Source organism: Lutjanus erythropterus, chromosome 20, assembly GCF_056507025.1.
Source record: "Lutjanus erythropterus isolate fLutEry1 chromosome 20, fLutEry1.hap2, whole genome shotgun sequence".
In the NCBI taxonomy this organism is placed as follows: domain Eukaryota; kingdom Metazoa; phylum Chordata; class Actinopteri; order Lutjaniformes; family Lutjanidae; genus Lutjanus; species Lutjanus erythropterus.
This window is the reverse complement of record NC_139336.1, coordinates 17441669-17579314: the sequence shown is the minus strand read 5'-3', so window position 1 is coordinate 17579314 and position 137646 is coordinate 17441669. Positions and strand designations below refer to the sequence as shown.

The 137646-nt window shown below is 38.3% G+C and overlaps 2 protein-coding genes and 1 long non-coding RNA gene across 4 annotated transcripts; 1 reads left to right on the top strand and 2 right to left on the bottom strand.

The window, feature by feature from the left end:
• Window positions 1–26126: 26126 nt before the first annotated feature.
• sppl3 (signal peptide peptidase 3) lies at window positions 26127–62692 on the bottom strand. Its single transcript, XM_084745961.1, has 11 exons — window positions 62151–62692; window positions 43331–43408; window positions 38454–38545; window positions 38229–38348; window positions 37914–37992; window positions 35468–35580; window positions 34321–34427; window positions 32337–32500; window positions 29760–29950; window positions 29484–29593; window positions 26127–27710 (listed from the first exon to the last, which is right to left on the bottom strand). Exons 1-11 carry the CDS (start codon window positions 62174–62176, stop codon window positions 27639–27641), a joined length of 1152 nt encoding a protein of 383 aa, XP_084602087.1. The 5' UTR covers window positions 62177–62692; the 3' UTR covers window positions 26127–27638.
• A 12581-nt stretch (window positions 62693–75273) lies between these two features.
• Window positions 75274–136667, bottom strand: LOC146308326 (uncharacterized). 2 transcript variants are annotated; one of them, XR_014772597.1, is made up of 4 exons: window positions 136537–136667; window positions 130220–130440; window positions 114583–114687; window positions 75274–76135 (listed from the first exon to the last, which is right to left on the bottom strand). It is a non-coding gene; the product is annotated as an uncharacterized LOC146308326 (long non-coding RNA). The 2 variants fall into 2 exon arrangements; XR_014772596.1 differs by lacking the exon at window positions 75274–76135 and having other exon boundaries at window positions 114113–114687.
• Window positions 79880–119014, top strand: gnaz (guanine nucleotide binding protein (G protein), alpha z polypeptide). The gene is made up of 3 exons (XM_084745385.1): window positions 79880–80165; window positions 102650–103990; window positions 116932–119014. Exons 2-3 carry the CDS (start codon window positions 103268–103270, stop codon window positions 117274–117276), a joined length of 1068 nt encoding a protein of 355 aa, XP_084601511.1. The 5' UTR covers window positions 79880–80165; window positions 102650–103267; the 3' UTR covers window positions 117277–119014.
• Window positions 136668–137646: the final 979 nt, after the last annotated feature.

Below are 137646 nucleotides of genomic sequence, written 5' to 3'. Positions count from 1 at the left end.
CCTCAATTAGTATCATTAGTTACACCTGGGTTATTTCACATCAATGTGGCTGCTGTGAAAAAGGTCAATTAATGTTAACATCAGGAGCCGTCATCTGTATCTTCAGAAGCATGAAAATAGTCAAAATGTGAAATTTGTATCTCTATTTGACACATGAACCCTAACATACACTCATATATATATACACACACACACTGAAACACACCTGCTACTTGACTAAAATCACCCGCAGTTTCAACCAAGATGTCTGCAATCCAGTGAATTTCAATTTAAATGTAGCAGTTTCCTGATTCAGCCTGAACAAGTGATCTTTATCCTCTCCTTAAAACAAATCCTCAGGCTGCCTGAGTGACGACTGGCCTGCCCCGGTCCCAAAATCAAACTAACCTACATGTTACCCAGTGTCAGTTCAGTTGTACCTCCATGTAACAATATGCGATTCCAGACTCGTGATACTTCTTGTGATGTAGTTTGGGTGTAACTGAACTGAACTTAGAGTAGCTAAGATGTAGTTTTAACTATTATTTTTTTTTCAATGTGAAGATGCTTTTAGTTTAAAGTAATTTATCACTGACACAACACTGATACTTAATTTGTTGATTACATTTGGTATTTACATTTTGAAAAGTATTCTGCAAAGTAACTAAAGTTATCAAATAAATGTAGTGAAGTGAAAAGTACAATATTTGACCCCAAAAAGTACTCAAGTAGAAGTATTACGTAGCATTAGATGGCAATACTCAAGCAAAACACACGTAACTCTAAACTATAAGTACAGTAAGTGTGTACTTAGTTATATCTCAACACTGGTAGTGTTATAATATAAACTGTAACATTCTTCACATTTTCCTTCATAACTCACAGGCTACTTGAAATACACAAGTCATCTTTTTTCATCTATTTTCATTATTAAGGACGAGACTAATTTAATGCAAGAAGTCAGTGTTGCAAGTCGTATTAACGCTGTGTATCTCAAATAAAGGCACACCTCAAAGTAATCCTTCTTTGAATATGGTTCAAAATTCATTTAGATGTTAGGCATTGTCTGCATTCAAAGCAAAAGTCTCGTCTATTCTTGTGGTAACTATTACATTAACGGTGTTTTCAGAGAAAACTGACTGAGCACTGAGCTTTTTTACAGCAATGTCCTGAGTTCAACTCAATATGTGCTAAAAGAGTAAACATGTATAATAATGAGAACATAAATAACAACAGAATGATGATCATTTTAAATTCAAGAAGTATATTAACACAGACAACATCTTTCATCCACAGTAAAATATCTAATACTAGCTCACAACACCTAATGTTAGCATAGTTTGTTCATGTTTTTGTGTGTTAGTCACAGTCCTCTAAACTTCAGACAATGGAAGAAAAATACTTCAGATCCAAAAAGTAACTTTTATACCTCAAAATTTCAAATTTTCATACCCTCTGCTAAAGAGAAATGATCCTGCTCCTGTTCCTCAGGTAGAGAGAGAGAGAACCCTACTGAGCATGTGCAGAGTAAGTGTCATCACTCTGGCTTGTTTCTTGTTTGGAGGAATAAAGTGTGTCACAGTTGACCCCGGTCTCCCCTACACTCGGTCTGTACCTCCCTCTTGTTCTCTCTTTGGTTCTGACTGTCCTTCTCTCATGAGAGCTGAACCTTTATCAGGAGAGAGCGGACAGGAATTTGTTGTCTCTCGCACACACACAAACACTCAAACTCACACACACACACTCTTCCTCACTGTGTGATATCAGTGCTCACATGTGATTATGTATGAGTGGTTTTTTTTCTGTCTCTCAGGATATGATTGCAGGGTTGAAGTGTGCAGAGTATCACAGTTCTCCTGCTGTGCTACTGTACAGATGAGCAGTTTGTTTGTGAAACAACTGCCCCACATTTCACTTCATGCTGATCGTTCACTGCTCGTATGTTGTCAGACTCATTTTTAACATTGATTTAGTCGTCATGATGAAGCCTCTGCTGAGGTTAGGAAACAGCTTAAACTTTGGCTTAATCCAGAAATTCTCAATTTATGGCCCACCAGCCAAATCTGACCCCTGACAGGGCGTCGCGTGGCCCTCCAAACATTTTCTAATTCACAATGAAAACAAATCGACCCACACTGTTTTTCCCAGGAAGGGGGACAGATATGACAGACAGAACGGAGGATAGTACTGATTCAATAAATGTGTATTTTAATACAACTAAAATATCTGATTGATCCTTCAGGGTTTGCACACTATGTTTATTTAGTTCAGAAGTTAAAAAATCAGTTGATTGAAAATAAGGAATTTCAAAGAAAGATGAGTTGTGAGCCTTTTAGTGTTTATGTCAAATCTTACCATTAGAGGGAAAAGAGGAAAAAACATATTATCAGTAAGATTAAGTGCTACATTTCACTAAATATTTACTAAATTATATATATTTTTTTAACCATAAGTATTTATTTATTCATCTATTTCTTTTGGCAGGGGGTCAAGACAATCACTACTTGCTGCTACATTGTTTTGGTGTCTTTCGAATTAAACATCACAGGAAAATCCAAATTAGGATACACCCACTGCATTTATTGGCACCTCCCCCTTGCGCAAACACACACACTCTCTCTCTCTCTCACACACACATTTCCTAGATGATTTCATTTCCTGTATCGGAGCTATTTCGGTTTATTTGGATTTCCCTTGTCATTGTCTGCTTGTCACCTGGATTTATTGTTGTTGTTTGTTTTCTCTCTTTTCATTTTATTCAATTTGTCAGGTTTTATTTTCTCACCTGCTCAGATCCTCAGCTTTCATGTCTCCTAGTGACCACGTAATCTGTTTTTTTAATCACTTCCCCCATTATGTTTTGTCACTGTACACATAAACATAAACCTTAGAGTCCCCGTCCTTAATTATTTGATGCCATGTTCTTTATTTAAACTGTCATTTGATCATGGATTAGTCATTGTATCAGAGAATAGGTACATTTATTTTAGTTTGTTTAACATGGACATAGCAATAGCCTGGGAAATGCAGCATGTACAATCACCAGAAGCACCGTATCTAGTGTTTAGTGTATTTAGTGTGGAATCACCCGACCACAGGAGGCTTGATCAATGATCAAGGAATGATTGGGTCAAACGTATTGGTCATCAACAGCCACATCTTTGATTCTGAACGTTTTGGATAACATTAAACTGACCATGTTCTGCAGCAACAAAACGGGATGATCAGACTAACTGCTACCCATCTGTGTGGAGATGAGAGCTGCAGCGATTAATCTAATAAATCACCAACTATTCTGATAATCGATTAATCCATTTGAGTCATTTTTTAAGAAATAAAAAGTCAAAATTCTGACACTGACAGATCAGACAACCAATTGATTAATCAGAATAACAAGATTAAGATTAATTGACAGTTAAAATAATTGTTAATTGCAGCCCCAGTGGACCAGGGTTGTGTAGTGATGAATAACATGTCATCAGGAAGCATAATCAGATCACAAATAGTAACTATAATCAGCCCAGCATTTGAAAACAAACAAGTAGATTATAGTTACATTTCAAGGATTACTTGATTACATTTTTCATTACAAATATGAGAATATGGGCCGAATATCTTCTACTGTAAATTCAAGTAAGTTATTCCTCTCAGGTTGCCAGTTTTGTTAACAGTCACTTAACTAGTTTTTATTCCTTTTTCCTTTGCATTTAATATGAAAGGTAAACATTTTAATCAAGTGCAAAGTAAGTGTAAGTGTAAATGCTGAATATTCAAAATGTGTTTTATTTGCAACAATGAAATGTTTTGGGAAGTTTAAAAAGGAATAAGAATATCTGTGAAACAATTTTGTTGTGCCTGCCTTCATTTTTGATATAAGGAGAAATATTTTCAGTGTTTGATTTTAAAGCCATCCAGGAGTATTCAGATTAGATTCTACTTCTTGTAATCTATTGGATTACATTACTAATTACAAAAATTCTCATGTTATTTTTATTAAGTAACCGACTACATTTCAGGGTAATCTGACCCAAACCTGTAGTGTAATCTTTGTATCTTTATTTATCTCTTAAAAGAAACTAAATTGTTGTGAGAAACTGAGGAAAATAACATAAAATACTTCACAGCACTGCAAACAAGCCTTGCTTCTTTCAGTAAATAGTGCTTCAGAAATATTTAACCCTTTCATGAAAAAAAGCCCTTCACCAAATACACACCATCATTATTTCCCCTTTCTGTTTTTAAATCTTTCCCTCTGATGGGAGCAAACAGACGAGCTGAAACAGACTTTTATCCTGAAAAACAAACACATACACGCCCTTTCTTTGTCTTTTTGAGACAGTATACCACACTGTGATATAAGAGCTGTCTTCTCTCACACAGCAGCGTACCTGTACTGCAGAGGTGTGAAAATGTCAGTTTCTCTACGCTGTTGTTTCAAGTTTCACCCACATGTCACTCTGCATGAAATATCTATTTACCTTAAATGAATACAGTACTTGATCACACCTTTAATGATGATATTAGCATGGAGGAGGAAGAGGAGGAGGTTCCTGGACATGATATCTAGCTCATTATATCATAAAATATAAGAAAACATTTTTGCAAAGGACATTAAAGTGACCCTAAGTGCATTTTGTTATTTATTTTTTATTTGAGTGGGTTTTTTTTATTGTTTTATTATTATTTCTTTTATTAAGTCATTGAAACCTTTTGAGTAGCTTTTATCATGTTTGTGATGTTTGTAAAATGTGTCAGGATGGAGGCCCTGTCTCTTTTATTACAAACCAAATCTACCTGCAGGCCCAAATAAAGTAACCTGAACCTGAAACCTAAATATAAATATTAACCCCAAGTTCCAGAGACTCTACTGCTTCATATTTCATCAAAATATAACAATTAGCATTTCCAAACCTACTGATTTTTCACCCTTTTCAAGTTGTGATTCTCCCCTTAAATTTAATTTCCAGTTAAAAATAAGAATTAATGTTCTCCACACTATATAACAGTGTTAGTCTGTATCTGCTTTTTTCCATTAACTTCATTATCTACGCTGAATGAAATATTCAAATCTAAGGCTTCATGTTTTTTTCTGTGACATGAAAACATGTGGACATAACTAAGATGAATGTAACAGAATTTTATTACACTTCTTTCCAAAATTCAATCTGGATATTTGGCATCTTTTGAAAATGTTCAATTTCCTCTAGAGCTGAAAATTAAGATCTGTGTGTTTGAACAAAACTTGGCTGCACATTTTGAGTTAGAGAGTTAATAAATGTATAATAATCTGGGTATGAAGTTGCAGAAAGACTATTATTGAGTGTCATCTGTTTGTTGCTGAATCAAAGCCGATCTGAAAAAATTACACCTTCACACAAACAAAACTTATTTACACTGTGATGATGTATTCTTGATACTTTTTCTGAACAACCAGGCCAGAATCAATCAGGCCTGAAATGTCAACGATTGAATGTAATAATAACAAAATATACCAAACATTTTTATGGTGTAATAAGACTTTTCTATGTTTTTTAATGTTTAGTTCATCATTTCTTTAATTAAGGCATAGATGTGCCAGACTGGCAACTCTATCAGATTTTTTTAATCATTTCTTTTAAACATCAAATTCTACATTTTTAATTTGTTTTTTTCCAAGAAAATAACAATGAGCAATTGAATATGTTAATTCAATCATCTTTATTCACAGAGAAGGTGACAGAGGAAAATAACAGTGGTTTCTTTCATCAGAAATGTTTCATAAACCACAAAGAATAAATAATTAAAAAACAATTTAACGCCACATGTCAACAGTTTAAATTCTCTAACAGTGATTTCATTTACGTTTTAGGAAAGCTTCATTAACCACAGTGTAATGAAAACACAGAGCAGGCCCATAGACACATTACAAAAGGAAAGAAAAAACACATTTGCTTTATGTGTGGCACTGGGAGTGTTTTATGTATTTAATGAAATGCAGATGTCATTATCTCATTAGCTTGTATTCTCTGTCCTTTAATCTGCACATGAAAAAGCACCGCTGCTGACATGTTGGGTTTCATTGCAGGATACTTGCTGCTCTATGCAGTCAGATAACTGCAGAAGCACCACCGTCCCCCATTCCACACATTCCAGGATTTCCCAGCAAGCATTGCAAGCAAGCCTAAACAAGTCACGTTCTTTACTCAGGGAGAATTTCACACAGTCGAGTGACTGAGGTCTCCTTTTGCCTTCCTTTTACTGTGCAGTCACATACAGTAAATGCACTTTTACATCTGAAACTAGTGTTTTTTTAAAACCACACCTACATGATAAGACTTAAACAGTCACCACGATCATTCTTCCACCTGAAACTTTGGGTAATCTGTGCCCTTTACTATGCCCCCATTTCTGTTTTAAATAATTACTCGTGTCCTTCTGCTGCAGCTTGTAACAGCAACTGGACTGTGGTTAAACATTTCCACCCGGAGAGGTCTGCTGTCAGTCATCAAAACAAACAAACCTCTTTACTCTTGTACTTAAAGAGTTTGAACATGAGGCACACACAGGAGCAGTGACACCTAATCTCAACACAGAGAGAAAAAGAGAAAGAAAGAGAAGAAGAGAAGGCAAAAAAACGCGAGGGGGAAGAGAGGGCCTTGCTCCCTACATTCCTCCCAAACCTCCCCTCCCCCCGTCGACCTGCTGCTACCACTGAGGATGCTCAAAAACACACATCGACCTCTCAACCCCCCCTCACCTCTTTTTTCTTTTTCTTTTTTTTCTCCAACTGCTTATTTTTACCATCAGCACTGACAGAGTGTTTGGTGTGACGACAAAACAACACACAGGTAAAGACACAAGACTAGACTCAAGGGCTGCAACTGACCATTATCTCATTGCTGATTATTCTGCCGATTATTTTCTCGATTTATCGATTAGTTGTTTGGTCTATAAAATATCAGGAGATGGTGACAAATGACATTCAGTTTACTGTCAGAGAGGACTACACATATCAGAAAACGTACACATTTAAGAAGCTTTTTCTTAAAAAAAAAAAAAAAAAAAAGGACTCAAAACAATTAATCAATTCTGAAAATAGCTGTCACTTAAAATCTGGAACCAGATCGTTTTCACACTTTCCTAAGAAAATTACTCAATATCATTAATTGATCATTGAAATAGTTGGCAATTAATTTAATAGTTGACATCTACATGATTAATTGTTGCAGAGAATTAATTTGCCAGAAAATCTACAAAACTTAATTTAATCCAAATATTTCAGGTGTTAAAATGCAGCAGAAATATATTTTTGTTAACCAGTTCTGCTTTTATTTTTACTTTTTTCACTGATTTGCTCTGATGTTCAGTATTTTTTACAGACCACTTGACATGATTAGCCACAATTTTCATGAGCTGTGGTGTAAATTAAAAAGTGACTTTCAATCAATGCCCCATCACACAGGATGGACAAAAATCAATATTATACTTTTTGAAAAAAGGCATTATGTAATTTGTTTTCTTCCTTTAATATACCTTATTCCTAAAAGCACATCAGTTCAGATGTATATATACATTAAATTTAGGTCATGAGGCCCTAACCCTAAACCTTCTGTCAGCCTACAAATGTGTGTAAATACAGAGCTGGGTAAACAGTTTAGGCCACCACCTGCTATCAGTCATCAGCTCCACTTCAACACAAACTCGTTTTGAAAACCAGCCCTTTTTTTGCACCAGTTTAGTGTGAGCTGAGGCCAAATGCTATGACAATACTATTGCACTGCTAGAATGGATGGTACAGTAGTGCAACATTGTCAAAGCAGCTGACCTCAGCATGTGTCAGCACGTGGACATGGGGACAGCCATTCTTCACTGCCAAACTCCAATTACATTTAAATAAGCAACAATGCTGTTTGTCTGCACCGACTGTTGGCTGTTTTTTAAATAAAAAAAAGAAAAAGAAAGAAAAAGCAGGTGTTGAAGTGCTTGAATTGTGCTGAAATTTGAATTTAGTTGATTTCTTTGGTGTTTAATTGATAATGGCTGTTTAGTGTGGCCTAAGAGTTCAGATATTTCACTAATTCAACAGCATCTTTTACTCCTATAAAATAAAGTAAAACCATCAGAAGATTTATTTTTTAGATAAGTTGCTCACAAACACACACTAATAATCACATTACATGACATCCTCATATGTCTCCACGTGCAGGTTTAAGAGTTAAGGCAGTAAAGGGAGGTGTGGGTCTCTGTTTCATCAGCCAATGCCCTTTTAATATTGCACTGCTCATCTCAATGTCCAGTAGTGCAACAGAAAAAGGGCAGTGGACAACAACATGGACACCATCAGACTCCACTGCACATACTGACTCAACTATCCTACACATCCTTTTATTCAAAAAATAAAACCAAAAAAGTAAAATAAAATCACAGGAATTACACAAAAATTGGATTATAAAGCTCTGTGCTTTTATTTTTAGGAACTAAAACGAATAAAAAATACTGAAATCAAACCTGACTTTAAAGTTTGCAAAAGGTTTCTGCTTCCTCCTCTGCACATACTGAGTTAACTATCCACATATTTTTTTCCAAAGATAAAACAAAATAAATTAAAAGAAATCAGAGAAATTACACAGACATTACACTAACTTCTGTTGAATGAAAAATGTAGTTAAATCAACAAAATACTCAAATCAAACTGCTTTTTAAAGTTTGCAAACTCTTGCTAGCTTCTCCACTGCTCAAACTCAACCTATTAATGTGATTTCCTTTTGGCACCAATTATGCCTCTGTGGGAGACAAAAGTTAGGATATGACACTTGAACAATATAACTTTTCAATGGTGGAGCCAAATGAACTTCCTAAATTAAACAGCATTGGTTACTCTCACCCTGGGAGAATGGGAATTTCCCAGCATGTGGGCCCATACTATTCTCTGCAGTGAATGACATGCATTCTAATTTTGGGGGGAGAAATGGGAGGTTGGAGGAGACAGGAGGGGGGGAGTCACACTCCCAAATGCTTTAAGAGAACTACAGAAACTATCACATACATTTTAAAATAATTACAATTCTTATCTCTAAGGCCAAATTGTGTTTGGAAATACAAGTGAGCAGAATGTGAGGAAATAAAGTAATAATAACTGATTTTTTTCAAAAGAAGGGGGGAAAAACTTTACAAAAAAGTTGCTTTGCTCCTTTACAGTGAAATTCCTTCACAATTAAGTGCAACAACACCTCCAAATAAAAGCAAAGTAGGTCCTGCAAGTTTGCATAATCAACGCGTTGTTACACAACACACAGAATCTATAGCATTACAGAGAAAAAGGAAACCTGGAAACCTCCAGAACACCATGCAGCTTCTTTCTCATACCTGCTCCGTCTGATCTCTCCTGCAAAAACACATCAAGGTGTTCTTCTTCTTCTTGTGTTTTTTACCTTTACGTTTTCTCCGCCATACATCTGTGTGAGCGGCCTATACGCCTCCTCCTTCACGTTAGAGAAGCTCTGCAAGCCATTCCTGCCAGCTCACAAGCCCTCAGTACAATACTGACGACTTGTTAGATTGCACAACAGCCTATAGGCTCTACACACACACTAACACACACACACACGGTGAAAATGTCCCCCTCAGAGAGCCATTACAGTGCGATAACAGCCCAATAAGGTGCAGGACGCGTTTATCAGCCCAGCAGGCGTTAAATCGCGTCCCGATCAAGTTTTGGAGCGAGCTTCCAGATGCGCAGCGCAACTCTCTTATCGCTGTTTTCCTCCCTCAAGTCGCGTAAATAAACACTCAATCCTGCGTCTCGACCTTTGCAACTTCCAAGTTTGCACTGAGCTCCTGACAATTTACGCAAAAAATCGGCTACAACTCACAGCGGACAACCCCCCTCCTCCTCTTTCACCTCCTCCTCCTCCTCTCTGCACAACCACCTCCTCCTCCTCCTCCAAAATCATGAATAGTATCTAGCCAAGGGAGGGACAATCCGTTATAGGCAAAAAAAAAAAAGGGGGAAAAAAAAGTTGTCCATAAAACAAAGAAAAGCAACCCTCTCCACAAACCACACCTCGCCGCTCCGCTGCGTCGGGGCTTCACGCCGTCGTTCCTCACCGGCTGGAGGCGAACAGGAGCTCCAAATGTGGCGGAGCTGGAGGAGGAGGAGGAGTGGAGGAAAAAAAAAAATCTCTCCATGCACAAGCACACGGCCTCGCAGATCCGGACTCCATCTTTGACTACTTGACATTCAGTGCCTGCCGGAGCAAATTCCTCGTTTGCATGCCTCCCGCTGATTGGCCTCTTCCTGCGCTAGTCTTTGCTCCGTGATGAGCCATTGGTTTGCTTTCGGCGTGTTCAACATTTCCAGCGCGCGCCGGATTGGCTGCGCGCGGTGCAGCGTCACACCGTACAACGAATACCTGATGAGCTGTGTCCCATTCACAAATTTCCCATCGCCCCCCCTCCGCACTGTGTCTGGATACTTGATCACTAATTATTTCATTTACATTCTGGCGCAAAAAACTCACAAAGCGGATTATAATTAGCCTTAAACTGGCTGTAATGCTGTTAATTAGCTCAAACATGGACTAAACCTGGTTTATCTTCTCATACAAGCAGACATTTAGTATTGATTAATTTAAAATAATTGTTTCAAAATTGATATAAAGATAAATACAAAGATTTGGCTCTTAATTCTGGTGTATATGGCTCTAATTAAGCAAACGTTATGAAACTAATAATTAGATAATAATTATTGAATATGAAATGATTAGGGCTGCAACGATTTTCATTATTGATTAATCTGTCGATCATTGTCTTGATTTTAAAAAGCTCTAAGGATTGAAAGTGGTAGGTCATATACTGAAGGACAGAACAGATTGTAAAGCCCCCTGGAAGTAAATTTGTGGTTTGTGATATTGGGGCTTTATGTATATATCATTAGAATTACATTATTTAATTCAACAGGCCAATTTCATCATAATTTATCAACTTGACTTGACATGAGAAGGACACATGATAACAAGTGTGAACTCACAAGTTTATTCTGCTGTTTTGCAGTTTAAACAGAACCATCAAAGTTACTGTATAATCCATTTATAGTATGGATTAGGGCTGCAACTAACATTTAGTTTCATTTTCAATTAATCTGTCAGTCACATAATTGAATATATTATTATAATTTAAAAACCTGAATTGACATATGAACAGGACACGTGTAAACATGTGTGAGATCACAAGTCTATTACACTATTTTGCAGTTTAAAGATAAAACAGAGACAGAAACACAAGGCAAAGTTATTTTGTAATCCACATACTGTAGGGGTTAGGGCTGAAAGCAATGATTCATTTTATTATTGATTAATCTGTCAATCATTTTCTCAATTAACTGATTTGTTGTTTGGTCCATGGAATGTCAGGAAATGGTGACAAATGTTGATCAGTTTTTCCCAAAGCCTGAGAAGACGTCCTCAAATGTCTTATTTTGTCCACAACCCAAAGATATTAAGGTTACTGTCGTAGAGGAGTGAATAAAACAGAAAACATTCAGTTTTGAGAAGTTAAAATCAGAGAATTCCGACCTTTCTGTCTTAGAAAATTACTCAAAATGATTAATTAATTGCCAGAATAACTGGCTCAGTTTAAATAATCAATTACTTGACCAACTGTTGCAGGCCAAATATGTATGGATCAGTCACTTTCCCATTTAATCGGGATTATGCAAAACAAATAATTAAAAGTAAATGTGTTTAAAATTCAGTAATTTTATTAACCTGTTTTTTAAAGGCATGTTATGCAGGATTTTCCTTAAAGAAACACAATGAATAGACTCATAAAAATAATCCCTCTCAGTCATCACTGTTTACCCACTGTAAGTATGTTTTTTTTTCTTAATAAAATGACTCATCGTGATTGATCGATTATCAAAATAGTTGCCGATTAATTTGATAGTTGATAACTGATTAATCGACTGATTGTTGCAGCTCAACAAATGATTGTAAAACTTGCTTGAATATGCAGGATGAGGATGTATGATGTGGTTTGTGAGGGATGGATCAATGGTTGGATCAGATCACACGGGGCTGCTGGAGGCGGACCCAGTGGGCGCCCTCGGCCCCTCGCGTCGCTTTGATTGACGCACAGAGAGGAGTAGCGGGCTGTGAAATTTGGCATTCCTGGCCAGAGGAGCTGAAATAATGGCATTATCCAGTGGGAGAGGGCCCACTTTTTAACTCTCCCTCACACCCACCCAGCCCGACTCCAGCCCACTCAGAAGGGATCTGATTGTGCAGCCAGTCGGCAAAAAAATGTTTGATGTAAAAGGCGGGGCATGATGGATCCGGTGAAGGTTTGGTTGGAAGCAGCAGTGATGTGATGCCCCCTCTGCCTCTATCACACTGACTGAGAGAGAGTCCTGTCAAAGTGTGTGTGACACAAGTTTACCTCTGAAATGGAGACATTTTGTTTTTCTATCTAATTATATCTTCTGATTTCATAACTGCTGCTAAAACAGTTTTTGTACTATGTTCCTTTCCTAATTCATAAATTGAGAAAGAAAGAAAGAAAGAAAGAAAGAAAGAAAGAAAGAAAGAAAGAAAGAAAGAAAGAAAGAAAATCTAAACGATTGTGTTATTTAAAAATGCACATGAAGAACATTTCAAGACACTGATTATCATTTATCTCCACAAAGTAGAATCAGGTGTTCACACTGAGGAAATAAGTGAATCCAGATTATGTGAAAATAAAATGCTCATGATGAGATTATTTTCTGAGATGGAACAATTTAAACCAACATTAAAATAGTGTTGATTTAGGATTTGCTTGTATCTAAAATCTGTTTTAATTTAGACTAAAAATGAAACAGAACCTCACTTCCGTTTCCCTCATAAGTATTTTCATGTTTAAGAAATGACTGAAAAGTATTTAAAAATGATTACTGAGCTTTAATGACTATTGTTGCTCTTTCCTTCAACAACACTTGTTTGTTAAAATCATTCCTCTCTGCAAAAAGACGCACAGGCAGCATAACTAACATATAATGTGAATAATTTGTTTGTTGAAATGATTAGTTGTTAATCCGAATTTGTAGTTTTAAAACAGAATAAACTAAATAAAAGTTCAGTGACTGATGTTAGTTTATCTCCTCCGGTAAAGTAAAATTGAATCTACTGAGAGATTCTTTAAGATTTTTCACCAGATTTAAGTAACTTAACTTAATTCTATAGTTGCATTTCTAAATAAAATATCATTGATTCAAGTGGATAAAAAGGTGATCAGATGATTTTTCATTCATCTAATTTACAGATATCTGCAAATCATGTTTCCTTTCTGTTATTATCAAGCAGTTTATATGTATTTAATCATGCATTAAACATTTTAATTTAAATGTTTGTCATTCTTTAAATAAGGACAATCAAACTGCCACTAAATTACTAGAAATTAATTGATAGCAAAACATCAAAAATTATGAGGATCAACTGTAAAAATGTCCCAGTACTCACAGATATCCACCTTGAAAAGAGACTAAAACAATTTCACATGATTATTTCAAACACAGGGTTTCCGGTTTAAATACCACATTTGGACTATTTTTATGAAATTCAAACATACTACACAACTGTAACATTTTAAAATCAAATTATTAATTAATTAAGTCATTGGCAAATTTGTGAGATAATAATAGAAGTAAATGAATTTTACTGAAAAATGCTGAAAGCAGGCCTCCGTTATGAATATTAATTCATTTAAGTATTAATACAAATCTGTGAGTGATTTTTTTTTGCTTATTTTATACAAATTCCCGTAACATAAACAACACATCTAATGCTACAAAATCATAGTATGCATTTATGTTAAAATAGGTAATCATATGTGAAGAAATTATAGAATTATGTTTTAGATGATTTCTTTAACACTTTTTCCTGTTTGCTTTCATATTGTGAAAGTTTTAAGAAATTATTTTTGTATTTACAAGAAAAAGACAACAGCAGATCAAATGTGTTTAATCAGCTTTGATCTACAGAGACTGTGAAAAAACATGCAGTTTTTTTTTAAGTGCTCCTTGTTGAAAGTAGAAACAGACAAAAGAGAGAAGGAAAAACAGAGGGGGAAAATTTGGTTTTTGTAAAATGTTTCTTCTTGTTGAAATGAGCCTGAGGGGAAAGTGCCACAGAGCACCACTCCCTGACTTTAAACTGCTGCCTGCCTGCCTGCCTGCCTGCCTGCCTGTGTGAGGTGTCATGGGGGCTGAGAAAAGCCTTTTAAACATGGGAGTTATTGTTCCCTCTGTTTTTTTCCAACCTCCCATCCTCCGAAAATGTACCTCCTTTCTTCCTCTGCCCTTTAACCTCTCCCAACCCCCATCTCTCCATCTCACATCTCCCTCTCCACATTTCCCCTCTCTGCTCTCATCGGCCGGAGACCAAACAACCGTGATGGATCGTCATTGATAATTTCCCACCAAAAGGAGAAGAAAAAAAAAAGGTTAATGGAGAACTTTTTTTTTTTTTTTTGGAGGGTGGAGGTTTGTGCTTCATCTTTTTCATGAAGGGGTAGTAGTGGTGGTAGTAGACCCCACCTCGAGCACCCTGTCTCTTCCAAAGAGGGCTCCCCTCCTCTCCTCTCCTCTCCTCCTCCCCCCCTCTGCCTCCCTCTTGAAACAGACTCTATGGACTGCATGCATGACATTCCAGCTGTGTGGGTGGCACAGCCTTTACAGCGTCTCCAACAGTACACAGGGCTCCTAAAGCACAACAGCAGAGGAACCTCCACCCATGGATCCATCTTCACGTACACGTCTCCTCCTGCTCAGGAGCTCAGCTGTGCTCTCCATTATCAATGAAGAAATTTAATGAGAAAGAGCCAGAGGTTCGTAGAGCTGTAGATGTGTATAAAATAATAAGGCGCTAGATCATTTATAGGACTGTTTTATCATTGTGACACTTCAGGACTTTTCAAAATTCAGTGAGAACAGAAGTAGAAGAGAGAACAGAGGTAGAACTTTTATGCAAATGAACGTAGAAAAGTAAAAGTTCTGCATTCACAGTTTTACTTCACTGAAAGTATATAGGCATTAGCATCAGCATAAAAAAAGTAAAAGTACTCATTATGCAGAATGGCCCATTTGAGAAAATATTAAATTAATGAATTCTAATTATATCATCATTTTAATCTTACAGATGACAAAGGTGGGGCTTATGTTCTAGTTTTATCTTTATCCATAAGAATAACTCATAATTAATTTGTTGGTTGCATTTTGTATTATTATCTAGATCTGCAAAGTAGCTAAAGGTATAAAATAAATGTAGTGGAGTCAAAAAGAACAGTATTTCATATATAAAGTGGCAATACTCAAGTAAAGTACAAGTACCTCAGATTTTCTACCTAAGTACAGTACTTGAGTATACAGTATCTAGTTTGTCACCATTGTATGACATTTTAAGTTTTTGTGTAGCCCAGATAACATGTAAAACATGAAATACTTCCTAATTTGCTGTGATTTACATATTTGTCTCCGTTACCAAATATGCACGCTCAGTTTACAGCAAAGAAAAGGGTAACCACTTTAATACTTTTCTACATATTGGTTTTTAATGATGTCTGAAGAAAAGAAAAAATATTTTAAGGAGAAAATAAGTGGTTTCATTTACAGTTCTTCTTATCAGAAAAAGAAAAGTAAAGTCAATTTTAACAAAAAACAAAGGTTAAATTAAAGGTAGAATATGCAGGATTTGTCAGTTGCTGTTTGAAATGGTTTAGTCTCATTCCCAGGATGTCAAACATACAGACACCTGAACGCAGCAAAATAACCAGAAAATCAGAAATACAAACAGAAGACAGACTTTCTGCAGATACAGACATCACAACACACTTCTAGTGGGTCAAGAGCTGATGATTATTTAAAGGAGTTTATACATTGTTTTCTTTTTAAGAAAAATACTGTATAGTATACCTCTAAAATCAAGTTATGAAAACAGTTTTTTAACTTTTAGTTTTTTTTTAATCATGTGTTTCCTGCAGTGATTAATTGATCAGTTGTGAACAAAATAATCACCTACATTTTTAATCAACAAATTGTTTTGGGTACTTTTTTTTTTTTTTTTTAAGAAAAATGTCCATAAACTGAATATTTGTAGGTTGTAGACAAAACAAGACATTTGAGGATGCCACCTTGGGCTTTGAGAAACAGTGATCAACATTTTCCACCATTTTCTAACCTTTAATTGACTGAACAACTAATCAATTAATCGAGGAAATGATTGACAGACCAATCTCTAATCAATATAGTATGTGGATTACAACATAACTTTGCCTGGTGTCTCTCTCTAATCTTCAAACTGCAAAAAAGCATAATAAACTTGTTATTTGACACTTGTTCAAGTGTGTCCTGTTCATATTTAAGTCTAAATTATTTAATGAAGTTTCTAAACTCCCATAAATAACCATTTGACTTCACATGTAGAAGAGATAATTTCATTGATATGATTCATCCATCAGCAGAGCTGTAGGGGCGGAAGAACCAAACAAACTCCACTTCCTCACTTCTACTCCACAATATCCTCCATTAAATCAATTAGTCATGATCCCAGAGGATTATTACACAAGTTTTATTGGAGCTCTCTGAAGCTGCCGGTGGGAGACATCGATCCTTAACCGCCGCCGATAAACAAACCTCATCCATAACTCACAGACGGCCGATAAGTGTACATCAAGCTTGTTTTTCCACTTCCACCGGGCGAGTGCAGAGTCCAAAGGATGAAAAAACTCAGCCCCATTAACTGAACTTCAGAGGAATTCCTCACTTTACATACGGAATGCACTTTAGGTCAAAGGGCAAAGGGCCAGAGGGGAATCCACCCGCGCCCAGGCAGGCAGGCAGGCCTTATTTAAACAAGCCAGGAATGCCTGGTTGGAAGAGAGGAGAAGAAGAAGAAGAAGAAGAAGAGGAAGAAGAAGGAAGCTCTCTGCCATTAACAAGAGCAGGGGCCATCGTCAATAAATACCAGCACTTTTTAAATTACCTGTACTGGCTGACTTCATGTGCTACTGACTCTAAAATTTATTATGAGCTTTCTCGTGGTTATATAGTTAGACTGGGAATACATGTCTGCTGCTGCTGCTGTGATAACAAAGTCACTGGATGTGTTTAATGTGTCGACCCCTTGATCGTACACTTTTACTCTTTTCTCAGCAGGTTTAAAGTTGGAAAAGTCCCTCTGATTTTACTGTGTGACAGAATCATATACAGTAAATTCTGTGATGTGTCAGCTTCGTTTGTTTTCTTTAATAAAATTGAAATATTTGCATTACTTCATGCCAACAAATGTGTGGGTTTCATTTGGACAAGTTTCATTTCTTTATTTGCGTAACGGAAAACACCGCATTCAGACACCAGGTGACAAACTATGATGGAATATAATGTAGTAAAGCTCTCAGACAAGGAGTTGACAAAATAAAACTCCTTATGTTTTAACTGGGCCATAACACAAACAATTTGGTACATTTAACAGCTTTAGGATTTCCAGTAGAATTTAAAATAAATTTGAACAATGTTTGGCTGCACAGCTTGAGTTTTAAATGGCAGACCCAGCAGTAAGATTTAAAGGGTTAAAGTAGGTGTGGCCAAACTCTTTTGATTTTGTGACATATGTTAGAGATGTCGTAATTTGAATCTGTTTAACTAATAAAAATCTGTATCTGTTTTTAAATAGAAGACCAGAAGTGGATATTGTTTATAGCTGAAGTATTTATTTTTATCTTTAACTAAACTAACTTCTATGAACTGAACCCCACCATCCTCTTGGAGAGACTTTGAGCAATAAGAAACTTTTTTTTTAAAGAAAAAAATAGAATCTAAGGATTCTGTTTTGCATCAGAAATAGGACTATTTACAGTATAAATATAAAAAATATCCATCAGTTGAAATGAATAATCTTAAACTGCAATGATGTTGTGTTCATATTTCTTCGTGTGTTAACCAGAATAATATTTTAATAATACTGTAATATTTAAGTTAAATACATCTGTAAAAATGTACTTAGACAGAAGTAAAAAGTAAAACTCTTAACATTACCGTGTTACATTTTGGATTTTTTTTTTCAGAAACGAGCAACTTCGGGTAGAATAAATATCTGTTTCCTGTGCATTATTTGTGCTATCCCAAATAATATATGACAATACAGATGCATCCTGACCATACATATAAAAATATAAGGAGTCACGGACCAAACGATGGTAGATGTGTAGTTTACACCACAAGAAAATAAGAGTTTCTAGACCAGAAAACTCAATGTGCCATAGAAAATACATTTTCTATCACAATAACTACACACTAAACGGTTATTTGTGTGCTCACATATTACAAAATGTATTTCTATATCTGTCGTTCTTAAATATTATTTAAATTAATTCAATAAACTCTAATACAGTAAGTGTCCACTTAAAATGTTATGTGAAAATCCATGAATGAATGGAGTGAAGACAGGCAGACACTTCAGCAGCAAACTTAAAGCTGCATTCCTTGGTTTATTTTTAAAAATTCACCTCGGGCTATAGAACACATAGGATTAATGCTCTTATTGTTTATATACTGTGCAGTTTCAATGACCTAGTAAAAGAGAAATATTATCTAAATTTGAATGATGCTGCTGACTTGCAAATCAAAAGAAAAAGAACAGCGAGTTCCTGATGCTCAAAAGTAACTCCACATAAACACACAAGCTCAACATCTGTATTTTCATATCTGATCAACTTAAAATATGTTAAATATAAATAAACACACAAATGCATCACACATGACTTGAACACCTTTTTTCTCTATATCAAGAGTGCCCATCGTTTTTTTCCTTCAGCAACTCAAAACAACACTATGATCTTTCAGATTCTGACCGCTTGATTGTTACGTTCTTTTCTTACTGTTCTATTTTCTAATGCAAAAACAAAAGAAAAAACATTTAGAAAGAGTAGACAAAGTGACAAAAGCAAATCTCAAACTTGGTTCATTTACTTTTTTAATTCACTCAAGTCTTGCAATACTTTTCCCCATAAGGTTTCACACTGAGTTAATGAGCTCTTCTTAATGCCTGCTGTCTTTCCCATATACAAACAGTGGCACATTTCTGTTTTTCAGTGCAGTGGTGTAGGACACCTTCCTTTCTAATGTTTAAGAATCGGTTTCTTTAATTCAACTGAATAAAAATAGAGTAAATCCAGCTCCAACGCTGATTTCTGCTGCAGGTCGTGGCCGATCAAGGCGGCCCTATCACCTGCCCGACTGTAATTTCAGGATCAATAGGAGAGGACCCTTGAACCCTGCATTCCAAGCGTGGGCCAACCTCTCCATTTTTATGACCATCTCGCCAAAATTTCTTACAAATGACATGTTACAATCCCCATGGCCGTGGTGGAATTCTGTCCACTTCAGGGCTTCAAAGCTGCTCAGGACTCGTTGGCCGCTCTGGCCAATAGGTGAAGAGGGGTGGACCCTGGCTGCCTTGACCTCACCGACCTTCCCCAACCCTCCCCCCCCTCATCCACCGTCCACCCACAGACCCACCACCCAGTGTCCTGCTCCTCATCCCCCCACCACCGTCCACTTCACCCATCCATCCATCCAGAGAGGCAGCCAGTCAGTCAGTAGGTCAGGCTGTCCGTCCGTCTCACAGCTTGAAAGATTTTTTTTTGAGCTGTAAAAAGCTCAAAGTATTGAAATTTAGAGTCAAAACATCCCTTGAGAATAAAACCACAGATTGTACCTCAGCTGTATATATATATATATATAATATAATATTAACACAAGCTTTATTCACCAAAGTTTATTTAACTTAACATTTCTAGGATTTATATTTGGAACACTTCTCATAAACTTGTAAACACCAGTTCTTCTAACCTGAAGTCTTTTGACTTTAAATAATGAGTTGAGTGGATGTACCGTACAGAGTTCAGTCAACTCATTAAATTAAGTTTCTAATGAAGCGTGATCAGCATATTAGAAGACCTCCCTGTATAGACTGAGAGTTAAAACTCTCCTGAAGCCATTCTTCTTATTGTTTGAAGAAAACATATATGATAAAAAACTCACTGTGTCTCACTCTGCTTTTTTCATGAATGAAAACAAAGCTAAACATTGAATTCAGTCTCCACTCCCTCACATGTCAAATTTAACGTTACTGGAAGTAGTTTCATATTCTGTTTTTGTGTGAAACGAAGAACTGAGGAAAAGTAAAAGGAAATCAAATTTGTTGCCAATGTTTGTCAGTGTGACTGAAAAGTTGGTATCCTCAGATTTTTGATCATGTTTTCTCAAGTACAATTGGATTAATATCAATTTGATTTGACTTTAAAAACATCATAAAGGAATAATCTTTTCTCATTAACTTAACCTCAGTAGACAAGTTTTATTCATTCATGTTAATTAAACTAAAACTGACTGAACATGTTTTCTCCAGTACAACTGAGCTAATATCATGTTTGTTTGACTAGTAAAGTTTATTTATTTTGGATTATTACAAAATTACCTCAATTTGTCTTTTCAAATTCACTCAACTTATTTTTAGGCAACTCAGACACTTTTTTTTAAAGTCAAAAGAAATGCCTTATTTTAAAAAAAATCATGCAGGAATTTCATGGAATCAATTAATCATTTATCATAAAAATAAATATACAATATATATAAGTTTTATTTGTCAAAGATAATTAAACTTATTTTCATTTAATGTCTTATTCTTGTTTACTAACTTATAAAAATTATTTTTTTTCTTCTAACTTTAAGTCTTTTGACTTCAAACGATGAGCTGAATTAATTACAGTTCAATCGATTCATAAAGATAAGTTTCTGATTTTTCAAATGGAGAAAATGTAAAAGATAATAAAATTTCTTAATAATGTTCATCAGTGTGACTGAGAGTTGTTGGTTCAACTTAATATATTAAGCTACTGAACATGTTGTCTCAAGTACAAATTAATTGAAATCAAACTTATTTGACTAGAAAATTTGAATCATTACAAAATATCCTCAACTTTTCTTTCCAAATTCAGTAAACTTAAATTTTTAAGGCAGCCTGGATCATAACTTTTTAAAGTTAAAACAATTTTTTACACAAACAAACAAACAAAAACAGAATCCATGATATTTTTTTCATTAAACTGGCTGTTCATGGGAGGTTGAATCGATGTACTCGATGAGTTGAATCACATGTTCCAGAGAAAGTGTCATTCTTCCTGCTGCTCTTCATTCTTGACTCGAGCGTTTATCCCACATTTGTGATTTTATTCCACTGACTGTTCACTGACCTGTTATCACTGAGCAGCTGAAGTGAATCAGACAGACAAAAGGCTTCATATCCACCACAGAAACACGTACAGCACACGCTCAGAGAGAAGAACTCAGCGTTTCTGCTGCAGCCTCTGTACAAACTCTTGACTCAGCGTCTTTGGTCTGTCATTGAGGCAGCCATTTTCCCATGAAGGCTCACGAGATCTCTACCCGGTGCCCCGCAGGAACCAATTACCTGACTTTGATGAGAGCAGGCCTTTCATTTCAGTTAACTGACCGATCAAGGAATGATTTCTCTCTTGTATTGTTTGGATTCATGTCTCACTGTGAAAATATGAACTTTGTACTGCTGTGGTTCGTCTGCATGTTGGTGACATTTGGCTGTAAAGACACTGCAGTGCTGCTTAAACATTCAAAATATTCTGAAAAATGAGCTTATTATACTGGCTGCGATCTCCATACATGAGGTGAAAATTTGGTGTGTTTGAGCACATAAACTATATCGGGCGTTTCATAATGCTGACTTCTCTGAAAGTGTTTGCAGATATTTGTACTGTGTCGCCATCTGCTGGACAAAGTTGAATTTGCACACACTTAGACACGCTGACAGCTGGTGGCAACACACAGGAACAACAAAGGCAGGATGAGACTGTTTGGTGTCTATAAATGACTAAAAATATATAGACACTGACATTTGACATCACTGGATAATTCTCATTTTAATATTTATTGAAAACACTCTTTCAGTTATAAGGAATACTAGATATTTGTCAGTAGTAGAATTTGCATTCTGTTCTTTATGGGCATTAAAGTTGGCCTTTTTATTAAGTACAATAGAAATATGTATCATTTTCATTGTATTTAATGTACAAGTTAGCAGGTTTTGGGAGTAATGGACTACATCTAATGGCATTATATAATCAGGATGCAAAAAAGTAATTGTATTCCATTAAAGTTATAAAAAAAAGATGTAATCAGATTATTGTCTCACAGCACCTCTGGGGTCTCAGTGAAACCAGCTAATCTTACTGTCAATTCACTGTCGTGGCCTCTACTGAAAAAATGTTTCACTGGGTGGAAACTGTAAAGTTATTTTGTCTTTAAATAATGAATTAAAAAAGAAGAGGTACAGCATCACAGTGCAGTGACACCTCTGCCTTCAGCTGTGAAAATACTGTCATCATCCAAGTCTGGATATTTAATTTAAAGAAACATTTAATGTTACAGGTAGGACTGATCACTAATGTTAACTACACAGAAACCCATTTATGTGTGTTGGTAAAAACACAAACCCCACAATAAGTTCATGTCAGTTTACTAGAGGTTTCAAGGTGAAGTGTGAATATCTTTAACAAAGAACATTTAAATTTGCACAATAACCACTGTTGTTCTTGATGTGTATTTGTGCGTAACAAAGAAGGGAATATCTGCATAAACAATTAATGAAAATAGCAACAAACAAAAAACTTATTAGGTTAAACAATTTGAACATATTTAGTATTGATATAATCCAGAAGAAATGGAAAGTAATCAGGTTATATTACCTTAATATTATGATACTTGGATTATGTTACTCACTACATTTTTAACATATAATTAATAACTGTAATAACTGAATACATTTTAAAGTAACCCACCTAAGACTGCAGTTGACTTTGTTTATATTTTTTTTTCTATTTTTTTTTTTTAGTTTACCAGTTTGTAATCACATGACCTCTTGGATGGGAAAAAGAGCCTAAGAACTATTATATTTACCAGTTTGAAAAAAAAAAAATATCCAGTGTCCATTCTCAAGCGAGGTTATAACTGAGCTTTATGGAGCCACATAAGATGCAGATGTCCTCTGGTTTTTACTGAGTCTTAACATCTTCAGTCACATCAGAGGTTCTGTGGACAGTGTGGGTCATTGTTATTCTGTGTACAAAAACAGTCCTTCACATAGGCAGTACTTCTTACAGTGTAGTTGCAGCTTCAGGGACAGGGATCTCTTTTTGTTCTTTCTTGTGTATAATACATACAGTACCTCTAGTTGCACAACATGCAAGGCTCCAGCCACAAACTCCCACAGCCGGCTGGCAGGTTTCAACCTTCTTGCTGTGAGGTGACTGTGATAACCACTGAATCCAGAGGGTTGGTGAGTTTTTGTCGACAGTGAATTCTCCTTTTCCAAGGAAGGTGTCCTCATCAGTTTATTCTAATAACCACAGTATATCATGGATATGAATATCATCAACTTTATCTCTACTTTAGCTCTGGTTTTACAGATGGTGTTGGAAATCATACTCACCATTCTACAGTTTCACCTGACAAGTTGAGGAAAGAACCAGTAAATCATGTAGAAAATAATCTCATTACAAGTCAAATTAAAAATCTTACTAAATGCTACTGTCACTTCTGCGCAGTGGCAAGGTTAGTGGATGGTAGAAAGAAAATAGTTCACATATGAAATGAAACTGCTCGCAACAAGGTCTGTAGATTATCTTACATATCACCACCATCTAGATGGACAGAAAGCACTAAAGGTAAGAGGAAACATGTATATGTATGTAATATGGAACAATTGTGTCCCTGTAGCTTTAAGGTATCAGAAGTAAAAGTATCTGTTCTGTAGAAAATCTGATATGCAGACCATGTCATATATGATTAGATGCTACAATAGATTTATCCATACTGATTCAATAATGGGTAAAAGTTTGTTACTCCTGTAGCTTTAATTACTTTATTTACTGTTTAATAGTTGAGTGGATCCCAACCTGGGGATCGGACCCATTGGACGATTAATCTGAGAAAACAGTTTATAATACTCATTTGTTGGACTTTTGTTTGTCTTTCTTTTTTCTTCTTCAGGCTTCAAACAATTATTTAAATAAAACCATCTAAGACTGTGGTTACCTATTTTTAAATGGAAGACAAACCAAAATTTGGAAATGTCTGCCTGTTTTATCTACTTATTTACAGAATTACAAATAACATAATATTTTAAGTAGGCGGTGATAAAGCATGTACTGTCATAAGAGTTTAAAAGTACTGAATTAATTTAAATAAGATTTAAGCAGATACAAAGATATGTTTTAATATGTAGGCACATCAAACTCAAACTGATGTAATGTCAAACATTGAACTAAAAGTACTCTTGCACTAAGTCATTATTATGATATAAAATTAATTTTCTATGGAAAATGGGGGTTTTCAGGTCTAGAAACGCATATTTCTTGCAATGTACCTGGTTAAAAACTACACATTTGCCATTGTTTAGCCTGTGACTCCCTTTATTTTCTAATTATGTCCCACAGTCAGGACAGTTCGGGCAGGTTTAGGTGCCTGAGCTAGACATCTTTCTTAGAGGTCACAAGCCAGAAAGGTTGGGAATCTGGTTTAGTCTTTACAAATAATTGTATTTTATAAAATAAACAAAAATAAATCAAATAAATCTTTAATAAATAGGCGACCAAAAGAAGACGGCATGGCGGTGTTACAGTTAGAGTCATGTTTATTTACAGCAGAATCCTGAACGAGGAGGGAAAGACGGGGAGAGGGCAGAGGGAGGGGGTTAAAAGGAGACAAAGTGTTTTTAGATCAAGCGCTTCAGGATTCATGTTTCACTACACAGTTCTTAATTTATTTATTCACCATTTTTCTATACAGAATCCATTCAGCTGTAATATCAATGCACCAACAGAGCTGGAGTCCTCTGCTGGAGGGGAGAAGAGGTGGAAAGAAAAAAAAAAAAAACTAAAGCACTAAAGAAAAAAAAAAAACATAAAAAAAAACAAAAGGGGGTAAAAAGAAAACAATTTCCTATAAAAAAGAAACTTTTCTGTTGTTATCACCATGATCGTCATCAATTATTTATGTATGTATATATACACACATATATATTTGTATATATATGTATATAAATCTATATATTTTCTTGCCATGTCCATGAGGAGGTGAAAGGGGGTTTGTGGTTCCATGTTGTCCAAGTTTAGACAGCCGGACGTCCCAACCTGACGGCGTTCAGGTCATTAATATCAGTCAAGAGGAGGTCGGCGCTGACCAATCGCAGTCTTTCTGACCTGCAGTCTTTGTCCAACCCACTGACGCTGCTCTGTGTAGGCGAGCTCAGCTCATTTTAGGTCCAGTGCCTCGGTATCGGCCAGCAGAGACTCAAAAAAACTGCAGTTAGCCCTGTTGATGCAGTCTGAGAAATGATACACTGTACACTTAACATGCACGGCCAGATAGCAATAAAAAAGTAAAAAAACAAAACAAAAAAGCCAGCAAACTGCATCCGTACATCTCTCTCTCACTCTCTCACTCACACATTTTCCAGTATACATTAGATATTAACTGACGAGCACCAAGGACAAAAAGAAAAAGAGACTGTAAGACTGTCGGGGACCAAATGGCGACAGCACAAACATCCTATGGGTTAGATTTAATTTCTGATTTCCATTTTCCGATAGCTGAAGGGCATAACTGATTTTGTTCCCTCCCTATAGGTCCAAACAGACGTTTAATTGTTATTTGATCACACACACACACACACACACACACACACACTCAACCGTCCACCCTTTATCAGTAACTAACCACAGTACGTCCTCATATCCCACTCACCCTCATCATCTCCAGGACTTTCACAATAGTCAGGTCTTCATCGACTGAGGTGAAACACTGACATTTACAAAGTTCAGATGAGATGTGCCGTTGTGCTGCTCTGCTGACTTTGTCAAAATGTATTAAAAAAAACTGATCTGTTTTCATCATGCTCAGACTTTTATAGACCCGTGAAGGCTGGAATAAGATGCTTTTTAGTGTTTCCATGGCCATAAATAGGTGTAAATTTAGGATGTGCACAAGAAATTCAGTACAAAAACCCAGCATGATGTATGACGATGAGAAGTAACATAAGCATACCTTATAATTAATTCAACATTCATTTATTTGAAAAAGAAAAAACACTGTTTACATTTCCACCTGTTCGCATAGACTGATAAAAAGAAAACCGACCCCTGACGGGTTTTTCTGTAATTTTTTTTTTTTTTTTTTACAAGTTAGACACAAACAGTTTGATCTGACACGCCCAGCTTAATGGAAACCTGACTATTGTCACTGTTTTTGTTTTTTTATTTTTTTAACATGTTCATGACTTCAAATTAAAACCAATAAAACAACCGTTCATCCGTCCAATGCGCTCTCACACGCACACTCGCACACAAACACACACACTTTAACACTAGAGCAGGAAACTAACTTTTTCAACCAGCCACCGATGCAGATGTTTTGTCCACCCCCCCCCAACTGCCCCCCTCCCCCCAAAAAAATCCATCAGCTACGTTTCTATTACACAAGCCCACAAACTTTAGAAAACAACCTCTAAATGATGGACGCTCACCAGTTTAATCGACTCAACTGGCAGCCAAAATTTGACCAGAACTCGGCTGTTGGCTGGCGTCAGTTTCCCACCCTATTCAACATGCTCCCAAACACAAATACAAACTCAAAGATACCGCAAATACACATATATACAAATAGAAGCGGCCCCTCAAATGCTGGGGGCGGCTTAACAATTTATAATGCATCATTTCTGTATATGCCAAGAATAAAACTTTTTCTAAATAAAATACATAGTTATCTGTGAGGGTGGGGAATGGGGACAGCAGATGACCAGAGGAGGAGGAGGGTGGGGCTCGCAGGGAGTGTCAGAGGAGCGCCGTTGTGGTGAGATGATGGGACAGATGAAGAAGGCAGGGTGGGAGGAGACAGATGGAGGGGGAAGACTCTTCTCTTTTACTGTGTCGCTGCTCCCGAGTACTGTCCTGTGCCACTGCAACACTCCGCCTCTTCTCAGTTCTGTTTTAAATCGTTCCATAATAATAATATTAATAATAATAACGACCACGACAATGCTAAAAAAATATATATAAACCCCAGCCATGTCTCACAACCCTAAAGTCCACAAAAAGGGGGGAGGCCTGGCCCTCGAGTTCATCTGAGTCGGTGACAAACAGAGATGCAGAGAAAATTAAAGGAGGAAAATGCAGAGAGAAGAGGCCTGACAAATGGAGCGGGCCGCGGGAGGGAAGTGATAAATGAGACCAAGTATAGAAGAGGGGAAAAAGGAAAAAAGGGAGGGGAGGAGGGGAACAAAAACAGCAGAGGCAGGATGTGCTGTAATGAAGAGGAAACAAACAGAAAAAGAGGAAGTGGAGATGAAACAGGAGGATGTAGGGACCATAGATGAGTCGTGGTGGGGGCGTTGTGATCCACACACTGGTGTCCTTCTGAGGGTTTTTCACAGAAGATTGGCGGAAAGCATGAACAAGTGATGACAACATGGCCTCACTGTGAGTGCGCCCTCTCTCCTTCCCTCTAATTAAGGTAAAGGATCCGCAGTCCTCCCCACGCTGGTCGTGTATCCCAGGGTGCATCATACCTCCAGGAAGCGCGAGCTGCTGGTCTTGGCGTGGAAGGGCTCGGACCACATGCGCCGCAAATCCCCCTGTGGAGTGCAGACACAAGTCATGAGGCTTGAATCAAATTTTTCCTGATACATCTTCTTTTGTTCCACTTTTTATTGAAGTAAAAATAATCTCTGTACTGTTTACACTCATGTGCACACATTCTTAAATTCCACTTACCCACTCTGTGTTTTCAGCTTTCTAAAATACCCTGAATAATTATTCATCAGACAAAAGGTCAATGGTGACTAGTGACTTTACGGTCTAATCTAAAAATAAAAGAAAAAAGGCCAAGTTGTGACGTTAGGAAAGTAATCAAATACAAGTATGAGCCACTTTTCTGTGGCAGTTAGCAGAGTCATACTGTTAAAACCCTTTGAACTGTGCCATAAAAGTGGTCTGTCAGTGCCTACATTGGTATTTTTGCTTATTGTGATGTCATGTCTTGGCATGTCTTCAAATGCTTTCCTAAAAACTGTACAACCTAATCTAAAAAGTTATGCAAGTCAACAAAACACAATAACTCAAAATTATCACCAGAGTGGAAAGGTGTTTTGGAAATTTCCCAAAAGCCCTATTGGTACTTATGCTTGTTGGGAGGTAATTTCCTAGATTATTTTAAAATGCTTCATATCCCTAAAACATGTAGAACCTAATCTCAAAATTACTGAATCAATCCTATTTTTCTCATTTTCTCTCGGACAAGAATTATCGACCTGTCTCTGCCAGTGCTCGAAATTAAGGATGTCCTGTTGTCCTGGGAACAATAAAAATAGCACCTGGGACACAAAGACACGGACAATTCTGGGACAGTAAAGAGACTCACTACAGATGAAATTATTACGTCCATGCATCATGGACTATCATTTTAGTTGTTAGGTGTTCAAATTAAAAAAATGCGAGGTGGTACTGGCACGAGCTCTACACTACGTCACACAAACGTTTTACACACCGTCATGTCTTGACAATAAAGTTAAGTGTTATTACTATGATCAACCAATGACTGAAAGACTAATGAAAACAGACTGCGGCCAAACAACTAAGGTGATTTTATTGATTGGGTTTTCTATTCAGATATTAGTGCATGGCAGGCCAGACTGAGTCAGCAAAGTGGTCTGAGTTACTGAAACAAACTTCCTAAACTATATTATTATGTAGAATGAGCAAAAAAGAACTTCAATTAGGGACAATAGTAGTGAAGTCTTGGACAGTTGAAAGTGGAATTTAGGACAGATGAGGCACACTGAGGAAAAAAGTGAATTTCGAGTCCTGGCCTCTCTGTCTTCTACTGGTGCCACTTCACTATACCGCCATATGTTGTCACCATGTTTTGTACAGCATCCAAGGTAAGCTAAGACAAAGGAAGGTGATGACAGACAGAAGCCTCAGCTTTCCACCACGCTAAAATGTTTTTTAACAGATCAAATGCAAAAGACAAAGGCTTTAGCATTCTGCTGCAAAAAGAATTAACGCTCGTGCAAACAATGATCTCCCATGGTCAGTAGGGGCTACCCACAGGAGGTGAGTTTTTAACCTTGTTTAAAATTTCACAATTATTTTATTACATGAATCTTCACAAGATTAGAACAAAATCATAATATGAATGAAGGGTAAAACACAGTGAAAATGTTTGTAATATTTATCCCTCTTTCCTTTTTGGCAAAGTGAAGTTGTCCTTAGCATTTCTGTCTTACAAGAGTTAAATCTTTCCTGAGAATTACAGAATTCAAGCAAACTGCTGAATTCTGCAAAAACTGCCAGAGCTGAACTTTTATGTCTTGTGAATAAGTGGCTGTCTCATCCTGTCAGTGTACCTTCAGGTAGGCCATAGTGAGCAGAGGCAGCAGGGTGAAGGGCACCAGGTAGAGCAGAGCGGGCTGAGCAGCACGATGGATCCTGGAGGCCACGGTGGCAGTCAGCAGACCTGAAGACAAAATCACATCATCATCAGTCGTAATAAATAAAAAAGTATGCTCAAACACCTTGAAAAATAAATTAAAATAATGGCCAGACAACTAAAACTTTTGCCTCCAAACAACAATAAAACCCTCAACCTTTTACATCAATCTGTCCATCGACTGCTTGCTTACCCACAAAGTATCCGATGAGAGTGCAGTGAAAATAGGAGACGCGCTGCATGCGTCCGGACATGTTACCAGGCCCCGGGACTTCCCCAGTCGCTTGCTTCTTGTAGTTGTCATAACGCAGGACGAAGCATAACAGCAGCCCCGGCATCACAATGTCTCCTATTCCCAGCATCGAGAAGTGACTTCCTGTGGAACTGCAGGGAAAGAAGAAGAAATACATTTGTGATGGCTGAATACAGAACCAGAAACATGGTCAAATTACTTGTTTCTGTATGTAAATGTAAGTCCTGACCAGATGCCAAATCCAAACAAAATGTTTACAGCTATGCCAATGGTCCTATAGGGCTGCAGCGCTCATTACAACAGAAGATTTCATGGTATGATAGAAGAAAAGTTGAAGAACAACTTTGTTATTCTTATAATTGCTAATGGGGTCTGAGGGTGGCACCAGAAAAAAAAGAATGCTATTCCCTAAATCCAAAAGGCTCTCAACAGTGAGCTTCTTAGAATCAGCTACACAGTGTATGACCTGGTTTAAATTTATCGGTTTACACGTTACTGTTCTGTTCAGGAAGCAGATGAATGTTTTTTTTCCTGCAGTAACAGCAGAGGGCACTAATACACACAGGGCATTGTACCTAAACATGCTATGAAAGATGTAAATTTTTATGACTCTCTGATTGGGATTTCACAGTGCCGCAAGTGTTCACTTCAACAAGAGGAAATCCCACAGCATGCGCTCTTTTTACACCTGGGAAATGGCTGCACCCCTCTGTGACCTGTAGTGGTTTCAGACACGCTCTAAAGCCTCCAGTCTGTAGCTCATCAATGCGCTATCAGCAACCTTTTTTGATTGATTTTGTTACGTGTGAGATGTACCCTGTTTGACAGTGTTCAGAATTTCCCATCATAACTAATAAAAACATTCAGTCAGTGACAGAAAATATTTGGTTAACACGACCCTTCATCAAAAGTGCTGTTTAGACAGTTGAATAACTTTGGAAACCCCCTCCTCCTACATCTTTCCTAATTCGGAATCGGGGGAACTATTTCTGTTACTCTGCAACAATCACATCCCTTCAGACTGTCATTGGCCAGCTGTGTTGAACTGAGGAAAGTAAGGTCTGATCTTAGGCTGCAGAATTAATTGAAATACTATCGAAATCACAATACGGCCAAAGGTAATATCTGAATAACAGAACCTGCATTTTTCTGATAAGGGAAAACTGCATAATAATGAAGTACTGTAGTGCTGCACAAATGCTCTGGCCTACAAATTTCATTCCTCTCATGTAAGAAAACATATTTGTTTGGTACAGACACCAACATCGTCATGCTTTTAATAGTTCATTTTTTATAGTGAAACTGAAAATTGTGATGCAAAAATGATCATTCCCAATAATCCTATATCACAATTTCAATCAAAATAATCACAATATTTGACAACAGCAGCAATTAAATGCATCACAATGACGTGGCTAAAACACAACTCGCTGACATGTAATATGTGGACTGAGAAGGTATGGAAAATTTACCATATGGAACAGATAATGTACTCCTTGAGACTCCAAAAAGAAATATTTTTTAAAAGATGGAGCCCTGCCACTGCCATACTAACATACTGAAGTGGTTTAAATCCACCTACACATTCTGCAGTATATATGCCTGACTCACCTCTTGATGCATATATATACTCATGCCACTACATACGCACACACACACTCACACTCACACACACACACACCCTTCCCTGACCCTTACCCTTTATTTACTTATTTGGTACCTTTTAATTTGTTAGTATTTTTGATCATCTTTTTTTTCCAATTTATTCCTTTATTTCAAAAATACCACTTTAAGTTGCGGTGTGTTTGTTTAATTTAAATTTATTGCTGTCTGCCTGTAAGCTACGTAGATGCAGCTGTAAAACAGAAAAAAGGCATGAAAATTCTGAAAATGATTGTATAAGTTGCTGGAACTGAAATAAAAACTAAGTAAAAAAAAATCACAATATGATTTATTTACCACAGCATGCAGCCCCAGTTTGAACTTCATCCTCGAGCTCTATTTTTTTCATTTCTTACGTACTTTGTCACTTTTAATGTGAGGAAGCAGGTGCAGCACTGGGGAACACTTCCAGGGGAGACAGTCTGAAAATATGAGCAGTGCTCCTCCTGTTTTAACAATATCGTGTCTCTCTGCCTCTCTCCATTTCACCTTCCAGTGTCAGAGCAACTACAAACGTTTAATTTCAGACATGGTCAGACAACACGTCCAACAAACTAGTTTTGAGCCTTACAGGAATTTAGAGGGAACAAATGGTTTGATTTTACCTTTTTGTGACACGAGAGGTAAAGTCAGGGGATCACCAAAGTCTTTCTTAGCTGACCGCACATATTTAAATAAAACTTTTTTGACATGTGAAGTGGGATCCGTGGACCAAAGAGTATACAGGCCAAGCAACACTACTACCTCAAGAGCCACAGCAACAGCATAGCTAACAACTAAATTCCAGACACAAAGATGACGTTTGTACAAACGCAGCAGAAGCTACTCTCCTCCTTGCGGTTCCATCAGTCTTACCTGGGAAAGACCAGTTTGCCAGGTAAGGAGAGACGCGGGACGTCGCGACCCATCCCAGGCCCCAAGTGGAGCTTCCTGGACAGAACATCTATGGGATTTTCAGCAGGTTGGGTGGCAACTTTGACCATCACATTGCTATTGAAGATGTAGGCTGAGAAGAACACCTGGAGGAAAGAAGGAGGAATTGAGTCAGCTGACAAATCCCACTTTACCGGAGTTAAGTGACATCTTGTTATTATTGATTTTAACTGACCAATTGTAAAAAATTATTCAATTTACAATCACATGAAGACAAGAAAGAAAAACCTCATTTTCGAGAAGCAGTAGCCAGTTTGGTATTTGAATAGCACACTAATTTGTTCATAAAAATTATCATCCTTTTATTTCCTGTTGATGGTTTCAGGTCTACATTTTAATTCACCAAATGTTCTGCTGCTGCAATTTGCTACTATATCACATGTATGCCTGATTTATAACCAACTAGACCCACTGCTTCAAATAGCTTCTCAAAGCAGGTACAGGTAGGGATTAATTTATCCAATCCATCTACTGTAAACATTAATGGTCAGTGTCAATGGGGAAATAACAGTGAAGGCAGAGGTATGCTGGCAGGTTGCTAGGCACCCAGTATGCTAAAGATGAGAGCAACTGCAAAAAAAAATGTGCTCACTGATAGAACATCACCAGAAGCAGTGTGTTGTACAGTGTCAGATATGACTGGTTCTGTCTGATTCTGCTTTGTAATTGTCTGCAGAACAAAGTTTCTGCGGTTTTTAATATTAAATGCGACACTTCTTTGTAAAACTGTCAGGTTTCCGTTGTGAAACATTTCTCGTAGGTGTTTTTAAATGACAGTGTTACTCATCTGTGATATTGTCTAAGATGTAATAATGGGTGCAACTATTTGAATATACTAATTATGTGAATTAAACAGATAATACATTGTAAGCTGCAGCCAGGTGCTCACTGATCCCCCTGAGCTCTGCAACTTTCAGATCTAAACTGATTATGTTTGTGGTTTAATTTAATTATGAAAAATACACAGTTCATCTCTAAGAAAATCATGGCTTCCCACCGCTCATTAACCCATTGACACACACCCTCTTATTAAAATCATCATTCATGACATAATACCCTCCCATGACTTTGGTGACAATAAAGTGGTCCTTGCTTTTGTGTTCTGTGCTCAGTGCAGGCGCTGATCCACTGTCAGGACAATGCTAGATATGTCTAATGACTCGCACTTAAATCTACTGGAGACTGAGAGACAAAAATGTTTTTAATTTCTCAGAGGAAATAATGACGTTCGTCTTAGATTTGGCTCAGCGAGACACCTGCTGTCCTTTCTACCAATTTATCTGATTTATTTCTCGTTGTGGAGGTTGAATTTTTTAGGTTGCTTGAAGCATTAAAGCTGCAATGATTAGTCTAATAACTGACTGAAAGAAAATTAGTTGACAACTATTTTCATAATCTATTAATTGTTTCAGTCATTCTTCAAGCAAAAATGTCAAACATTAAATGTGAGAATTTTCTGCTGATAAAATTTATAATACTAAATCAAGACTCTGTGGGTTGTGGACCGTTGGTGGACAAAAGAAGAAATCTGAAGAAGTCACTTTTGGCACTTGTAAATTGTGACGAGCATTTTTGACATTTTGTAGAGTCAGCAATTAATTGTGAGATAATAAGCAGATCACACAATAATGAAAATAAGCCATACTCAGCATCAATCCTAACTACCCACTTCCTTCCAAAAACACTGCTGCAAAATCTAAAATGCAAGTAGGTATTTGCACATTTATGTTGAGACAACAAATACAGGGACTTTTCACAAACTGAATCATTTCTATTTTGTATAAAGTCTGATTCAAGGGTAATATTTGTGGACATGCATTCAATAAGTGCATATACAGTCTGTTTTCTGTATCCCATGGCAGTGACTGTAATGGAGGTGAAGGTTTTGGATAGGAGTGCATCTTACCCAGAACACGTCATAAATGAGCAGTCCTGACAGCAGCAGGCAAGACACCTTCAGACTGGGAAGCCGCACAAAGGCTATCATGGCGACACACAAGCCCATCGCTAAAGCTGTGAGGAGAAGAGAAACGCAGAATACTTCAAAACACAGTTTCAGCAAATTTTACATTAAATAGCAACACGGGGACTGATTTTGGTAAGTTTATTTAAAAAACATTAATTACTGTGCACATGGGGCAAATTAATTAGTCAGACTATCATGATCAACTTTCTCTGGTTGTGTCCTAATTCACTTTTGAGTGCATGAGCTATGACCTGATAACACAAGATGGTGTTGAAAGCTCATGAGTTGCAAATTTGTGTCAATAAAACTAAACATTTATTGTAATGTCAGCATTTCACGTTAGAACTATTGTGTGTAGTGTTGCATATATTCTAACCAGGTGTAATGGGGATAAGAACCCAGAGAAATGTAACATTAATCCACTGGTTTCTTCCATGGAAGTTTTTTTCTTGGATTAAACCATTTTATCTGTGCTTTTAGTGAGTTAATTTTTGATGATGAAGTGTTACCATTTGTCACAGGGCTGCGTTGTTCACATTTTTGAAGAAGACATCCAGCCAGTAATACGTTTCAAATTACTGAAGTCAACTGGGTCAAATAAAAGATGTGCACACACCCACACACTCTCCTCTGCTTTGTCAGTGTTTCACTAAAATACCTATTTTGATCAAGACCAGTCTGCTTAAATGTTTTACAGAGCAGTTGACTACGAAACACATTTCCTGTGTTAACAAGCAGGACACTGCAGTAAGAGTCTGGAAATAGTGTTGCTAAAACATCAAATTTCATGACTCATGTAAAGTTCCTTCTTCTCCAGGAGATGATGAAAACTGAATTTTGTCCAGAGTCTCGCCTTTATTGAAGATTAGGATGCCTTAATTTGTTTTTGATAATCCTTAACATCAAAGGTAGGAGCTATGGTAACAGAACTTCTTCCCACACACCTCAGCTCATTGTCTAATAAATGGCTCTTTCAAAAACTATTTTCTCTGAATCCTGGGACAAAAAAAAGACCTTCCTGATGTGTACTGAATTCTGTGAATGGAAAATCTACTGCAGACGCCAGAGTAATGACAGAGAGACACACCGTCCATGAGAAGCCAGTGTCCAGTCAGCACCCAGATGAGCACCAACATAACAGAGAGGGAGAAGGACAGGAGCTCAGCCAGAGTGAAACGCCCACAGCAGCCAAAGGAAATCCTGAAACGAGAGAAATAAGAGACACTTTGTCTAAATCACACAATCACACACTATTCTCAGGCTGATATGTTTCATCACTTAGTGCTATCTGCATTGTTAATGTACCAAGAACCACTAGGGTGAGAGAGCATTGATCTGTATGGGTGAAGAAACAGTAAGAGCCCAGGATCTGCTTGAAATTCATAGTAATGATTCATCCATGTGTTTGAATAGTTCTAATCTTTTGTCAATGTAACTAAACAGCTTAAGTGCAGGAGCTTTTCTTCTCCTGGGGTTTTATTTGGTCCAGAAGGAGGGTGGTAATGCATCTGAAACTGTTTGGTAACCAGAGTGGCATCAAACATCATTCACAACACCAGAGGTGGGTAGTTATGAGTTACATGTATTCAAGTCACTTTTTTGAGACATTGTACTTGTCAGAGTAGTTTAAATGCAGCACACTTTGGATGCATTCACAACACAACTTTTATTTGTTTATTTATTAATGATATACTTTATGCATTCATGATCCATTGGGGACAGGTGGTCCCAGGTTTGCTGGCGCTCTGTTATCCTACCACAGCCAGGCCTCCACATGAAAGCAGCATAATGTCTGAAGCCACAGGTGAAGTAATGTTAACATTATGATTTTCAAATAGCACCAGCTAGCAGCTAATATTCATAGATGATTTAAGAGCACGCAGTGCAGCAGGCTCTGGATGTGAATGCTGGTCTGAAGTCAGTACATCAGAGAACCGTACTGACAGTGAGCTGACAGAGAACAGTCTGTTGTCTGCTGTGTTAATGTTAAGAAGTTTGATGGTATATACACACAGTATATCGTGCTTCAAAACTAGGCTTCTACTCCTTCTGCTTTCTAGCTAACGTAAACATTCAAGCTAACCGTGTGCTAACTAGTTATGCTCACGGCCTGATGAAGAGAGACAGAAAAGTAGAGACCAAATGTACAAGGGAAAAAAAGACTCTCTGGGTCTGCACTGATTAATTGACCCATTGTCAACTATTAAATTAATCGCCAACTATTATGATGATCAACTCAGCATTCTGAATCATTTTTTTTAGAAAAGAAAATATCAGAATTCTCTGACATCAGCTTCTTAAATGAGAACATGTTCTCGTTTCTTTACTCCTCTATGGAAGTTAACTGACTTTGGATTGTGGACAAGACAAGATGGGAGTATTTTACCTCGGGCTTTGGGAAACAGAAACGTTTCACCATTTTCTGACAACATATAGACCAAACAACTAATTGATAAATCAGAAAATGATCAACAGATTGATTGATAATAAAAATAATCGTTAGTTGCAGCCCTAAACTTTTTTTTCCTAGTGGACATGACGGATATGTTTCAAACACAGCTGGTCTTTTCAGGTCAAACTGAATGAGTGAACACACCTGCATTTAATAAGCAATTAATAATGAAAAGCCACAGGATTATTTCATAATTAGCCTAAATGAATCATCTGATATGAGACCTTTTGACAAAGATAAGAGACTGATTTATCCACTTCTATTTGCTGTGTCAATGTTTTTTCTTTTTCTTTTTTATTTCAAGTTACTCTCTACTCAATTATTAGTAATTTTTTCAGTAAGTATTTTTGTACTCAAGTAGTTATTATGATGGCTACTTTTACTACTACGTGGGCCCCTGTTTTTGCAAAGTAGCTGTACTTTTACTTGAATACTTGTGTTTTGGCTACTCTACCCACCCCTGTGCAAGACTGACTGCAACCAGATTTGTGGTCTGGCCAACAGAGACTCATACAGGTGGTGAAGTGTAAATCAAAGTGTCTTAAATCTTAACAAGTCGGACCTGAAATGACAGGAGGCCTCAGGTGTAGAAGTGAATATGCAAAATGCACCTTATGCAGTCTTTATTTCTAAATAAAACCAACCTAAACACTGAGCAGGAAAGTGTTTTGGGTTGGGGGTTGGGTTATTACTGACTCTGTAAAGCAGACAAAGCTTCACTGAAACCAGAGAGGAGGCTCTGAATCTGTAACTAGAGAGGAGGTGTTCATATTGGTTATTGAGTAGGTGGGTTGTGTTGTTGGAGATCCTTTGTGCTTTACTATTGCCTGAGATGTCCAGACTCCTGAGCCCAGAGGCTATTATAATGCAGTATGTGGAAAAAATACATGTTAAAGGGCTGGTTCGCCCATATAACAAAAGACGTTTCCTACTTACTCCCAGTGGTACTAATCCTTGCAGACAGTTTCAGTCTTAATTGAGGAGAAGCTGATTTACAGATACAATGATCATGGAGCTTTAGAAATGTGTGTAATAGCCATTCACAACAACAGACATGATTAAAGAATCCCTGTTTCCTTACTTGTTCTGTGGTGAGCAGGGCCTGGTCAGATACTGGCACATTGGCAACAATAGGAATGCAAATGCAATTGTTGCAAGAACTGTGGAGAAGAAAAAAGCACAGCAGTGAGACCAAAGGCCTAATATACCTCGACTGCTTGTTCTGGTCGTTTTCAGTCAGTTTAACGGGACAGTTAATGGTCTTCACAGTTTCAATAATCAATGCAGGTAAGAGGCCTTCTCTGGTGAGTAACTACTGAACAGAAACGTGAAAACCTTGTTACAGTAAATCTCCAGCTGTGGATTTTTGGTGCTATGTTCAAGAGGGTCAATTTACCTGCTGTGCAGATGGTGAAGACCACCTGTACTGAGTCAAAGAAGAAGAACATGACTAGCAGAGACACAGATGCTCCTATGGGCAGGAACAGGGCCTGTGTGGAGTCTATAGTCTGAATACCTGCGAAACAACACAAACATCAACGTGAGGAGGATTTAAAAACAAAAAACGATGAAGAGTAGTGGAAAATACTTTGCCTGTATATTTTACTCATATAACACTCACTGTTGTTTGTGTTGCTGTTATTGAAAGCCCCCGTTGTTGTGGGGTTACCGTCTTTATCCTTCTCCTGGTTCTCACAATCCATGTTTAATGACCTGCAGGAAGGAGTGACAGACAGACAGACAGACAGACAGACAGACAGACAGACAGAAAGAAAGAAAGAAAGAGTGTTAGACTCAGGCATCAATAACTTACACAAAATGTATAAACTGCTGATATAAGGCAAAGGGCTATGGAGGAAAACAGCCTTAATCTACAGTGAATGAGTTAGAAAATATGACTCCTCCTGAGAAATGATGGCTCTCAGACACAAAAATATCAATGTTCAAGAAAAAAAACATCCTCCTTTATTTCACTTTGTTGACTCAGTGTGAAACATTTGGATGAAATTGATGGCTAAACTTTGAAGAGAGTAGGAAGTCAAGCTGAACTCTGATACACAACACCTGAAAAAAAATCTCACATCAACCCACAAAACATTTCCATTTCCTTGCTCCTTTTTTTCTTGCTCACATCTGACACAGACAGTCCCGACCACAATCATAAAAATTGTTGTAAAAGTCAAATATGCTTACAAAAATATTCCCCTTCATTCCCCATGCATATCCCCATTTTAACAAGTGGGTTGCACAATTATTTGAAATATTATCTAAATCACAATACAGCCAAGTGCAATATCCAAACTGCAGAGGCTGAAATTTTTTGATAACGGAAATATTTCCACTAATCATGAATCATATCACAATTACAATATCTGTCCAAATAATCGCAATATGACTTTTTAAACATATCACACAGCCCTATTACAGGCTAAGACTGTAAGACTTTTTACTGCAGACTGTTTGAAAGGTTACAGTAAGAAAAGAGGGACAAAATAAAACTGACTATCAGTAACACTTTTGCTTTTCCTAATATGTCGAGTCACAGTGACTGCTGTGAACAAGACCTATGACTGGAAACATCTCATTAAGACAGCAAAGAGTAGACTCCTTAAACATCACCATAATCATGTTTCCATCTAAATATAGAGCAAATTTCAACAAAATTTTCAGAAAATCAGCAAAAGCAAATACAAATTGAGATCAGACAGTTGCTCATGCTGATTCTCCAGTCTGACGCCATTAAACCAGAGTATAAGATGGTACAAAGACATGATGACAAACAGTTTGAGTAATGTTTAAAGTCTCTGGAAATTTGGCTTCAGATAGTAAAAATGAATATATGATATCAAAGCTGAGTGTTTCATTAAGCATCCTCACACATCTGAGTGAAAATATATGTTCATTACTATAATAAAACCTGTTTAAAAAAAAAAAAGCTCATTTTGCTGTTTAGTCCATTTCTCAAGACTGTGTAGGCATGGCTGATATATATATTTAGAATATTTTTGCCGCTTTACCTTTGCACCAGACAGCCCTCTCTGACAGTAAACTAAAGCTGCCTGGTATGCTCTCTTCAAAGCCAACAGGCTCCCTTGACAAAAACAGTAATTTTACCTTGCATAACATGGGAGTTGATAGACCACGGGAGCCTCGATAGGCAAGTTTGTTTGTGTTATTCTGACTTCTCTGTTTTAAAAAGGTTAGTTCAGATCTGATTTGAACTAAAATTGCTGACTGCAAATTAAAGCAGAGGTAGACATCAACTATTTTTTAAATGATTGGCTTGTGGAATTAATTGTATAATTTTCGCAACAAATGTCCGCACATAATCACACCCAATTCAAACCCAGTATCAGTAAAGTGTACTAAAACTAAAATGACAGTATTGCGAATTTGAATGCTGCACTTTTCAGATTAGGTACTTAAGACTGTAAATCACAGTTAGAAGGCTACTGTGGATTGGATTTTCCAGTTTAAGTTACAAGCTACATGTATGTCACCATGTCTTTGCTATATCTGGCTCCATCATACTGTCACACTTTATTTTTATTCATACATAAACTTTTCCACCTCAGCAAAATGCAAAACAAATTGAAATAACAGCCTTTCCAGATTATTAATGCACAAATTGAAAACAAATAGTAGGTGGATGGAAAATCACAGACTACATGTTTTTTAACCTGACAGAAACAGCCTGAGATCAGAGTGACCTCAGTGCAACTTGATCTGATCAGTCGTGACTTCCAAATAATAACTACAATCCACAAAACCACCATAATGTGACCCAACCACTTTTCTGTCTGATGTGTTTTTCTCCTGACATCCTAATTGGCCTGTCTTGTGGACTGAGGACAGAGCATCACAGTGGCTCTGTCCTCTCTACCTCTTTCTGTGTGGACTGTAGGTAAGGCAGTTTGCATCAAAAGTCCATGTATTTATGTAGATATAGTTTATTCGAGAGACTGATGCTTCATTGATTTTGCATCTCTAATTTTAATCCAATAACAGACTGCTGAGCAAAACATAAAGTTGTGGTAAAAACTTTACATACACATGTAAAGAGCATGTATATCATGGCAGTCCTGAGTTTCCAATTATTCCTATTCCTGTCTTATTCCTTAACTCTTAATTTTCTGTGATGAAATAATTGAAACTCTCTATCTTTGTCACAAAAAAACATGCATTTTGGTTCTTTCATAAATTTGTTATAGGTCTTGTGGAAATATGACAAAATCTCCTGGGTCAAAAACATTCATAGAGCAATTTTTGGTTAAATGCCCCTCGTCCATTCTCTCCTAAATTAGGTGCTTTTGGTGACCATCCACAAGCTTCTGGTTGTATCTCTGTCCACTCCTCTTGACAGAATTGGTGCAGTTCAACTAAATTCGTTGGCTTTCTAACAAAGACTTGTTTCTTCAGCGTCCACAGGTTCTTGATGGGGATTAAGTCAGAACCTTGGGAAGGCCAGTCTAAAACCTCAATTCTAGCCTGATTTAGCCATTTCTTTACCACTGTCTTGTTGGAACACCCAACTGCATCCAAGACCCAACCTTCTGGTGGATGATTTTAGGATTTCCTGAAGAATTTGGAGGTAATCCTCCTCCTTCATTATTACATTTACTTTCTGTGAAGCATTGTGCCACTGGCAGCAGAACAAGTCCCAGAGCATCATACTAACACTGCCATGCTTGACAGTAGGTATGGTGATCTTTGGATTAACGGTCTCAACTTCTCTCCTCCAAACACATTTCTGGTCATTGTGGCCCAATAGCTCAATTTTATTTTCATCCGACCACAGAGCATTCCTCCAGATGACCTTTTCTTTGTCTGTGTGATCAGCAGGAAACTTCAGTCAAGCCTTAAGGTGCCACTTCTGCAGCAAGGACTTCCCTCTTGTACGACAGCCTCTCAGCCGACGGTGATGTAAAACACTCTTGATTGTGGACATTAACACCTGTGTTCCTGCAGTTTCTAAATCATTGCAGACCTGCTTCTTGGTGATTCTTGGTTGACTCTTGACCATCCCAACCATCATCAAAAATTAAGAGTTATAGGAATTACTGGAAACTTAAAAACTGCCACGAAATACACGCTCTTTCCAAGTGCATGTAAACATTTGACCACAACTATACCTGCCTCTCAATTCAGCCTGAGAATCAAACTCTATAAAGCATTTTACCTCATCCTAAGTGTCCTCTCAAACAAGTTTGTTTTGGTCAATCCTGATCCTAATGCAACGAAATCAATCAAAACACCATTAGGTACAAGGCAGCAGATTCTTTTCCTGTACAAAATGCACCAAAATCACATTACAGCCTACAGTTCACTGGGTACACACTTTTACACTGTGAAAGACCCCAACAGTGTTGCAACAAGTGTTTCTGATCCACATTAGCCACAAAACAGACATTTTTACTAGATGGAACAATGAGAAACATGTCCATACATCAACTTCGTGATAAATAAACACATTTACTAGAGATATAACAATCCACTTTTTTCAGTTCCAATCCAATTCTGATATCAGAATTTGGATATCTGCCAATGCAGATACTTAATATTAATACCAGCGCTCTTTTTTTCTTGATGTTTATTATCATTTATGATGAAGATGATGATGATCATCAATCATCATCATTATTATTACTAAGATTTCATGAGGCTGAAACTGAACTCTGTTCTGGAATGGTTACGCAGTTCGCTTAATGTAACTTGTGTAATGTCATCCTTCAATTGTTGTGGGTGCTGTAGGATTGTGGCTTGTGGCATTCATATATAGAGCTCATAGGCTGACAGACGGCCCTCATTTGCAGAACTTCCCATGATGCATTGCTGCAAGTTTATGTTTGAGCTTGCTATGTTTTGTTCCAAATGCAAATAATGTTTTTTGTTAGTGTTTGTAATGTGTCTGTTCAGAACACGGTGGTTTATGTTTGCAACTGTCATTTTTGTACTGGTTTATTGTTACACCAGGGGAGAGATGGCTGGTACATTTCTTCACTTCAACTGTATCATAACACTGTAGTTTGTAATGTGATTCCCTCTTATTACATGCAAATGCAGACTTAAAGTGGAAGGTGTTATATAGTTCTCAATGCACACTGCTCAGTGTAGTTTTCAGAAGTAGAAAATGTGTCTAACACGTGGTGTTGAATGACATTTTTGTCATCATGTTCAATATCAATATTGGATCAGAGCAATTCCATCTTTAACATTTACTGTTTAACATATTTACAATAACAAATCAAACCAAACATCTTTTCTTAAGGTTCTTAGATTATTGCAGCCAAAATGAGAAAATACCCCTGACTCTGTAGACAAACGCTTTTATGCTTAGGTTATGAGGGGCAGCAAAAGTGACAGGCCTGTGACTATTACACAGAAAATAGACTTTAGGCTATAGGTCGTTTGCTCATGCGGCAAACAAGACGTGCTCTGCAAGTTCTTGTCCACTATCCTCCTGACAGCCGAAGTGATTATTTATTTAGTGGCACTCACCTGAAGCTGCCATAGACGATGAGAAGGATGGAGATGAGGAAGGTGGACACCTGGCTGGAGTCAACTAGGGAGTACGCCCTAAAAGAAGAGAGGAACAGAAACATGAGACTCTGAGTACAAACCTCTGTGCAATGAAACTAGTAAAAAAAAAAAAGAATTGCATATCACCTTTTGTGTAAATGAATTTGAGAACAAAAGTACAGTGTTTTTGCTGCTAACCAAATAACAGTTTCCATAACAACTGTCCTCATACTGACATTACATTGATAAACTGTAACAACTTGCATTGTTTACTTCTCTACTAAACACAAGTTGTCACTACATTAAACATTACATGCACAGCAGGAATGTAAATCATCCTTAAAATACACAAATGATACTGTGAAAATATTCTGCTGCTTCCTCCTTTTGTTGCTCCTCCTGACTGGAATTTTTTATTTTTTACATGATGCAAGTTGCCAATTTTCCCCCAAAGAAAAAAAAAACACAACTGCCTTATTTTTGACCATATTGCTGATTTATTACAAGCTGAGGTGAGTGAAAACACATTTGTTGTTTCACTTCAATCCCCATCTGATGTGCTGAGACTTCCTGTTATCTGTCAGATCAATTACACTTTATTCATTGTGTAATTTAATGTGCGATAAGCCTCTGATCATTTTTGAAAGAGAGAAAATCTGTCCTTCAGCCATCTTACCCTGCATGATGCTGTTCCAAGTCTGACGCTGAAGGTTTTAGCAAAATGACACACTATTTTTGCCAAATAAACCTGACTACACATTAGCTATGTTTATGTGGACCCTAATATTCCATTAATAATCAGAATAATATCACAATCAGAAGAAAATGCCTAACATAACCACCTCAATCAGAAGATACAGAATTCTTTCTTTGCAGGTTTTCCCCACATGGAAGTAACATTAGGTGATGTGAATGAGTTTCCAAGAAGGACAGAAACATGATGATAGCAAAATAAAACAGGTCTGTAGCAAATACAACTATTTTGTCAGAGACCTTAAAAGATTTTTCAAACAAGTGTTTGAAAAGACAAACAAAGCACTGACCTAATCAAAAAATGCTGGAAAAGTTTGAAGGCCGCCTATTACAAGGCTGGTGGCAAAATGGTAATGGTGGTTCCAACCCGGCCACTTTTCAATTTTACAGGTCTTATAGGTGACCTAATAGGAGAGTGACCATTAGCAAACACAACTTGGTACAGCGTGGATGTTGAGCTGGAGGATAATTCACCTGAGGCTCCTGATCCTTCTCAAGAGGACTGCAGTATTATTGATAAGATCACTCTTAAAGGAACAGTTCACCCCAAAATCGAAATTACATATTTTTTCCCCCTGGTCTGTAATGTTGTTTTATCCATCTAGAATTTTGAGGGACTAAATGGTACTCTGCTTGTGGTGCCCAAAGCACCAAAAACATACATTTGAAAAATTCAAAACCGATGTCTCTTTGTAAGCAGTTATAAGTCAGAACTACATTCGTTTTGAAGTAAAATCTATCAGAACTATTTTAAAATCTACCAGAAATACTTTCTTTAAACTCGAGTGCTATTTAATCCCATTATATTGGAGAGAAGGCAGCCATCTCTATGATCGATATCCCCATAACTCTATTAATTACTTTAAGTACTTTGGGGAATGTAAACACACATCTTATTGGATCACTTTATTTTGCATCAACGTACACAGTTACAATAGTTGCAATCTTTAATCAGAATTATTTCAGTCAGGTTGAAGAAATAGAAAATTCTACCCCTGGATTTGTTTAACTGTGCTAAATTACACACGCATCCCTTTCGGTTGGAATAAAGGCGGTTTTTCTACCGAATTCTACTCTATAATCTATTCAGATGTACAAACCATCAGCTTGAAAGAATAGTTCATGCTTGTGTGGTAATTTTTTTTTTTATGCCACCATGCTGTGGAAAAGAGTAGTATGCAGTAAAATTTCAGTCAATCATTTCAGATGCTGCACTTTGACAATCTGATATGTTGGGTGGAGCGAATTTTATACCAGGAATTAAGATTAAGTACTACATGATGTTTACTAACTGGGTAGTACATCTATTCTATACATTGACTAACACACCTGTGCATTATGTATTTAAGGGGAACAGCATCTGCATAGCTCAGTTTAAGTGTTACGACTATTATCAATGTAGTCAAAATTATGAGATGAAAAAAAATCTAAAATTCTTTGGAGTGAGCATCTACGAGAACATCTAAAACAATGAGAAAACATTTGCAATCACCACACAACACACCAACACTGCACGCTACAGGGAAACGCTGCTGTTTTGGCAGAGCTGAACATATTCTGCTCCCCTGAGATCTAGTGGACCTCATAATTACACACAAGAAAGCAGAGAACGGAAAGTGAAAACAATTCGATAGCAAAATAAGAATTGCAAATTTTGTTGCTTTAAAAAAAAAAAAAAAGAACCAGGGGAAAACAAGCAATCGATTATGAAAATCGATAAGGAAAATGAGATCCATACTGTTCTAGGCACACTAGAAACTGTCTACACAGGAAGAAGCAGAGGTATGGTGTCCTAAATTTTGAGTAGGCCTACTGATGTAATTTAGGAGCATATGACTTACCCATAGCATCAAATAACTTTCATTTTAAAAAAACTATTTTAAACAGCTACATTTGTAAAATGTATTTCTATTTGTTCTCTTATATGTTTTATTTTTTATTACATTGTTTTACACCTGTTTTTTGTAAGGCGCCACGGGTTTTTTAAAGCCTCTTTGTAAAGTTTGGCTACACACTCATAGTTCACTAGTTCTTAGAAATTCTAATCAGCATTAGACGATATGAATTGGTTCGTAATAGTTGTGCAATACAGCATGTTGAAGGCAACATATTTAATGAAAAACTGAAGATCCTATCCTGAAATATCACACAGATGTACAGCAAGATTAAAAATAACTGAAATTTCAACAAGGGCTGCACAATTAATCAATATATTCTTGAAATTGCAATACGGCCAACGCATAGTAATGATACAGAGACGTCCTGGCCCAAAAATCTTGTTCTCCAGATATAAGAAGACATGTTTGTTCAGTACCCCAACAAGTGTCACACAATCATGTTTTTTTTCAGTGAAAATTAACATTGTGATGCAAAAATGATCATTTCCAGTAATCGTGAATCATATCACAATCACAATATTTGTCAAAGCAACTGCAATATGAGTTTTTTACCAGATCATGCAGCCCTAATATGAGTGTTAAAATGCCTGAGCAGGCTGAAATGCATCAGCCAATACTGCTGATTTAAAATACAAACTATATTGAGACATTCCTGCAAGAAGCTCCCTCTTTCCTCCAGTATAACAAACAAACATGGTTTTACAAAATACATCATACCAGTCTGTGTTATTGCAAGTAATCTGTTGACTGAAATCACTGGAGTAACAGAGCAAAAAAAGAAAAAAAAGACTCCCCTGTACAAATCTAAATACCTCTTGACCTACATCCTCCCTGCGATCTGCGCATGTTTTTGTGCTTTGTGAGACAGAGTAGACAAAATAAAAAAGGAAATGATGGACATCACAATGCAAGTTCTCAGCTAACGGTTGCTGTTACAGAGAGCATCCAAGACTGAAGATGGTTGGCATTTTAGTTTTGTTTTTTCTTGATGAACAATGAGAATGGTTTTCTTATTTGGCTCATTTTTAGTCTGTTAATCAGTCAAACAAACAGATTTTCTTGGCATCTGAAACAAGAGGTTTGTAAGAATACCAATCTGACTAATCCTAAAATTTCAGCATAAAGTTACCACACTGTTTTTTTTTTGTTTTGGTTTGGGTTTTTTGGGGGTTTTTTTCTGTGTAATCATGCTTAAGTTTGCAGACTGATGCTGTGTGTAAGCACCAAATTGTTCCCATATCAATGATCTGGGGCCTTGACACAGCGTAGACTTGACATGGAACCTCATAATGCAAGCCTTTTTCTGGGGAAAAGACAGGGCTGGCATTGTGAAGTGCCTGGTCTCAGTTCAGAGGTGCAGGTTTGACCCCAATCCTGACCTGTCTTCAGTCAAACTCTCTGGCAATGAATGTAGACTGGAGAAAAAAAAACAATACCACTAACCCCTAATAATGTCAACATCATCACTGCTCCACTAGTGCAGAGGTATCAAAGCTGCTCTTAGTCTGCATTTTCACTCAGATATCATCAGGGTCTTAAAAGAAACCACTGCATCTCAGACTGAAATCTATTAGCAATGAGCATATCCACTTGCCAGGCTTATCAGCTCTTTTCAAACAAGCGAATACAATATTGTTTTACAGTTGTATGAACACAGTTTTGCGTCTGAAATTGTCCCTATTTTGCTATTTAATATACTACATTTATCATCCAATATTTGTTTTGAGTGTCCAAACTCACTATAGTTCCCCACAATGGAATTTAAAAAACAACTTAAACGTCTGCTAAGAATCCCACAATGCATTTCACAGATACAAAATTACACTCATGTAACACTACACATCAGTGATCATTAAAGCTGGGAATCACCACTGATTTCCCAGATTGATTAGATTCTGATACACAAGGTCCCAGTTCGGTTTCAAACTCAGTTTGTTTTAATATTGATTCTTTGAGGAACATCAGTTCCAGTACCAGTTTTTCTTAGATATGAAAAAAGTTCTCAGACAACTAATGCTGGAAATTGTATAAGAAAGCCTCTAACGTAGTACATTATTAAAAATATGAATGTGCTTGCTCAGTTAGTCAGTCGGTGAGTCAGATGAATCCCGGCACTTGAATAGCAGATTTTCACTCGCCTAACAAAAACTCTGTGATACATGTAATGGCCTTTTCCATACAGAGCTGGCCTGCCTCTGCCAGTTTGACTCGGCCCGTCAGCCCAGCACGGCAGGGGTTTGCATTTCCATTACAACAGGACTACTTGCTCAAAGGTGTTTCTTTTACCTGAAGACGAGGTCGACGAGGCACGGGTCGAGTGGCTGTAAAGTGCTGGATAAAGCATTCATATATGTCTCTGGGATAAACACACAGTTTCCTTAAATTCTTCTCAATAAAATCCCCGTATTGTTTCATTACTTAAATGCTTTCATTATGAAGCAGCACAAACAGGAAATCTTTTCATTCGGGGGTTTCATCAGCAGTAACTTAACACAACTCAGACACAGCTTAAAGTGAATATGAAACAGTAAAATAATGAAAGTACCTAAAAGTACAAAGCCCAACAGAGGACAGAAACTACATTTCAAAACAAAATGATTCTGTTAGAAGCTACAAAACTCATGAGAGCTGAACATGAAGAGACTTTAAGAAATGTCTTCCTCCCTGCTCTCCTATAAGCTGAATATCATAACACTAATTTGTTTGAGGGGGAGAAATGAGGACCCTAACAGGTTGGCTGTGGCTGGTGAGACGTCACCTCAGCCTGCTTGGACACGGTTTGGGCTCACTTTGCCCCACACCAGAGTAGGTCCATCTTGGATGCGGTTTGGCACGCTGAAAGCGATAATGGAAATGCAGTTCAGCACAATACGGTTTGGCTCAGTGCGGCCAAAAGTGCCAGTGGAAAAGGCTCATAAATTGGCATAATTTCAGTGTCATTCACACTTTGCCACTGCATGGTTTTATATCAACATTTATATGCACTATTTGTGAACTTCCTTTGTCTCACATTCAACACATCTATGGTCTGTTTCTAGCTCAGAGAAAAAGCTATCTTGCCATCTTGCCCGGACAAGCAAGTGGTAAAAAGAAGTATACTATTAAGATAATTAAGAATGTTAGTAATTTTTGCTTGAAAAGGGTGATTTTTCACTTTACCACACCAGACTGAATCTTCAGGTTTTAGACTGACAAAACAAGACATTTAAAGACATCACCTTTGACTGTGAAAAACTGGGATAAACATTTGTCACTAGTGTCTAACATCTTACAGCCACCCTAGATTAAACATGACAAAAGACTAGACTAGACTAGATAGATAATATGTACCTATCAAAGATTAAAAAAAATGAAAATTTGGACAGGGAAAGTAGGTTTCTGAAGTGAAAACAACAACAACAACAACAATAACAAAACCATTAACATTGAACCCTGGAGAAAGCTTCCTAATCCAGGAGAGGAGACGCAAACACTGATGGCTGGGGTCGCACTGCAGTTCGCAGGAAACTAGCTTCATCTCAGCAAAGAAATACAGGGAAACACTTACAAAACTGAGTGAGTTGAGTGTTTTTTCCCCCTTGTTAGCTGCTTAGCATATGTCAATATGTCATATGTCAATTTCTTTCACTGCTCAAGTGCTTCACCTGAGAGCTGCTAGAGAAAAAAAATGCCAAATGGACACAACGCCTAATGCGGTGAAGGCTACATGGTTTGTTATTCAGACAGCACAAGTGTATAAACTATAACTCACTTTTAACTGTAATTTGAGGGATCCTTATCACGAATATTTGTTTATCAAAGTCTTGTATCAGCCTGAAACTTCAGTACTGGTTGGGCCATTCGTAAATGTTGAATTGCTGAATTTACTGCTCACTATGGACTGAGTTGCTGAGTATTTCTTATACTGAGAATAATACATGAAGAAAGGACAGACAGAGCTTTGGTATTCAGAGGGTGCCAAGTGGCAGAGGGCAAGTTTTACAAGTCGTCATGACAGATGCTCCAGACAGGAAAACCACATTAGTGAAAATGAACAATAGTTTGAAGCTGCCCCCCCCCCGCAGCAAGTGTCATTCAGTAGCAATGGAATGACACTTAACAGGATGTGTTACACTACAAGATAGAGTTGAAAAAAATAACCATCAAGTTAGTCAAAACATAACATCTGTAAAAGTTTCTGTATCTACTAGTTTTTTTCCTCTACTGCACTCATTTCTTTCTTTTTTAAATTAAAGTTGGATTTGGTGAGCTCTGCGTCATCCTGTTAAAGGGAAATGTCTCTCACTCTACTACAACTGCAGCGAGCACCTCAATCCTTACTTGAGTGAAGCAGCATACAGTGAATATGCTTTTCCTCTGCAACATACTCCATCATGAAGGTGGCATTTCAGTTATTTTTATGTTGCGGTTCAGTCATATTATGAACATGAGTTAATGCATTCTGTTTTGGTCAGAAAAAATTAATTCATCTGAATAAGATCTACCAACGAGGTACTAAAGAAGGTCCTATTTCTCATGTGCAGAAACATCAGGCCCTGGGCCCTGCAACTAAAATCAGCCCTTTTCTGCTGGCATGCAGTGAATACAGTTTCACTTGTGAGTATCACTGGGCTGCATTACTTTCTTCTTCTTCTTCCAAGTACTGACACAGAGAACAGTCCTTGCATCAAAAGACAGTGCTCAAATTTATTTTTCATTCTGGTGCACATGTGACATGGGAATTCAGAGTTTTCATTGTAATCTATGTGGGGGGGGGGGGGGTGAATCGCCTGTCTCTTTCATTCATTCAGTAGCACAGGAATGACTACAGGGTGTCTAGGAGGGGAGGGGTAACATGTAGTTCACTGTGGAAACAGGACACCAGGACAATGCAGCATCGTGTAGCTTTGCCCTGGTCTTGTTTGTCCAACAGGCCTCTACTTAATGGCTGAGAAACACTCTCAGCAGGCATCATCTTTACAAATATGTCAAATTACAATGGGAGCCAGTATACTTGTCCCAAGATGTAGGTCATAAGAAACATCTGACAATATGGCCGATCCAAATATGACACCCTATTCAGGCGAGTGTTTCCCTAAACAGGTTAAGTGTCTTGCCAACAGTTTGGCCTGAAGCATAAAGAAAGTGATTAAGAAACTGACCCTGTTCTTCTCCACACAGACCCTAATGATGTCACTGTCTCACTGTCAACACAGCAAGCACATAGACAGCTAGTTTAATCTACCACAGGCCTAATTCATATTCTAGTATCGAACTGCTTCGTCTGAATTCTGCGCACAGAAGCTCGTAGAACATGGGTGAGATAGATGAATGGAACATTTAAAAACAAAATACAATCCCGGACTGTTGAGGGCTGGATGGCAGCCCAAAGTGCCATAAGACGTCCTTGTTCACTGACAGACTAGGTTTTCAATAACACAATTCCAATACCGTCCTCCATCAAGCCAGTTGAATGCATGACTTGACCACTAAGGGGCCAGGTCAACAGGCCACAATGAGGACTTTTGCCAAAGCTGCCCCTGTGAGGCATGGATATTTAAGATTGACTGTGCAGAAATTTCTTAGGGCCTGTGTCCACACAGTGTTTTTTTCTTGATGCCAGCGTCTTATTTTTCAATTGTTCCAATGAGGAGAGAGCATCTGCGGCAGAATGCAGCCCCCTAGAGAAAAGGCACAGCTACCAGCTGCTTTTTTCTGAGTGGGCCGCCTTTTTTGTGCACCCGCTTCAACCTCCTCTAGTTGAAAAAATCTCTGAACTTTTCAGAAAGGCACTGTGGTGTCCACTGTTGTTTTTTAAGGCAACTAATCATATATTAGAAGGGAAATCATCACCCTGGAGTTTATCTTCTGTTTTGTTTCTTATGTGCGCCAGAGACCCAAAAGTCATGTCTGTTGAGGAGCCAGAGAGAAAGATGTTTTTAAATGTCTCTGTGTTCAGCTCTCATATCATGCAGTTTCTAATTAAATCTCTGTGGTTTAAAGTTTAGTTTCTCTCCCATGTTGCTGCTTTATGCTTTATTTTACTATTTCATGTTGGCTTCATATTAACCTCTGGTAATGCAAGTTACAACTGTAACAATTATTCAATTAGTAATTAATTAACAACTATTTTGATCATTGATTAATTGGTTTGGGCAATACTTTAAGAAAAAAATCTCTGATTCCAGCTTCACATTTATGATAATGTCCTGGTTTCCTTTATGACAGTTAACTGAATATCTTTGGCTTGTGGGCAAAACAAGACATTTGAGGACATCATCTTGGGCTATGGGAAACACTAATTGACATATTTTAGCATTTTAGACTTTTTATCGACCAAATAACTACTCAATTGTCATTTACATTTTCAAATTCTTCTTTAAAAGACAGTCCAGGCTATAAGATATTGAGTGTGATGTAACAGCTGGTAAGCTATGCTGTGTCATCTTAAGTGTTTTTGTTCCGACATGCGCTGGATGTCACAAGTAGATGTGGGTGGAGACAAAAACAAATACTAGGACAATCACAGATTCTCCCTTTCCATTCAATTTTTCACATGGAAAGCTTATTTCTATCGATTTTGCATTTAATATTGAAATTTTGACATCCCTGCTCTGCAGCACCCTGCCAGTGCCTTTCTGCTGAGAAAAAACACACATGATAAAATACACACATGGAGACAGATCACACCATCTGAATTTTTTTTTTTTTACCTTTACTATCATTTCCACCAGCTTACAGTAGCCAGTGGGTAGAGTTGCCTCTGGACCTTCAACTGTAGGGGTGCAACAGATAAAAAAAACGGTTTCGATCGTATCACGGTTTTGAGTCACGGATCGGATCATTTTTCGGATCAGCAAAAAAGAAAAGTGGTGGGATTAGAATTAAATTATTTTAAAAATGCACTTGTCTTTGATCTTTGTCTGGCTGTAATTATCACCAGCTATTTAATGTAATGATAATAATAATAGTAATGATAATGGTAATAATATTAAAAACCTCAAACATATACAGTGCTGTACTATGAATATACTATACATATATTAGATCATTATACACTGCACAGTATAATACACAACTACGCTCTGTAGTCTGGCTCAATGTCCCGTCTACAGCACAACACATCTGATTGGTTAGAAGTCATGAGTAATCAATCAACAGACACACTGTGTCACAGACGGGGTGAGACAGAGCTGCACCGGTGAGCAGAGAGGAGCTGTGTAGAAGTTAAGACAGCTGATATCACCAAAGTTTCAATAAACATCACAGTTTTATGATCTGTTTCTTTGGTGATAGCATAGTTACATCAGTGAAAAAAGTTATGGTCTGGATTTCACTCAAGGCGATTTGACGGCTTTTAAATCAGTCGCTTTTCACAGAGATGCGCTGCACACAGCAGCATCTGTCCTGTCTTTTCACTGCAACTCTGCATTGAGATTTCAGGTATTATAACTTATACAAAAGTAACAGTGACAGTAAAACTATGATGCTCACATGTAGTCCACGGATCACATGCATGCGGATCAACTCCGATCCGTTGCACCACTATTCAATTGGGTATTAACATTTATCTGCCTCCACTTTCTCATCCAATTATGGATGTAATGGGCTACATCCTTCATGAACAAGAACATAATTTGTGATCAACAGTGGCCTTTTTTACCTCCATGAAAATAAGTACTCCTCCCCCGCACTGCTGCTCTGATGTGTGTTTACCACCCTTCTGTGGCATTTTTTTTTTTGTTTGAATGAGTGTTGATAAGGGATCAACTAAGAAAGGGGCGGAAAGAATCAACGATGAGAGGGCATGTGAGGTCCTGGGTTGGGTTTGTATGCAATATTACAATTACATCATGGTCCACGCCTCAGCTCACACAAGGTCACAAGGATTGCCTTGCAGCACAAAGCTTTTAGAACATTTTAGGGAAAAGACTGATCTTTGCTAGCTGATGGTCACACCTATTAGGCCTGAGATCCAGCACTAATCATTTTGATCATTTTCTCACAGCACAGGAACACGATGAGTAAAAGTTTTGGCCTCAGACTTCAAGATGCATTAATCTACCATCTCTTCAACTTAAAAACCATTTAGGCTTTTGAAGTCTGAAGGTCAATCTTTAGTGGTGTTTCTGTGCAGAACACATGCAACAGGTGTTTCAGTAATCTGTCAGATTCAAACAGGCCAATGTGTGCTCTTAGCTGACACTACAACAGCAATAGTTGTGTCTGTTTACTTGTGTCTCAGATTCTCATTGCAAATTAGATATTACTGATTATTAGGTAAGCAGGCTTATTTTAAATGTGCAGCATTTTCGAAATCACCTACTTAGTGAGCTGTGTGAATGATTAGTTGATTAGTCAATGTCTCACAAGGCCAAGCTCGAATCAGATTACACTGTGGATAGTCTTAATAATAGGATTTTGGGATTAGATCTTAATAACCATGTTTCCTGAGGAAGGATGCTTTTTTCCCCCCGTTAAATTCATTAATTAAAAAAAGACCAAAGGGAAAGGAAAAAAAAATCATTTTGGCCTACTAAACTGACTTGCAGTCATCGTCTCATTTTAAATTTCTGCATGATGACATATTAATACTATTTGAGAGTAATATTAAAAACACATTTACAATTAGACTTTGACCAACCATTATAGAATCAAGTGTGATAATAGTTTCTAGACAATATACTACACTTATCGAAGAAATGATTGATTATACAATACTGCAGGTGGCTACACAGATGGGAGCAACACCATGTCATCAGTATGCAAGCTGAGATAATAACAGTGACAACTCAAGGCAGGCAGCACCTAGGACCAACTATGGCTGGGTGATATCAAATCATTAAATTTTTTGACCAAATACCTCAATGTCGATATTTATTGATATATTGCCAATATTGCATGGATGGTTTATTAACACAATAAGATTTTTGATAAGCATCAGTATTGTGGATATAATGAGTAAGTGTGTAAAGGCAAATAACAGAACAGCTAGTTCTCAGTCTAGGATTGCAGAAAAATTTGATTCTTAGATGCTTTGTGAGTCTCTCTTGAAATATTATGAATCAAGGGGAAAAAGTCAATGATTGGAAATTAGAACCAAATTCTTATTTGTAAGGCAGGGTTGTACATTTCTTACAGTTGTACCAACTGGATGGTGAAATGTTATAGATGAACATGTATATTTACTTTCTATGCTAGGCACTTAAATTTTTGTGAGGACGGTTGAATGTGAGCAACCGTAGAAGGATACAATCCGTCTGCCACTACCTGGCTTAAAAACTATTGCATGAAATAATTTTGGCTTCAATGCAGTTGAGGTGAAACTACAACTGTCACAAATTACATACACAAATCCAAAATGATATTAATTTTATAATGATATCATAGCCCTCTGAATTTGAACCATGAGGTGCCAAGAGATCCCCACCCCTTTAAGATGCACAACACAACAATCTCTGCCATACATTTAAGGACCACAATAAGCTTCTGTAACATTTAAAAACATTAAAACATCGAAAACGCACTGCAGTGATGAGTTTTGCAGACAGCCTCAATAAGGTATCGCAATGACGTTGCACAAATATGGTAATGTGTTCAGTGTTTGATTGTGACACTGAAAAACAGAGATCACTGTGTGTTAGTGCACATCTAAAGATTTTTCCACACATGCACAGCAACATTTATGAATAAATCCTCCACACAATCCCCAGCACTAACTGTGGAACATTAGTGCTAAGACAATCAATTTATCAATGTGTTAATTAACAGTTATACCTGTACATACATTTATTAAGTACCAGCTTCTTTCTTCAGCATTATTTTTGACACATTATAGACTTACTTGATCTCTGAACCTACTGTCAGCTGAAACTAACCTAAATTGTTTGTTTGGGAAACACACTCCTGCTAAGCAGAGTTTCAGTTACATAGATGTGGTTGCTGCAGTGTTCTGACTGGAGATGCATGGCAGACAGTGTGGGGAAAGTGGTTTAACTGCATGATCTTTGTTTCCCCTTTTGGTCTAATTTTTATCTAATTAAACCAAGAACAAGAGGTCATAAAGAAGTTGATGAAGTGCTGTCTGCTACTTTAAAAAGAGCTTATTATTTTTTATAAGAGCTATTATCCTTATTAAAGACAATTTATACTTTACACATACTTAAGGATTTAGTTTGAATGAATCAGGAAAGCTTCAAGCATGACTCTGTTACTGTGTCACAGGTATATTTAGATAGGAACTTTGTGCCCTACCAATATCATATAGATAACATTATAGGAGACTAGATATTTTCTTAGATTTTGGATATTGTATTGTGACAGAACATACATGGTTTTAAATGCTGCATTATAGCAATGTGATGTTATTTTCTGAATTTACCAGACAGTTCTATTATTTGTCTGCACTCAGTCATTATATCAAGATTACTAAATTATTTATCAAAAATCAAAAAATTATAGATTGAATTAAAGTTGGGTATGGGTGCTAGACACCTTTTAACGTATTGACTGAAAATTACCCGCTACCATGTAGTAGAAACTTCTCCTGTTAAATGATATGTGCATTCGATATGTTTTGTACCCAGATTTAGAAAAAAATATATATTTTTATGGTTTGGTTCGCAGGTCACCACAAGCATTTTTCCATTTCATGTGATGGGTGATTGGCCTATTACCACAGCAGTTACAACCCACACTGTCTGTGGTGTGTACGTATGATGTATTTGATGGTGTTGCTAATTCTGCCACCAAAGCACCAAAGTCTGATAAAAATAAATGCAGGAAACGTGAAAGGATTATTTCAGAAATGCTTCTATTCACAGATGGGGTTTCGAATGAAGTAGAAAAAAAGGTATCAAATGAAGTACTCCTCTGGTATCACTTTAAGGGTACTGGTATGACAATTTTTTAAACTATACCCAGCCCACATGAAGGACAACATTTTACAATGTCTATATTAGGTATCAATGTGATAGCAAATAGTGAAAAAATATTATGTTTTATGATTAAAGAAAAATCTTCTGCTCCTAATTAACAGAGTAAAAGCTTTCATAAGATAGCACCAACAAGTGCAGGGACTGCACGTAATGTTTGCAAGATACAAACATAAAAAAGACTGACACTTGACAGTTGTCTAGATGGCCAAGTCCAATGCAAAATTAAATATTATATGCCAACTGCACAGGGCTGCTCTTACCTAATATGGTTATGTGACTGAATATCAGTGTGTGCACTTCAGGAAGCACTACTTTCACAATTTCACCTAAAATGTGATGGTTCAAGAGCTCTGACTTACAGACCATGCATTCTGACAAGCTGCAAAACTGAAAATGAGGAATAGAAAGGGGCAGAGAGTCCCTTGACAAATAGATGTTCCACTGTGGTAGTAACATAAAGCCACCTACCAATGGTTAGGAAACAAGCAAGCTGAAAAGCTACCTACTACTGAGACAGAGCCATCTTCAAAACTTTACATTAGTCAGTTGGTTGCCACAAGGCTTAACATGGCTTGATGTGGTTTACATGTTGGCAATTATTCCAGGCAGCAATATAATAGCTATAAAACTAATTGTGTTGAACAGAACATACTAACGCTGTCAAGCACAGCATCATGGGAATGAGTTCAATAGCTCATGCCATGAATTCTAGAGTTAGTCTTACTGCTATTAGATACGCTGAATTTAAAACTGGTGCATTTATAATACAAATGCAGGTATAAGTGTAATTCAAAGCTACATTACCTCACTAATGTTGGTATGAAGTAAAGACACTACCTACTGACCAGTTAATGTAAATGGCTATATGGAAGGTGGATCAGCATTAACATTTCTCCTTTACACAACATTTCAACCATGCAGCGCTTCAAGTGTTCTCCTACACTCCAGCATACACGTGGACATGGCAACAAAGTTACAATTTTCCAAGTAGTTCGCTTTGTGTTCACAAATACAAAACAGAAACAGTCCAGAAATAATTAACAAAAGTCAGGTGGTGGTTCGATTATTCGTCATACATTTGACAGGTAAAAGACAACAAACCCATCCCAATTTCTAAATGAATATCCTGCACAATTTTCTTGTTCATCTAAAAAGCATATCAGCAGACTTCAGAAGACGTGTGTTAGAGTTGGGTGATGTCTAGTGAATTGGCATAGGATGATGTCCATGGTGAAACATCACAATGGGTAATGATATTGTTGTTTTATAATTGTCTCACATCCCTGCCGGGCAAGCATCCAACATTCCTGTCCCAGGTTTAACAGTGTCTTCATCTCCACACCACATGTCTGTAACTTATTTGTGTTCATCTTCTGCAGCTAAAGCTTCATGACAAGCTACGCTGAGGAAGCTAAGCTAAGAAAACCATAACACAAATAACGTCACGATTGAAAGAAATACACCAAGAGTGACCCGCACTTAAGACTCACCACTGCAACAAATATAGCCAAGTTTATCAAACTGGGCAGGATTATTAAAAAAAATAATAATAACAGGACACGTAAATGTAAAGTTAGTGTAATGACCAGCAGCAACAACTTCTTTTTACTTTCTCTCCCACATGTCAAAAAATTCACCAACAGTTCCTGCCTCACAGAAACTATGATGGGAGACACTAGAGGGCTCATTGATCGATGACTACCAGCTATCAGTGATGGTCCAACCCTACTGTGCAAAAGAACATTTCGTAAGATAGTGGGTATTAAATAATTTAATAATGCTTTTAACAATGAAATGACACATACAACAGTACACTTCTATGTAGAGTTCACTTGACGGTGGACCGAGGACCCCTTTAAGGTGGACCAGAGAGCTGTTGTTTGGTCTGCAACAAAGATCAAGTCTGGCGTTCACACCAACCCAAACAAACCACTCCAAGAGGGTAATCTCCAGAGTTTACCCTCCAGAGCTAGTGTGAACCCACCCGTAAATGCACATTCTTGTTCACAAATTTATGTTTCACCTGAAACAGATTCAAATTCCAAGGACATGCCTAAAAAAAGCAACCCGTCATGTGACACTGTTGTGAAATTGCAGAACATTAAATGTTGATGTGCAGTATAGAAAGCTGGGCAATAAAAGCACATGTAAAAGCCTCTGGGGCTTACTGTATCATCTTGGTGGCAAAGCAAAACTTTTTTTCAGTTTGAACACAGAGCTTTAATTTAGCTTCAACTGTTTTGCCACCTGCACCAATTATTCATCTCTGAAGTTATTCAGTGACATTTAGGCCATTTCTGGCACAATAGATAGTGACTGTCCTTAATAATATATTTGTGCTTAGCTTGCACATTAACACAAGCAACTTCACACTCAAGGCCCATTCAGACAGGATTTATGTATCCAGTGGAGGCCGAGTGATTTTAAAAGAAACATTTTAAGAAATAGGCTCATGGTCTTAACTGGAGTTGGATGAAAAGATTAATCATAATATAATGTCTATGGGCTCCATAAAAAGATTGGTCCAAGACATGTTTAGACTAGCTTCACACAAAGACTGGAAGCTACAACATGAATATCAGAAAAATTCAAAGCTGATGAATGTGTTTCTCTCATTCTTCTCATTGATGAGGTCTTGCTATTTCACTTTTTGTTTCACTTTGTGCTGAGCTTAGCTAAACAAGCCAAAACACCATGTAGTTTAGACACCATTTCCTCCTGGTACATGTGACCTGTATCTAGCTATAGGCTATTACTTAGATAAGGAAAAATGTATGTTGACACCACGTACTGATGCAATCTGTCCGACAAAAGCACTAACAAGCAAATCTCCCCAGAAAAAAAGCACTTTAAAAATGATGATAGGGCGTTTCTTCCCTTTACCTGGGATGCGCCATGTTTGTTGACAGGTCCAAATAGATTTGCATAATGAGATCACAATACAGACAGAATGGAGATAACAATAACACTTATTAATAGCAGGTGTAAATGCAAATGCCTGTGTCACTCTCCAGATAATGTATCCAGACACAGATCACGTTACTACAGGTGTAAATGAACTAGACTGCATCTTCAAGTGATTGTGTTATCTGATCATTAGAAAATGTCTGTCACAATGCATCACTGTAAAGAAACACTCCACGCAAATGTTTGTAATGAAAAATAAAATATAAAAACATGAAATTAATATTAAATCAATTCATTTGGGTTTTAGGCAGAGCCCGCTTTAATTTTTAACTCAGTCATGAGCAAACAAAAACAGGATTTTCATCACCTGTTACTGATATACTAATTCACCGCTTTCATTCATTAGATATTTAGTTTTTACCACTGTATTTCAGGTAGTCATTCTGTTTTCTAATAGATTTGATTGGAGATGATAGGATGATGGGATTTTCAAAAAAAAAAAGCCTACTCTGGATGTGTATTGGTGATACAATACTGATCACGATATGGGGTTACAATTCAGAACATTGATACTGTAAGCAAGGTGATAAATTGCTATCTTTTAAGTCTATTTGTTAAGGAAAACCATCTTTGAATAAATAACACAAGTTTACTTGTCTATGCAACTAGAACAGTGTAGATATATAACATATCTAGTGGCCAGGGGTTTATACAACACAAAATGAAACACTTCTATGTCTTCTTCTACTTCTAATGTCTGCATCTATCATGAAATCACAATAGAGCATTTTTGGAATCAATACAGTATCACAAAACATAATATTGTGATACTTTTGTGCACTGATATTTTCTTATACCCCTCATGGCTGTAAGTTTGAATTCCCTGAATTAAAAAAAAAAAATCCTAAATGCTTAATACAATAGTAAAAAGGGACATCATGACAAGTCCTTCTAAAGATAATGACGAATGAGATGATGAATAAATAAAATGTAAATGGTCTGTGAGGATGAGAAATTTTTGGCTTAATCCAACATCAAAGTAATATTCTTCAGTAGCTGGGCTATTCCTCCTGTAAGTAATTTCCCCAACTAAGCAGCTTTATGACAGAATGTATATGAAAACTACAATGATACAAAGCTCGAACCGTATTGACAAATTTTGTTTAGTGCTTACAAACATCTTAGTAAGGTGGTAGGAGAGGTTTCAGTTAGCTGATCTCAAACTGATAAAAGTCGTACAATCAATAACAAAAGAACTAAAAAAACAGGAAGGACTACAAAGTCTGGAATTTCCAGGAAAACCACAACAAACTGTGACATTAAACCCCTGAGATCAAAACACAACTTTTCAGTGAACCTCTATCATTAAATGTGCCATGTCTGTTCTGAGAGTCTCATTGGTTTGGACAATACATATGCAAGAAGATACTGTTCTAAATATGATCAATACAAATAGTCACACACGCATAATTTAGCCTACATTAATCAGCTAGGCCTCTACAAAAGTCAGGTCATTTTCATTCATGGGGACAACGCATTATAGTGATCACATCATCTCTGTCTGGCTTCGTGTAATCTATTCCTCACCAAGCACTAAAATCCAACAACCTGTTCACCTGGCTCCGGGTGTGTGTACACTACAAATCTGCTATCATATGTGCCAACCTGTCGTGTGTCACCATGCCAAACTCACCCCGAATCTGGCATTTTGGGACATGACTGCGATGCCAGTTAGCTAGCTTAGCTCTACGACAGAACCTTTGTTATTGTGTGCAGCGGGTCGACGACGGTTGCTAGCTATCTAATCAGCTAACGCCAATATGTTGACACAGCTAACGTCCATTAATCTGCTTGACACTGTCAAAGAAACCTGTGCTTATTGTGAACACTTTTCAGGAAGCAAGCGTTGAAAATATGAGCGAAAGTCATTCACTGGCTGGCTAACCCAAAATGAGCTTAGCAAGCCGTTAGCTAGGCAGCTAACTCTTTAGCTTTCGCTCACAATAGCACCCAGTGGAAGGGAGCGTTAGCACAGCATCAGCTGGTGGAGCTGATTAGCCGCTGCTAGCTAACCAGCCAGCTCAAGTTAGCTGTTAGCAATATCAGAGCTGCAGGAGAAAAAAATATTAGGATGAGTGACATTTTGCTCTGTGGACGGTGATAAATGTATGTGAGTGTGTAGGCGTTAAGAGCCAAGTATAATCGTGTATTGTCAGACATACAATTCATTGGTTTAGTGACCTATATCAATCAGGCTTGGCAGTAGCAGCAGCTAACGTTAGACAGCTGCTACTAATCGGTAGCGCGATGCCTGTGCGCACTCACCAAGATGAGTAGCCCTGCTCCGCCATATCGCCGAAAACAGTGGGTTCCGCGACTGTGGCTAACACAGATTCAGGTCCCGGTGACAACCCGTGAGGACCTCGGAGAGGTTTTCTGCTTATCCTTCACAATCCGACGTCCTAGCAGTTACTTTTAGGTGACAACATGATGATACATCCCGGCGGCAGCTAGTAATCACTAGCTGAATATCTTGCAATTGAAATGGGAATGATGGTTTGCTATCGTTAGGTGGACAAGACAAAGCACCCCGAGAAAAAAACACACTGATGTTATTTTCGTCGGTTTCGCTAATGTCCTGCCGTCACCCCAGCCGAGAAGGCTCGGTCTCCAACGATGCTACACCCACTGTAAATCCATATTCAGCATGATGTGTCCAGGATAAATTCGGATATTCCTCAAGTCTGCACCCCTAGCTGTTATGGAAGACGTTCAGCTTTGTTTTCTATGGCGAGTCACGGGAACGCGCAAAATCGCCCTGCTGTAGAGCTTTACAAGTAGAACGTGCACTGAAACGCTTTTGTGCACTGAGAACGCTTGCAATGGTTCCCCTTCAGCTGGCAGCATTGCAGCCTATCATATACACCTACAACTACAGCCCCGAGCATTACGTCGATTGTAAAATGTAATTTATGGACAGACGTTTAATTCACTGCCGAATCATTTCATGAAATCGCGAAACATTATTTCAGTTACTGAAAAAATACGGAAAAACGGGCAACCCCTCAATATTAGACTCGTTTAAGTAATTAATACCATGAGAAACAGGTTACAAAAACAACATTTTGTCAACAAATTATAATGAATCCTAAGAAGATCTGGCGTAAATGACCTTTGCTTTAGGTGACTTTTTTCAAAGAAAGACTTTTTCAGTGATGACTAGGCACAAGAGCATCAGAGAAGTGGTTTACAGAGTTATTTGTACAATTTATTGACACAATCTGTTGGTTATTTTAAAATAATTCAGGCTCCAGGGTCTGAAGGCCCCTGGTCAAGACAGATGAATAAGGCAATACATACGAATATTTGTTTGAAACCTATTTCTAATTACCAACATTTTGATGAGTGACTGTAATTTAATTACATATTTTTCCTCAGTAACTGTGACACATTATGATTATATCATTTTGTAATTAAATTACCTGCAGCTAGTTACATGTAAGCAGCTACTGCTAGCATCCTATTAGACATTTCTGTGAACATTTTGTTATAGTGTATTAATTCTAGAGCATTCTGTGTGGAGATAATTACATTTATTTTGTAATTTTATTACATTTACGTTGTCACTCCCCAGCACTACTCGGAGGTAAGCCTTGTTTTTAGTCTAGCAGTTGTTGATGACTTTCAGCCCCTCTTGGCCAGTTAAGATGAGTAAGGAGTCAGCAGTCACTATATGTTACATGAAGGTTTTATTTTGTTTTTTTCTGGATTAAAAAAAAATGTAAATCACAGAAATCCCAGGATCGTGTGGTTTCATTGATTCACGATGTTCGATGTCATGGTTCTTGAGCACACAGTCATGAATGTGCACAACAAACTTTAGCCTAATGGGTCTGGCAGTGTGCTAGATTAACTGCAGACAGTAGCTCCAGCATTCTTGGTCATGCACACACACGACCAATCACGGAGATAAAATAAAACACTGACCAACATAACAATAAATATGAAACATTGTAGTGTATTGTAATAAGTCAAACAGTTAAAATCTGTGAAAAACACTGGGGTCCGGACACCCCTTAGAGGGGTGCCAGAAATTCAGAGGTCCCCAGGGCTTTGTCTGCTCTAAGGTCATCAAAATTACATCTGGACATTTTAACTAAAATTACAATTTATACAAAAGTCTGTATACAAAACTTATGTTTTATATACTACTTAGTATGCCACAACTCTGTGACCTCTCAAACTGTGATAATGAATTATTTTTGTTGTACTGGCAAGGATGAGAATGTATAAGTGGCTCTGCTGGGTTGTTAGAAAAAAGGTTAAGCATAGTATACTAGAATAGAGACATTTATCAAAGGTAAAGGTTATGGTTGGTGCGAAAAAATGCAGAAGGCCATACCTAGAGGCAGCATTTGGTTTGACCCATGTTGTATTAAGCCAGCCAGTTTTGCGCCCCCTCAGGTTGATCAGTGTAATTACAAAAAAAGCTGGATCCAGCAGTGATTATCATTCCCCTCTGTTTGGTGAAAATCAGCTCCATCATTGAGGATTTTGCAGATTATGTATAGAAAGGTAAAGGTAAAGGTAAAGGTAAAAGCACTGCAGCACTGCCATTAGTCAGAGCAGAGCCCTCATTATCTTAGTATTCATAAATTGCAATAACTGCAGAAATGGCCACACACACACACAAACACACACACACACACACACACACTGATATTGCTTGGTCTTTTTTGTGGTGCAGGGAATCAAATTCCCCCAAAATCCAATTCCAAAGAAAAAAGTCAATTCCTGTGCACACACTTTGCACACATCTGCACCGATTTATCAAAAACTGTTGACATTTCAGTCACAAGGGCCTTTCTCAAGACGGCCCTTTTGACGACATTTTTTAACAAATCAGTGCAGAGGTGATAAGAGTGTTCATGGAAATTGACTTTTTCTTTCAGAATAGAATGAGAGGGCACATTTTTTACTGTCAGACACAGATACCAAAAGGGTCCTCTAATAAACCTGTATTAGGGAACTTTGTCCTTGCAGATTTTCTGTTCACTCTATTTCCGTTTTCCCAGTCTACCTTGTAATTCTCTCGCAGTTCACTTCTCCAGTCAACTTCTAGAGAAACACAATCCAATAAGCTAATGATCTGCTCCACAGTCAGTCTGAAATTTGACCAAAACTGGGTGCTGTGCAGGCGGAGTTTATGGACCAAATGTTGATACTCTCCCCGTTGTGTCCTCACTTGGTTTATTTCATGTACCCAGCTTCAACATCTGCATCTGACTCGCAGTTTATGTTGCAAAATGCTTTCTATGGTTTGTTTCTATTTGTTTGAAAGAGACAATGTGCAGTGGTAGTCAAGAGAGTTTGATGAATACAGAGAAGGAATGGTGATAGCGAGACAGCCAGTGGATCAGAGAAATAAAATGCTGATGATAAATTCTGATTATTTCACAGCACGTATGTTCTCAGCACAAATAAACATACCAACACCTAAGGCTGTGATTGTGTGGATTTTTTTCACAACAGTAAAAAAGCAGCGTATCCCTGTGGGACAGTGGTTTACTGTGACTGCCCAAATAATTACATTTCATTGGACTTTTCCTGAAGCATAGTGTTATAAGCATAGCATAGCTCTTTTTAGGGCAGTGTGTAATGTTTGTATCGTGCAATTGAGGCAGAGTGTGCAGCAGACTGACAGTGACAGTGCTGCTTGTAGCGGAGCAGAAAGTTAAACTTAGCAGTAAGCTGTTAACCAGCGAGGCAGCTGGATTCCCAAAATCACACGATAATCCATCTTTTTAGGGGTCAAGTTATCCGTTTGTGTCCACACCAAAGGTGGTGCAGCCAATCAGCATCCTCAGAAGGACTACTGGCAGCTACAGGTGTGCTTTTAGGTGTGATGACAGTGAGAAGCATGCATGGAAGCATTGATATGATTGGTTGAAATTAACCCATGTTAGATGTGATGGCTCATCCAATCACCTGCCAAGTGTTTTGTTTTTGTAAGTGCTTGCCCTTTTCCAAACGGTTTCTAAAGATGACTTCCCAGATGGTTCTGTGTGACAAACCATCTGGTGTGGCAGGTTATGAAACTGTCAATCTGGCAGTAACTGTAAAGTACAGGTTACAGAGTATGGGCTAATAAACAATGCAGCTGCCAAGAAAAGTCTGGTCTGTTATTTCCCAACTGCTGAAGGAATGAAGGCCCAAAGTAACCGGCTCAGGTAAGGCTAACGTTAAGCTATTGGAAATGCTAAAGCTAGCGTTGTGCCTTTACAACATTGGCTCCAGTGTGATCATATTCTTTTCAGCAGCTTTGTAATCCAGCCTTGAACCACAGATGTGGCAAAATCAATCCATAATGATAAATCCAAAACTTAATATCTTTTGTGTTATTCATCCATTCTTCAGTGTTGAAAACAATTGTTGCTGTTAGCCAACCACTGGCAGTCCCATAATGCCTTGGGTTGAGTTTCGACCATTCAGAGTCTGTGTTCCTGGTTTGTCGTGTGTGACAGCACTGACCTATAGATCACAGATGTATTAATAGAGCTCAGACGTATTGTGTGGTAGAATAACATGAGATTGACCCTTCAAAATAAAATCTGCAATGATAACAGTAATGAGATTAACACCACGGTAGGCATAACAGGAATGCAATATTGCAGTAATGCGGTTATCGTCACAGTCCTACCCACACCACCACACAACCCTGGACTAATCGCAGCAATGCCTGATTCTGTCTGAATACAGCCTTAGGCCAACTGAACTAAAGCCCCACTAGCATCCCTAGAGTCTGCATGTAGAACCCTCAACATTAAAGTGTTGGATGGAACAAACAACATACAATTTTTATTAGCCACGCTTGATGCAAGACTCTAGGGATGGCAATGCCAGTCAGTCGGTTTCAAATTTTGATCAAACTGAACTGAACTATCCCAACAATAATTTGATGGGTTGTTATACAATTTCCACATAAATATGCTCTGTGAATTCAATGGCACTGTGTCCATTAGACTTTCATGTCCTCAAGTGGATATTCTGGAGGCTGGTGAGAGACATAAGATAAGTGTCACTGAACTACTAGGATTCATCTTCTGGAGGTCCATGAAAGTCTGCAAAAAAATTCATCCAAATCTAGTAATTAGTTTTGTGCATAAAACTGACAATATCACCTGAAGGTTGGGTTAAAAGAGGACAAGTTTTCAAAATGGGATATCACCTGCAGATTATGGATGTGTGTAAATTTCACAGTAATATGCCCATTTGATTTATTGTGTTCAAGAATAAGTGTTAGTGTGATATTCAGACTAGAGATCCAGTCTCATAAAATACATTATGATTCGTTCTGTGGGAGCCATGAAGGCAGAATATCTCATTGAATTCACCTGTTTTTGAGATGCATTGTCATGGTTGGTGAGGAGGAAATTCTGATGCAACCGTAGCATGTATGAAAGGTCATGGAGGTCAACAAAAGTCAATGGGAATCTTCTATTTGCCCCACTTGCTAAACTCATCCCGACCACTTGGGAATATCAATCCACTAGGATGTCAATTTTGGTTAATTTTACTTTTTATAACTCGTCACCCATTAACTGGTAACTAATGGGGTAACTGATGAAGAGACAGGTAGTTTTGATAGTTGTCTTAGTGAGAGCTGTCCAGCAGTCGGTGGTCAGAGCTAGCTTATCTGTCCTGGTGTGTTTTTCAGTGCGTTCGGTTACAGTGGCTCTATATGCCCTAACATATGGAGCTCAAGGTACCAAATAGAAGCTCTTTGAATCCCTTGACCTTTACCACAGTGATTGGCAGTGTAACACCAATATAAATGGTGGCACTGGCTGCATGCCATCATCCAACATGGCAGCCAGGTACTTGTTCCTAATGCGACAAGTACAACTAGTGGTACACCATAGTGTTAGTACTACTACTAACCGTGTGAATAGCGTCCCATAATTTACATTTGACTGATTTTCTGGAGGAAATATTCCCACATCAAGACTGCTAACTAGCAAAGCTGTTAGCACCATGTGTGTGTGTATGCAAATTTACATATAGACCATCATGCATAACTGGTCAAAAATATTCTAGATAGTTAACCAATTAATGTTTAACTGTTGCCATTAGAGCTGAATTATTTGAAAAAATATATTACTGTGATTATTTTGTCTGACGTTGCAACTGCAATACGATTTTCAATATTAGAGAAGATCATTTTTGCATCATTAATCTCATTTTCACTGGAGAACATAATTAATTGGTTATGGTGTAATTTTTACAGGGGTCTCTTCCAAACAAAGATGTTTCCTTAAGTCTGTAGAATAATGTGCAGGTCACGACAATGATGCAGCATGGCATTATTAAAATTAATATTTTGGCTTCAACAAATATTGCACCTCCTGTGATTTGAAAATTACATTAGGCCAAATTGTGATTTTGACAAGATTTCAACTGATTTATTAGCCCTAGATTAAATTTGTGTGTAAGGGACACATCTGCAACATGTGAGCCCTCTAATCGAGGACACACTGGTTCTGTTCAGTGCTGCACATTCAAAAGCACCTTACTCACCTTTGTGTTCAACAAAGCCAGTGACGTAATGTAGAAAAGGAAGCCTAAGGTCACAGTGATGTGTACTTGACAGTACTGGAGCATGAGCCTGTGTGGAGCTGGTGTTAAGAATAGTGCTGGTCAAAATCACAAAGACCAGACAAATAAAAAACACAGCTGAGTCGCCTAAGGAAACAAGGTCAAAATCTCACTTGGCACAACAAAAGTGAGTTCACAATTCAACCACATTTGAACATGTCTTGTGAGAGCAGTCAGTGCATTATTTTATATAAATGTTGAGAGACTGGTAGATCTGCGCGATTCACAAATGCTGATTTGAGAGCATCTGAAGTTAAATGACTCGTGAGTTTGAATTCAGCTGCAGATTCATAAATCTTGGTACGCATTACATTTGCAAATGTTGGTTTACACATTTTCATTATAGAAGTCCTGATTTCTACCTAGCTATGTATGGTGTACACATGGCTATTCTGATCCATGTTGTTCAGTGACATTAAGCACAATATTTAAAATTTGGGGTCTGAATGTAGACGTGATCACAAGGCTGCAGCAGGAGGAGGTGACAAGACGCTACAGTCAAGTTGGACAGTACCGAGGAGCCTTCACAGAATACACAGGAAGTGATATACACATCCTGTTAGATAATCTGTAAACTACCTGTATTCTGCAGAAAACGTTCATAGCTGAAGAAGAAAGTGTGTTCTTGAATGCTGATTAAGTTGAAGCTGAAGAGATCCCCATACTCTTACATGGTCCTCTGTCCATTTGTTTGCCATGACAAACTCTTTGTAACTGCTCCTGTGATAAGTTTTTTCTGTTTATCTGTGTTAAATATTACAATCACACAGAAAATTAGATACATAAGTGGTGTTTGTTGTCAAAATTAAGGGCCAATTAAAGCTTGTCAGCCTGTCAATCAGGTGACAGCCAGGCGTTTGTGGTTGGAAGAGAGCAACTGCAGCAGTCTTGATCTTGAAGAGGTTATTGTTGCCATGATATCAGAGCAAGTCGGGATCAAGTCGGACACAAATCTAACCAGCATGCATTGTGGGGCAATTACTGCTGATCAATTCTGCGCAGGCCTGGCCCACCTTGAACGAACCTACTAACCACTGACGTAGTCCGATGACATTGTGAGGTGGCATGGGGTTATATGGGGAGTGGGAAGTTGTTGTCCTCACTTCACTGACTTCCTTCCTCACTCTATGTTGTATCTGACCTATCTGTGTTTTTCTGGAAGTTATAGCAGCTAGGTAACAGCTGCTAGCAGGAAACACACTGATACCTTGAATAAATTATGGATTTCTCTGTTTGAACATTGTTGATACACTTGGGATAATGTAAGTACACAATGCGGAAATGTTACAGAAAATACCTTTAATGAAACAATACAAACTTTTGGTCTGGCTGTGAAACCACCCTTGTGAACCCGTGAGAATGCTAAACCATATATGACCATTTTCCACTCACTGAAAGTTGACCATTACATGACAGACTTAATTGTATAATACACACACAAGTCTTCTGCCTTGGCCGATATACAGAGCTGCAGGCATAACACTGCAAAGCTTTTAATTTCCCTTCCTGATTAAATCTAAATGACAAAGAAAAACTACAGGAAAGCATTGTTTTTCCATTCCACCATCTCCACTGTTAAATATGTGTATTGATCTGAGGATGTTTTACACACTAATTCAAGTACAGTGGAAGGAATAATCGTACTGGACAACAGAAAACTTTGCCATTAGGGCTTAGCTGATGCCAGACAATACAGTGTCTTTCCTGTAGATAAAGATGGCATTAGGGTTTAGAAAGGGGTCAACAGGATTCCCTCTAGCTAAAGAGTGTCGGGATTACCAAAGTCTGCAAAGAGCTGCTTTTCTTACAGATTATGTACAATCTGTTCTCAGCAACAGGACCACATATTCACAAGATACAGGAGCGGCATTAATCAAAGATCTTATTCATTCAAGGGCAAATAAGGTTCTTCTGCAGCCTCCTTCAACCTGCACTCATCTGAGCTGACTTAGACAAAGATGAATGTTCAGTGGTTTTTAAGAGGGGCATTTAGAACCACACAAAGGTCCAGCGGGCAAGAGTTAGGGGGCTCTATTGGCAGAATATGGCAGAAATAGAGTATGAGATAATAAGTATGATAATCACCTGAAAATAAGAATCTTTTGTTTTTGTTATCTTGAATGAATGAACTATTTTATCTACAAAAGAAATGGGTTCTCCATGCCAATATGTTTCTATAGTAGCCTAGAACAGACAAACCAAACACCGGCTCCAAATGTGGCTTTTTCATGTCTTTTGTGAATTTCATGGACACTGTAGTTTTTCCTACACAACTGGAAGGGGAGGGTGAGGTGAGCAGTATTCTGTTGGTTGCAAGCTACAACTGGATTGCTCAATGCCACTAAATCCTACACACTGGTCCTTGAAGCATACCATGGTCTAGGTGAATACTGAATTCGGATTGGCTGCAGGCAGTCTACTAAGTACTTCCTGTTCACTGTTTCAAATTTATGCTACAGAATGAGTAGCCTAGCAACAGGGATGCAGTCAAAGCCTCCACTTAGCCTACAACATCTTGCAACACGTTAACAAGCTAACATCTGATTACGAGTGACTGTAACGTTTCATTTAACGTTTTTGGGGAATTTGACAGCGACAAATTGTAATGGGACACCACAGGATGGCAACTGTGACACACAAGTTCCAAAAAGTACACTGCCCCCTGAACTTACTGATATTTTGTGTCACATAAGTGATCATCTCACATCCCAACTTTCAACGTTTCATTTGTTTGTGAAAATCTTGATGCCTATTTGGGGACAACAACATAGCTGTTAAGTCTTGTTGCTAAACATACTGTCAAATTATATTTACTGTTTGTCAACCAAAGTCATATCTAAGGCTCATCCTATTTACTGGAGTAGTGAATTAACTTTTAATGATTGATCCATTTATTAGTCCAACTCACAGGCATTACCAGGGAAACAAAAATAAAATCAGATTTTGCTTGCAAAACACATGAAAATATAAGTTAATGGTTTTACTTTGTCTGGTGATGATGATGATGATGGTATTAGCAGGATAATGCCCTCTGAAGTGTCCATAATCAGGAATTAGCGGCCTTCATGCCATCCATTACTGTAGTTCCTGATAATGGATACTTCATCAGACATGATGCCTTACATGTATGTAGTTAATACTTACTTAAAATATCCTGGAACTGGTAAATTACATAATCTAGTGCACATGATAACCATGTTGCTGTGTAGAACATATGAGATGAATACTAATCTCTGTTGGATATATCTGTAATAAAAGTCTTTATTCACTTTCTTAGAAGTCACAACTCTACAAAGAAAGGAATACAAAAGATGCCAGAAGCACATATTTATTACTAGTATAGAGGGTGACACATGATTGGATTAACACTTGTCCCATCCCACTCCCACAAAAATACCCCTGTTCCATTCTAATCCCATGACAAAGTGTAATGTATGGCCTTGTATGTCTATTGTGTCACACAGGTTGTGGTGTGTTTCTGTTCTATCTCTCTCCCCCTGTCTGGTGCCCCTCCTCCACTCTACTTGCCTCCTTTGCAGTACCTAAGTTAAACTAACACTCAGGGAGATGAGGATGAAGATTAGAGAGGCATACCCTAACCCTAAACCACAGCATTATCCCCCTTTGTGTCTTGCTTGGCCAGGATCTCTGACCCCTTTTGTTTGTTTTTTCTGTTGCATTTCGAGTGTGTAGTGCAGCCATGGACTGAGACAACAAATAAAGCACTGAATAGATTAGGGCCAAAATACATTTCTGATCTTCTGCTACGTTATGAACCATCCAGACCTCTCACTTTGTCTGGGACAGGTCTACTTTCTGTCCCCAGAGTCACAAAAAAACATTAAGAGGCAGCGTTCAGTTTTTATGCACCACATATCTGGAACGAACTCTCAGAAAACTGCAGGTTTGCTGCAATTCTCAGTTCTTTTAAATCAAGGCAGATGACTTTTCTATTGCCTCTGCTTTTCATTTAACTACATCTGAGGTTTTTGATTAATATCTTAAAGTGCACTGTAACTTCTACTTTCCTGTTTTATCTTTTTATGCTCTATTTAATTCTGTGTTGAAATATCTTTTTTATATTGTGTTATGGTCCTTTCAACTTTGTCTTGATGTTTTTTATGTTTTATGCAAAGCACTTTGAATGGCCTTGCTGTTGTAATGTGCTATACAAATAAACTTGCCTTGCCTTAATGATATCTGTGTTGACATCCTTTATGCTGCAGTTTCCACTTGAGCTATATCTGTTTAGGGAGGCCATGAGACAGAGAGAGAGAGAAAAAAACCCTGTCCCGTCCCAATCCCAGAAGAACGCCTCCCATCCCGTCCTGTTCATGTCAATCTACAGTCCACACATGACATGCAGTGGTCAGATGGCTGCAACAAGTCATCAGAACAGACAGGAGAGGATTAAATTAATTTACAAAGACAACAGAATGACTACCATTATGTTCAAAATAAAGAAGTGTTTATTCATATTAGAACAGCATATTTGTACATAAGACTGACCTATTGTTATTATGATTCCCGTTCCCTTCTGCTCACGTTGACTTTTTTCCTGTTGCATCCCAGTTCCATGCTTAATGGTGAAACTGACTCCCATCCTGCAGGATTTCTGAAAAATGCCAGCCTCTGCTGTGAAAACAGCAAGAGTAGATACACAGATCAGGCAGATTTGTGGTACACCAGCTAATAATCTAAAATACCTAGACTGTAAGTTTGCAGCTGAAAACAACAAATTCACTCTCTTACTAAGATTAGTGTACAAACAAAATAAGGTACAAAGATCATTTGCAGACCGAATGTTTACATCCGCATTTCCCAATCCCAGTCCAGGGGGCGCACCGCCCTGCAGGGTTTAGGTGTTTCCCTGCTCATGAATCAGGTTTGTTGGAGCAGGAAAGCATCTAGAAATGTGCAGGGCAGTGTGCCTCGAGAACTACTGGGAAACACTGGTTAGATAATTGAATTCCTTTTTCATTAATTTTATTTAAGCTTTTTTTCGAGGGAGACTGGGCGAAGGCAGCATTATTTACATACATACAGACAGAAAATACAAACATCAAACACACAACGAAGAGATTAATTCTGGATCGATTCTGGATCAAATAAAACAGTAACATTTCTCAGTTACATTGACTTTATACATATAAATAACAATTTTTAAAAAAAAACTTTTGAATTGCTTATGCACTGATTTCATATTGATGTCAGCAATAGAATGGTGCTTAAAACAAAAGTGATAATTAAACTGTAAAATGTATCTAAGAGTAAAATGGCTGTCTCAGTGTTGTGTACACTAAAGATAAGCACAGAGGTGTGCCCACAATTAATCATTAAGTAAATATGTGAGAACCTTCCACAAGTCGGATATTACATTTCACACAAATTACAGGGTCAAGTGTTTCATTAAAAAAAAAAGAAAACGCCAGTAAGCCTAAATATTTCACTTCCAATCTAATTTTAGTTTGTGTAGCACATTGAAAAACCTTAATATTATTTCAAATTGATAGGGATTTGTGATAATAATTCAAAACATGTACTTAAGAATTAGTGTTATTCATATTTTTTTATTGCTAAATCACTGTTATGCTTAAAACAAACAAACATAACAAACAACCTGTGTCCAAATACATAATGTTCTCTCTTTACAATGTAGTACATGCACTTTGGCCACTAGATGTCAGTGTTTACTTTGAGAAAGTTGGATGAGCTGCACAGAGGGACACACCACATACAGTCATGCACAGTTGTACAAAAAATATTTATATTCTTTGGCAGTTTATTCAAATATTTCCCCTTCTTGCCATGGTCCCATTTTCATCTCAAACTTTTTCTGTGACATATTATACATTTGCAAAATTTCCACCTCACTCTAACACTTTCTCAGCCAGGTTTATGAACACAGTAGTCACAAAAAAGATTTGCCCTCGACCATATTCATGAGCTCACATATCAGATGTTGCACATCCTGCACACAGACTGCTAAATGCTCTATTTCTCTAGCTGATTTAAAGTACCTGATTACACTTCCGAACTGATTAGATGGGGAGACCGAGTACACTGTCAGTATTGTTGTAGATCTGCAGAGTTCCAACCTCCAGGTCATGTGGCTATGAGAAAGAAAAAACTTTATGTGCCATTTCTGTTGGTTTTGCAAGGTTCTGTGAATTAGTCTTTGACATGATCCTAATCTAACAGTGTAGGATAATCTTTCCAAGTAGACTATCTTCACTCTATTTACAGGCTGTGTGCAAAGAATTGCTAAAAGAATGCAGTGATAATTTAATTGGTTATCCCAATATTTGCACTATTGCTTAATTATGCACCTCATGGCTTTCATTCCAAGTCACTGAATGCATGTTGTTATTATTATTATTATTATTATTATTATTATTATTATTATTATTATTATTATTATTATTATTATTACAGTATTGCAGTGACTATTTTAAACATTCAGGTTAGGAGTTTTGGATTATTATTTATTTATTTATTTATTTATTGCTTTTATTATGACAATGAAAAACCTTGAGTTCTTTCCAATACTCATGACAAAAAAACAAAAACAAAAATGATAAATAATAATAAAACATTGAGTCTTTTCACTGAGACATACATGTATGATGTTTGTACAGGGGACTACTATGAGTGATGGAACTTACAGGAAACTACGATGTTTGGTCAATCTCGGTAAAAGTTGCAGTTGTGCAAGGTCGCGCAGAATTCATGGGGATTGGTTGAATTTACATTCATTGTTGCAATCACAACATCGCAACTTCCCGGCGGGTCTGAGTATTTGGCTTACATCACTTCACTTTCACATCAGAAAAGGCTGTCTGGTAGTGAAGGGGTGAAAATATTCTAAATATACCGTACATTTAAACTGATGTTGATTTTTTTTTGGTGGATCTTTTCTTAAGTGGTTAAAAGACAGCAGTTCAGCATAGTCTGAACTATCCCTTTAAAATATGGCCACATAGCTAAAATTGCTTTGGCACAATTTGCGTATTTCTTTTTCTGACTTTGCCAGATGATCTGTGCAAAGCTGACCTTTAAGGAAGGCTAATTTTTCCTGCATGATGCATTTGTGCCACAAGATCACCAGGTGTTTTGTGACATGCCTCCCACTCAGGCAGGTATTATCCCTGACTGTGGACAATACCAAAACACCAGTGACACAGATTCCATGCTCGCCATCAAGGACACCACTAACAAAAGCAGAAGTGACATTCACATCTCTGTACTGTACTCTGCTCTCAACCGCAAATGGCGTTACGCCGGCCGCTGATCTCTTTTCCCACAGTGAGTTCAGTTCACGCAGAAAAAAGCCAAAAGCAAAGGTGCCATCACAGATAAATGCGGTTAAATCACGATGCAAATGTTTGCTAAATTAAAAAAAGAAAGACTGATGTAGAGTCTGTAGCTGGAAATCTGCAGCCCTGCTTTCCCTCTTCCTCTCAAGCAGACTCAGGGGGTGAACGCCTGTTTGAAGCTCTCCCCCTGGGCTCCAGGGTTCTGTGGGATCCGGGTGTGCTGACACTGTTAGCACGCCTGATATGAGAGCCTGATCAAAGCTGGCTCATTCTGCCTGACCGATTTCCACAGGATTAAGGATTAGGGAGACAGGAAGCTGGGAGAGGCACAGAGACAATCTGGGAGAGACAAAAAGGGATAGTGAGGGTTACGGAGAGTGAAAGGGATGGAAAAATGTTGAAGGAGACAGAGGGGTCATAAGGCACTGGCAGAGAACATCTTGAGAAACAGAGCAGAGAATGAAGTCAGTGAAGTGATTTACAAAACAAATAACTCAGTGCACTAATACAGAGAACAAAAAGTACAGGCTTTTCTGTGAAGCTCGATTTAAAAGACAATCTTTAGCAGCTTTAGCTTCCCCTGCCTGGACCTTGTGGGAGCTCGACCACCTTCTGTTACCAACCGAAGTTCTCCCAGAGGACCGGGCAGCGCTGCGGCTCATGAAGTGTTAAGTCTGATATGTAGCTGGGAGACAAAACCTGCTGTGCATTAATGGTGAAACACTGAAATCAATTCAAAAACTAACAGGCGACCAGTGTAGAGCTTTTGTTCTTCGTTTGCTTCATTCGCCTCGCTGCTACAGTTCTGCAAACATGAAAGGGAATCTGGTTGGAATTATAGTAGACTAAATGTTAAGATATAAAGGCATGGGTAATATTTTAAAGGTCACTAAATGACCTTAACTGAACCTTTTATCATTAAAGCATATATCAGGATTAAAGTCACATCCAAATCATTATCTACAAGGTTAAAGCAGAAATGAAATTAAAAATGCCTTTTTAACCTTTTTAGATCATATCCCTGTTATATATTATGCATCTCTTTAATGGGATAGTTCAAATTATTTGCAGTGGGCTTGTATGAGATATTCTTATTAGTGTATTATCTATAGTAGATGGCAGTCAGCACGCCTCCAGTTTGGAGAAAAAGCAAGAGTTTCTGTGTAGGAAGCTAAGCAATGTACTGCTGTACTACATATTTTCGCCACCTAAAATAGTCAATATCACTTTAAGTGTATGCTATATATACATTTCTTTTTATTCTTATATCAAACTTCAATCGTTTTTTTCCTATAAAACAAAATATGACGTGCTTACAAAGGCTTGAACCAACTGATTTCAACCAATCATATCTGTCACTTTTCAATGTTTCAAATCAAATCTTCTCAACGTAATGTCCTTCCTGCCAGATCTTGTCGAAATTCTGTTGAAACAGGCTGTTACTAGTCACGAAAGCTATCTGTTGTTAAAAGGGAGATCTGTACTTTTTGAGAGTCTGGGTTACAATCTTGAGTGTTTTTCAGTGGACGATAGCATCTTTACACTCTGTGAGGTAGTGACAAAAAACCATAAAGTTGTGAAAATATTAAAATGTCATTGTTAAAAGGCAATGTGGCATATCATCATCACGTATGATCAACAGGAACTTGACTAAATTTTGCTTCATATTCTGCCCACTAGATCATCTCATGTAGGACAGAGGTTGAAACCTTTCATATTCAAATACGTCAAAACATACGTGATGCTGATTTTCTGTCACAGCTGGAGATTCATCTCCTGTGCATCAAGGTCAGGTAGATCATGACAGCTCTGACATTTGAAGGTGAGATGTCAACAACAGATGTTGAGCCAAAGTGGAAACAACCTGGTTCTGAGCCAAGTCTTCTGTAAGTGACGTCTGTCTTTATTGTTTTCCTCTGTGCGTCAAAAAGGCCTTGAAAACAGTGTCCTGTTTACTGTCAGGTATGCAAATATGTGATTGATATAAAGAGGGGCATCCCAGTGTGGGGTTTTGGTGTTTTTTGTGGCAGGTGGCAGTTTCATACACCTGAATTACATTGTATTATTGTATTATTATTATTATTGTCTGTGGTTTCTGATACTTATGTTTTAGAAGTTCAGTTCACACAGCACATACTGAAACCAAGAGACCATTCATTTCTGCAGTATTTAACCACTGTTAAAGAGAAAGGGATTATAATATTAAAGAGGTAGTTTGGATTATTTAAAGTGGCTGTATGAGGTACTTTGTCAATAGTCAGTGTGTTACCTATAGTAATACATATAGGGGCCGACAGGACCTGAGTTTGGAGAAGCAGCAGGAGTACTGGTGTAGGACGCTAACTAATGTACTGCTGACAGCATTAGCAGCAAAATGTATTTTATGAGTGGGCATGTGTGATGTGATGCTTTGTTGAACAAAGGGCTCGGTTACACAATATAAATAAAAGATTGTAAATATTCAATTTATAGGTAACTTCAGTCAATACAGTATATTAACTTGAGGCATGATTTAAGCCAAAAATTCAACACACAGAATTGCAACCACCAATCCAGATTTCATTGCTTGGATTCCAGTTGTTTCTGTGCAGTGATTGATTTGCCTCTCTTTCCTTTAACTTTTAGCTGTCTGATCTTGTTGAATTTATTTGTTCAGTCAATCGCACAGCTCTTTTCCCATTTTAGCTGAACATTAACACTGCCACTCAGTCTTCTTTTTGCAACTCAGTGGTTATAACCAGAGTGACTTCCACCTGCTGTTACATCACTGTGTACCCACTATATTTGCAATATTTTCACCACTTTACCTTGGCATCAGACAGCTTTTTTCATGTTAAAACCTTTCCTATATAAGTAAAATATCACTTTCTGCAAAGCAACCAGACTGTTTTGAACGGTTAAGTGGATCCAAACTAACCCTTTAAAACACCAAAGTAAATACCTCGTGCAACCCCACTTCAAACAAACGACCCCTTTGAGATTCAGCAGTAATTAATGATATACATTAAATGGGGTAATAGGGATAAAGACACACGGTGAGGGAATCGGTGACAGGGAGAAAAGAATGAGGACAATACACCACCTGCCTGCCAGGCCGGATTAAAAAGGTTTGGATGAAAGGTCAGGGAGAGGCAAAGTTGTTCACCCCCACCAGATGTGCACTTGTGCTGGCCTATAGCCGATTAATTATCTCACAGTTCATGACACCAGGGTTGGTGTCCAGGCAATTACATTATACTACACACCCTGAGAAACCTGATCTGGGGATTTTTTCCTGCTGGACAGTGCATGTGTGTGAGTGTGTTAGGAGGAGGGGAGGAGACTCTTTACACACTGGTGGCATCCATAATGACAAAGCGATAATTCACATCATGCTCCAGTGCTGTGATCACTATGTGTTTTCATGCATGTGTGGCTGCAGTCAAGCAAAAACACTTTTTTTTTCTTCTTGTTCCCAGAGATGATCAAGAAGTGGAAGAAACACATGTGGAAGAACCACCCATTCACACCCCGTGGCACGCTGCCTCATTTGCCTGAGCCTCTATCAATTCTTGGCTATAGCCAATAGCAATAAAGGAAGTGGTCCCACTGTCACAGAAACAGTTGGCACGGAAACAGCACATTACACCATCGTCCAATCCCCCTCCCATTCCTTTGTCGTCATTTCTCCCCTCCCCTCCTTTCCTCTCTCCTCTCCAGTCCCCTCCTCCTCCTCCTCCCTCTCTGCCTATCTTGTATGTTTTTTCAGTCATCAATGAAATCACAACCAATCCTGCTGCTGCTGTTGGCCTGTCAGTGAGCATATAATAACCTCAAGAAACAGATCTCACCTCCGTCCTCGGATTCCTTAATGGCTGATGTATATTTTATCATTCTGGCATAAAATAAAGATAGACTGGATGCTGTAGCTGCCCCATCAAAGCCTGTTTTTTTCCTCTCCCTCTTTCTGTTACTCTCATGATTTAATCCTGACCATTTCCCCCCTTCTCTCTCCCTCTCTCTGTCTATCCCTGCTGACTCCTCCCTCCATTTCTGTCCTGCACTCCCTCTCTCTGCCTCTCTCTGTCTCTGACACACACTCAAACACACACGCACACATATATACACGCCCTCCACCCCCATCGCTGCAGTGTCTCAACTGCCTTGGAGCAAACAAGAGAGGATATAGAACACAGACGTTAATAAGACAGAGAAAGAGGAGTGCTGTAAGTGACAGGGAGGGAGATGTATGTGAGTGTGTGTGAATATGAGGAAGATATGAAGATGAAGCAGCAGCAGGACTAAAGGTGGATTGCACACAGCCTTTCTACTCCCTGCAAGGGCTTGTCTGCAGTATCCTTTTGTAAATGGATGCTGGCTTGTGAGCACGGTAAGCCTGGCTACTCTCTCTCACACAGAGCTTTTTTTTTTTTTGGCCTGCTTTGGACACAGAGGAGGAGTGAGATGCTTTTTCATCATCTGCATTAGTGTGTTTTCCTGATAAAAAAAAATGGGGAAGGTGATGTTCAGAGATGGCACCAAGGCAGCCAGCCTGTCAGTCCCCTCCTCCACCCTGCTAGCTGTGTGCCAACGGACGCCGCTATCCTCTCCCCTGCTTTGCAATTTGACTCATCATCTCCCCTGAGCATCCTCGATTCTTACAGAATGCTTTTATCTGTGCTTAGTTGGTGTAATTACTGTATGTAGGACAAGTGAAGGATGCATCTAAGATGTGTGTGTGTGTGTGTGTGTGTGTGTGTGTGTGTGTGTGTGTGTGTTTGTGTGTGTGCGCGTGCATTCTCTGTCCAGGCCATAAGCTATGAAATGGAAAGAGGGGAAATGAGAGTAGAAGCACCATCACACACGATCAGGTGTTCAGTGCTTACCACTGGCTTTATGAGACATTCAATGTGAATTTGCAGTGGGAGGTGAGCAAATGCTGCGGGCACTGGAATAAGCTGGCAAATTGTGGCCTGACAGTGGAGCTCACTGGGAAATTTACTTCAATATTCGTTCATTAATAATCTCAAGCTGGGATTTATTTGGTTCATTTGTGTGTGGTTGTGTTTATGAATGTAAAGCGGTGAGAGGGGAAGAGGACAGCAGACAGAATAGGAAGATTTGTGACATCTTATGTTCCATCTTTCATATTCCTAACAGAGCGTCGCTGTATTTTTTTCAATGGGGGGTTGGGATTGGTCGTGTAGCATCAGGAGAGCATGTGTATAAGTGTGTACTGTATGTGTGTTTGTGTTACATGCTTGAGAGAGACGGAGAAAACCAGTGCAGGGAGGGGTCGAGGGGCTGGGGGGTTTAACAGTAGGGAGGCAGATGGGGCAGAGGGGCGGAGGTTGATGCAGCAAGCAGAGAGCGAAAGAAGGAAAGGGAAGATTTGGAACAGATTGGATGAAAGAGAGAGGGGGGGAAAGACCATGATAATTTCACAGTGGTAGAAAGACGTGCTTTTCTGAGCATGTGACACAGAAAGAATGCTGGATGTGTCTGTGATAGTTCCACTGGCAGCAGCAGCTCACATCTAGGCCCTCGGACATATGTGCATCAAGGCAAAGATGGTGGATAAATTCTTCCACCGTGCCTTTATCTAGTTTTGAGCACTAGTAACACAAAAATGGATCAGGAATATTAGATTGACACTCGTGTTGCTGAACCTCTTGTAATGTTGCCTGATTGGGGTTTGTGAGAAAAACTGGATGGGAATATTGATCGCTGTCACAGTGTAATGCTGACAGATTGGGATAAGCCTTCATGGATAGCTGCACGTTGAATTTACTGTTCTCACTCAAGGAAATATTTTACATTTGCAGCGTACAAACCATGTTTGCACACATCTATACCATGTTATAATTAATTATCCAAGTGTTTCTCAAGTATGAGATGTATGATGAAAGCAATATTGGTTTCATGGTTTAAGGTGGCTACCCAAATAAAAACGCATAACGTATTCTTTATAACGTATTTCTTCATGATGCCATCTCTATGAAAAGATACATGTCATGTTGCTGTCATATCAGTTACTGTGAGAAAAACAAACTGGCTAGTATCAGCCAGAATCTGAACTGGCTGCACAACAATAAATGTTTTGCATGCAAACAAAATTTTGCTGCGTCTCACTGTCTGCATTTTGCACCCACAACTGACCCTTCCTTAGACCCGCCCCTTTTTGCCCTGTGCTCCAATGACAGTTGAGCAGTCCTTGGTCAACTTTCTCCCTTTCCTGTAAAAATGACACATAAGGTCACATCTTCAGTGAGCAAAACACTAGCTAACTGGCTAGATAGTGCGTGATGTAGCTAGTTAGCTGGAGTTTTGCTAACATTACCTAACTTAAAGGACACATGTAGGATTTAGTTGTGAAATTACAGATTTCAACCTCTGTGAAAGAGGAGTTTTATATTACATTTCAGCCAATAGATCCCCCTAAATGTGACATACTTAAGCTTTAAGATGTACTTATACTTAAAGGAAAGGAGAAAGCTGAACAAGGTACCAAGCATGCTGAACTGTCACTGGACACAGAACGAAAAGGGGCGGTGCTTAGGAAGGGACAGTTCAGTTTTGTCCAGTTGTGATCTTGTTATCCTCTCAACATCAACTTCTACTGTATGGTCTCAGTCACTGGTTGGTAAGCATTAGTGGACAAACCAAGGTGACATTCACTGTGACAAACGCTCTAATCAGCCCTGAGAGCTGCAGCAATATCTGATTAATCTTTTCACTTAAGCTGTAAAATATTTTCCTCTGCAACATATCCAAAAAAATGTCAGGTTACTGATGAACTTGTCTTAAATTATGGATGAGGGACGTGCAGTGTGTAATGTAAAGGTTAATCACATGTTTACATAAATGGGCCTTCACCAAATTTCACACACAAACACACACGGGTACACACTGAAAAATGTCATCATACCCTCATATACAGACTGTGTATACAGAATATTGAAAGAAAAAGAATAATACTGATTTTTAAGTTTTTCTTGTGAAGCCAAACACACATACCTCATCAGGAATTCTCAAATCATTACATAAATTAAGCATATACCATTCTCCAAGAGCTAATAATTGTTCTCTCCTTTTGTTTAAATGGTCATATGCAATATGCTGCCACTAAAGTGACCTTTATGCATATCAAAACGAGAGCAATAGTGTGACAAAACCTATGCTGAGTTGACCTCCTTCCACCTCTTTTGTTACTTGCTACATCCACTCCACTGGGTGACATAATGGCAAGGGACAGCAGGGACAGACTTGGTTTTAAAGTGACAGTGGCTGTTGAGGTAGCAGCAGCTCTCTGAGCACTGAGGAGGCCAGTGTCACCGTCCGGTGCACTTTGAGCCAACTTTAACCTTGTAGGTGAGCATGCCGCCGACTTGGACAATTAAACTCAGCTCTATTACAGTTAAGTACCAAGGGGGCCAAGCCCAGCCACCTAGGCAGCCTACTTAATAAAATGATTAATCTAAGATGTCATTTATTTCCTGGAGAGGGAGTAAGTGAACATACAGGTCTTACAAATTTACTTCAGTATTAGAGGAGAAATGTGTAATACATTTACTGTAATAAATCATGAAGTGATATATGTCATCAGAGATTAATGAAACAACAGCCACAGTGTCTTCCAGAATAACTTTTTTTAAAGCCTGTTTCACATTAATTAGGATTCAAAGTAATGCTGAATGTGTGCTGAATGAGTAAGTGTCTGTTCATTTTAATCTTTTAGCAGGAATTGATGTTTTTAATTGTTAAATTGAGCAATATTAACGGAGTCGGACAGGCAGAAGGCAGGCAGTCGCTGAGCTCAAACTTCCAGAGTGTGTATTCTCTGAGCTTTTGTTTTCAGGATAACAGGCTGAACTTTACGTCAACAGACATTTGATGGTTATAAACAGCTGATCAAATTACAGTGTAGACCTCATCATTGCTTGTTATTGTCAAATTATAACATTGCACTCGTCCTGCACTCCTGCAGTGTTTCTGGAGCGTGCCTTAGCTTCCTCCTGTCTGGGGAGGAGCAGGTGTGGGGAAACATCTCACTTCAACTAGGGCTGAACGATTTTGAAAAAACATGTAATTGCAATTATTTTGACTGATACTGCAACTGCAATATGATTTGCGATATTAGAGGCAATGGTAACGTTTACATCATTATTATTTTGATTGGAAAACATGATAAAATGACTATGGTGCGATTTTTTGCAAGAATCTGTAACAAATTAAGATGATTTGTAGGATAGGACATCTCTGCCTCACAGCATTCATTGATTTAAACGTTGTTGTTTTTTTTACACACATTTTTCCTTTAACAAATACTGCACCATATTGCCATTTCGATAAAATTTCATTTAAGCTTCAACTATAGATCATATATTAAATAGGATTTCGGCCTATTTAATATACAGTGTATAGCTCCAACTTGCTATTTGGACTGCAGTAATAATTTCTTGACATATTGCTACCATAACAAGATTTTTTTTTTTTAACACCATGCAGCATCTATAAAATATCCTGTTATGACCTTATATTGATGAAGTATAAGTCCATAAAGTCTCCCAGTTTCTTTGTCACTCTGTACGTTCAGGCAGGGCATTGCTCTTTCTGACTCAGCTGGCTCAGCATTTGTGTTTGTTTTGGGTCTTTAGTCCTCGCCAGGTACTAGGACAAAGTGTCATCGCCACACAAATGGCTGTAAGACACTGTTTCTTTTAGACAGGTGCCAATGTAGAGAGCACTAATAAATTACTTAACAGCAAAGCCTCAGTGAGGAAAGCTGTCAGTTGAATCGAACAAAATCTTAGGGCGGGGCTCCTGTGAATAAGTATGGATTAAGTTATCTTTTAGTGTTACATAAAATAGCATCAGCTAGATTCATTCCCTTCTTTTTCTTTCTTTTCGCCCTCCTTTCTAATCTTTGCTGGTAGTCACATACAGGGGCCTGTCTGTTTTCCCAAGGCCGGGCAAGTGAGAGGGCCTTTACTTCCAGCACTCAAATCTGAGAGGGCAGAGCAGAGGGGACTAACAGAGCAACTTTGTGTTCCATTGCACACACATAACAGCGGTCATATGACAACAAGGAGGTGGACAAGAGGGAGGAGGGGGATGATGAGGGAGTGTATGGCCTACTACCCACTAGTGAGGGATGTTGGTCTGCACTGAAAGAAATGAAAGGACTGTGTGTGTGTGTGTGTGTGTGTGTGTGTGTGTGTGTGTGTGTGTGTGTGTGTGTGTGTATGCATGCATGGATGCACGTATATGCCCACATGCAGTACGTGCTGCATTCTGCAATATTAACACAGGCTATCTGGAATAACAGCCAAAAATACAGTTTACAGCACAACAATTAGCTTGTTGTTGATGAGGGCATGCTGGCCTGCTCTTCCAGGAGAATACCTGAAAGTGGAGAGAAGCTGGTTGTGTGTGTCAGTGACTTCTACAGACCTCTGGGATCCTGTTTATATTTTCATAGTTTTTGCAGTAAATCACAGAACAGTGTTTGTGCAGAGTGATCCAATGTTTAACATGCAGTATGATCACCTTTCCCTATTTGAACAGGTGACACTTTCTCATATTTCATTTTTCTCATTTCTCTCCCCTCCATAAACATTCATCCTGTCGGTACACTACAGTTCAAGGTTAGGTGTGTAGATTTATAGGGATTTACTTGCAGAATATGGCAGAAATTGAATATAATATTCATGAGAATGTTGTTTTTTTTATATTTGTGTGTATTATCACCTGAAAATAAGAAATTGTGCTTCTGTTACCTTAGAATGAGAATTTACGTGAACAGAGGTCATGGGTCTTCTTCTATGGACACCACCATGCTGCACTGCCATGTTTCTACAGTAACCCAGAATGGACAAACCAAACTCTGGCACCAGATGGCACTAGCCTTTTAGATCTTTTTTCAAGTTTTGTGGCCACTCGAGATTCTCCTACACACTTGGAAAGGGAGGGTGAGGCAAGGTGTTTGCAATCTGAAAGCTCACTGCTTGATGCCACTAAATCCGACACCCTGATCCTTAAAACTGGGTATACACTGTGTAATTGTGGGCTGTCCCAGGCGAAAGATGACCAACGTGAAAGAAATGTGGCAATATCTTTTATCGTGGCTCCAAAATGGTGGTCCTACACACTGAGAGAGAGGTTCGAAGACAGCTGTTGTTAATGTCTTGTGACCAAAGACAGTCTAGGAAAAAATCCTGACATTGTCAAAAATTTTGGATACCAACGAGACTTCTACTATGACCTACGTCTACTAGCCAATCTATAGGAATATAGTGTGTGTCAGTGGACAATGACAGATTACATCATCTATAATGCACATATGTATGTTACATATGATGTTTTAGTATACTTAGCACAGTAAAGATATATTTAACATTACCTCAAGATCTCATTGCAAAATTGGCATCCTAAGTTGGCATCTTTTCCCTCACCACAACATTCTCCTCCTCCTCCTTTTCAATACACCTCTATTGCAAGGGTTCTATTCTTGTATAGGTTCATTGTTTGCCCAACGCGTTCTCATCCCATCTTGTCACATGCCGACTATTTGTCACTGCCCCTCGGCATCTGATTCTGAGGCACACGACACCCTTTAGCTACTGTATCTAACATAGTCAGAAAGTTGTTTTTAACACATAGTTGATGCTGTGAAACTGGCTTTTAACATGTCATTAACAGTGTGAGAGGTTTGCAGTTTGGTTAGGTTTAAGCACAAAAGAATACTTAGGCTTAGGATAACACCATGTTTAGGGTTACCATAAGAACATTACGTTAGGTACATCTCGTGATGTCACTGAAGTGACTCACCACATGAAAGACACATGTAATGTTATGTGCCTTTTCAATAGCATTTTGGTTTCACATGGGACAAGGTGGGTGAAAATCCTATGTTTACTTGAGCCATCCATCCACTGCACCTCCTCCATGTGTCTCAGAGTGTCTCATATGGCTGCAGATGGGTTTATGTTGAAGTCAACTGGCAAGCCTGCTGCTTTGGTTTTAGCCACAAACATGTAATGTCTGTGTCTGCCGCCAAGGAGTTGTGACAAGTTGTCCATATTTGAAGAGTTGAGACCGTGACTGGGCTACATACATCAAACCTGATGTTGGACTCAAGTTTATTCGATCTATGTTGCAATAAATTTAAAAGACTGTTAAAATCTTGCAGCCTGTGAGCACCATTAATCTATGCTGGCATTGTCAGGCTTTATTAATACAGAAAGATCATACAATGTTTAATTAAATTATAGGTTTTGGCTTTTTTTGGAAGATGAATTCATCATTTGATGTAAATCTTGCACGGTCTCTGCAAGGGCAGCCACCCCATTGCAACATGTGGGATATTTTCTTTTTTATTATTCCTTTTAGCATCTATTTCACTGACCATTGTCCCTATAGCTTTTATTTTATAGTGCTGATCAGTAGGGTTAATGGCTGTTATATTGTTGCATCTGCTGCAGTATGAGATATTTCCCTTTTCCTGTTCCAGTTATCAAATCACCAACTGCAGATAATGTCTGTGGGTTGTAGAAGCCTGAAAGTGTCCGTTACCCACAATTTCCTTCCGCTGCAGAAAGCGTTGATCTTTTCTGTTGTGAGCCAAAATGAATATTATGTTGGAGTGAGTGCTTGACTGTGGATTAGAAAGCTTATAGTACTACCCTGGTTGTTTTAAACTATGTGATATAGTGAGAAGATCTCTGTAAAACCATCTGTATGCACCAAATAAAAAAAAGCCTATAACAGGCAGATATCTAAAGGTGTACCAGTTCACACACACCAGACTCTAGTGTCCACCTTGTGCCATCTTATCCCTTCACATCAGACAGCCTACCCATAGCTCAGCCTGTGCACAAACATGCCATTGTCATCGCTGGCTGGCCTTGTGACTCAGTGTGACCCGCTGGATTGGAGAAGGGGGAACACAGCCATTGAGATCAGGAACGTTAAACAGAGCATTATCATGAAAAAGCATCTAGCATACAGAGACCTCACCCCAACCCCATCTCCACCCTGTAAACAGCCCACTGTTTTGGGGGAGCAGAGAGGAGAACACTGCCCATCATTGTTGTCCATAATGAATGAGTAGTGTCCTCACATGTGTACAGTATACTGGCATCTTTCACTGAAGTGTGGATTCAGGACAGCATGTCAGGGAGCGATAACACGAAATGTTGAACTAACAATTGTGAGAGCTAGATTTTAAGTTTACAATAACTATGTTTGAATATTATATTGCATATAGGATGTTTTAATAATGGCACCGACAAGCAGTTTGTTTTTCTAACTTATCTTTGGATATGGTACATTCATGATGAATAAGTAGATTCACATCACTGGTAAAAACAAATGACATGTGGTCATGCATGTTACGGATGTCCTGATGTAAGAGCACTTAAGGTCAAACTGATTTGTGTTTCTCTTGAAGAGGGAACACAAAAAAATGCCCTTGGCTACACAGCAACCACCAAATAAATTCCATTGTTAATGAAGTTATTATGGCTGATGTATTGGTGAATACAACTCCAATATCTACTCTTCTTTTTAACACTGAATTTTCCTGTTTTTCTTTTTTGTCCATGGATGTTGTTTAGCCGTAACAAAGACTAAAGACTTAAGGATGTTAATTAGTAGTTCATTTTGAATTTTCATGGGTTCTTAACACATGCAGGCCAAAATACCTCTACACACAACTAGATGGACCTACAACCAATCAGAACAACAAAACATGTAATGTAGCCGGGCTCAGTCTGTTTTCAAGCAGGACACAAAATGGCAGCATCCTGGTCTCAATCTTTTTCGTATTGCAACTAAACAGCACACTAAAAGAGGGCTTATCAACCTTTTGTCACTTAAGGGCCACTTGATTGTTAAAAAAAAAAAAATCAGTGGACAAATAAATCAGAAAAAAACATAACATGACAAAAATAGGAGAAAAATAATTATGCTGTTAGGAATCCAAATGTAATGCTACAGTGTCCTATTTTCTCACCACATGATTTGGAGCTTTTACTGGCACAGGGTTCTTTCCCACATCAGTTTTTCATTTAAAAACCGTCCCTTTGTCATCATGATGTGTCATGATTGGTGTGGTGATATAACAACATGACTGATCAGAGAAACTACTCATTTTAGAGGTCCAGGGTCCACAGGTTGAGAATGGGTCTGAAAAAAATTGAGGGAAGAAACAGGCAATGTCGTCACACAATCTTGATCCATGTTTGATCAGCGGGTTTTCTCCCCTTTTTTGGGGGGCCAGACGTATCTGCCAGAGCAAATGAAAACATGACCTCAGCAGATCTGTCAGGTTCCCAGGCTGTCAAACAGTAAATATGCAGGACACAGAACCAAAACAATCCCCTAAAGGAGGCTTAAAAGCTCTGTAGAGTTGCACAGATGGGTGATAATTCTTTTTCCACTTTTGGCATTACACTCATTAGAGCCATATTAGGGGTGTCCCTTTATAAATGCATTGATGATAACCTTGATATTTTAAAAATGAAAGATTGATATCATGTTAATAATACACATATAATAGTATTCTGCAAATGATCCTGAGCCTCTTGAACTCTATGCTCTTAAAATATTTCTGTTTTCTTTTATTTCTCACTTTGTCTCCCTCCCCCAACATTCTCCCACACACACCTTTTCACTATCCATTTAGTGTAATTGCATTTTTCGTACATTTTTGTACAGTTATGGTTACAGTATCTCTTTCCACCTCCCCACGCTCATATTTTGAGTGTAATACATTTGCTATAAAAGAGACAAAATGATAAAATACACAATACACAACGTTCAATATGAATCTGACTGATAGACACATAGATATCACTATAATATAGTTATCATGAATTATTTTGGCCACAATAATCGTGCAGTGAAACTGATATTGTGACAGCCCTAATTCATATCAAAGGGGTTGATTAATACAGGTTTGAGTATTTTTCATCAAGGTACACATAACTAATCTTGGAGGAATTTTAGCTCACCTAACAGCTCTTCTCCAAGCACAAAAAACCCGTCTGATGGTCTCTGACCATAATGACAGTATAAATCTAAATTGTGACAAGAATCCCAGGTAATCCATTAGACACCTTGTCACCTGACATATGATTTTGAAGCGTAGGTGCCGAAGGTGGCGAATGTGACATAACCCCCCCCCCCCCACCCCCCGGGAGTCTTCTCATAGAGAAATCCAGACACACACAGCTGCTGACAGGCTCAGTCTTGAGACTCTTTGACAGCCCATTTAAAATGTGTCTCCACTGCATGAACGCGGTTAACTAGGTATCCTTGTTGAGCCTGAATGAAAAGGTCCACTGCTTGTTCAGTTTTCACTCTGGACCAGATGACTGTAGGGAAATGAAGTCCGGATGCAGCTCTTTTAGGATCAAATGTTGCATAAAATGGTGCAAACTGTTGAATGGTGCTGACGATGAGTCTGCCTGCGACCTATATCTCATATGATTCTGACGTAGGATGGGGCGACCACAAAGCTCTGACTCATCACACAGATGCAGGCCTTCTAGGGTTGGAAGACTTCATTTATTTCTGTCCACTGAGATGCACAGAAAGGCATTTTGCTTATAGCGACAAGACACACAGTATATTTCTTAAAAGCATCACATGATGCCATGTTATCTACAGGATCTGTGTGAGCAACTGGCATTGGGGTGACACTGATCTTCCATTCTGCTGCGAGGATGAATGAAATTGACTGTGTGCTTATAGTCACAGATTCCACAAATGTTATAGTTGCTGTACATACAGTCTATAAATTGCACACACAAAGCTTAGTTTGGTGCCCTGCAAAAAAACCCACCTATAATTTACAGCTTGTTTTTTCTCTTTGGTATGTCAGAAATCTCTCTATAAACACAAGCTGTTTTGTGGATTTCTGCTTTGCTTTGCATTGATTCACTTTACATGTGATTCAATACTGATTACAGTAAAGAGTCAGCTGTCAATTCAAGTCAATCTCAGTTTCTGTATGTGGCTTTTAGAAGGGAAGCAAAACCTCCACCCTTTTTGCTACCATTACCAATCAGTTCAACATGCCATCACCCATTTGTTCTCAGTTAGCATCTAGAAATGCAGTAAATATGGTATGGTAAAAAGATCGTCAGGCATATTGGAAGGAGCTACAGGAGAGACATTTTTTTATTTATTTATGGTTCCCCCATTCAGGGTGGCAAAAGGATTCTGACAGATTAAGATTCTGATCACCGAAGTAGCCACGTCCATCTTATCAGAAACTTCTGTGTAATACAGTTTCAGCTGATGCTACATGTAGGAATTCCCAGAAACACTGCCAGACATCTCTTTCCAGTAGAACTGATTTAAGACTCCTCTCGGCTCCACTGTGAGGCAGTAGGCCTAAGTGGACTGGAGTTACAGGGGTAAATGAGAGCGCACAAACAAAAGAGTATGATTTAACAGTATACTCATACAAAAAAAGAGAGTTATATAACTGTTTGTATTGCTCCTAGCTAATTTGTTAATGGTGCTGTCTGTATTTTTGTCTTCCACAGAAACAATTTCAATATGTTTCTCTTACTTCAGATTCAAAGATTTCACCCTAAAGGGACAGTTCACCCCAAAATTTAATGCATTTTTCCTCTTACCTGTAGTGCTATTTATTCATCAAGACTGCTTCGGTGTGAATTATCATGTTCAGCCATAGAGATGTCTGCCTTCTCTTCAATATATGGAACTAGATGGCACGCGGATCGTGATGCTCAACAGACTGGGAAAAAGAAAAAAAATGAAAAATACATTTGAAAAACTCAAGAACAATGTCTCTCCAGAAATCTTGACCCAGTTACTCAAGATAATCCACAGCCCTTGTTGTGAGCAGTTTGATGTAAGAACTATTTTCTTTCCACCAAACTACACATGCCAACCATATCACTGTGCATCTACTGGCTGAGGTGTAACCTCAGACATTGCTGTGGAGTTTTTCATGTAATTTTTGGTGCTTTAAGCACCACGAGTCAAGTACCATCTAGTTTCATTTTATTTAACAGAAGGCAGATTTCTCTATGGCCGACAACTTGGCAATTCACACCAAAACTATCTAGACTGATACAAAGCACCATAGGCTAAATGAAACATGCATTTTGATTTTGGGCTGAACTGTTCCTTTAACTGTAGAGTTAAACAAAAAGACGCAAATATTTTTGACAATATAGCAGTTATATTAATGAAAGGTGGCCTGGTTATTCTGAATTGTAGCTGCAGGTCTATAAAAAGTTATATACATAAATATATATGGCTGAAATACTTCACGTTTGATTTTTTTTTTTTTTATTTATGTTATGTTTTTGGGCTTTTTTGCCTTTTGTTATGTTAGGACAGCTGAAGAGCAGACGGGAAATGGGGGGAAGAGAGGGGGGATGACACGCAGCAGAGGGCTGCAGGCGGGAGTCGGACCAGCGGCCGCTGCAGAGGTCCAACAGCCTCCATACATGGTGCTGACGCTCTACCAACTGAGCTACAGGGCCGCCCCCACACATCTGAAATTAACAGTTTTACAAATATCTCAGAATCTGTAAGCTATATTTTTTAGAATATTCTCCCTCTATCAACTCAGGAAAATGAACTAAAATTAATTAAATCTGTTCCTATTTCCATTATTCATAATTTAGCCTGCGCTCTATCAAACTGGTCAATACTGACACTGACAACCAATCAAAATACAATGAGTCACCAGTTTATAAGGTACTTAATGGAGTCCAATACAATAACCCTGCGATAAATCCTTTGTCAAGTATAGCTGTGTTGACAATATGTCAGACGGGTGTTGGTTCAACTCTGTGGTCAATCTAGAGGCTGTACTTTGCTGTGTTGCTAATATAATGTCCTCCTGTTGCACATATGGTCCATGAAAACTTCTTCAGATTTTATACAATCCGCCCACAAATGACTGATGAGTTGCTTTTAATTCAAAATTTATTCCACACACTATATGTTAATATAAGAGTACATTTTAAGGGTATTGTGAAATCTATACGTGGCCATAATCATGTTCCCTTGCACACTATAAACACTGTACATAGTACAACATACACTATTGTTCCTGCAGATTTCTGTAATATGGGTATCTACCTCACTCAAACAGTTTCTAGGCATCTGAGGCCAGAGTAGCTTAAAATGAGTTTGAACTTTGCAGACTTGATTTGAGTCATGTGTAGGCCATCAACCAAAGAGACGTTGTGGTCCAGATTAATTCACATAGTGCTGCATAGATTGAAACCTCATGTCTTCAATCTAACACAGAATTCTTTCCTTTAGAATAAACATCACATCTAAGATTTCTTTCTGATAACAGGCCTGTCCTTATACATTAAGTTATGCTTTTGCTTGATATTACTGATCTTTAGTCATACATCTGTGTCAGTTTTATATAAAATGGCTTACTGTGGCGAGATTAATTAATTAATTTTTTTTTTTTTTTTTTCATTTTTCTCATTCTCATTCCAGCATTTTATCAATTTGTTTCAGCAGGAGCTGTAAATTGTTCGCAATGAATCTAATGTCAGTTCTCTTTGTTCAGTCAGTTATCAGTCACACAGCAATAAAGAGTAATTTCTTTCTAAATATGCAAATTGATAATCGGAAGTCATGGGAATATTTATGGTCACAGTGCTTTCTTGAAAAGGCGAGAACTGCTAGAACATGTCTGCTCCTGATTAAATATTTAAAAACCTCCAGCGATTACAGCCTCCAGACTATGATTGCTTTGTCAATGACCAACCAAGCAGCACTAATACACTGTATATCAATATTCAATACTTTAGCTTCACACATAATTATTTTGTGACGTGTGGAACGCAAATGGAACTCAGGTCTGCTCTTTCAGAAGGAGTGCTGTTCTTTTGTTTACTCTTTTTGCAGTTGCAGATGATAATCTGATAGTGAGTGTTTCAAGTGTCAACAGTGTCACAACCAGACTTGAAATTTCTCTCAACTCTGGAAATGCTAACGTCCGTGGAAATGTAACTGAACCTTCAGCAGGTGTGCAGCGCTGATGCTTTGCTGTAGCTCAATGACATTAACACAGCTCCAAACAATCTCTGCTAACCGATGAACGTCACCCTGACCTCCACCTACAACACAGGGTCAACAGCCTTATTCAGCTTCAGTGCATATTCATCATCTTATGTTATCCTGATGAAAATCAATAGTTATGATGTTCCTCTTCAAGTCAGCAGCCTGGTCCTCCCTGCTACATTTCAAATCACTGCCCTCCCTGTGTGGAAAGAATGCCAACAATCATGTCTATCTGAAAGAGGATTAGTCTGCTCCAACATCCGTTCACCAGATTTTCTGTTATATATGCCTTATTTGGAAATGAAAGCTTTCCATTTATTCCGTTTTGTCCTTCCAACTCAAACCAACTCCATCATCAACTGCTGGTCAAATTCCCTTGCTTGATTCCTCAGCTCTGTACCAGTCATACCAGTCTGACCAGCTTGTGGTGGCAGGGGTGTGTCTGAGGGGGGCACTGGCCATGCATGAATACAATTTATTATATGATGAAATGCATAAATAATAAATCAAAAAAATAAAACTCTTGTTCATGGTGGAAAGCTGAGGATGAATTTAGAAGTCTCACAGACTGAAGAAAGAGGCACAATGGAAGCACAGTTTCTTTTTGAGGACTTAAAGAATAAAGTATGGAAGCTATAAGCATATTTGTATGGTGTCACTCCTGCTGTGTCATGATTGGTCAGCTATCTTTTAAATGACCAGTGGTGAACTTAACAGACTGCAAACATCTTGTGCCACTGTCCACTTCCAGGCATGTAGGAGAACAGAATGGTGGTCACAAACACAAAAGGCCATATCTAAAGCCACTGTTTAGTCATAGTCTTTTGACTAAATTTCCGTTTAGTTTTAGTTCTATTTTATGCATCATTTAAACATTTCTCTAGAACTTCCAAATTCACACTACTGAAGAAAATATCTATTAACCTGTTATTAACTTTAACATTAAATATACTACATTTCTGCTCTTTTTCCTACTGTATGTCTAACATTAAGTATACTACATTTCTTCAAATGTGCATTCTTCTTCTTTTTTTTACATATTTATTTCATACATATGAGGGCATAATGCTAATCTATGGTTCTATTTATTGGGCCAAATGTTAATTAAAAAACAAAACCAAACCACAGAGCAACAAAGAGCAACCACAGTTTAAAAATAGTTACTGTTAGTATCCCGAGCCCAAACGTTTAAAAAAAAAAAAACACCAAAATGATACAACAAAATAACTATAGCTTAACACAGTTATCAACTACTATTTGTCAGAAGAGGGCGTCCTTCTGTACATATAAACGGCTCATTCTAAGGTAACAAAAAATCACCAATTATCATTTTCAGGTGATTATACACTAATGAAAACGTACTGATGAATATTATATTCCATTTCTGCCATATTTTGCCAATAAATACCTGTAGGTCCTACACATTGGAACATTAAATAAAAATTTTAAACACAGGAATGTAAGAAACTGTAAGATACTATAGTGTAGTTTAGGTAGATATGAGAAATATAATACTTCTCTGACATGAAGTCGGTGCCCTGCTTGGCCCACCTCACTCAAAAAAGTCTGGACACGTCCCTATGTGGTGGCTGCATGAGCCGTTGAAGACAACAGTAGTTGAGGAAAGCATGCCCATCGATCGCCTCAGATTTTCTCACTAATGCATTGCTTATTCACTGCCGCCGTGGCATCACATAAATTAATAACGTCTCTCCTGCAGAGCCTCTTTTCTCACACAGAGGCCTTCTCGGCTCGGCCTGGGTAACTTTCTGTCCCAGGAATCTCACAAGGCTGTTATTTTTAATCTTCTCATTTTATATACTCCTCTCAAAGCACAGTTTGTATTTCATATTAAGAGATACAGCTTTTGAAAACAATGGCTATGAATCCAGAAGTGGAAAATCACATATAGTTGGTCTTGACAGTTGCTGCAGCAGAGCTCATAAATATCTGACATGGCCCAAAGGTTTGATCACCGTTTGACTCTAACTGCTTAATCTTGACACAATAGCGTGGACTTAGTGCAGATCTGGGGATTAGCTACCGTTTCACTCCTGGGGTTTTGGATATTATTGTAAAAATTACTCTGCTAGATTCCTGTAAGGCTCTGGCACTGTATATGGACACTGACCAGACTGCCTTTAGTCTTTCAGTAACCTCTTTTTGTCATGCAGCCAGGGGAAAGCTAGTCAGACGCAGGAAGCAACCTTCCAGCCACCAAAACAACTGCCTTTGGATGAGAAAACATGAGCACTGTGCAGCTGATCGTAAGGCATGTGAGTGGTGTTGTTTTTCTGCATACATGTACTGTATGTTAGTTTGCTGGAGGGATTCTGACTTCTGTCGTCTTTATGCAATTCCAACATCCATCATTTAAAATAGCGAAACATTGCGCTTTTTATTAGTATCTTTAAATATAATAAGATGTTTACTACACAATGAATGATGGTGGCACGCAAAGTTCAGTAGGCCTGTTAACCCATAGGCAGTGGTGGACTCAGGCTGTCTGAGGGACAAGGGCAAAAATAAAAAGGGCACTTGCTGTACGCAGTGGGGCACCAATGTGCTGAAAGTTGTAATGCATTTATAGCAAAACAGTACCAACTCCTGGTTTAGATTAAAAATGTTTTATTTTCAGACTCAGTACTATTAAACCATTTATAAGTGGATAGAGGCCAACTAATTTTCTAGCATGTAAGGCAGCTTCTAGGGAACTGCATTAACCTGAGGACACTTTACCATGTTTTGTCCACTGAAAGTGCATCATATAAGGCACTTTATTATGTTTTGCCACTGGAGAGGTACTCTAGAGCAGTAGTTCTGAACATTTTTTAATGACCCCCCCCCCTTCTAGTATCTAAGATAAGCTAAGCCTCCCAGTCTGCACACACGCACTACTTACTACAGTATTTTTGTGGACGCAGGGCACTGCGTCCACCAGTGGACCTAGGGCATATGGATATGAATTACCGTACAGTCATCAAAGAGTCACATTTCCCTAGCGCCATACTGTTCTGAATAGTCAAGGTTAAATTGGCCATACATATGCCTTTCTCTATAATCCTAATGAGAAGACTGGATGTCACTTTCCCAACACAGGTGCCAGTCCCCAGTTGGCTATTGAAAAGTCCTTGGCCTGCTTAGCTGTGATGAATGGGCTATTTTCCTGCTTTAGTTAGTTTTGATATAAATGGGTACTGGTTACGTGCTTTATAAATGGGAAGTGTGACTGCCTGCTGCTGGTCCCCTGTTTAAAACAATAGTTATTTATGGCTGACAGAGGTTGTGAAGTGCAGTGTTCTTCCACAGCAGGTTTATTCTCACTGGAACACCTCATCCGATCCCCCCCTTGAAATGCAAGCCTGCTGACCACAGCACTAACACACACCTGCACACCTCATTCATAAACCATTACGGGACGACTGAAAGCTGCACCTGTGCCTTTCACCCTTCTTTTTTAAAGTCACACTCACATTTGCTTTTCATTCATAAAAATAATGCTCTTCCTGCATTTTGTTCTTCCTCACCTCTGACACACCTGAGCACCAGGAGGACTCTCCTACATTTGTCACATCATGATGCATTATAGCACTGCATCAGGGCATCACCTGCATTCATATATGGTTTCGCTTAATTCAATTTCATTTAAATCACGTCTCCAGTGGCGCTGAACACGTAATGGATTTAACACGCTTGTGAAGCTCTTTAAAATAGCTGCAATGAGATAAAATTGAATGTTCTATGTGTTTAAAAATGGCTGAATGACCTGAAAGTTTATTGTCACCATTTACCTAGTGATGTGCACACTCAGCCTGCAAATTAAGGCTAATCAGGCCAAGTGATCTTTTATTTTCTCTATTTTAAAGCTTTGTTTTTTGTGGTTGTTTGAACATTTTCTTTATGACACTTGATAACTCACTACCTGGACTTTTTAAAGGGATAGTTTGAAGTGTGGTTGTATGAGCCATAGCCAGTGTATTACCTTCTGTAGATGGTGGTCAGCATGTCTCCAGTTTGCAGAACTGGTGTAGCAAGTATTGGTGTGGGACGCAACGCAATGTACTGCCATGGGCAGGGTTAGCAAGGTAAAGCAGTAAAAATACCTAAAATATAGCGCACACTTAAACTGATATAGACTTTTTAGATGCACCTTTTATTAAATGGGTAAAATACATTTTGTAGCCAACCATGTCCACAGCAGTGCATTGCTTAGCTTCCTATAAGGTACTCTTGCTGCTTCTCCAAACTGGTGGTGTGTGTAGGTAATACACTGATTACGAATAAATACCTCATACAAACCCACTTCAAATAATCTGAACTATTCCTTTAACAAGTTTTCTTATCTTTTAATATTATTGCTAATTGGCAACAAATCTAGATACTATCTATAGTATTTAAATATCCTTGTACCTTCTGTGTGTTTAATCCTCAATGTATTTCTATCTTTATGAGTGTGTTCAGATCTGGCATGACCACAGCATTTACTAATACGTATCTATGATGCATTTTTTCTTTAACTACATTTGTGTCTTAGCAGTAACATTGTTCTCTGTCCTCTATTGGATTAACCAATCTAATGTGACTGACCCCCGTTTTTAATAGCATTTTTTTTGTGGACTCATAGACCACAGCAGGGAAGTAGAGACCATTATACAACAGAAAGACACTGTGACTACATGTTCTCATCTCTAATAAAGGGCGTGATTGTAATTATTTGCAGCATGATAAATTAATAATAGGAGTTAAGCACCTGGGAGAGTGATGAAGGGAGAGCGGATGGGCCGTGTGCAGCAGCGAGCCATAAGAGAAAGGCAGAGAGGAGAGGGACTCTGTCTCATCTTGGCTATCACATTACCTCAGCCCGCATGATACATCGAGATGCTGGCCTCTCTCTGTGGCCCCTATGGCGGCTCTACCTCCACTCACTTACTCTTAAAGTGACCAGAGCCAGCAGTGTAATAGCACAGGTATTAAATTCTTTGATGTAGGATTGTATGAGGTACGTTTTGATAGTCAGAATATTACCTACAGCAGATGGCAGTCAATACAAGCAGAGAGGGTGAAGCAGAGAGGGCCATCAGTACGGAAGCTAAGCAAGGAACTGCTGTGGGTCAGCAACAAAAGGTATTTTGTCGGTATAACCACTTTAAAAAATGCCAAGTTAAAAAAATCAATATCATTTCAAGTATGCACTATATTTAGAATATTTTCACTGCTTTACTTTGCCATCAGGCAGCCTTTTGTGACAGGGAGCCGCTGTTATCAAAGCCAAATATTCTCTCCAGACCAACCAAACTCTTCAGGCAAAAGCAGCAATTTTACCTCTCAGAGCACAAGAGTTGCTGCTCTACTGCTGCCTCAATCTTTTAGTTTGTGTTATTGTGTAACTTTGGTGAATCTGAATTATTCTTCGAAAACACTGAACTCACAATAGTACAAACAAACCAACAGACGGTGGCAGCGGCAGACCAGCAACTGTGTTCTATGATGTAAAATTGCTGATTTTGCCTATGGAGTTTGGTTGGGTTGGAGAGAGCGATAAATAGCTTCCATAACAACAGTTTCCCATCAGAACAGACTGTTTGATGGCAAAATAAAGCAGTGAAAATATTCGAAATATAGCATACACTTAAACTGATATTGATATTTTTAGGTGGACTTTTTTTTTTTTTGAAGAGGCTAAAATACCTTTAGTTGCTGACTCTGTTCACAGTAGTACACTGCTGTACCTCCATGCTGGTACTTCATATCCTTATTGAGTAAAGTAACTACTCCTGCCACAGAGATTGCATTTTGTAGGGTTTCAGCCGGGTATTTGTTGTTACTTGCATTCAGGCCTATTTCAACTTTAAATTAGGCAATGTAATTTGTTACAAAGAGTAAGCATGTTTTCATGCTGCAGGCTCTGCCTTAATTAATTTTTGTTTATTTTTTTTGTTGAAATTTTCCTAAGTTCCAGGCATTATATCCCGCTGTGTTATGCTCCAGTTACTAGGGTGTGTAAGTGACAGACCACGTTTTATTTCATGCAGTATTATGGCATGGGGAATATTATTAATAGGAATTTAATGTGATAATAATATACACTGATTTTGCACTGCCGGCACACTACTTCCTTAGCAATTATCTGAAGTGGTATGACTTCAAAAAGTACGGAAATGCAAGTACTGCATATTTCTGAAATGGCAAATTGAAAAAGACTTTACACGCAGCTTTAATGTGTTTCATAGGCTCTCAAAATCAGTGATGTGCATTAACCGGTTTGGCTGGCTATGCCATTTTGAGAGGGTAGTCAGGTGCCCGAAGCCAGGAAACAATGCTCTCCACTCTGTTTGTGTTGTGATGCTTTGTTATGGCTTTGTTCTGCTCTGTTTGTCCTCTCAGTCATTTGAAGAGTGGACCTCACTCACCGAGCTCTGAGAAATGCTCACTCTCCTCTCTATGTGACAGGTCTGCAGAGTATAGTTTCGCCAACAAAACTAGGCCACAGTATGATTTCACATTTGTTACTCAGCCAATAGCATGCAGCCTGTTTCAATGTGCATCTATTTATCACAGAATCCCGCAGGCTTCCACTGCTTCAAATGAGTTTTTGGTTTGAATTTATCAAATACTATAAAAAAGCTATTTTATTTGATTTAATGTCCCCAAACTTATTACAATTTAATACTTGTTAAAGTAAAAGCCCTGCCTCCTGAACAGCTAATATATCAAGACAGGAGCAGAGTGAAACCAAATGTTCCCAGAAATATTTTTATTCATTTTTTCTGATCACGGTGGAGAATCTTAAGGATAAAAACACAGATGTCTGGGCAAGGAGAAGGGGCTTTGCAGTGGTATGAAAGCATGAGAGGCACCTGCTGGCTCGAGCCTGTTATTTTCCACTACGATAGTAAATAAGCATTTCACCTGATGGCGTTTTGCTGAGCAGCTCTGAGGTTACAGCAGACCAAAAAGAGGACAGTCAGAGGCGCTGTGTCGTTGTGTGAATAGCAGAAGATATTGGTTACAAGGAAAGACATTTATCGTGTTAATCCTGCATCAGTTTCTTTTCATATACTCGAGTTTGTTTTTCTCCGCCTGCTTCCATGAGTATGTTTGACCTTGATTGTGTATATAATGAGTCTGTGTGTGTGTGCGTGACGGTGTTAAATGGGTAGGCGTGGTCGGCTGAGATCTACTTTGGCTCGGAGTCTATGGTAACACAGGACTGCAGACGGAGAGAGCTGGGGCGTGTGACTGCTAGGAGCAGAAATCTGAAGAGGCAGTGTACACAGAATAAGGGTAGCATGGCAATGGTTGAATGGGAAGTGTGCAGGTTAGTAGGCATGTGATTTTCATTTCAATCTGTACGTTTCCATTTGACGGTTAAATGTGGAAGTATTATATTCGATTCTGTTATTTTTGGTAAATACACATACGGTATTTGTTTCTTTGCAAAACTGAAATAAGATTAATGTCATGTCAGTGTGTTAAAGATCCAGTGTGTAAGATTTACAGGAATTTTATTGGCAGAATATGACAGAACTGTAATGTGAATGAGTATGTTCATTTGTGTATAATCCCCTGAACATTAGAATCAATGTGTTTTTGTTAACTTAGACTGAATTGTTCATATCTAGTACAGAGTGGTCCTCTTCCATGTTGTACCACCGTGGTTCATGGACAAACTTAGAAGGGGAAAGTGAAACGAGCAATTTGCAAGCTCACCGTTAGAAGCCACTAAATCCTACACATGGGCTCCTTAAGTGTGTAGCTAGAGGCAGAAAGCAATTCACCTAGCTTAGCATAAAGACAGAAAGCAGGGACAAACAGCAAAACTCCAAAGTTAAAAAAAAAAATGCTTACTAGCACCCATAAAGCTCACTAAGTGACACACTATATCTTGTTTGTCTAACCTGTACAACACCTGACTCCAGCTCCAAACCTGATAGGGGTGGACTGATCAATCTCCAGTGTATCAATACTGCCCATATGAAGTCCTAATTGAGTAATGCTTGTAGCATAAGAGGGACTGACACCAAAAAATTTGATCCATCACATGGTAGATGACATTTTGGGCACATAAACCCCCTTCTTAGTGCTGTAATATTTTTATTTTGTGTGCTGTTATGAGCATGCATGCACTAATCATTCACATGATGAAGATTTCTTTGCCATTAAATTGTGTTGTGTTTTAACAGGCATGTAATCAAATAATTAACAGAAAATAGCACGAAAAAAATGCCTCATGTTTGGAAAATTGTTTGGTGAAAATATATTCAGTAGTAGACATATTTTGCTCCCTTAAGCTGGGCTCATTTTTAAAGTTGGACCGAATTTCAACTGTGTCGGGCCTTGTTTGCTGTGCAGTGTAAAGGTGGCCCGAGGACCAAGCAATTGCTCGGAACTTTCAAACGAATCTTTATTGAAAATGTTCAATAGTCAGTGTGGTCTGCAAGTGTCGACAGGCCAATTCACTTCATAGTTTACATGTGCAGTGTGAGCACCCAGGATGTGACTTGAGGATTGGACCATACAATGTGAGCACATAAATTGTGAGCTTTGGCTTTAGAATTAAAAACAACATTTCTAAAATCGTAACGCATAACAGCTTTACATTGCCCACCAATAATACCTAAGTTACTTAAGAGTGGTATCAATCTTCTCATCTAACACTCCAAGAGAAACCGAAAAAGCATACTTTCCAAAATGTTGAACCATTACTTTGACATAAATGTTAATGTTTGGATGACGCTGCTCGCATTTGATTTAAACATGCTGTTAATGTCTCTTCTTTCTCTTGTGTGTTGGCAGACTTGGAGGCCTTCAGTTGTCCAGGAGATATCACACCACAGAAGAACCAGAAAAGATTTCATCAGGAAGATCCAACAGAAGAGGCCAAATATCGAACTGAGGTGGATGGTTGCAGAAGCCAAACAAGGGCAACTCACCACAAGAGCCATGTGGGAGGAGAGTGAAGGAGTTTTGCTATTTGCTTGTATCAAGTCCAAACACTTTCTCTACTGACACACGCTGAACGTTCCCCAGCCTCCCTGCAGAGCTTTTCCTCAGGGGGAGCCCCTGCTATGAACCCCAGCTCCCTTGGCTTCAGCAGGCAGTCCAACCTCAGTGCCAGGCGCTGTGTGGGCATCCCACAAGTCTGGGTTCTGCCCACACAGGACTCACAGACTGCCCCTGAACAAAAAGAATGAGATACTCCTGAGTCACTCTCTGTGTGGTGGCTCTCCTGTCTATTGTTAAATTGGTCTGTTGTGAAGTTCTGCCTGCCTCTTCCCCAAAACGTTCCTAACTTTAGTTAAAAGCCCGTCCAACTGCTCCACTGACTTCTTTTCAGTCACAACTTCGTTCTAATTTGCTTTCCCAACAAGCAGCAGCACGAGTTCCTTTGTGTTTACCACGTGGTGGAGGACCATGGGATGCCGTCAGAGCTCGGAGGAGAAGGAAGCAGCGCGGCGCTCGCGGCGAATTGACCGCCATTTGCGGTCAGAGAGTCAGCGGCAGCGGCGTGAGATTAAGCTACTGTTGCTGGGCACCAGCAACTCGGGCAAGAGCACCATCGTCAAGCAGATGAAGATCATCCACAGCGGGGGCTTCAACCTGGAAGCCTGCAAGGAGTACAAGCCCCTCATCCTGTACAACGCCATCGACTCACTCACCCGCATCATCCGCGCCCTCACCACCCTCAAGATCGACTTTCACAATCCTGACCGCGCCTATGACGCCGTGCAGCTCTTTGCCCTCACAGGGCCGGCTGAGAGTAAAGGTGAGATCACTCCAGAGCTGCTGGGGGTCATGAAGCGTCTGTGGGCTGACTCAGGGGTCCAGGAGTGCTTTCAACGATCCAATGAGTACCACTTAGAGGACAACACTGCCTACTACCTGAATGACCTGGACCGCATCTCTGCAGCTGAGTACATCCCAACTGTGGAGGACATCCTGCGATCCCGTGACATGACTACTGGCATTGTGGAGAACAAGTTCACCTTCAAGGAGCTCACCTTCAAGATGGTAGACGTGGGTGGACAGCGTTCAGAGAGAAAGAAGTGGATCCACTGCTTTGAGGGCGTAACTGCAATCATTTTCTGTGTCGAGCTAAGTGGCTACGACCTCAAACTCTATGAGGACAACCAGACGGTAAGAAAAATCTCCTTTAAAGGGCCCACATTTTCACTCACAGTGAATGTATGCATATGCACACATGAATGCACAAATACATTGCACACAGCAGCCACTCAGCCTAACGCAGCAGCGTGAAAAGGAACCAGGCAGACATCAACCCAATTAACACATTTTATACAAATTCTCTCTCATGTTAAGTTTTTACACCATTCATGAGAAGTAATGCAACTTTTATTTCTCACCACAGGATTAATTAAGCAAGAATATATTACTTACGTGAGAAAGATAATACTAATTATCTGATTTAGTACCATTATTTTAGATACCTGTAAGCTTGGTATCTAGATTGTAGTCCATGTAGTGACATTAAATCATTAACTGTTGGTTACACAAGTAAATTATGAAATATCAATTTTACATTATTTGTGATATCAGTTGTTTTTCATACAGTAAGAAAAGACAAAATGCTGTGACGTGTCAATACTACAAAACATGTAATATTTATATACAACTGTTCCGAGAAGCAAAGGCAGCATAAGCGTGTTTTGCTGTGTCATTTCCTCTCTGTACATCCCCGTCTTTGATACAACAGCCATGCTGTGGTTAATACAGACAGAGATTACACTTGTATTTTGTGTATGTCGTCACACATTATTCACAACAACACTTTTTTGTTGTAGATGTTGGCCATTCAAAATTAATCAGGGGTAATTCCAAAATACGTGTAATTTGACGATTTGGCTTCTTCCAATTAAGAAAGTAGTATTATCAAACAAAGGAAAGAGTTTGAGTTTCTGTTTCAGTTTTCCCAGCGTTTCATTTCAGTAGATCAAGTACATCATGTCTGTATCATTTTAAATGACTTATGTTTACTTTGGTGTCTTAAACTCACTGAAAGGTCCGTAAACCACCAAACTGCTCAACAGCTTATCATTTCGAGTAGGAAAACAGACAGACCTGAGCACATGCACAGACTGTTAAAGTTCATTTTACTAAGTACAGGGACAGAAGCAGACATTTTTAAGCACTAAATGTAAGGCACGTTAATACAACTTACAACACAACCTTCCTTAACTATGACACTTAAAGTATGTTGTCCATGTATCCAATGAATTGTGATGTGGTGGTGCCTGAAGACAATTTTTCTGATGAAAAATGAGCTAGATGTTGAGTTTTTGATGAGTTTTTTTTTTTTTGTCATTTACCTTTTGGTTCTGATGTAAGGATCATCTTAGCAGTCTGAGTAGGCTTAATAAACCCATACTTAAGTATCCCTGACATATCGGTAGCTAGCTGGTGTTTAGTACTCTTCACTGTTTTCATAAAAGAAATCAGAATGTTTGTGGAACTGTAATATTGTGTTGGTGAAGGCTTGCAGTACGGGGATTGAAACATGGTGGCCATAAGAGGCCATAAGTGAAATATTTAGTGGACCTTGAGTAGATCAGGTCTACAAGTATATGGTGCAACTATGTACGATGGTCATTCTATGCAAAAAACAAAATGTCTATCCAACTACCCGTATGTCAAAGGTGGCATGAATAACCTTTACTGTTGAGGGAGAAGGCTCAGTACCTGATTTGGAAGTTTGCCACAGAAAGATGGAAAAACTATGCTCCATTTACATGTTTTGGTAGATACTCAACATGGTGTAGACTGTAAGTAACTGTTTTCTTTCCAGGATCACTCTATGCATGTTATCATCCAAAACAAAATTACTTCATACAACAATTCCTCTATAATTTGTTCAGTTTAGTTTAGTAAACAGTTTGGAAAGCCTTAACTAAATTTTATGGTCCATATCCAAATTTCTTTGGCTGAGGGCATAAGTAGACTGATTTCAAAGAAATGGGTAAAATGCGTTCACCCTGCCCTAATGTGGTCGTAAAGCTATTTTAAATCTGTCTGAATGAAGAAAGCGGCCAGTGTTTGTTATCTCCTTTTCATGGTTGTGTGGAATTTGAACAATTTTCTATCCATAGCATATCCATCTTCTTATCTGAGTGTTTGGGAATAGTTGGTAGTTAATGCTTGTTTAAGAGTCTTTTTTGATAATGGAAGGTCAACAATAGATACTATTCTACTGTTTTAGTCTAGACAAACTATGAGGGGTCAAGCCATTTTCTATTTCTTCACTGGTATGATCACATTTTTTCCTAAAGAGCCTCCAGTATCCTTGTTCACCTTGATGCCTTTATAGAGTCTCCGCATGAAATAACATGAGCACAGAGGAAACTTTGTCATCCCTGCTGTAACTGAACTGGCCTGATAATTCATGGGTTACCCGGATAAAACAGGGTGTACAGTGTGCCAGGTTGGAACATGAAATCAATTAGTTTTATAGGTTAAAAATAATGTCTGAGGAGAAAATGCAGTATGGTGTTAATTGAGTTCACAGAATAAAGTGTGAGGCTGTACCTGTGAGAATTAGCAGATTGTGAAGGTGCTGTGTAGCAATGGGAGTTCACAGGTGCAAGAAAAAACAACTTTTATTATTCTAAGACAGGAGAGAAAGACGAAAGCGATGGATCTACAGTTGCAGAGCAAAAGACATCCTGAAATTAGATCGTCCATCCTGCTGCAGAGCCTACTGGGATGAATAAGATTTTTGCAAATACTGATATTTTCATCTTCATTTATTATTTGGTTGGTTGGTTGGTTTGTGGTGGAATTATTACCTGCCTTTACAGTTTTAAGAATTTACACGAGGCTAGGATTTGGTTTGTGATTTAGAAGTACTGACATTAATGGCTGTTATCTTTAAATGAAACCCTATCAGAAACAGAGTTTGACTTTATCAGAAACAGACCCCGTCTTTGTCTTTCAATGAACTGCATTAGCACAGAAACTGAATTAGTCCATATGGAACATCATGCACATTCTACTAAAAGACAAGAGAGGATAATATCCACTGCTGTACCACCGGACTACAGAACAGAACAGAACTCTTCTCAGGCTGCGAGACTCCTGAATTCATCCTCTGCACTTCACCAAATAGAAGTTTATTTTTATGACTTACTATTTACTAAGAATTGAAAAAGGGGTGGAACAATTGTCCGTATTTTCCTTAGGCCCCAAAATGACGAAATCCTCCCATGGATGAGCATACATGCAAAGTGTTATCTTTCATTGTGACTCTGAAGCTATTCACATGCAGTTATGGGGGTTAGGACCTTATCCCAGCGTTCACTCAGTGAGAGGTGGGATACATCCTGAGCAGGTTGCCAGTCTATCACCTAACTCTGCTCAGTGCTAACAACTGAGACACAAACAGTACAGTTGTACTTATTACTGATGAGATCATGCAACTGATAGAATACCATGGTGGTGGGAGTGCCTTTTATAGCTTTTTTTTATTTTTCATATAGCAGGCTGCAACTTTAAAGCAAGCCGTTGCAATGCAATCGTGTTAATCATCTTAGGCTCTACACAAGGGACAGCAAGCATACAGAATACAGCCAAGGTTATAGCCCTGTGTGTGTTGTTTGAAGACAGCCACTGGATAATTAGTCCTCAAGCTACCATTAAGTTAACTTTTCCATGGTTTATCTCTGCTGCACATTGTTAGAAAAACATCCACATTTGTTAGATATGTGGAGGCTGACATTCTTAATATGACTGGATGTTATTAGCTTTTGTATCATTAGCACTGAGCTCAGATCTTTTGGTTTACAGAAACTAGCCTAAATTGCCAAGTGTGTGAAACATTATGCAACAATAACTGAGTGCTGATTCACCACCATATTGACAGCAATTGCACATAAACCAAATACTATACTGATGATTTTCAAGGCATTAAAACAACATATCTGTTATCAAATTATCATAAAATCAAGAATGTAGGAAACATTTTGTCGTGCACATGGCAGCAAGGATTATAAATAGTAGGCTATAGCTTATATAATTTCCAATGTCATTAATCATATATAATAGGTGGTATTATAGCAGGTGCAACATTTTCTTTGTGCCCCATTTATGTTCATTTTACAAATGTAATTGTATTTTTATATTTAATGGATGAAAAGAGGATACATGCAGAAATATGGAGACGTGTATCAGGAGGCAGGGCTTGTTTAAGTATGACATACAGAAATGATCAAGTCACACATATTTAAAGTAAATATCACATTATGGATGGCATGACATTAGTTGATCAATCAATTAGTCAGTCAAAAGAAAATACATTTTTTTGATAATCACTGAATCATTTCAGCCATTTTTCAAGCAAAAAACTGGTTGGTTGCTGGTTATAGCTTCTAAAATTCATTTATTTGTCATTTATGATGGTAAATGAAGAGTCTGGACAAATGACGCTCTCGGAAACTGTGGAGTATTTTTCACAATTTTTGACATTTGATAGACTCGACAATCAATCGATTAATCATGAAAATAACTGTCAGATTAATCTAAAATGAAAATAATCATTAGTTGCAGCCCTAATGGGGCATGTGTTTAGTCAGATGCAATCACACCAGAATAATGCTGAACAAATTTCTGAATCTGAGCTTGACCGTGACAAAGTATTAATTCTATGACATGGAAAGACTTAAAGAGCAGTGAGTAATTCTGCAGAAAAGCTACCTGATTGTTGTATTTCTTTCCCAGGTCATCAAATACAGACACTTTGAGTTGGTGAGCACCATGGGTGAGCCACTAATCCAAAGCTTTAGTATTTGACGACCTGGGAATCAGATACAACAATCAACTAGCTTTCTGCAGAATTCCTTACTGCACCTTTAACGTATGTAATGGCTGAGATGTTGCAGACATTTCTAATATAATGTAGGCTGAACATTCATACCAAAGCCCTATACAGATTTGTGCTGTATCAGCACATAAACCAGATAATGGTGGCCATACAGGACATCCGTCCACACCCTCATAAATCTACAAGACCATGAGGCAGACAACATAATGCAGGAGCAAATTTAAATTTCACGTTCACCGTGACTGTACACTTAATCTAAATGTAAACTTCAGTGTGTGGAGTTAATGTTGCTGTGGTTCCTTACACATCTACAGAGGACTCCACAGTGAATTCCTATATCTTGGAACCGCCTGCCTCCATAACCTCTGTCAGCTGACACAACGCTGCTGAACAGCTGTTACCTAACACACAGTCTAGCCTCTACATGCTCAATACATCTGCAATGTGAGGAAGAGGAGAGTGTTTGTGTCTGCATCGGGCTCTAGTAACGAATCTTACATGATCTACTTGATGATGGGGAATAAAGCGGCAATGTAACCCAATTTGGCTTCTGTTAAGTTAGTTAAGTATCAGTTATGATTAAGGTTAGATACTCCAAGGTATGACAGGCAGTGCAATGTGATCGTCAAGGACTGAGTCATTACGTTGACCTGGATATGTGTGCAAATAGCGATTTATACTGATGTTTAAAAAAAAATGTATGTTATGCTTACGCATGCAACATATTTCAGTTTACTGGCAAACAGATACAACAGTTGACTAGAACAAAGATAAACAGGTGAATAATAGGCAGAACAATCTCAGGGGAAATGTGCTCATATTTCTGAGAAAATGTTTTCCATCTGTTTAGTCGGCTCACACAAAAAGGAGGTGACTATGCAGACTAAACAGATTTTTAGATAAAGAACAAAAACATGACCACATCCTTGGCGTAACCCTTTCTAAGATAATCTGGACTAGCCTTTGACAAAATAACCGAACCTGAACTTGACTCTTGACACTTTTCTTAAACTGAAAATAAGATTTGGTAAAAGTGTTAACTACAGATTTAACAGCTGGGACAATATTAGAAGACACTGTGGGGGTATGACCTTTGTGATTGATAATTATGATACTGATAATTATCAGTGTATTAGAGCCTTCATTTAAATTCCTGCATTGTTATGGGGGACCTATCATTTTTATTTTTTTTAACTGTCTGAGCAGTTGATGTAATTTCCCTCCAGCATCAGTCATATTTACTCTTTGACTCAATGAAAACGCTGACGTGTGATCAAGAGACCTTTCCGTCCCCATGTAAGCACAACATGAACCTGCCAGCAAAGATATCCATGACCTTCTTTACCTTAGCACTAACACAACTAACTCACTAAGTACAATGTTCTGTTTAATATATATGCAATATATTTTAGGGCTGCAACAAATGATTGCGATAATTATTTTCATGATTAATCATTTATAAAATGTCAAACAGCTGTGAAAAAAGACCGTCACAATTTCCCAGAGCCCAAAATGACATCTTAAAATTGCTTCTTTTGTCCAACCAACAATCCAAACTCAAAAGAATAATTATTTACAATAAATGAATGAAAAGAAAAGCTGCAAATGTTTTACATTTAAAGGGAAAAATCTGCTTTTTTTATGTGATCGTCCAGTCAGTGTTGATGGTAAATGTAGTCAATTTAAGCAATAAATTCCTCAGTGTGAGCTATATTGACCAAGAAAACTGAGTTCTTCAGCTGCAAAATCTGTAGTTCTTCCTTATGTCTAGTGATGTCACACTGATGTCACTGGATGTAAGAAGAACTACAGGCCACTACAGCTTGTATTTTATAGTCTCTGCCTCTGGATATCCAGCAGGCTTCCTAGATGAGTATTTTTGTCACCCAACGCTATGTTCTGGCCAACAAATTAATAGCTATAGGCTAGTGTGGTGATAACACAGTAACATAGGCGTGGGCATCTGAAGCTCACTTGCAAGGCATGCTGGTACATGTATTCACTGCTGCATGGCTCCTTAAGCAGGAGAACTCAGTCTTCTTGGTCAATATTGCAGCACTGAGGAATTTACTGCTTCAACTGCCTACATTTACCATCGACACTGACTGGACTTTCACATGAAAAGAGACAAACTTTGCCTTTAAGAACCTGGAACTAAGAAATGTTTGACAATTTTGCTTGAAAAATTACTGAAATTATTAATTAATAATAATAATTAATGGACTAATTGTTGCAGCTCTAAAAAACAGTTAATTTATTGATGTCAAGTCTAACTTTGTAAGATGTCATCAATCATTTAGCACGACAAAAAAAGTCACTAACTCAACTTTCTGGACCAGAAATGAATCAATTTTAGTGCAACTCTGTCTCATCTATTTATTTCAAACGCTGTAAATCTTTGTTTTGTTTACTGTGTTGATGAGCTTGTTTAAATAGGCGCCTCCATGAATTATCCAATGGATAACAACACAGCAGGAGTAATTATTGAAGTAGAATCGCACAGCCACTGAAGAATCATTGAAAAATTCAGTCCATCATACAGCTGTGATTAGTTTTTATCTGCATGTGTATGTATGATGATCGCTGATTAATAGCTCTGGAAAACAGTCTGTACATGTATACAAAACAGTTTTAGTTGCTTTAGAGGTCCTCGTTAGATGAAAATGTGTCATTTTTATAATGATGCCTTGTTGTGTCCAGTGATCATTCTTAGTGATCTCAACTTTCAGAGTTAATTACAATGTCACTCAAGCAGAAAACAAAAACTTCATCAGAGCAGATCCACAAGGCTCAGTTTCAATGCACCAGCTCGCACAAGACAGAAAATACACCAGAATAATTACAGTACAACATTTACCCATCAACCCATTCCCTGATGCATTTTCCCTGTCCCATCCCTGTCTTCATAATGAATCGGTTGCCATGGTTACCGTTGCTTAGCAACAGGCCAGTCAAATGCTCCTAATCCTGCGCTGTTGACAGTGAGCTGTGACTAGGGAAGGGAGGATGAGAAGGGGGAGAGGAGGGTGAGAGGAAGGGGAGGGGGAACAAACAGCAGCGCTGGAGAGAATAGATACAAGGTGTATATGTGCGTGCGTGCATTGTGTGCCTGTGCGTGTGTTTGTGGGTGCGTTATTATGAATGTGTAGCACAGGTTTATATGCAAGGGCTGAGGCTGAGCAACTGCAGTGAATTCGGTGTGTATGTGAGGTGAAAATGAAAAGCCGAGCTGTGAGGTTGGGCGCTTGTTTAAGCTTGTGTTAGCCAAACATCAAGGCAGAAACTGACTGCAGTGTCAGCTCTATAGATATTGTTTCAATTATTATTTTTTATTAACCTCTCACACAGGAATTAATTACCTGTCACATGAAAGAATATGGGACATTAATCACTGCTGTTTCATGTTTTGACGTCAAAGTTTGTCATGTGCACTTTTCCCTTTCAAACCACAGCAAATATGATGTTTGAATTGATCTGAACGTGAAACGCCAGTTTGCCTGATCAGTGGCTTTAAATCACACCAACAGAATCACAGATGCAGGTGTCAGGACGAAAATGTATTCAGTAATATTCTCTCTCGCTCAGCTACAGCATCTTAACCGCCTAATGGCTTATCAAAGGCATTACTATCATGTAATTGAATTGCTTCATATGACATAATGGTGTTTTGAAAAAGAGCTTTCCAGGAAACAGAATGAGACTGTTCAAGGACACACCAAGTGAAAAAGTCATGTCATGCTTATTTCTGCCAGTATTTTCTTTAGCAGGCCATTCATGCATCATACATACAACACGTTTCAAAGTGTCCCTTTTACTGTGGTAGGGCTGGGTGATATGGATAGAATTAACACAGTGAGGTTTTTGATAAATAAACAAATAGTACTCAGTAATATAGATACAATGAGGGTAAAGGCAAACAATAGAACAGCTAGAACGGTCTGGCTAGTTCAGAAAATTCTATCACTCAACTGTACTGCAGCCTTTAAAACCAGGAAAAGACAACACTTATACCATATCACAATATAACAATATTAAAAATCTAGGATGATATCCAGTCTCATATCATGATATTGATATATATCAATATATTGCTCAGCCCTAATTCAATTTATCTTGAATGTTATTGAAATGCTATACAATGACCTCCAGCTTGAAGGTTTAGTGTTACCCACAACTAACCCTGTGTCTAGACCACAAGCGTATCAGACTCGTTTTTCTCTCACATGTCTCTTGCTACAGATACGCTCTCATTGTACTTCATACAGCAGTCTGCACCGGCTCCATGCTGGTTCAGCTGTGTCTCTCGTGTGTACCTGCGACCTGAAGCATTTATTTACACTTCAATCCTATCTTTTTGACAAATTCACACATAAATGTGAGGTTGATGGTCTTAATGAATACTTTTAATTTTACAACCTAGGCTATTGGGGCAGCCATGACATTAAAAAAAAAAATGAGAATGCTGAAAGCTGAATTAAACAATATATTCAAAAGACCAATGTGGCAGTAAGCCTGCAGATTCCAAACACCTCCTCTCACCCTCTCCTGTCATGTAGAAGAACCTACAGCATGGTGGCTAAGAAACTTGCCAAAGGCCCTATCTAGAGCCAGTGTTTTGTTTGTCTGTTCTCGTCTATTGCAGCATGAAAACTGATTAAAACATATTTAATAATATTATTATCAATATAATATATTAATATTAATAATATTTATATTCATTTTCTGCCATATTCTGGTGATAAATCCCCACAAATCTGACCTGTAACAGCAGGCTTCTTAAAATGAAGACTACTACAAAAAAACAAGCATATGGTAACATTATAGTTTTTTATAGCTATGAAACACAAATTGCTTTGGTAAAGAGAAGCCCGCAGCTATGTAATGTAGGTTAAAATATGAAAATAATCTACTTTGCTGTCAGCTTCAGTATAAAATTACAAATGACTTAAGTGTGAATCATATGCATCAGTGTTGATGGAAAAATACTTACATATATCAAATGAAAACTGCACAGAAAGCTTTGCTGCTCCTTTGCTGCTCAGTGTTTCAAAATGCACAGACAGAATGAAACCGGTGAAGTCATGTGAACATTGTTGACATGCAAGCACACAGGGTAACCATTTACATGTACGGTTGTAACAAATAGTCAATTAATCAATCAGTCGGTGGAAAGAAAACTGATTGCCAATTTCAGTTATTTTTCAATCAAAAATGTCATATATTTGCTGGTTCCAGCCTCTTCAGTGTAAATATTTGCTGATTTTCTTTGTCAAATAATCAACAGATTAATTGATTATGAAAATAATCGTTAGTTGCAGCCCCGGTTACATGTATGATTAATGTATTTGATCCATACTAGAGAAGAATTAAAAAGAATAATATTATGTGCAATTGTGATGTCTTTGTGTGTTTGTTTTTAAACCTAAACCCAGCAGTCCTGCTGTCCACAGCAATATAGACATTCGTAATTAAGCAGAGAGGAGCAGAAGAGAGGGAGTATCCTGAATAATGTAACTTTCAGGTGCAGCATAAAAAACACAGTGACAGAGAAAATCATCTCGGTGGATGAGTGCAAACCAGCACTCTCTTGTAAGGCAGTGACATTTAAAATGAACCTTAATGAATTAGGAAGGGGTGGCTGCACACTTAAGTGATTTGTATTTATGGGAAACAAAGCAACGACACAGGGATGAACTTCCTCATTAATACTTAAGCTTAATTAAGGCCTGCGCCTCTGGACGATGCTGACAGGAGGCGGTGAGGTGGAAAGCATATAGATGTGTGTGTATCTGTGAATCAGTGGGTGTTTGATGCAAAGGAAGGGGGTCTGCATGCTTTAATGCTCCTGGATGTTGCTCCCCCGGCTCCTCCTCCTGCCCCCCCATTAAGAAACCCTTACTGTACGAGCACTGTGGTGTCCAGGTGAGGAGACGGGAGACTCCCTGGGCTCAGCTGGCTGTCTCCTGCCATACTCTCTTAGCAGCTGGGCTCTTGTTTTGATACCCTGGAAAAAGGAGAAGTGAGGTCAAACAGCCTGACATGACTTTGTGTAGTGTACAATGTTTAGGGGCCGGTCTTTGTCCTCGGGGAAACATACTTATACAGAGAGAGGAGCTTATGTTTCAATCTGATCGGGTCACAACATGTGAGAGGATGTGAGAAGGGAGGAAGACGTTATGGATGAAGAAAGAGCAGTTTTAACCCCCTAACTCTTGCAATTTGTGTAGAACAAAACCTAATTTTACTTCCTTCTTCTTTCCTCTGTGTCATTTCAGTTGTCTTAACAGTTAGATTGTTTATTAGCAGGACAAGTCTTGTCAAAGATTTTTTTTTTTTTTTTTCAGTATCTAGTGGATATTTTGCGGACCTTGTGGTTGAACAGACTTTTTCAGTGTGTTTTTGGAAACATCTGTCCCTTCAACAGTTTTCCTTCAGGCATGTTTTTATTAAGAGCTACTGTCTGTCAAATTTGACAGACCCCCTAGAACAGATCCCCTTCCATTATAGGGAACCCACATATTATAACATTTAATTACAATTACTAATTTATTTTTTTTAAATAATAATTGAATGTACATAAATAATCCAACATGGTAATATTTTTTTTCTAACTTGCTGTACATAAGCTACTGTAAAATAAATTGTTTCTACATATAAGGGTTACATGCCTTAGTAGCTTTTTCATCATTATCCAAAAATAGTGCCCTTACGCCACTCATTAATCAGGGTTTTCAATGAATCTGCACTACGATTGTCTAATCCTTTGCTATTTGCCTCAATATCTTTTTTCATGCTGAGCAGATCTTGTGATTTGCTCAGAGCATCATGTTGTTTCTGTAACCTTTTAAACAACAGTCTTCCATCTGACAACCTCCCAGTCACAAGCTACTGGCCATTCGCCACATGCCAGCCATGAACAGATCAACTTTCTTCTTCCATTCTTTTCCCTTATACATTCAACGTCACATGAGCGCAAACTGTACAATGAAAGCACATGGGTGCATAAATGCACATACACATGTGCATGCAGGGATGCACGTTTTTCCTCTGTACCAAAACCAACATGTTTTACCATTTTGCAAATTAAATCTGGAAATTTAATTTAAAATAATTCATTTTTGAAGGGTCATGTCCTGTATGTGGTGGAATAGGAGGACAAAACAAACTAAATGTTACATAAAATTAAAGCTATAACAAATGATTCTGGAGAAAAATAGTTGATTGTTGAGTCTCATTCCCAGGTCATTAAATATTGTTGTTTTGGGCTGGTGACTGGGGTCGACCCAGGAATGACACTCAACAATCAACTATTATTCTCCACAATCGCTTGTAGCAGTGCTTTTGATTTTTATTTTTAAATTTTAATAATGGTGCAGTGTTAATGGTCTGGTTTAATGTCAATAACACAGTCACAGTGTTAATAATTTCGTTTTAGCCAAATACTACGGCTGGCTAATTTATCCGCAGGAGATGGCGAACATCTGTGATTTCCATCACAGTTGTGAAATAAATTAGGGATGCATGACATGGGATTTTTGCCCTAAAAACAATGACTTACTTATCTCAAAATAATGATTTAGTATCTCAAAAATAATGAGTTAGTATTTCAAAATAAGGATTTAGCATCTCAAAATAATTGTATTTCTAAATAATGAGACACAAGAACCAGAGCAGTTATGGTGCACTGGGAAAGTCTCAGGTGCTGCAACTTCGATGCAAAAGGTTAAAGCAGTTTGTCTTCAGTGTAAACAGCCTCCCTCACCTTGCCTTCAGGTGATCCATTCATGTGTTCATATTATTGCAATATTACAACTATTCTTCACATGAGTGAGATGTTGATCACTGACTGATCATTTCATAGTTTTGGTCTGGGAGAACCGGAGCAGTGGTAAAAGAAGTAACCAGCTGTTTCAGAGGGGAATGTGAGAGTTCAAATTCAGGTCTTCAGCTGTCTGAGTCTCAAATCTCTGTTGACATAACAGAGGAGCCACACCTTTGACTAGTCGAGTGGATATCTGTGACTTAACATTACTACTGTCTACCGTGACCTTACGTGGTCTAATTTTCTCGCTTGGGATTTGCCAGATCACATGATCCCACTTATGTGAATAAGGTCTGATTATGTAACATATTGGGCTATTTGGGATGTTGCTAGTAACACCAATTAAATACCATGTTTTATCTTAGCTCTGAAATCATTTCCACATGGTCTGATCTTCTGTTTTATTCTCTTTCCACGTCCACACAGAGTCGCATGGCCGAGAGCTTGCGCCTGTTCGACTCCATCTGCAACAACAACTGGTTCACCAACACGTCGCTCATCCTCTTCCTCAACAAGAAGGACCTGTTGGCTGAGAAGATCAAACGCATTCCTCTGACAGTGTGCTTCCCTGACTACAAAGGTCAGAACACCTATGAGGAGGCAGCCGTCTATGTGCAACGGCAGTTTGAGGACCTCAACCGCAACAAGGAGACCAAGGAGATCTATTCGCACTTCACCTGTGCCACTGACACCAGCAACATCCAGTTTGTGTTCGACGCTGTCACGGACGTGATCATCCAGAACAATCTCAAGTACATTGGGCTGTGCTAGGACCTGAGGCTGGGTGGTGGGTGGGGTGGGGTGGGTGGGTGAAGTGGGCTGCTTTGGCAGCGGTTGGCCCGCCATCAGGCTGGATAAACAAGAGGCATGTCGGTCTGCCTGACGGTTTATCTCTTTGAAGAGGTGCAACAGAGAACTGCAAAATGAAATGAGGTAGTCAGATGGTCAGAGATGGACGATACTGTAGAAGTTTCAGTTGAAACAACAGAGCTGATGGGCCATGGTCAAGATGGGATTTTTACCCAATGTGTTTGCACTGAATATGAGTATGCAGAGACACCCAAACACACACACACACATGCACACACATACACACACCCACACAGATCCTTATGTTTGCTCACACACACACACACACAAGATCCTCGGATCAACAGTCAAGCACTTGTTTGACAAGGCAACACTGGAAATTTTAGACAGCTACCCCTACCTGCCTGCCAAACCTGAGGTAGTAGGTCTGTACTGGTGGTTTTCAGTTACGTTTGTCTACTATATTTTATTTGCCAGAGTCAATTAATGCTGCTTATGAGAAGAATTTTGACAGAATCCATGTTCTCTTTTGGATTTTTTCACCCTAACAATGGTAACCAGTGAGTGCACCTGATGTTGAGATGTGGGGAGAGCCTGTATTTCTGAGGAAAACAAAAAAAAAAATGTCAGTAGACATGATGTCACAGGGTTTCTGCCTAAAAGAGGAAACTGCCACAGTGTAAAGCTGAAGTGAAATACGTTTTCTACACACTGTTTCTGTTTTGCCCCTTGGTCGACTCTCTAATGTTGTTCTTTTCCCCTTTTTCTTTTATCTTTTTTGTGCTTTAAAAAAAAAAAGAATATGTCTCTCAAACCTGCGTTTTATAGCAGGTCACTGACTTATAAAAACCAGGAGAGTGTTATGCTCCGTATAGAGTCAAAAGTATTCTTTATGATCATTCCAGTTTCCAGCAAGAGACAACAAAAACAGTGCCAAGATCAATTTGTAAATAAAACCAGATCCCATCCATTACGTTAATTTTTGTTTTTGTTTTGTTTTTATGGACGAATACATTAAAACATGCATGATTTTGTTACTTTGGGATACTAATATATTTTCTTTGGGATTATGTTCCTCTTTTCTTAGGTTTAAAATAATATATTCCCAAAAATATATATAAAAGTCAAACACTGTGTACGATTGTACAGTTGTCAGAGAGGAATCTATTGAAAAGAGTTATATCAATAAAATAACAGTGATGATGATGTTATGATGATGATGAAAAAGATGACGATGATGATCACAATGATGATGAGGAAAGTCTCACGACAAAGTTAGCATGAGAGGAGAAAGTGGATCAAAGGAGAACAAGACTGTAGAAAAACATGAAGCAAACCTTGAGAGTTCAATCTTCCTTGCATTATCTAAGTGGAAATTGTTAAACAGCCAGTCAGTATGATGTGTAAATATACTGTAAGGTACACTCTTTGTTCAAACAAGTGAAAATAAAGGTTGAGCTGGGATACTGTTAGTGAGATCAAAAAAAAAGAGAGCGCGAGAGAAAGAGAAGGAGAGAAACCCCACTCCGCTCCTCCTCTTAACCTTTCTTTTCAGTTCAGAGGGTTGATGTGCAAACAACTCAGCTAAGGGCTTCAGGCTTGACTTTACGGGATGTCCACCTCAACAAAAGACAAAACAATTATAAAAGAAATATAAAAAGGACAATAACTATGAATAAAACAACTTATGCAAATTTTTCATGGTGTAGTAAATGTGTTTTTGGGTGGTGGTTGTGTCAAAAGTGCTTTAAATGTATTTGGGATGGGAGTTTTCTTATTCTTTCGTGATCATGCTGCATCAAATGATTTGCAACGTGGAATAGAATGTGCTGTCCGAAGTCCTTGTTTCCGTCCTCGGTGTCCAAAATCATGGCATAAAAAGTGTTTGTCCTCGCCATACAATGTAGCCACTGGAGCGGGAATAATTGGGACATAAAGTATGCAATTAAATTACTCCTGAATGAACTTGGCCTATGTGTGATGGGGTGAAAGCATACAGATTCCCCTCTAATTAGTGTATAAACCCCAGCCGACCCAACGTGTCTGCTGACGGGTCTGTCAGAGTCTCCCAGTCAAAGTTTTTAGTCTTTAATGAGTTAAATATCACACTTGTCACACAAATTAGATTTTATACAATGCAGTATTTATGCAGCGGTTGAGGTTTTGTGAAATCTCTGCCACTGAATAAAAAATGACAAATTGTTATGTGCAACCCCTCAAAAAGAGTACAGAACACTTTACGTGGGAAGAACTTATCAATAGTTTGTCTGTTAGCCACAGTAGATAGCGGTCGGCACACTCCAAGTTTGGAGAAGCAGAGAAGACTACCAGCTAAGCAACGTACTGCTGTGGACAGTCAGCAGCAATATTTGCTTAAGTCACTGTAGAAAAGTGTATACTATATTTAACTATTTTACTTTGCTGTCAGGCAGCTTTTTCCAACAAGACACCATCATTATAAAAGCCAGATAAAATGACTGATTTTGCTGAATTTGAGTTTAGTAGGTTTGGAGAAAGCGATATTTGGCTTATATACCAGCTGTTTCCCATTTGAAAAGGCTGTCTGACAGCAAAACAAAGTGGTGAAAATATTCTAAATACAGTGTACACGTAAAGTGATATTGATTTTTTAGGTGGACCTTTTTAAAGTGACTTGAATACCTTTTGCTGCTGACCCACAGGAGTATATTGTTTAGCGTCTTTGCTGATGCTCCTCTATGCTTCTTTAAACTAAGGGTGTGTTAGCTGCCGTCTACTGTAGATAATACACTTACTATTAATAAGTACCTCATAAAACCCTACATCAAATAATATAAACTATCTTTTTTAACATGATAGGTGTCTCCTGAAAGACATTCAGATAAGAAATAATACAACTGCTGTAATGAAACAGGATGATTTCTACCAAGCAGCCCATCCTGTTACCTTTCTGTTACACTCATGCGATATGAATATTTTTCATGTTTAAACATGATTTAAATATTGATGAGGCTTTCAGTACGTCAGACTGGGGACCATACATAAAACATTACAGTACTGTGCGGCTGATGGTTTTTAAAATTATTTTTACTCATCTTATCTTTTCCTTATTTTAGCCCAATTTGCATCACTGTGTGTGAAAAATGTCTTCGGGTCATTTTGAGTGCATTATTTTTTGGATTGATTGAAGGAACAGTGGGAATTTGTTTGAGAGATGAACATAAATAAAATCCACTGCTGAGAAGGGAGAGTCCTGCTGAAATCATGCCTTGTGACTGTCATGTGGTAGGAGTTGGTGCCAACCATAAAAATGACTGAGTTACAGACTGGGAGAATAGCTGCTGAAAAAAAAAAAATCAAAGGAGGTATAGAAATGTTCGTTATTTGTTTAGAAGTAAATTTAAGTTAATTTGAAACACAAACTCGTGGGGCTGGAGTACTTCTCAGGACTGCTTTGTCACAAGGTGATGCCAAGCAGCAGATGTTGAAGTAACACACTAAAAAAAAAATGTCTGCCTGACAAACATTTTCCTTGGGATCACTTACTGAAGGTCTGGTTACTGTGAGTGATGTTGCTGGAATGAATGCAAACAGCAAAACAAGTAAACACAAAAGTATAAAGGACTCAAATTCCTAATTTAAGCTTGGCAAAATTAAAATTTAACAGCTATAAAACAGGAGAACCAAATAAAACCTAAATTGGAAATAAATCACATTATTAGTGAAATAATAATAAAAACCCAAAACTGAAATACCTCTGAGTCTTAGGAGTTACTGTAAAAGCCGTATTATAAAAGCTTATAAAAAACATATCACATAAAAAGGAGCCTTACACTGAAAACCAGCTGTACAAAGTCATAAAAAGAAATACTGAGGACATCATCTGGATCAAACGCATATGGTATGCATAGCATTTAAATGTTCAGTACTGCAATTCCTATGAATTAAACTGTGGCATACATGGCTAAGTGCAAAAAGTGCCCCTGACACTTAAGCACAGGAAAATTAACAAATGGACCACAGTAAATGGAGGTAAAGAAATAAGTCTACTACCACTTTGCTCCAAAAAATATGACAATGAGCAATAATTCCATTTTTTTCTAGTGTAGAAATTATCCAAACTCCCTCTGTAATACCTACAGTAAAACATTATGAGTAACATGATGTTTAGCACTGGTCACATGTCGTAGTTCTCTTCAGGCAGATACACACCACCCTTGTTTAGTCTGGTTGCACTGAGCCCTAGAGCATTTAACCCCTCGGTGCATTTCGTTTGGGTTGGTGTGAACGCTGTACTCTGGTCCGGACCAAACGACCACTCTCTGGTACACCAAATGAGGTCAAGTGAACTATGGACTGGTTCATTTCTGGTGTGAACACCATTCGAACCAGTCACAGGTTTACATAAAATTGTATGAGTCATTTCACTGGTTAAAAAAAACAAAACAAAACAATTTCTCTTCCTGTTTTACTGACTGGTGAAATAGTGTCACAATTGTTACCAAAATGTTGACTGACATGGGGCAAATCTGGACTCACGACAAAGTGGGAAATGCCCACATTATGAAACACCCGCTGTCTTACAAGGCGTTCATATGTGCAGTCCTCTGTAGTCTGCTGATTCTGGGCTCCAAATCGACACCAACAAGAACAGAACCTGGCAGTGCTCCAGGATGTATGACATACAGGTAGCGATTGGGCCATTTGTTGTCTTTTTACCTTTGACCAATAATCAAACGACATTTCCACCACATGACTTGTGTGTTTGAGTTTTGCCTTTGTGAACACAAACTGGACCTGTTGGAAAAGTGTAACGTCTCATCCTCTCATTGGTTCGACTCCAGAACCAGACCTTTAGGTGTGAACCTGCCCTCAGTCTGACTGCCCACATGTAGACTGTGGGTATAAACCTGCCATTGGCTAAAGATTTCAAGTTAGCTGAACCTTAACCTGGTCACTAATAGTGCAAATGTTAACAAGCTAGTAGCTGCTACCTTTTCTTTTGTGGGGATTTAGCCACTTCAGTGCCAAGGCTCTCCTACCTATTTGCAGTTGTTCCTCCAAGATCCTCTGCTGTGACACTGTTTTGCAGGGGCACCATCGCTGTATCCTGGGCTTTGTGCCACCAAAGACACTTTTGATGGGTTTAAAGAAATACAAACAAACCAGAGCATTTTTCTCCTACTAGCCTATCGAGATCTGTGGCAATAGGTCTGGCTATGTGACACTCTAATCTATTGTCATATTCACTCTCCCGTAGAGCATTAAACAGATACAGTGTCAAGTAATTAGGTGAAGACACAATAGGGTAAAGGTATCACGTATCTTTTTGTCATACGCATGATGCAATGTGCCTTGATATGACATTTATGTGCAAGGACTGTGTCACGTTCATTTACAGGTTAAGTATCAGGAAACCAGTAGTGGTCTATCTGCAATCTCGTATTATTTTCAGCAATATCTCCACAACCTTGAGGAACCTAGATATTTGTGTCTTCGATTTTGTAAGCGTCAAAAGAGCTTTGACCATAGATTTAAGATTTAAGCTGGGGCCAAGCCAAACTGGAAACTCGAGACCTCCAATATCTAATAAGGAAAGGGGATTGAGGGCACTTCTAAAAATGTAAGTAGTTCACAAACAACCATGGGCACAAATAGAAATTCTTGGCCGTATGATGACAGTTCCGAAACAATAAATATATATAATCCTTGGCATGTTCCACAGCCCTGTCTATTTCTAGGTCTCCTACATCATTTGGGCTTTTTTTAAGAAAAAAAACAGAGAAAAAAGAAGGTACTTGCAGCTAGCCTCTCTTGACCCTTTCCGTGTTGTTGACCCTCACTTATTTGCCTCTTCACTTCCTTTCATAAGATCTCTTCTAAACTGGTTTTCCTCACACCACCAGCACCAGGTACATCTTGTCATTTCTCTCCTTCCATCTGTCCTCTGCTCCCCTCGTAGAGGACTCGTTCATGTGTCTTCATGGTGACCCAAATATTTATATCCGTCCCCTTATCCCCTCTTGAACTTCTCCCCTTTCCTCTCAGCTTGTCTGTCTGCTCCCACCTGCTCCTTGGCTGTAAACCAGCTGGTGAATCAAGTGGACAAGCCTGTGGGCCAGCTGGGAGAAAATTCCATAAGTTTGGCTTTCTTGGAAGAGTTTTAGCCATGTACATCATCTCCTCACTTTCTCTGCTGGCAAATTGACCATTTCAAGTCTCCTGTTACTGATCAACAGAAGCTCCTCTCGTCTTAGCGCTACTCCTCCCTCCTCTGTTGACTCCACAAAGACAGCGATGACAGCTGAGGCTCATCTTCCAGGCCAGCCTCTAGTCGCCGTCTCCTCCTCTGACCCCTCTAACATGAGCTTAATGTCTCCCTCAACCCATCCTTAATGAAGTCCTAAAAAGATTCCCATGAGCGGACTTAACTTCTGCCCTCTTGAACCCTTCTCCCCCTCCCGGACCATCGCTGCTGATCTGCTCTGCTTCCTGACTGATATCATCAACCCCTCCCTGACATCTGGCTGCAAACCATCTGTCTTTGACTTAGAGCCATTGCTCAACTCGCAAAATCTTCTCTTGACCCATCTGACATCCATTATAAACGGCTGTCGAGCCTTTCTTTGCCACTCCTTCATAATTGCTGTGTGTAGTTTGATCGATCCAGAAACTTGACTTTAATGATTTAATTGTTAGTCCCATGAAAAATGACAATATTAAATATCGCTTAAATACTGAATTGTTTTTATTTAAATTGTTATTTTCTAAATGTGAGAGTCCAGATCGATGTCTTTGTAGCAGAAAGCTATAAAAGCCTGTGCTTGAAATTAAACACAGCCAGTGCCCAGTGTTTACAACAGATTTACCATTACATGTCTTTGAAGTGGAATCAATATTATCTCAGCAATTTATCATCCATCCATTATTTATAACTGCTTATCATTTTACAGGGTCACAGGGGGCCGGAGCCTGTTCCAGTTGACACTGGACAAGAGGCAGCAGATACCCTGGACAGGCCGCCAGTTCATCACAGGGCTGACACCTAAACAACCATTCACACTCACATTCACACTTACAGGCAATTTCGAGTCAGCTGTTAACCTAACCTGCATGTCTTTGGGTTGTGGGAGGACAGTGGGGGTGGCTGTGGAACCAGCAGAGAACCCACACAGACATGGGGAGAATATGCTCCACACAGGAAGCAAAGCACATCACAAAATCCCAGCCGCCAGGCCACACAAGCCTAAGTGATGCAGATGTTATACAGTGCATCTGCGTTCTGTTTTTTATGTTCATCAACATTTCAGTTAATCACTTTGATTAAGTGTTTTAAAGTAAGAGAGGAAAAGGGACTTAAGATATTTTTATTACAAGAGACTTAAGTTTAAGTCTAGCATTCTGATGTCATGTCTGTTTAAATCCCTATCTAGACAGCATGTGAGATGCATTTTTTCATTGAGTGTATAAGATAAATGGATATAAATGTTTTCATGTGAGATCATCATGTCATGTGAGAGAAGCATGATCTCAATTCTTAGGGAGAAAAATCGTGATTCGCATGAATTATGTAGCCCTCATCTACAGACATGCTAGCAGAGCTGTGAGGGTGTATGCAAAGACTCGTTTGATTTGCAAGTATTAGTTATCCAAAATATTGGACCAATTAAAAAAATGATCCAGTTATGGTGCTAGATTAAAGGTCAGAAGTTATTACAAATCATCCTGTGGGGCACATGACTGTCTGTACCAGATTCATGCTAATCCATCAAATAGTTCTTGAGACATTTCACTCAAAACCACAAATATGAAACTCATGTTGGAGGCAGATCACTTAAAGTCATTAGGATTCATCGTTGGGAATTGTGAATGTCAAAATTTAATAGCAATCCAGTAAGAGTAGTAGAGATATTTCAGCCTGGACCAAAGTAGTGGACCAATTACTGAGCCGACCAACAGACAGACTGACCAACAGACCAACATTGCCAAGTCTAAATCCGCTAGCATGGCTGAAAAACAATCTAACACATGTAACAATCCACAAGAAAGCATCTTATCTGTTGAGCATAAACAGCTAAAATTAATGGCCACATGGATTTAATATCAAAGGCTACTGCTGTTTTTTTTTACGTACACCAGAAATGTGTTGTGCTGAATCAATCATTTCTTTTTATCCACAGCCAACTTGAGGCCCTCTCTGCAGGCTCTGTTGTCAATTTGTTACCCCTCCTCTTGTGCCAGCCAGATATGCCAGGAGACTGCAGCCCTGCAGACAGACTGGCAAGTGAACCTTCTACAGCCCTCCTCTGCCCGTATGTAGAGTGAACATAACCTCCGTCTTTAGCACTTCTCCATCAAGTCCTCCATAGGATGCTCCCATGGTCAAATCAGCTCAGGACTGCACCTCTCATTTGATATCATAAACAGCAGAACGATGCCTGGCCAAACACGGTAACTGTATTTGTTGTGCTGCTGAGAGGAGCAAAAGCAGCGCTCTCTGCTAGCCTGGATGTAATGAAAAGATGTTCCTACCCTACCAGGCCTTTGGTGAAGCCTGAAGCCTTGATCAAGTCCGTCTCACAGTGCTCTGGGGCATTAGCTAAGATGGGTCAACATTCCTCCGCTCAAGAAAAGGATATAAATCTGATTGATATTCAACAAACAGCAGAGGAAGGGTGTGATTGCATATGGTCAGCCAGTGCAAAGTGAATCATGAAAATAAGGCAGAGGGATAGGACTCGGCCACAACAGTCTTTATAAAGTTCACACAGAAATCTATTCATTTCAAAAGAAAACCCATGATCACATCCTTCAGTTTTGAACGTAAACTTGTGCTGAATGTTACAACAGTATACCAGACCAACAGCCGCTGCGTCTTGAGTCACAACATTTCAGTGGCTGAGAGAGCAACACAATGCAACTTAAATGACCAAATGTATAGGCATCTAGACATGAGGTTGTAGATTTCAACGACAGGGCTGCACAAAAGAATAATACAGCAATTATTTTGACAGATATCATGATATGATTCGTATCAGGGCATATTCATATTCAATTCTGACAGATATTTCACTAAACTATGCAGCCCTAATTGACCTTTCCAGAGTTTTTAGTCAGATGTTTTGCAAACATTAGCTAACTTGAGGTGTGACTATATGTGGCTTTTACAGGTCCTCCAGCAACATTTTTTAACCATCCTCAAAATGTGGTTTTCTCAATCTAGACGGGCTGTGCACATAATATATCTATGTCAAGGAAACAGGAAACGAGAACTGTATGAGGTTCTGAAAGGGGAAAGACTCTAGAGCCAGTGTTAGGTTTGTCTGTTCTGGGCTGCTGTAGAAACACAGCACTTTAATATGATGGCCTCCACTGAAGAGGACTCGCACACTGTAGATATAAACAATTCATTCTAAGGTAACAAAAACACAACAATTCTTATTTTTGGTGGTTATACACTATGAACATACATACATAATACATACAACTACAACTACATTATATTCCATTTCCACTGTATTCTGACAATAAATTCCCTTAAATTTTACACACTGGACATTTAAGAGGAAACAAGCAAATAAATAAAAAGTAAGCAAATTGAGAAACAGGTTAGACAATCTCACAACAGAGTCGCCACAAAGAAACGCATTGAAAATACAGACAACACAAGCAAACTAACACCCCCAGCCCTCTGCAGCACTGGCAGCGCTTTGTACGCCTGCCAACCCACAACGCAAGTCCCACCTAAGTGCCATCTGCAGTGTGGGACTAGACGAGACTGGAACATTAACTGTCAGACTGATGGACAGAGAGAAAGCGTGCACTGGCAGTCAAACTGTCACACCCAATATGGGCCATAGCAACTGATCACTGCCATCACTGAAACTGAAACTGTTTTGCTGTTTCTCTTACTGCATATACATTGTACTTCCAGTTCTCACCTCTCACAAAAAAACAGTTAGACTACTGATTAAATTGAATAAAGATACTGAAAATGAATAAAATCAGCATCATGGTAACATGCTACAGATAATGCTATGTCTCTGTTTTACAGTGGTTACAGTTTATAAATATCATATAACATGTATGGTTATAGTATGTTGCATGTCATGTTGTGGGTTCAGGACAGTGTGCCTTGTGGTTGGCGTCTAGTTCCTGATGTCAAGCTCACAGTTTTCCCTGTTTTCTAACTTGTAGTGGTGTCTATACAAACAAGCACACCTTCTAGAGGGTATGCCGTGTCTCCTCAACTGCACTTTACATTTGCTTTTAGTCTAGTCTATTTTTAAGCAAAGGTTGTAAAAAGCCTCATCTTGGCACAGTGATTTTATGAACAACTTGCAATTTAGTGAACTGCAACACTTATCTGGCTCTTAAAAAGGTGTTGTCTCTTCACATTTCCTGAATGCTCACTTCCCCTAATTGCCATAATTTGTGTCTAGTCTGTAGAAAAATGACTGTGTCTTCTAACACCTTTTAGGTGTTTGGCAGAATGGCCTGTAGGCATCATTATTAGGGTGAGTAAAAATATCCTGACTTTAGTAACTCCATCTGTCATTTGCTGCGCTGCCTAATAAAGATGTATGCTATATATTTCGGGTCAATAACTTAGGGGCCAATAATGGGAACCTTACCATATTATGTAATATTCTGATAATAAAATTATAGCTGACAAACAGATAATATCTTTAATTTTAAATATAATAATTTAAATTGCTTTCATGAAGAAGCATACCATCAACACACTCTGATAAAGTAAGTGGCAGTATGCATCTTTAGCTGGTTTGAAGGAGAAGAATAATAATCACAGCACTCTGTTGTTGCCACATACATATATATGTAGATGCTGCATTGGCCTTTGGATTGTACGTCAATGTTGCCGACCGCCATAATAGACCAGACAAGACTGGCTTGTGAATATAACACGATTCACTAAAATCGGTTGAGAAAATGTAAACATTATAGTGCTTTTCATCCAGAAAAAGGCAGCTCTCCGTTTACATTTATGTGTTTGTTCTTGTGATTTTTGTTATTTTGTTGTAATAGAAATGTCTGTTTGATTTGGTTCGGTCAGAGCTATGGAATATTAAAGCATCCATCTTTGTTCACTACAACATAGGCCTTGTTCAACCCAGATATCGTTTTTGTATTATCCAGATTGTATCCAGCAAAAAAACATATCAAATTTTTGCAAATCAGATCCACGCGACATCTGGAGGTAGTCTGAAAAGCAAGCGTCTGATTTCAACGTGTCTTCTGAGTGACGGAGATGTATCAGAGTGGCTGAGCAGAATCTATTCTCCTCCTAGCAGAGCAGTACGAAGGACAACAGAGGACAACAGTCCATAGACAGACACTGAAATAAATTGATGGACGAGGAGTTCTGCATTGCATCCCCAGAGCACATACTGATCCCAGAGTCATCGCCACGACAACCCATGCAGGTAGGCTGGTGATATCTGCACAGACAAATCTGATCTGATAACTTGCAAATTATAGTGTGAACAGTCTGTCATAAAGATGATTTGACAAACAAATCTGATTTGTCAGCAGTCTGAACCTTAGTCTTTCTCAGCTGTGCATAAACTACTGGTTATGAACTTTTTTATAAAAAGTACAAAAATCTTATCACACCAGCTACAAGAAGCAGGTAATTATTAGTTATCAGTATCAGCTGAAAAAAATACAAAATTAAAGAAATAATAATAATAACCGTGCACCCCCACTGCCTACTATACACAAACACACACTGTGTATTTCCCTTATTGACAGACTGTGGGGCTTGGTGCATCTGCTGTTCTGTTAGTGTCGCTTTTCCGTGAGCATGACCCTGATTTGCTATGGTCCTCGAGTAAATCATTTTCATGACTGACTGACATATCGATGTGCATGTGCATAAAATCAAATCACTGGCCTGCCCTTGTAATACCGATGCAGCTCAGGGAGAGGTTAAGGCCGTGAAGCAAATTTACTCTGCATTCCTGGTCAAAACTGCAGCAGTTCTCTGTTAGTTTGCTGCCTTGCTAGAAAGTGTGTGGGCCATCCAGAAGAAGACCTGACTCATCCCAAGACTCGTCCTCCTTTTTTATTGATCTAACTTTTTATTTGGCTCATTTTGCTTTATTCAAATCACAAAAACAAGCTGCCATTTTGAAGGATAGCCAAAGCCTGCAATGCGAGACAATCAATCTCTCAATACATTCCCTGTCTGTGGCACTCAAAACTGAAATGTAAAGTAGCTCATACATATATAGTTTCATGATTTAAAACAGCTGGACACTGTTGTATTTATTAACCTGAATGTTACTCAAACAAGGGTAAATTATGCATTTGTTAAGGACTATTTTCAACTGCGGATTAATACGTTTGTTTAAAGTTATAAGTTATATCAGGCTTTAAAATATTTGTCAGTAGGATCAGTTCATTGCTTCCTACCTGGTTTTAGTCTTTTCATAGGATTTGGTGACAATAAATATCACTTATTCTTTTAAGTAAAGGGGGGTCAAAGGGTACAGATGACACGAGCCCAAGGTCTAGGGAAGCCAAGCAAAGATCTATGGTTCACCCTAAAATGGGAAGTACAACAATTTAATGACTCATATCACTGATAGCAAAAGTTATTTTTACATGATCATTAAAACACACTCAGCTTTTCTCTAATACCCCAGTTGTTGTTGTTGTTGAAAATGGTGCCGCCTCACACGCCGCTAACTTAACGTGAACTGACAAACTCAAAGAACCCTAAAAAGAAAAGCCAGACACAGAGAAGAAAATGAAGGAGCACAGAGGCAATGGTGAAATTTTGGGCCAAAAAAACAGTAGGAAGAAGCAAGCAGAGCGGAATGTGAGGTGATGAACTAGGCAGAGTAGTTAATAAAACTTTTGCTAGCTTAACCTTTAAATAATGTTAGCCCGTTCACTTAACTGATCAAACAGTGCTGCGCTGCCCTTATAAGGATATTTTACTGCAACCACCTCATGCTGCAGTGAGTGTGAATGAGAGGCCCGATGGAAATTTTCGTCCCCCTGCCTGGCCTGGTGTGGGATCATGGGAGTTGTCTTCATTGTGAAACAACAACCATTGCCGATGAAAATCTATCTGACGGTCAGGGCGGGCACAATTGGAGCAGGGGTCATCAGGTCGTTCTCGAGAACAAAAAAAAGAAAATAATGTCAACATTTTCTGCTATTTGACATATAAGTTCAATGACTTTGGGGGGATTTTTTTAAAATGTCACTAAATTAGTTTTGAGGGTCATCTCCCAATTTATAGTAGAGTAAATACTCCTATTTCTCTATATAGATAGATTTATATAGATATTCATGTCAATTTTTTGTGCTGTTAGTGTCTACACTGCTGCCATTTTTCTTGAAAAAGAGCTAAATCTTATATATTATGCAAAAATTTTAAAGAGGCATAAAAAAACAGCTAATTGACCACTTCTAAAACAGTATTTTGACAACATCTTTATTATTAATATCATTATTGTTATTGTTATCATCATTATTATTATTATCATTACCATCATCATCATTTTGGTGTGAGAATCATCATTAGACTATTCACTTATTTTTACCTGCTTTACAGGAATCAGCAACTTTAACTCTTAATCAATCCCTTCATTGATTGATTGGTCTGACATGGTAATACGAAACAGGAAACAAATCACTGAATTAAACGTACAGACATTTCCATGAAGAAAATAGCTCATCACTACTAAGGATAGGGCTCAGTGTCTGTCATTTAAAAAAAAAGAAAATGATTTTCCCCTCCATTTTGGCATGGAGATATCAAATGGAATTTAATTTAGGAATTTAGAAATCATTTTCTAATGATAACCTGTGACTTGGGCTTGTGCTCCAGCAGGGCATGACTGCTCTGTGATGTGGTTACCTTGAATACAATTATTGATTTCTCTGAGTTTGAACATGATTGGACAGATTTGGATAACGTAAGTAGACAACTCAACAAAATATATAACAAATGTCGAGTAAGAGAGACAAGGTATACTAGTATACTGCAAACTTGAACATTCTTCACCCTTTCTCCTGAGCAGGGTGACCACAGTAAACGCAAACAAGTGAAACTGTGAATCACTTATTTTTAGTAAATATCTAACCCTTACATATCAAATCAAATTTTCATTAACGTCAAGCACACAGCTGCAACCATTTCCCGATTTGTCTTCTATTTATCTCCATTTCCATGGTGACCCTCCTTTTCATAACCCCACTTAAAGACATGATTCATTTCCAGCCTCTGTAAGTCCTTTCCTTGTCATATGTTCCATTACTTCACAAAGATCACAAAGATATGGTTTCAGAGAAGCAATCCACCTATAATTAATAGGCTTACTGGCTTCCAAATTCTGGGCAATCTGCCCTCCTGCCATACTTTATTACACCAGTCTAAAAATGCCTCTAATGCTTTATCACTAACATAATCTAACCTAACCTTTTTGATCATTTTAGCCTTGATTTATCCTCTTCTAATAATAATGAAAAATGCATTTATTACAGACTCCCATTAAAGCTATCAGAAAATTTATTTCTTTCTTGCTTCACATCAATTTCTTTCAGCTTTTGACATATTCACAGGACTAGAGCTAAAAAAGTTTTTTTTTTTCCAGACATAAGTTTCGATTTTAAAACAATATACGTGGCTTATATATGCCTGTAATATTTTATTCTGACATTATAAAGCTTTTGATATACGTCATTTTGTTAATATATGGATAAACTGAGATTGGAGACATATACAGTATGACGTCTTTGCTTGAAGAGCTACAGCAGCTTACAGTCTAAAAAATGTCTTGACTACTTTATTACCACCAACCGGTATTTTTCCATTTGTAAAGCCTCTACCTGGGCCTTAGTGCAGCCCTTTCTCTGGATTTTTCAATAATTTACAAGTTGTTTCTTGCTTTGGAAGCTCTAAGCAGCAAATGCAGAGACTATCAAACATTCATAGTTTCATTCTTTTAACAGTACCTTACTACAAAGGTGTGACCAAGTGCTAAATTTACCTAACTACAGTTTTAAGATGCCTTACATTTTCATCCCGTGGAAGTCTAAAATGCATGTCTGCTCAGGGTGATACACACATCAGGGAAAAGGCATGGTGCGCCCTTGACTTACACCCCATTTACACCTCGTATTAAAATGTGATCGTAATCCAGAAACGTTATCCGGATAAGGAAAATCACATGTTAATGCGAGGCGTAGATCAGATCTGCCTGACACATCTGGAGGTAGTCTGGCTAACATTATGCTCAGATCTTAGGTAGGTGTAAATGCAATCCATACAACATGCTGCCGTCCATACACAACATAACACTGAAAGAGATCTTTGCTTTTAGTTACCATAAAATATAGGCAGTTGTTCAAATTAAGAGACCAAGCGAAGAGAAACATCTTTTATTACTGATTATATGTCTATTCTGTGCCATGAAAGTGAATAATGTACAGTAGGAAATGTGTGTGTACTGCAGCTGTGCAACTGATCTGCTGTTAATAAGGCATATAATTTGTCTAGTCACACAGTAACATGCAGGTAGTGTAACACACCGGGACAAACTGACATATTTTTTTATACAAACAAATAAATAATTTAAAGTACTACATTTGCCAAATTAACAAGAGTGGACAAATTATTAAAGAGTATTTACCCATTTAATGTAAGTATTTTGGATACATTTATGCTTGTTATTATATAGAGTTTTTTTTTATTATTATTATTTCTATGCATTTATTTATCTTCTTCTTTTTTTGCCTGTGGGGAATATGGCTGGTTGCAGGCTAACACCCAAACTGACAGCTTCACAGTGTGCGGGAGTCTTTTTGCAAGTTTTTGGTGCTGATTTGCTGTCACCATTACTCACGCATAGGCTTGCTCAGGAGGACAGACAGTTTCATTTTTTCCTCTGACATTTTATGCACCAAACAATTAATTATTAATTGATTAATTAAGGATTACTGCCCAATTGTCCCAAGCCCCAAGGGCCACAAAAGCCCAATGTTCACCGTGTGCCAATTAATCTATAACTAATTACAGACAGGCCTTTTTTTCACAGCAGAAAAAACACAGGTGTAACTAATGACATTAATGATTTCTGCATTTCATTTAGGTGCATAAATCCCAGAATCCAAGAGAACAATCACTCTGACTAAATGGTGTGGCTAACTGGGACACCACTGTTAAGCTGTTGCTAACAGTATTAGTTCCACCTGTGCTTTTCCTGCTATAAGTCAAAACATCTGTTGTGAAAAAGACCCGTTTGTCTGAGAGGACATACCACTAAAGCACACTTTTAACTAAAATGCCAAGGTTCTTAAAATGGCCCCTGCATTATTACCTAAGCTAATAATTATGATTAGATTTTAGTTCTTGTATGGTGCATGCTCCTAACTAATTTTGTGTTTAATCAAATCGCCACTCACTAACTGATACATGGAAATAAAGCAGGGTGGTCAGGCAGGAGTACTGATTAGAGGAACTGATTGTATAGTTGGTCTTTCCATATAAAATATCCATTTTCATATTTGTTACAATACATTTTCTCAGCTGTTTCTTTTATCCAACATTACAGTATAAGTGCATTCAACCATGTGGATACTCATGGACTGTAATGCAGGAAACACCATATATTACAAATTGAATTGAGGTAATTAACCTTCGATTCAAAAGCAGTATTTAATCATTCAAATGATTAATTATTCCAGAAAAATATTATTTGATTGGTTGATTTGGTGTTTATTTATTTTTATTTGGATATTATGATCTTCCACTCACTTAAGTAAAAATATGTCAAATGTATCTTTACATATTTTCTGAGTTGTTTTACATGATTATCATGGTTCAGGCTTCTCTTGTCTACAATCAACAAAACTGTCTTTTCTTCAGAAAAAAAACATTTCTTTGTTGCAATCCAGTGATCAGCATTGATCGGACTGTGGCATGAAACCTTTAAACAAAATGCCATTGTAAATAATATTGATCTATTGCTGCTCGGCCTGCATGTTCAGCAAATGGGATAGGCCCAACTGAACATTGTTGTCTTATAATGCGACAAAAAAAGATTCATTTAGCGTCCAACAAGAGAGCTGCAGCTTATTCGTGAACACCCTGGTTATTAGAACATCTGCTTATTCAGCATATAAAGTGGAGTTTTTAACCAAGTATTGAGGGAACATTACAGTTCAGGTGCTTGGCTCATGTCATTATGTACGATCAATGTCAAAACAAATAGCACATTACTGAAATAAAGACAAATTAAAGCTAAGAGCAGTTAAGGTTGCAAAGGCACAGGTTCCTATAGTGGAGATTTCATTTCTTATGGTATAAAATCACCAGTAATGATATAAAATGATAACGATATAAAAAGTGATCAGGAGATGAGTTCAAATGCTAAGTGATAAGCAAACTTGGTACATAAATTAGATACATTTTAGGCCCAAAAGTAAATCCAAAATAATCACCTTTGGTTAATTTGGTTTAAAAGGTCATTCAGTCACCATAAAAATAATTCTTAAAGTAGGTGTTATTTACCACAGACAAGAGAGAAGTGTTGAAGATAATGGGGGCTTTGAAGCAGGAGACAGAGAAAAAGACCGACTTCCCAGGAGTTTTCTTTTATGCTCTAACAGATATGAAAAGGCAGTGAATGATCTCCTGTCTGTAAAGGAAGGGAAGGTTTACCTCTTCCATTCTTACCAATATTGTTTACAGCTGCTTTCTCCAATTAACTCTGAATCAAATGTCTAGTAAGGGCAGTGGTGGATGAAGTATTCAGATGGTTTACTTAAGTAAAAGTACTAATACCACACTGTGAAAACAGTCCACTAAAACTGAACTGCATTCAAAACCTTGTTTAGTAAAATCACCTAAGTATCAAGAGTAAAAGCATTATACAGTAAAATGGTCCCTGTCAGTGTTTGCTATTATATACAATGCATTAATATACATGCTGCATTTTACTGCCTTAGATGTTTGCATTTGAGCTCATTTTAACTCCTTTGTGTACTATTGAGTAGTTTAATCTACAGCAATGCATCATATTCTATAAGGTCATGCTCATAGCGTTGCAGTGCTGTGGGAACTATGTATTGCTAAAAAGTCAAGTTTTCACAAGCTCAGAAAAACAGCTCTGTTCTCAGCTCTGCAGAGGTGGCAAAAGTACACACATTCTGTACTCAAGTAGAAGTACAGACACTTGTGTAAAAAAAAAAAAAGACTGGTAAAAGTGGAAGTGCTGAACATTCAACATTACTTAAGTGAGAGTGAAAATGTAAAGGGTTTGTAATGTACTCAGAGTAAAAGTAAAAAGTAGTCCTCTGATGGGCCTCTCTACCAGATGTTTCGGTGAAAAGCTAACTGAACATCCGCTGAGGAAGTCTCCCGCTTTCATCTATTTGGTCTTATTATGATTTTTATGTCATTTTCGTCTTGTTACGTCTGTCATGCTTGATATGTATAGATGAATACACCAAGGAATTGTATTTTCTAAATGTTATTGTCCCATCCATTTCGGCTCAAGTCTTAATGTTGGGGAGGCAGCAATGATGCAAATAAAAATAATTAATAATTCCCCTTAAATACATTAAAACTAAAGTAACAAGCATATCTTGGAAATGTAAGGAGTTGAAATATACTGGCGTTAAAATGTAGGGAGTAAAACTAAAATGAAAAAATAACACACAATTAAGGGGACCTGAAAATACTACTTAAGTACAGAAACAAAGTAGCCTATTTATACTTACTTCCCAGCTCTGCAGCTTTGTCACAATGCATCTTCCAACTAACCCAAGTTGGTTTTTAAGAAGTAGTATAATAATTTTATACACACATAAAGAAACAGTAATCTGATAAGTAGTTACTACTGTTACCTCAAGAAGAGTATGAGTACCTTAAATTTGCATTTAAGTACAGTACAGTAGGAGTAAATGTACTTAGATACATTCCAGCAGCGAATGTGGGAACTCACAGACAACAACAGGCAGGCAAAACTGGCAACTTGCTAACAACAGCCAAACATCTAGTCCACTAACATCTTAGATTTTTTTTAGACTAAATCACCGAAAGGGACGCTACATTGGCATAGTGTGGGATGAAGTTGTTAGTATTTTACTCTGCTTCTTAATGTCACTAACTAGTTCAGGACTTTTACCTGAGATGCCCAATGTTACTGTCAAGTTAATTAAAGATGTTGTGTCAGAGTACTTTCAAGAAAGCAGATATCTCACCTTGTTGTAGCTTGTTCTGTATCTGTCGTGTAGCTTAATCCTGGTTTCACTCCTGGCTTCCTGCTTCAGTCTGTATTTCATTCATGGCTCTCCTGTCAGCTCAAAAGCCAGAAGTTTTAACAAACAGAAAGATTTTCTTTGACGGTTAGCATTAGCATCCTCTAACGTGACATTCTGCAATGTTTCTTCTCACAATAAATTTATTTCCCTCAGCAGCAAAACAGGAGCAACCAGAAAAAACTCCCTTTACCTTAAAATGGACTTCCTGAACACTTAGACTAACTTAATTAGCAGTACAAACTGTAGCTGACAGATGGCCTATGCAAATCAAGGTTGCCAAAAACCAGCCCGACTGCCAATAAAGGCAGAAAACAGGCACGTCACGTTTGTGTGTGTTTATGAGGGCGTGTGTGTGATGTGTGCCAAGTCTGTGTGCACACGCTGAACTAGAGTCAGTTTGGTGAGATTTAGGTATGAATAAATTGTTTAATTTAAAACATAGATATGTATTATGACAACTAATGACTATTTTCATTGATTAACCATTTTCTTGATTAATCGATTACTTGTTTGGTCAATAAAATATCAGAAAATAGTGGAAAAGGTCAATCGGTGTTTCCCAAAGCTCAGGATGACATCCTCAAATTAATGTTTTGCCCAGATATTAAAGATATTAAATTTACTCACATCAAGGAGTGAACAAACCAGAAAACATTCACATTTCGCAAGCTGGGAATTTACCTTTTTTATGAGAAAAATATGACTCGATTATCAAAACATTTAAGTAATTTAAACTCTGGTGTATTTATCAATACCATTTATGTAATTTGCCACCAAATCAGTAGACAAAAAAAAAATGTGGCAACACTTCACGAGGACCGCTGTTTCGCGGGAAAAACATGGACCTGGCAACCCTGCTGCAAACTACACCCTTATGAAGTATCATCACAGGCTCACTGGCTCCATCTGCTGTTGTGAATGAGTATATGTTTTTCAGAGCATTAAATGTGTCAGTTCATTTGTTTTCACACCATGGTATGGTGTTTAAAATAGACTGCCTACACACGAAATGATTCACACCCATCGGCACAGACAGTCACTAATGACAAA

Coding starts and splice junctions, on each gene's coding strand:
- gnaz (XM_084745385.1), top strand. CDS start 103,268: ATGGGATGCCGTCAGAGCTCGGAGGAGAAGGAAGCAGCGCGGCGCTCG. Junction 103,991..116,931: donor TCTATGAGGACAACCAGACG/GTAAGAAAAATC, acceptor ACGTCCACACAG/AGTCGCATGGCCGAGAGCTT.
- sppl3 (XM_084745961.1), bottom strand. CDS start 62,176: ATGGCGGAGCAGGGCTACTCATCTTG. Junction 43,409..62,150: donor GAGCAGGGCTACTCATCTTG/GTGAGTGCGCAC, acceptor CTCTTCTTTTAG/GGCGTACTCCCTAGTTGACT. Junction 27,711..29,483: donor TCACTATGGCCTACCTGAAG/GTACACTGACAG, acceptor TGCACTCCACAG/GGGGATTTGCGGCGCATGTG.